The 144,179-nt window shown below is 38.1% G+C and overlaps 2 protein-coding genes across 5 annotated transcripts; one reads left to right on the top strand and one right to left on the bottom strand.

The window, feature by feature from the left end:
• Window positions 1–10,750: 10,750 nt before the first annotated feature.
• sv2ba (synaptic vesicle glycoprotein 2Ba) lies at window positions 10,751–29,965 on the bottom strand. Its single transcript, XM_036586602.1, has 12 exons — window positions 29,503–29,965; window positions 22,967–23,147; window positions 21,918–22,069; window positions 19,579–19,712; window positions 19,030–19,119; window positions 16,684–16,797; window positions 16,505–16,593; window positions 16,059–16,223; window positions 13,594–13,727; window positions 13,298–13,501; window positions 12,544–12,703; window positions 10,751–10,934 (listed from the first exon to the last, which is right to left on the bottom strand). Exons 1-12 carry the CDS (start codon window positions 29,963–29,965, stop codon window positions 10,751–10,753), a joined length of 2,070 nt encoding a protein of 689 aa, XP_036442495.1.
• A 16,320-nt stretch (window positions 29,966–46,285) lies between these two features.
• LOC118818753 (A-kinase anchor protein 13) lies at window positions 46,286–141,215 on the top strand. 4 transcript variants are annotated; one of them, XM_036586134.1, is made up of 38 exons: window positions 46,286–46,450; window positions 55,189–55,232; window positions 59,614–59,776; window positions 67,373–67,660; window positions 70,641–70,824; window positions 72,881–73,073; window positions 74,353–76,984; window positions 77,973–78,055; window positions 89,672–89,765; window positions 94,745–94,860; window positions 100,026–100,342; window positions 101,622–101,669; window positions 102,875–102,940; window positions 105,712–105,898; window positions 106,063–106,165; window positions 108,170–108,212; window positions 109,651–109,762; window positions 112,093–112,255; window positions 116,317–116,378; window positions 116,487–116,553; window positions 116,674–116,818; window positions 118,317–118,423; window positions 118,689–118,835; window positions 120,144–120,394; window positions 120,493–120,618; window positions 120,726–120,843; window positions 123,652–123,903; window positions 125,457–125,533; window positions 127,129–127,310; window positions 128,131–128,213; window positions 128,976–129,143; window positions 129,370–129,522; window positions 130,605–130,666; window positions 131,066–131,110; window positions 131,909–131,956; window positions 134,092–134,529; window positions 136,731–137,031; window positions 138,776–141,215. In XM_036586134.1, exons 2-38 carry the CDS (start codon window positions 55,200–55,202, stop codon window positions 138,832–138,834), a joined length of 7,716 nt encoding a protein of 2,571 aa, XP_036442027.1. In that variant the 5' UTR covers window positions 46,286–46,450; window positions 55,189–55,199; the 3' UTR covers window positions 138,835–141,215. The 4 variants fall into 4 exon arrangements, with proteins under 4 accessions (XP_036442027.1, XP_036442026.1, XP_036442028.1 ...); XM_036586133.1 differs by having other exon boundaries at window positions 131,906–131,956; XM_036586135.1 differs by lacking the exon at window positions 102,875–102,940 and having other exon boundaries at window positions 131,906–131,956.
• Window positions 141,216–144,179: the final 2,964 nt, after the last annotated feature.

Genomic DNA, 144,179 nt, shown 5'->3' with positions numbered 1-144,179 from the left:
GACTGTTGTATGCAAAAGTTTGCACGCCCTGGTGTGTTCTGAATAGAGGATGTGTTCACTTATTTACACTTAGAAAATCAACAAAATATGTAGACTGACCAGGAGTGTTAGTTTTTATTCTACTGTAGACTACAGACCAGTGATCTTCAAATCCAGACCTTGAATCCAGTTTCCAGCCCTGGATTTTGTTCTTACTGCTAATTAACTGAACTATTGATGTAACAGATTGGCCACTTAGTGTTTCAACCGGTTTCAAAGACTACAAGCTCATAACCGATCATGTTGTGGTCAATGTAGGCAAGGCTTTTATTCCAGCATACATACCTGGCATGACTGTGTCAGCTGAGCACACTGCTGTGGCTGAAATGCGCTGACGTTCATATCTGAGCTGTAGATCTGATCCGTCCAAGCTTCTGAAATCTGACCGCTGTGCTGGTTCTTGTCCATCCTCTGCTCTGTGTAAAGCAAATTGCTTTGATGTTCTCCAGCATAGGCACCATGTTCTTGTCCTTGTGTGGCCCTGCACTGAAAGTAGCCCATGATCTCTGGAGAACTTCCCCATCCACTGCTGCTGTCCGTGTGCTTCTTCTGGGCCAGATATTCTTCAGTGAGGCCCAGCTGAGCAGACAGGTGAGAGATGTAGCGGATGGTGAGGCGTAGAGTTTCGATCTTGGTCAGGGTTTGTCCAGCGGGAGCTACCGAAGGAGGCAGATAGGTTCTGAGATGGTGAAGAGCTTTGGTTAGGTCCCTCATCCTCAATTTCTCCTTCTCGCTGGCATTCTGACGCTGCTCACTTGGGTTCTTCAGCCTGGATCTTGTGGAACCAGGCTTTTTGGCCAGTTTCGGTCGTCCTGGTTTGTTAGGTCTGTGCTGCTTGGACTGGTGGGACGGAGAGCTGCTGAAATCCATTGAAGGAGCCGGTGAGATGGTCTCTGGAGAAGAAATGCTGTAGAACTCAGAGTCTGAGCTCCACAGGCTCTGAGGGTGCTGGCACAGGCTGGATGGATCCATGCTAGAGGACTTTGGAGAGCGAATGAAGGCAAAAGCCGAAGGCTGGAGGTTTTTATGCCGGACCAGAAGGTGTGAAGTGACACCTCTGCAGGCTCCGAGCAGCCGGGGCTCCAGGCCTGTGTATGGGAAAGGCTGATGAAGGCCACAGAAGCAGAGGTGTGAATTTTGACTCCTCTTCAGCACAGTTCTCCTCCAGCTCTCTACATTTCAGCCTAATTCACTGTTTTAACTCTTATATTTGTAATGGATGTTAATGTGCACCACTGTTCAAAAGTTTGAGGTCACTCATTAAAGAGGAATTTCACTGATTTTTCTAAATTAGTGCAAAATTAAACAGTGAAGATGTAAACAAACTCATTCAGAGTGGTTTGATGTGAAATGCTCTGTTCTAGAGAAACTTGCCAAGTCAGAATTGTTCACAGTGGCACATCGGAAGAATTTAAAGCTTTTCTAAAAACTTTTTCACAGAAAGGTATTACATGAAATAATTCTGAATATGTTGCCTAATGTCAAAGACTGTTTATAGTGGTTTTGAGACAAGCTATGGACCTAAAACATTTTTTAAATGATTTCATAGCGGAAAGTTACAAGCAAGCAAATAGACCTTAAAAATAATGTATTCTTTCAGATTTACCACTATTTCACCATCATCAACATTACATATGAAAGCCAAAAAAACTGTCTTACAACTTTTCATTACACCACAGTTTTCAGCTGTGAAATTTTGGATATATAATTTTCAAAATACAGTCATACCAATTGAATTATGCAATGTTTATTGTTTGGTTGTTTGTTTTGTATGGCCTTTGTCGTATCTTTGATCTGTGTGTATTACTAACAATGTATATCACCGTCCTATCCTATCTTCCCTACCCCCTTCCTTCCTCACCTGTTATAAAATGCAATAAAAAGTTGATCACAAAGATAAATTACAAGGAACAAAAAATATATATACAACACGGAGGATGTGTGTAGGTTTACTGACCATTTTGGATATAAACAAAATTACAGAGGTTCTCAGCCTTTAACACCTCAAGGCCCACCTATTCATAACTAAAAGCTCACAGGTAAAGTTTTCTGCTTAAACAACTTGACTGTTTGGGCTTTTTGAACACAACAATGTTTGGGTGTCTCAGTGATCACTTCTGTCATTGAACGTCAAATATCAACAGATTAAAACATAACTGTAAGCTTGTTTTACTCCGGAAATTGAGTGGAATGACAAATTGACAGTGTTTCTAGAGGAATGATCCAAAAAATAGCTCTGGTGTTGTAGAACTTGTATCAATATTATTTACATTTGAAAACTTTTTAGATTGTGTTTATACATCGCAAACAAATGCTATCTTAGCAAGCAAAAACATCTTAAATGTAGTCAATATATCAAATATTTCTTATAATGAGATTGTTGAAAGAACATTATAAGATTATTTCACTTATTTCTAGACATTTTTAACTTGTTTCTAGTCATTTTATCTACTTAAAGTGTTTTTTTTAATTCACTTGCTTTAAGCATTATTTTGTAAAATAAGCAAAATTACCTTCAATATTTCTTCAATATAGAAACAGGTGGAAAATCTTACTGTAAAGTAATATTCTTACAACAGTCTCATTATGAGAAATATTAAACATATTGACCACATTGAAGATGTTTTCGCTTGTTATCATTTTTTGCAGTGTTATTAGTTATTTTTTCATTTTATTTCATTGTATTACAAAGTGCCATTGATGGCCCACTGTGGACCACTTGCCTCACCTTAGTGTTGGTTCAGAGACCACCAGAGTGTGCTTCACAGCCCAACTGTGTCTACGACTCACTGATTGAGAAACCCTGTCCGATCACCACCGCTGTGAGGAAACCTGAGCTGGCAAATTTCTCTAGAATTTTACATCAAGCCACTCTGAACGACTTTGATCACGTTTAACAACTGAATCATGCAAAAATTTTGAAAGACAGTGGAATTCTCTTTCTGTGTTGTTATTTTACCCAATAATAACTTTAATACACTGTATGTTGAATATTATGGGGCTCAATAAGTGAATAAGTGGGAATTTATATAATAAAACTATAATAAAAGTGAATGTATCTTCTGTGTTTTCATGTAAATCATGTAATTGTTGCATGCTGAAAAAACAGAATTTCTTTTGGAAATAAGAAGTTACGAAATGATAAATAATATAATCATGTATGTAGTGTAGTTTCTCTGTGTTATCTGCCTCAAGTTTGTCCTTGTGTGACCCTGCACTGATACCTTGATCACTACATTTAAAATACGAGGCATTCTGGAGTTTTATTTTATTATAACTTCATCACTGATGTTATATGGTTTTATCTGTCATTAGAAAAATCATCTACAGTTCTGTTCATCACATCATTTCTTTTAGAGCAGCAGCATCGTAACAGAAACATTTTATACTTGTATCTGTTACAAAATTTTACATAATTACAAGCTGAACAGAAAAGGCCTCATGTTTCTATGCTTTTCTAGGCTCATGGCGTGTGTGTTTATTCAGATATCATTTCTTACTCTGTATGGAAAAGTAGAAGCATTGGGACACCTACACATTACACTTACCAGTCAAGATCTTCCACACTAAACTCATCCAGTCATGTCTTTATGGATCTTGCTTTGGAACAGAAAAGGACCTTCCCAAAACTGTTCTCACAGTTTGAAGGATACCATTGTCCTGGTCTTGGTCTGCTGAAGCATTAAGATTTCCCTTCACTGGAACTAAGGAGCCTAGGACAACCCCTATAAAACAATCCCATAGCATTATCCCTCCTCCACCAAACATTACAGTTGGCACAATGCAGTCAAGCAGGTAATGTTCTCCTGGCATTCGCCAAACCCAGACTCTTCCATCAGACTAACTGATACAGAAGCGTGATTCATCACTCCTCAAAACACGATTTCACTGCTCCAGAGTCCAGCAGCTGAGTGCTTTACACCACTCCATCCGACGCTTGGCATTGTGCTTGGTGATGTAAGACCTGCATGCAGCTACTCAGCCATGGAAACTCATGCCATGAAGCTCCTGGCGCTCAGTTTCTGTACTGATGTTGATGTCAGAGGAGGTTTGAGCTCTGCAGTTATTGAGTCAGTGGAGCTTTGGGGACGTTTATGCACTATACGTCTCAGTGACCCGCTCTGTAACTTTATGTGATCTGACACTTTGTGGCTGAGTTGCTGTGGTTCCTAAACGCTTCCACTTTTCAATAATGCCACTCACAGTTGACAGTGGAATATCTAGGAGGGAAGAAATCTTGTGAACTGACTTGTTTCAACAGTGACATCCTATTACAGAACCAGGCTTGAATTCAGTGAGCTCTTTGGAACGACCCGTTCTTTCACAAATGTTTGTAAAGACAGACTGCATGGCTAGGTGCTTGATTTTACACACCTGTGGCAATGAGACTAAATAAAACACCTTAATTCAATGGTTAAGAGGTGTGTCCCAGTACTTTTGTCCATATACTGCTTACATTTATTTAGATATCGTGTTTACATCTTATGTTTATTTAGATATACAGTGGTATGCAAAAGCTTGAACATCCCTGCTCAAATGGCATGTTTTACAGATTTTCTAAGTGAAAATAAGTTACATCTTCGACAGTGAATACACTTCAATATGACATTTTTCTGCAAACTTTAGTGAAGAATATCTATTTATTTGCTGAATTTGACATGAAAAAGATTTATTTTTATATTTGACTGCCTGGCAGACTCTCTCTCTCTCTCTCTCTCTCTCTCTCTCTCTGTGTAATCAGTGAGTGTAATCTCTGTATGAGGTTGTATTTCAAAGGCTAAGCAGCGCAGTTGACCTTAATGATGTTTAATTACGCTTAATAACCTCCATTAGTGTGTTACACTTGAGGTGTGACATTTGCACTGATTGGTGATCAGAGTCTCTGTGAATGCGCGAGTGAGGCAGCGGTTGACGCCAGAGCTGTGAGAGAACGGCCTGATTGATCCTGTCACACTGACCTGTCCAGCTCCAACTAATGAATCTGACAGTGAAGCCTTTGCATTATAGGACATTAATGCTGCGCAGTGGTCAGTGAACAAGAATAAACAGCAAAGTCCAGACTGAACCCTGTCTGTTTGGGCATTTTTGGATTTTATTGGAACGTAAAGTCATAAAGCTGTACTAGATTCTAAAATGACTTTGAAAGTGTTATTTTACACAAAAATAACTTTTACAATATATATAAATATATATAAAGTGTTTTAAGTGTTTTGTTCTAATATTGCACAAGTTGTGTGAACTGTGAATGAATAAAATGACAAATAACATTCCGAAATTTACGACTTTTACAAGGTTTCTGCCTTGAGATTTGATCTCCACTTTTGAAATATGATAAATTTTGAATGTTAATTTAATTATTACTTCATTCTTGATCTTACACATCTCAGTCATTTTAGAATCTTCTGTGAGTCATTCTCTTTCTTGTGACCTGCAATCTTAGAATGGTGCAGATAGATAGGAAGATAGAAAGGGAGATAAGTAATTAGAAATATTACTAATTTCAAATCAGTAAGTTGCCTTTAAAAATATACTTCAGTATAACACACACACACACACACACACACACACACACACACATATATCTATATCCATCTATCTATCTATCTATGTATATATATATATAGTCAAGGTAACCAGACTTTTTTCCAAGTATTTTTGGGTCATTTCTTTTGGTCCATTCATCATGAAGTTTACACACAACGTAAAGGAAAACACACATTTTCAAAAAGTGACAAACAATAAAAGCGATATACACACACACACACACGTATGTATGTGTGGGGGGCATCTAGCACTGGGGGAAGGTTTTTTAGCTACAGGTCAGTCAAAAATCATATTTTCAGTCAAATCTGAAAAATGGATTTGACTGTCCTGTGGATGTGGACCTGTAGCTGGGCTTTTCCCGCTGTGTTACTGTAGAGAGTTCACCTGTGTAAGTCATCATACTTGCCCTCATCTTACCCTGTCTCTCTCTCTCTCTCTCTCTCTCTCTCTCGCTGTGTGTGTGGGTTCAGGTCGCCGGGTGAGGGAGTGAGAGAGCGAGTCAGTGCTGTGTGGAGTTTGACACCTCTGTATTTTGGAGAGAAAGCTGGAGCTGCACCTGTGTGTGTCCCTCTTTTCTGTAATCAGCCTCTCCGGACTCAGTAACAACAACAAAACGGCCAATCCACTCACAAAACATTATAAAATATACACCACCGCCTAAAAGTTTGGAATCAGACACCAATTCTGCTGCAGATAAAGGTATAAAATCACTCCTTTACATACTTCATAGGTTTAAAATTGTTATTAGATGGCTATAAAAAGGCTAAGAAATGTAATATGTGTTGGCAGTGATGGTGTAGATGATTCCACAATACTTGAGCATGAAGTTATGAAAGTGATGATCATATCTGGAGGAAGGTAACTATTACTTGAATTACTAAATTCTACTGTACAGAGTCAGCAAGTTTCTCTACAGCGAACCATTTCACATCAAACCACTCTGAGTGACTCTGTTTACAGTATTGATGATCAAATTCCCATCTATTTAAATGACTATAAATAATCACAGTCCGTTTCTTGTCATTACCTTCACTATATATTACTATAAACAAACAATTACAGTTATTTATCATTTAATAACTTACTTTATTTAGCCTACATTGTATTTTACCATTGAATGAAATAGCAGCAATCAGACATTTACTAACTCATTTCAGTCTTTGGAATGGTAGTGACTATAGCATGTTGTGCATACAATCAGTGAATAATTTAATCATTTACAGAATTCCAAATTGAAATTTAAACTAATCAAGGTAGCTTTGGTGATTATGGCCACTGCACTGGCTGTGTCAGTCCTGTATATTTGTTTCTCCATTAAATCCTCAATGGGCCATGAACGGAACCTCACGGGACCTCGAGCTGACCGCTCATCCTGTGAAACGTGAACAGCATCAGTGCAGCGTTTTACACCTGGGGTGTAAAAACAAAACAAGCTCTTCAGCACGAGAACTTTTTCCATGTAATAAACTGCCATTATAGTTTACAGTACATAACTCTAAAAAAGCAGTGCCAAAGTCATACTTTTATATTAATAACACTTTTTATATTAATAATGCTCTTTTTCAATAAGAAAAGGCACATAAACCTGCAGGTTTGTGTGTACACTTCAGTTTTGAATTTTTGGTTTTGTTTTCTAAGTTTCCTTTTCCATATAGCTTTAATATATAGTTCAGTGATTAGTAGAAAAAGATATGAAAGGTTCTGTGGGTAAAGGAATTATCCACATTTCTTTTCACACCTTTATCTCTAATAAACCTTCATCACCTGAGGTGTCACTACTTCACACTAGAGTCCTGCTATGTTTTTACAACTGCCTCTGCTCCCTCTCTCTCTGTCACACTCTCACTCTCTATCTTTCTCTCTCTCACACAGCTACACCTCATCTGCTGATAGGCAAACAAAGCTTTTTCATTATTCAGCTACACTGTTAAAAAAGATGGTTCTTTAAGGCTTCATTAGTAAAGATAGCAGTTCTTTTCAGAACCTTTTGGAAATAGAAAATGGTTCTATATAGCACTAAAAAGGGTTCTGCCATAGTTTCAATTACGATTTCAAGCTTGTAACAATAGCAGAACCCTGTTGGTGCTATATAGAATGATTTTCGAAAAGCTTCTACATAGAACCATATACAACACATTCTCCATCATTCTGAAGAAGCATTTCAACCATTTAAGGATGCATATGGTTCTTTTAGTGTTCATCGGTTCATATAGAACCATTGTCTTGACTAAAGAACCATTAAAGAACCATCTTTTTTAAGAGTGTAGATTCGCAATCAGATCAGTAATTACATACGTCAGAATGAAGTCATTCACCATTCGCCACCACTTTTAATTCTCTTTATTTTTACCATCACAGAAACAAAACAGTAACTTAAGCCATCACATAATTTTTAATATGAAATATAAAAAGAACATTCTTATTCAAAAGAACTGCCTGAACTGCTTAAACTGTGCTGTGAAAAACTGTAGTTTAAACTGTATGTACATACATTTTTTTGTGCATAAAAGTAATCTTTGTGTAATTTTGATGGCCTGGAGATGCACACGCTTGTCCACATCCAGTTATAATGCATCTTTGACATTGAACACATTCTGTACAAATAGTAAAAATAGGCCTTTTTTGTTATCGGGCTGATTATTGAACAGTTTTGACAGAGATATTTGTCATTTTATATGTTTTACTGCAAAAAATGGGATCTTGTCAAGTAAAAGTATCTTAAATCTAGTTATTGAAATTGGTGTAAGCTTATTTTAAGATTACTTAACTTATTTCTAGATATTTTTTACTCGTTTTAAGCAAAATAATCCACTACATTGGCAGATAATTGTGCTTTTTTTAAGAAATGTGTTTGAAACTACACTTTTAGAAATAAAGGTTCTATGCAGGTATATTTTTAGTTCATCAAGGTACAAACAATGTAAATGTAATAAAGGTCCAACTGTGAACCTTAAATAAGTTTTTCCAGGTGAAAAGTACAGATTTTTACCTTTTCATATTCTAATGTTTTAAAACAGAACAATAAAATGAAAAGCCTGCAGACGAGACGTGGTGTGTGGAGTCAGTACAATTTAGAGAATAAAATTTTAATGGATTATGGTACAGTTATGTTGCCTGACTAAAGGTCCTGAGATGTACCCTTGAGGGTTCCACCCCAGTAACAAGAGGGGTACTGCCCCAGTGACAGTTTAGTACCTTTATTTTTGAGAGTGTACAAAGTTATCTGCTAGTATAGTGAGAGATATTTTAACTTAATAAAATCACCTAAAACACATAAATAATGTCCAGAATTAAGCTAGATAATCTTATAGTACGCACACAACCATCTCAAAATGAGACATAATAGACATAATGACTAGATTTAAGATCATTTCACTTGACAAGACCCTATGTTTTGCAGTGTATAAAACATGTGTGCCAAAATAACAGGAAATACATATGAAAAACTCATACTCTAAATTTTTGATCAAAAACTCCTACTACACAAGTGCACTTTGTAGGTTTACAGTTACTGACTGCTATAATGGGCTACAGTCTGTCAATGTAAACCTGCAAAGTGTGCATATTTGTTGGTTCTGATAAAATGGCCTATGAGTACGAGTACTCTATGTGGTGTTTATGCTATTTTGTACACTTCCTGTACATTAAGGGTTAATGGTTTATGTTTAAATATGTTTATTTAAGTTTTCATTTAAAGTTCAAATAATGTACTAAATCACTTTCTGGCATAAACTTTCTTATTCTTAAACAGAAACTTCAACTCTGATCAGAATCCTGATAAAATGCATTTATGCTTAATGAAATGTAGAACATAAACTATAGGTACAGTTATGTTAAAGGGAATTCTCATTTTAAATATGATTCAGGAAATGAGCATGTTGATCATATGCATACAGAATACAAATGAGGCCTTTTACTGCCTCTGCCATCATATACTCTTTGGATGATTTTTATATTGCAATGAAATGGACTGACATACAATGAAACAGGAATTAATCTGGCCATAAATCAAACACATAAACTACAGCAAAAATATACATGTGCTATAGTAATAAACAAATACAACAAAAACAAGTCAGCAGGTCAACAGATTCGGTTGTCTGGTAGTAACTGTAAATGTACAGTAAAAAAGTTAGAGACCACCAGTCATTTATTCCATTTCTGGACCTCTTTTTTTTTTACTTGCGTAAAGAAAGACATCAACATCACTGAATGTGTTTGGGATTACTCAGATCATGAGAAGCAGAAAGTCCAACCAACCTCTAAGACTGAACTTTGGAGGTGTGAAAAATATCTCCCTGCAGGTTTCTTTAAAAACTCCAGCAGCACTGCTGTGTCTGATCCACTTGTACCAGCACAACACACACTATCACACCACCACCACTTTAGTGTTACTGCAGTGCAGAGAATGATCCACCACCCAAATAGTCTCTGCTCTGTGAGGGTCAATGGGGGTCCTGACCACTGAACAAAAGGGTAAAAGGGGGCTAATAAAGTATGCAGAGAAACAGATGGACTACAGTCTGTAATTGTAGAACTACAAAGTGCACCTATATAGTAAGTAGAGCTGATAAAATGGACAATGATCAGAGAAACAAGGAGGTGATCATAATCTTATGCCTGATTGGTGTATATATATATATATATATATATATATATATATACATACATACATACATATACCTGGTCTTTTCCTGGTCTTGGGCTTGCCTTATGCCTATATAAATGAAGGTGGTCTCTGACTTCAGAACTGTACTCTATCTCTGTCCAAATCCAAAGTACAGAGATAAAATGAATAAATCTTACTTCTGAGTGATATTCTAATCCACAACAAAAAAAGAAAAAAAATGAAAATACACTAACGCTCTTGCTCATTACCAATCAGAAGTTATCATGAGCAAGACAATATCGCCAAAGCCCAGACTCTGGCTAAAAAAAAAAGAGTGAATGGACAGTAAAACTAAATCTGACCTGATTAACTAATAAACTAACCAACAGTAAACATCATTTTAACTTTACACGATCATAAACAACATCTGCCCCCACACTTCCACTTTTCTGGGCATGAGAAGATCCAGTTTCCAGCTGGACCGAGCGCTGCTACGAGGCCTTAACATTTGAAAAGTTTGGCTTTTTTTGTTTGTGGGATTGTTTGCTGGTGTTGTTTTTACTGGAGGATGACTTCACGTGTCTCTGGAAGCTTGAAGGACAGCAGCCCTCCACACACCAGCGCTGAGAAGGCCAGCAGGCTGGGAACAATCTTAGTGATCCCCACAAACTTGGAGAAGATGAAGATGCTGATGATGGCAGCCAACTTGCACAAACCATTTAGCACGCCGAAAGCAGTCGCTCTGAGGAAGAGAAGAGCAGGATCATAAGCCTGGACCGCTGAGGAGAGTCTGAAACAGTTAGAACTCTTCCAAGTCTGAAGATATGGAGGGATTGCCTGCAGGCCTTGTCAGCTCAGTTTACAACAAGGTTGTCAGTTTCATATTAATGTTGTCAGTTTGTGTGAACTTGCTCAGTTATACTTCTTTTTTGAGGTAGAAAAAGAGAAATAAATCCTAAATGATTAAAAAAGATGGTTCTTCAAGAGCTCTTTAGTAAAGGAAATGGTTCTATTTAGAACCATGAGTTCTATACAGAGCAGTTTCATGCTTAACTAGATATCTGCATGGTGAAATGGTTCTTCAGATTGATGGAGAATGTGTTGTATTTGGTTCTATATAGAACCTTTCCGAAAATGTTTCTATATACAACTATGTACAACATATTCTCAATCATTCTGAAGAACCATTTCACCATGCAAAGAACCATTTAACCTCTTAAAAGGCCAGGGCCTGAAGTTTTATCACACACTTCTATAACCTATGAATAGCTCACCCAGTTTTCATTGAAGACCCTGTAGTTATTGAATAATAAGCCTTAGTATGTAATAAGCCTGGGGTTTTAAAGGGTCAAGCATAAAATGGTTCTATATAGAACTCATGGTTCTAAACAGAACCACTGCCTTTACTAAAGAACCATCTTTTTAAGAATGTAAAGACATTTCAAGAAGATTAATTTGAATTGATTAATTATTTTACTTCTAAAAGATCCTAAAGATACAATACATGCCATAAGTTTGTGGACACATGCTCCTCCAACATTTCTTCTGCAATTAAGGGTATTATTAAAGTGCTGCAGTAAGAGCCTCTACTATTCTGGAAAGAATTTACACTAGATGTTGGAACATTGCTGCGAGGATTTGATTGAGCATTAGTGAGGTCAGGTACTGATGTTGAATGGTCAGTTCTGGATCACTACAGCTCATCTCAAAGGTATTGGATGGAGCGCCATCATTCCTGAGAACGCAGCTCCACTGCTCCACAGTTCAAATCTGGGGGTTTTAACCCCTTCTAGTGCACGCCTGGCATTGGGCATGGTGACCTTAGGCTTGTACAGGTGCTCCAGAGCATCCCATTCTATTGGTCAATGCTTTTAATGGAGATTAAATGAGCTGTGTGTGCAACTGAACTTTGCCAGCACTGGGTGCACCTTAAAGCAGTTGAATTCACTCATTAGAAAGGGTGTCTGGATGCTTTTGGACCTACAGTGCATGATCCACATGCGTTTTCCTCTGTTTTTATTTTATAATGCTTTGTGACTGTAACATTTTAACATAACCTCATAATGTCTTTTTACACCATCTGAAAACACCAGCTGCCCTTTACACTGTGAGAATATTTCATGATGAATGGACCAATGGAAACTGTCCAGAAGTTTGTTAGCATTAAAGTTTAAGGAAGTCTCCTGTAAAGTTACCATTTCAAATTATGAGGTTTTGTAACAACAGTGATGAGCTGGTCTCTCTTAAGGTCATGGTATATAATATTAGGTCATGATATATAAAATAACATATTTTTATCTTCTCAGTTCCTTTTCTGTTCTTTGTAAAACAGCCTGTGAACTGGACAGTACCTCTTTGAGGCTGGATAGAGCTCCACTGTTATCACTTCTATTCCGTTCCAGGCTGCTGCAGACGCTGCATAGAAGAGGCACTGGAAGGTTATTACAGCGCCTGGGTTAAAGCAGAGGAGCAGGAAGAAGGTACAGCCAGAGGACACCAGCATGGAGCCACCTGCACAAAAACATATAAACACACACACACACACACACCCATATGTGTCATGTTTATTTTTATACCATGTCAGGAATACACACATACATATATATATATATATATATATGTGTGTGTGTGTGTGTGTGTGTGTGTGTGTTCGCTGTCAGAACAAAAGCTTCTAAACAACAAAAATGGAGGTTTTGATTTGATTTTGTTCTGATAGTGATGTACTGACAATAATTATGTGCATATATGTCATAATAATCATATATATATAAAATCTCCATTTCACGATGTATATATACAAATCTTGTTGATGCCGGAACAAAACCTCGTATCTCCATTTTTGTCGTTTTGTACTTTTTTACTGAATTTTAAAAAGCCAGCTGGCCTTTCCAAAGTGCCAAAATTTCATTTTGACCGAACCAAATCTAATTTCATTAACTTCCATTCAAAGTCAAGAATGTTTTTTGCTTCTCCTGTAAAGTTAACATTGTGGATTTTGTTCCAACAGCTAAATATAACATAATATGAAAATAATGTTCATATTAATATTATTATGACTACAGAAACCTCACAATAAACCACAGAAAGGTTTCAATCAGCACCTACCTATGATTTTGATTCTTCCTATTTTATCCATTAGCAGACCTGCTAAGATGTTGCCGGGCAGCACAGATAAGCTGCCCAGGAAGCTCACTATGTAAATCAGGACGTCATTCTCCTCCTGGAAGTTCAGATGGCAGCCTTTCTTTGGATGATGAAATGTAACATTGACAAACTTGCAGTCAATGAACTTTGAATCTTTCCACAAGTCTGCAAAGAACAAAAGAGCAGTAAAAATTAAAATGACTGCAACTAAAATAAACATGTGTAAGGAACGTTTTGTGAATGTTGATGTGACGTACCGGTGTTGTAGAACATAGTGTTCTGCAGGGTGCAGTTCTCAAAGAAGGTGTCTGTGGACTTGATGTCCTCAAAATAGCAGTTTTCAAACAGCGAGTCTTCAAACTTCACGTTTCTGATCTCTATGCCGACAAACCTGGACACACAAAACACAGCGCTGAAAAGCCATTGTTCAGTTCCTGTTCAATTTATGTGCTTAACAAAAAGAAAAGAAGGAAAATAAATAAAGAAAGAAAGAAAGAAAGAAAAAGAAAGAGAAAGAGAAGGGAAAGAAAGAAAATGAAAAAAGAAGAAAAAGAAATAAAAATGAAGGAAGAAAAAGAAAGAAAGAAAGAAAAAGTGGGGGTGAAAAAGAAAGAAAGGAAAAAAGAAAAAAATGAAAGAAGAAAAAAGAAAGAAAAAGGAGGAAATAATGAAAGAAAGGAAAGACAAAGGAAAGGAAGAATTAAAAGGAAGGGAAAGTAGAAAGTTTGCAAGAAGGGAAGAAAAGAGGAGAGAAAGAAAGAAAGAACGAATAAAGGAATGATGAAAGAAAGAAAACTGAAAGGTGATCAAGAGAAGAAAAAGAAAAGAAAAGGAATAAAACCGAGTTAAAGTGTGACTGCAGGTTTAAATTGAGCTGAACTCAAAGTTCACAGTCTAGAGTAATAGAGTTAATACAGAATAGAGATGAAACGGTTACCGGTTTCACGGTAAACCGTGGTAAAATTAATGACGGTTAGTAGTACCGTTTGAACTTTAATGTATCGTAAAAACCGCGGCCGATTACCGCGGTGTGAAATACTCGCTGTACAGAGTCAAACAAGGCAGATTCATTCTCTCAGATGCAGCTCTGTGTGTGTGTAGAGGGGAAGGGGGAGAGAGGGGAGAATATGGCGGAATGTAGTGACAGAGATTCGGAGATATTTCAGCCTTCTAAGAAGACCAAGTCTGACGTTGGGTCATATTTTGGGTTTTATAAGAATGCAGAAGGAAAGTTAATTGAAGATGACCACCCTGTCTGCAGAACAGGCCGAAAGAAAATAGCGGCGAAAGGGGGCAACAAATCAAACCTTACGAGTCATCTTCGCGACCACCACCCGCTACTTTTTAGAGAATGCAAGGTTAACTTTAACGTAGAAGTCTGTGGGGACTTCGAAATAGAAGAAATGTCACGGTTTGTGTGGTTTAACTTATGCTTATGGTTCGTTAATAACATAAAATGAAGCTTTTAGCATAAAACAATCGGTGAATCAACTGTGAATCGAAACTAAAGCTTTTAACACATATTTCTGTGGAGCAGAGTCTCCAAAATGAGCTCTGAGTTAACAGTCATACAAGCTCTGGAACGAGACGCTGCAGTGGTTCAATCTGCACAGCTCCCCTTTCTCGTCTCGCTCGCAGTGTTTACTTTCTGAGAAGAGAATAACACCGTCTCAAATCACTCAATGTCCCCTACATAGTGCGCTACTTTTCAAACAAACACAATCATCATTTACAAGCAGTTGAGTTTTAAATAGTGAATTTGTAACCTGTTGTTAATGTTGATGATAGATGACTTAGTCGAACATTTCCTGCACTCTTTGGGTGAAGGATTTGCTATTTCATGATCCACAAAGTGCACTACATAGGGAAGATAGTGTGCTTTGAGATGGGACCTTGCGCAAGTAAATGCTGTGTGAGTTTCAGAGATTAAACTTTAGGAGTGTTTCTGCCGCAGCTCAGATGCATGTTAATTTTAAGTTATGTTTTAGTTTTAAAATGCTTTTAGAGAAGCAGCTCCACAGGTGAAGACACACTGTGTGAGTTCTACACTGTCTGCAGCTCACAGCACAGTCACGCAATTCCTCTGTGATTTTGGCTGTTTTTCCTGGTGCACTGTATTGATTAGGGGTACAGCGCCACAACGGCACAATAATGCAGCACTTCTTAGAAGTAATAATTTTCCATTAAGACCCACCTCAGAGTTGGTCGAGATTTAATTCTCTATGCAGGGAAATCCCTAGTTATTGTAATTACTACTACTACTACTACTACTACTACTAATAATAATAAAATAATTACAACAGTAATAATAATAGTAATAACAATAATAATAATAGTAATAACAGTAATAATAATACATTTGCTATTCTTTTGTTTACAGAGTATTACAAGTAATGTAAGTAATACAAAAGTAATACAACAAATGTATTGACTATATTTTTTAATGTTTATGCAAACAAAAAGTGCATATTGCTGCCAATTCTATTTGTGTTAATATAAAAGTTTCAGTTTGTATATCAGTATTTATTTTTTAATTTATTTTAGTCTTCAACACATTTGAACAATATTGCGATAATATCGATAATCGTGATAATTTTGGTCATGATAATCGTGATATGAAATTTTAATATCGTTTCATCTCTAATACAGAATAAACACACTTTTCTAATCACTCCTTATCCAGCAGACAGACAGACAGACAGACATGTGGGTCACACAGTACCTGTCATGGATGTATTCGCCCTCTCTGTGAACCTGATTTTGCAGAGTGAAGTTGAAATGAAAGCGTTCGACCTTCTCACGGTGGAACACCTTGACATTCAGCTCATACTCTTCATACTGCAGGAACTTGATTTGGTCAGGGAACCACACTGACAGACCGTAGTAGCTGTGGGTGAATAAAAAAAGATTGCATGTTGACAGAATATCTCATTTTTATTGTAAAATGTTTTGTGTCTATAACGATGACCCATATGGAGAGTCTAGTGCTGCAAACATATAGCTGTGTTGCTTTAACTGCATCAATTATAAAATATTACAAATGATGTTACAAATGTCACAACAATCCATTATAATAATATTCAATAAAGTTTGCACTCATTCTTTGTGCAAAGTAAAATTAAACAATATTTGTCAGCTTTATTTATCCACAGAGAAATTAGCCTTTACCTGAAGGCCATCGTAAACCAAACAATGGCAATGAACAAGCCAGGCAGTCTCAGTTCAGGGGCAGCGAGAGACAGTAAATTCTTCATCACCTTTAAAAAAGCCACAACAGGTCAGTCACCACAGCTTTTAAAACAGTAATTTCAATTTAAAAGACTTAAAACTATGTTTTTATGTCGTACCTGTTTGATGAGGGTCATTTGCCTGACCATGAATCTCTGGAAGGCAGTGCCGGTCTCACTCTGAATCTCGATGAAATCATCATCCTGAGTGTGGGGCGTCTTAATCTGGGAAAACTGAGAGCACAGAATGTTTTAACTTTAGCCAAAATGAAATTTTCCCCAAAATATGGTCAACCAGCCAAGACATGTTTCGTGTCTTCTCACTGGACCTATGAGGCTCATGTAGCTGACACTTTCCATGAATAGAGCTCAATTTATGTCCAAGTACCTTTTTAAAAGCATTAAAGTGACTGTTGTTATTTTTTGTAAAAAGTGAGTGATCTGTACTCCAACCTGTTACCCATTTTTAACCTTTAATTATTTTAAATAAGAATGGAATAAAAATACCTTGAAACAAATATTTTAATAAAAACATTTTGATTAAAACTGCTTTTCAAATTTACTTTCTTCTCTATGTTGTATACTTTAAATCGCATGCGTTACTGCATTAATATCAACTAAATGGGGAATATGATCTCTGTGTTCAACCCTGTTATTCACTAATTTATGGTGAAAATAACTCATATAGTATCTGATTTAGGTGAGGTGGAAACACAACATTTTCTGAAGGTTAAGTGCTTATTTGATTAATATGATTTATTATGAAATTAATTAATATTAATATGATATATTATGGGGCGGCGCAGTGGGTAGCGCTGTCGCCTCACAGCAAGAAGGGCCTGGGTTCAATTCCCGGCCGGGTGACCAAGGTCCTTTCTGTGTGGAGTTTGCATGTTCTCCCCGTGTCTGCGTGGGTTTCCTCCAGGTACTCCGGTTTCCTCCCACAGTCCAAAGACATGCAGTCAGGCCAATTGGACGTGCTAAATTGCCCCTAGGTGTGCGTGTGTGTGTGAATGTGTATGTCTGTCTGTCTGCCCTGCGATGGACTGGCGACCTATCCAGGGTGTATCCTGCCTTCTGCCCAATGACAGCTGGGATAGACTCCAGCACCCCACCGCGACCCAGAAGGATAAGCGGTTTAGATGATGGATGGATGGAAGATATATTATGAAAGTGCAAGCTAACCAGTAATGGAAGCTTATGATATCAGTTAGCACAGTGAAAAGAGTCTAAATCATGACATCTTTGCAATTTGTCTTGTTTGTATGGTTTCTGACATCTTAGGACAAACTGTTAACTACACAAATGGACAAAAGTACGTAACATAGCTAAAAACAATAACCGCACACACCTTGATGTCTGAATTTTGCATCTTTTTGTCTGCCCAGATTACAACACAGTGATGGGTCTTAAGCCTTGTTCACGCTGGATTAGTTTTACCAGATGAGGTGATGTAATCTGTTTGTAATTTGACTGGCTGATTCATACGGAATAAAGGATCTTTGTAATTTTCCCAAAATGACCCCAAACTGCCCAGACTGAAACATCATCGTGCGGATGTGCTTGTTAGTGCTCTGCGACAGGTGTCATGCTCAGGAGTGATTTAATGCATGGGTTTACACCCCCGAGTGATTCAGGGCCTCTGATTGGCCTTTTTATATTTTTTAATTAGATTATTTCCCCTCCACCATTTACACACATACACCAATGATTATCATTATACTCTTCATTTATATCTGTGACTGTCGATTTGCTGGATTTATTCAAGGTTTATTCCAGGTACACACTTAAAAACAATGTTTCTTCAAGGGTTCTTTAATAAAGGCAATGGTTCTGCTTAGATCTGTTAGTTGTATTTAGACACATTTGCATGCTTAAATGATTCTTTGGTGAAATGTTCTTCAGATTAATGAGGAATGTGTTGTATATGATTCTTTATAGAACCTTTTAAAAATGTTCTATATAGCACTAAAAAGGGTTCTTTTATTTTTACAAGCTTGACATCACAACAATAGCAGAACCCTTTCTGGTGCTATATGGAGTGTACTTATAGCAAAATGTATGAGAGCGGAGCTCAAACCAAAAACTTAGAAAGTAAAAGAAGTACCTTACAAAAGAAGTCATGTTATGAATTTGAGGATTAGGGAATCAGATCATTTTGAGCTCAGTTTTAGCTGTTAAGACAAAGTATTTCACTCTGGAGTCCTCACTTAGAGGACTAAGTACAGATATTGCAGACTCATACTGGATTAAAGTTACAGTACCTCTCCAAGTAAAACTAATCCAGCTTCAAATCCAGCTGTTTGCTAGTTAGTGAAATCTAGTAAAATGTGTTTTAGTGAGGACTGCTACCTATGAGAAAGCCTCATTGTGCTGAGCTTGCTTCATAACATCTCCACACTAATTCAGCCTATCTAAAGACCTATCTATCTATCTTAAATCTAGAGGTGAAATATGTTTACATACTTCAAACACTCTCTCTGGTTCACCCTTTGCCCTCCAGTTGGTGTCGTGGACCTGCCGCAGGATCATCCAGGCTTCATCATGCCTCGCATTCTGAACAGCACCAAACACACATACAATGTTATTGAGCATCATGTATACATGTGTATATATATATATATATATATATATATATATACGTATGACATATTTTGTTGATTTTCTAAGTGAAAATAAGTTAATACATTCTCTACAGAGACACACTTTAATGCACATTTTAATGCACAATTACTGTTTATTTAATTTAACATACTGGGAAAAAAAGATTTTTTTTAGACTTTTTAGATTTTTTTCAATATGTTAAAATTAGCAATGAATGAATGAATAAATAAATAATAGAAATTGTGCACTAAAAAGAGCAGAAAAATATCATATTTAGGTGTGTTCTCTGTACAGGATGTGTTAATGTATCACTTAGAAAATTAACAAAAAGTAATTTAAACAGGAAATGTGAATTAATCTACAATTAACATAAATGTTTATTCAACTACCAGTACAACTGAATGATGTTACCTCCAGCAGGTAGCGAGGGCTCTCAGGCATAAACACGAGTCCAGCAAGAGCAACCACGGAGGGCAGGAAGCACACCAGCACAAACACCCTCCAGCTGTGGAACTGGAACTCGGAGCCCATACTGAAACCCCAGCCTACAAAACGGACACACAAACCATTCGTTTCCTCACTGACATAAAGTCTTCATGGACTAGACTGGTTTATTATAACGCTCTGACATTGGTCTACATGACTGTGCAAAAGTCTCAGACCACCCTTTATTTATTTAATGTACAGTCAAAGCAGCCATTAAGTATAAACTGGAATTTTTCCATCTGGAAAACAAGCAGAAAACATATATTTAACTAAAAATTACAACATCTAAAGATAATATTTCTTAATACTTTGTGTGTCCACTCTTTCCCATCATTACAGCTTCTATACGTTTCAGGAGACTCACTTTCAGCTCTTCAAAGAGCTCTGCAGGGATATTTTTCACACCTCCAAATTTCAGTCTTAGAAGTTGGCTGCACTTTCTGCTTCTCACCATCCATGTAATCACACATCCATGTTGGACTCTGAGGTGGTCAGTCTACTGCTCTGAGAACACTCGCAGCTTCCATGTTTCTTCATTTGTGGCCACTTCTCCGTCTCACAGTGGATTTTTTTCAGATTGAAGCAGCTTGATTTTCTCCTCTCTCTCAAAGATGAAAGCTTTAAGTGCTGTTTATCTGATGGGGACAGTTTTGGTATCTACCCGGTCTTGCAGGTGGTTGTTAGGAATCGAAATTTCTCTGTGTCTATTAATCATTTTTTGAACTTCTGACATCATTTTTTCTTATGTGGTATTTGTGGTATTTTTCCTTATGTGATATTTTCCTTATGTAATGTTCGGGTCTGTGGGACCTATTTAAATTGTTTGCCAAAAGAAAAAATGATGATTCTTTGGCCTTTGCTAATATTCTGTGAAGAACATATAAAATAGCACATTTTCAATGACTTCACACTGTTCACCCCCTACACATTTATATTAGACATGTGGTGTTGGGGTGAACCTGCAGGGAATAAAAGTGTGGAGGTGCTGTGTCCTTCACTCTGTTCTCCTCCTACATGGCCTGCTATTAGTGTGTGTGTGTCTGTGTGTATGTGTTTGTTTATGTGTGCATGTGTGTGAGAGTGGACAACGTGGACAGGCTGCTGACTGGCTACAGCTGCTAAATGAGAACACTATGCTGGCCACTTGTGATGTTTTAAGCAACTGGCATTTTTACAAAAAATGTTATGGCTGTATTGATTTACAAAAACAATAATGAGGTGGGTCCACCAGACCACTGAGTAACAAAAACATGAACACCACACAAGGGTTAAACCTAATCACCTCAGAAGTATCTCCCGAAAATGAATTAATTTGTACATAATGGAAATACTATAAATGAAGGGTGATCTCAGACTTTTGCACAGCACTGTATCTTCTCTTGAAAACAGCCTGATATTTCAGTGTTATTAGTTCAGTGTAGGTTGAAAATCTACAGAAGTAGGATGTTTCATACATATCTTTTTCATAAGACATTCTTTTTTATTTTTACTCCTTATATTACAAGGAAATTCCATCGAAATTTCAAATCTTCTGTGTTATTCAATGATTGAGATGTAAACAAAGTCATTCAGAGTGGTTTGATGTGAAATAGTTAATTATAGGAAAACTTAACTCAGATTTCTTTATAGTGGAGGTTATAGGAATCAGGAGTCACAATGTCTACCATGCAAATGTAGCCATTTTATTTATTATTCAAAACCACCAATGAACTTACTCGTGTCTTCTGAGTTTTTCTATGCATCCGAAAAAACAGGTTTTCTTTGGGAACTATTTGGTGTCCATGTACCTCTCTGCCATGAATAGATTAAAAAACATATATGCTTAAGGCCAAAATCTTCAACCTTTCATGTCAAAACTACTGTAAGACAACATATCAGGCTCATGCAAAGTATTTATAACCATTTCTTATAATAACTTCCTGAGATGGAGCTTTTAGAGGCGTTTAATACATTGGACGTCTGGTTCCTATCACCACCACTGTGAACAATTCTGATTAGGAAAACATGACAAAACTGAGCATTTCACATAAAGCTACTCTGAATGACTTTGTTTGCTTCTTGACAATTTAATTTAAAAGAAATTTTGAAAATGTGATGTAATTCCCTTTTAACAGATTGTAAGAATGATATTCCTTTGAGAAGATATTCCTTTTGTTACCCCTCACAAACTCAATGGATTTTTCCAGCTTCTTTATCATAATTATGGGCCTCATCACCGTAGATATTATTAGTGTAATTATGCTGATCATTACTGCTGTTATTACCATAATGAGGGATGATTCCCCAGGCGGTGAAGGAAGCGTACAGGCCACCCAGCATCCAGAACAGACACAGCCAGCTCAGATGCTCCCCCCGCTTATCCATCTGCAGGAACTCTGCATAGTACGTGTACACAATGGGGACAGAGCCACCTATTCTGTAGAGGACAAATGCTGTACATTAATTAAAGTAAAATGCACACACATAGGTTTGTGCTGGGAGAATTGAACTAAAACTGAAACATGAAGATGATATTTTGCGCATCCTGCTAAGAACTGACCATTATATAATGACTAAGGACTAATGGCACGTGCAGTCACTCTCATTTTTCTCAAATTTCTTCAGTATTGAGAAATGAAAGCAATACTAGCAGGTTACAGTGGTTAACAGCCTACATAAATCAATATAACAATTAAAGAGGAATGTTACAAATTTTTCAAATGTTCTGCTTAATTCAATCATTAAGATGTAAACAGAGTCACTCAAAGTTATTTGATGTGAAATGTTTCATTGCGGAGTAACTTACAGACACTTACAGATTTCTTTACAGTGGTGGTGACAAGAGTCACAATGACTACAACACAAATATAGCCATTTTATTTACTATCAAAAACCTCCAGTGAATCAACACATGTCTTCTGAGTTTTCCTATGCAATGTTGATGATGGTAAAATAGTGTATAGTCTTCTTTGGGGACTATTTTGCCTCACAACACCTTGCATGTACTTCACCGCCATGAATAGATTTTAAAAAATACATTTTAAGCCAAAACCTTCTCAAAACAATCGTAAAACAATGTCTCAGGGTTCAGGCAATGCATTCCGAAGCATTTTGTGTAATAACTTTATGTGAAGGAGCTTTTAGAGGCATTAAATTTTTCAGATGTCTGGTTCCTATCATCACCACTCTATTCAACAATTCTGACTCAGCAAGTTTCTCTAGAATGCCATGTTTCACATCAAACCACTCTGAATGACTTTACATCTTAATGGTTGAATTAGGCAGAAAATTAAAAAATGGGTAGAATTCCCCTTCAACAAAGGAAAACTCTCACCCAATTCCAGAGCAGAGTCTGAAGAACAGGAAGAAGCCATAGCCCTGGGCGAAGGAGGAGAGGAAAGAGAAGATGCAGTTGATGGCCAGAGCATAGAGGAGACACTGGCGGCGTCCAAGCTTATCAGCCAGACCCCCCCACATGACTGCTCCCATCATCATCCCCACATACACGATCAGGCCTGCACACACAGACATGCAGAACACCATTATACAGCCTGACAACAGAATACATTCTGTCTAAATGTCTGTCAATGATTTCATGTATTGTGAAGGCATAACATCATCACAATCTGATTTGATTATGGTAGTAAGATTCACAATTATTTGTAAAAGTGCACTGAATGCATAAATGTGGCTGTGCAAAACCTATTTAATTGGTAGTGGAATATAAATAATAAAAACTATTTTTTTTTTACTGATTTTTTTTTCTGATTTGTATGTTTGAAAAGCACAGGATGAGCACATACAACACTATGTTAAAGTCAGAGACCACCCTTCATGTATTTCATTTCCAGTCAAAACAACCATTAAGTACAAGTTATTCATTTTTCAGCATCAACAAAAAGAAAAACAAAACAAAAATTATACAGAAGACTCAATAACTAAATATATGTCTGTTTGTTTTTTTAATGTTTAGTGTGTTCACTCTTCTACCTTTATCACAGCTTGTATTCCTTTCAGGAAACTCACTTACAGTTTTTCAGAGAAATCTGAAGGAATATTTTTCCACACCTCCGAAGTTCAGTCTTAGAAATTTGTTGCATTTTTTTGCTTCTCACAAATCAAGTGATCCCAAACACATTCAGTGAGCTCTGGACTCTGGGGTGGTCAGTCCATTGTTCACAGAACACTATTTCCACTCAGAAATGACTTCTTTACAGCTACTTTTTAATTTTTTCACTTTAATTCCTTTGACCTTCCCCTTCCCTATGCAACGAATCTCTTCAGAAACATCTGAATTTAATGGCCTATGAAAAGTAGCTACAGAACAAAACCAATGAAAAGTCCTCAGAATTGTTCTAGTCTGAATTGATACTCTGCTTTCGCTGGTTTAATTAAGCCCAGGGGTCGTAAACCAAATGTTAAAAAAAAGCCATTTAATCCTTTCAGCAAAAATCAAACCACCTTAGGAGCCACAACGTTTTATGTCTATTTTACCACCTTGGCTCTAAATATGTCTCAGTATGTGCTAATGTGCTAGTGTAGGCTAAAACATATGATATAAACAAAAACACAGACTTACTTTGCTCTGCTTTAAGCTTTAGTCGCTTTTCTCGCAACTCCAGCAGGATTTTTTCCTCAAAAGTGGAAAAAGTTTATTGTAAAATGTCTCTTAATGTTTGATTTTTACGAGGCTGAAGTCAGCTTCTCATTCACCAGCTTCTTGTTTGAATTGTCTCGTTCCACCTTAAAGAACGTAACCTAGCTAGCTTAACTGCTGCACCATTTAAGATGGAGCGGCATAATTCAAACAAGAAGCTGATAAATGAGAAGCTGACTTCAGCCTCGCGACTTTAAAACTAAGTTTGACCGTTTCTCGTTGCAGATTAAACGTATCGGGAAACCAGCTGGAGTGTTTCTAAATGCAAATGAGTCCATTCGTCTTTAAATTATCGATCTTCGTCTTAAATCTTTCTCTTTGTTTTTTCGTTAGCTACTAGCTAGGCGAGATTTTCTGCATCGCTATGGTAACCAACAGTCTGCGCGCCGCCCTTCAGGGTCAAAGGGTGAATTAGAAGTAGTACATTAACTCCAGGCTTTAAGAGAATTTAGTGTTAAAACTGTGTTGAACGATCAGCGGAGCTTTATTTTACTGCAAGGTAGGATTATTTTATTTTTACCTAAAACCTAATTCTGCTGTGGAGCCGCAACAGGAGAAAGAGTCGCACGTTGCTGACCCCCGATTTAGCTCAATGGCAGCACAATGACCTGCAATGAGAGATTAAAGAACATTAAAGGGCTATAAAGCTATTTTTACATTTTTTTATTATTTTTTTATTACATTTTATTTTTTTATTTATACACATGACTGTGCGATCAAATCATCTCATTAAAGGCCAGTCCCGTTCAATCAGGACATACATACATACATACATACATACATACATACATCTTCTAAACCGCTTATCCTTCTGGGTCGCGGTGGGGTGCTGAAGCCTATTCCAGCTGTCATTGGGCGAAAGGCAGGATACACCCTGGATAGGTCGCCAGTCCATCGCAGGGCAGACAGACAAACATACATATTCACACACACACGCACACCTAGGGGCAATATTAACATGTCCAATTGGCCTGACTGCATGTTTTTGGACTGTGGGAGGAAACCGGAGAACCCGGAGGAAACCCACGCAGACACGGGGAGAACATGCAAACTCCACACAGAAAGGACCCCGGTCGCCCGGCCGGGAATTGAACCCAGGCCCTTCTTGCTGTGAGGCGACAGCGCTTCAATCAGGACAATAGTATTCTATTACGCATGAAGAATGGGCTATTATTCATATCATATAACATTCATATCACCTCCAAAAGCTATTTTAAAATGCAGCTTGTCTCAGTACAGGCAGAGCATTATTATGATTTGGAAAATTCATGCTTTCAGTTTTTAACAGTACATATCATTACAGTGTACCAACACTATTACAAGCTTTTCTGACTTGATTTTGTATACGTTTTATTAAGCCCCGCTGCTATTCCTTCATTTCTGAATGACCCTCAACTCACAACTTCATAGAGAATGAGACTGAAGCCCAGCACTGAAACCAGCCTTCAGAAACATTAGGAATGACGGAGACCATTTTCAACCACTAGAGGTCTCACATTACCTCAGTTTGGGTGAACAGACATTAAAACTGGGTGGAAGAACTACACAATCATTCTTATACAGTGTGGACTTAAAAATGACAAACTATTCACTGAAAAGTATCTTTTAGATATTTAAATTTACAATATTTCAAGAATGCTGTGAACAAGAAGTGAATAAAGTGCTACATAATATACTGTAATCATCTATTTTTTTTTTGTGCAGTTGCCTGAGATTTGATCTTCATGCTTTACATATGATGAATTTTACATTTGAATTTTATGATAACATTCTTGATGTTATACAGCTTCCTCAATTATTTTAGAATCATCTACAGCTTGATTCATCATTCTGGACTCATTTAACCTTTCTTCATTTTTATTTACAGCTTCCTAGTGTCTTATTAATTATTGTAAACATGTGAAGTTGCCCAGGACTAACATATTAAATTAATGTCATACTCTTTTCTGAAACCAGAATAGGTTTTATATTTTTCAAAACTCTCCAAACTTTTGATTGGTATTTCACTATCCAAAATTGTTTTGTTAAGTTTCTTTATTGTAAAAGAGCATAAACACTAAATATAGTGTATTATAAGGAAAATATAAAGTACTTTGATAGACACTTTACAAAAAGAGACAAGATTTACAAAAAGGATGAAACTGTTTAAGTACAACTGCTAATTTAGCATCTCTCTTTTTTATTATCCGGTGCTCCAAAATTGCAGGTATGGTTTTCTGATGTTCATTGGGTACTCTGTGGCTGTATATTGTGTTTCAGAGTATTATTAAGTTGGCTTGAAGCCAACATACTATTCTTCTTATTCTTATTTTTCCTATTCTTATTATTCTACAATTAAAATAAAAAATGTTTCACACCCACATTCTTTTTCTTTTCATTAGTAATGAATGACAGAATTTCCAACGTTCTGAAACTGAATCATTCTTCTTCTATAAATCTCTTATTCCACCACAATCATTTTAGGCTATGTGGTCAAAATTTGTACACCCCCCTCTTACATCATCATAACGCAAAAGAAAGAAAAAAAAACATAGCAACCACCTGGTATACCATAGACACCATCTAAAAGTGCTCTGGCAACCGCCTAGCAACATCCCAGCAACCACTTGAAACAACACAGCAACTCCCTAGCAAACCCCTAGCAATCTCCAGGGATACCAATGCAACCACATAGCAACATCTTTGCAACCACCTGAAACACCATGGCTCCACCAAACAATGTTCTAGCAATCACCTGGAACACTACTGAAACCCTAGAAAACTTTATTCATTTATTTAACCAGGAAAGAAACTCTCTGAGCTTAAAATCTCTTTTTTCAGGATTGTCCTGAAGTAACCACATGAAATACCACAGGAACCACAAAATAACACCCTAGCGACCTGTTTTAATATTGTAGTAACCACATAGCATCACCCTAGAAAATGCTTCCAATACCACAGCACTTACTACACACGCGCACAGCTAATTTGAGAATGAGCTAGGCGATTAGCAGCACGTGTGGCGCTAGTGTGAACCTCCTGCTGGATTACTCTCTCCCCACAGTGCTGTGACCTTGTAGCCTGTCAGACTGTCAGACTGCACGCAGGCCTCAGTCCAGATTGCACTTTTGGGTCCTGTCCCATTCTGCCCATTCAGACTTTATAATCCAGGCCTTCTTATAGACACTTATCCTCAAGTGCAAATCTAACAGATTCAGAAAATTCCATCCTTAAGTTTCCTTAAAGAAATAGTGCACAAAGCAACAGAGTAAACTAAGCACAACTGAAAAAGTAGTAGTCATTCAACCAAACAACAGGTCTTATGCAAGTAGACATCAACTATTTTTCTCACACTTAAACATAAACTTGCAATTCCTTTAATCAATTTATCTAACAGTCTAAAATGAGATACTCTTAACTGTCCATATATAAAATCTTAATATCTTATAATAACTATGTATTGGCTATAGCTGTACAGCTATGCTAGCAACCAGAAGGTTGTGGGTTAAAATTCCAGGATTGACTGGGTATTCCTGGTTGTCATTTTGGTCAAGGCACTTCCCCGGGTGGTGCTGCTCATCTAGTGATGCCATGCTTCTCCATGCAAAAAGGCAGTATAGCATAACATAAAAATGGACACAAGTTCACAAAAAACATATGTATGACATCATACAGGGTCAGAAACCACATACGCAAATCTATTTGAGATTACTGAACAACTTGATGCAGGTGATTTAGGTGCAGTTTGCAAAATGCAATTTTCCATTACGTGTTAGCTACATTAGCATCCTAGCTGCAGTGCTAAACTAAAGAAAGAAACTACAGACACAAACATGTCTTGGCAACTACATTTTGGTAGCTACAAAGAAAATAGCTACATTCATGTTTCTTTGCTGCTCATTTACTCAAATGAGGTTGTAGTTTTTTATGTGCTAATCCAGCTCCTCCATCAGTGCAGATGTTTATGTGGATGAGCGTCTCTTCACTCTTGCGTGTTTCTTGCTTCCTAAAGTGATCTGTCTGTATGTGGTACCTACTTGGCTTTTAGGAAGCTGCACACTGATTACCCTCTGTCATGTTAGCATCTCTGATCAGGATAGAAAGATATCATTTAATGCCTGTTTTAGGTCTGGGCAATAAAATGTTAAGGATAATAATCAAATTTAATAAATAAAGGCCCACTAAAAGTGCAGTATCCTCTAAATGTAGATTTTACACAGCAGAATTAGATTTTTAGTTAAAAATAAAATAATCATCCTTTGCAGTAAAATAAAGCTCTGCTGATCGTTCTAACACAGTTTTAGGAATAAATGGTCTTAAACGCTGGAGTTAATATAGCCTATAACTGCTCATTCATCAGCTTTTGACCCTGAAGGTTGGCGCACAGACTGCTGGTCACATAGCAACACAGCAATGCAGACAACAATTTTGCCTAGCAAGTAGCTAACAAAAAGCAAAGAGAAAGATTTAAGATGAACTTCGATAATTTGGAGATGAATAGGCTTATTTGCATTTATAATCACATTTATAAGATGGCTTCCTGATACGTTTAATCTGCAAGAAGAAACTGTCAAACACTAAAAAGTCACCAAGTGAGCTTCTCCTTTGATTTTTCCCGTTCCATCTTAAATGGTGCAGCAGTTACTTTCTGGCGCCTCAGGCACCATTTAGGGTGGAACAGGAAAATTCGAACAAGAAGATAACCAATGAGAAACTGACTTCAGCCACATAAAAAGTCAAACATTGAGAGATATTGTACAAGAAACTGTATCACTTTTGGAAACGTTTCCTGCTGGAGATGCGAGAAAAGCAGCTATAGCTGAGCCAAAGCAGAGCAAAGTAAGTCTGTGTTTTCATTTATATTATACTTTTAGCCTATACTAGTACATCAGCACATACTGAGACATATTTACAACCAAGATGGTAAAATGGACATAACATGTTGTGGCTCCCAAGGTGGTTTGATTTTTGTTGAAAGGACAAAATGGCTCTTCTTAACATATGGGTTGCCCACCTCTGGGGTATAGGCTCTACGATCCTGCAAAGTTTCTAGGATCTAGCTCAAAGATTGTTTTGAAAGTAGCGCTGCAAATGTTTGACCATATGACAATAATAATAATACAAAGAAAACAAAAGTAAGTTGGCTTTTTTAAGTCATCTTAGTTATTGATACTGAATAATATTGTTAAATATTGTGATTAAACATTGCCCAGCCCTGATTATTTTTCACTTACCCAGCAGGCCCTTGTTGGCATTAGACAGGCACATGTCCTTCTCAGCACTGGGCAGGGCGAAGGCCACCACGAAGCATTCCACGCCATCGGCCATGAGCGCCAGGCCCAGCACAGTAAAGAGGGTCCACTGGAAGCGCCCGTGTCCGCAGTCCTCCATGATGGCCTCATACTGATCTGCCAGCGTCTCCTCCTCTTCCAAGGCTGCTAGTTTAGCCTTCATCCTGGCCTCCCGACGGGCTGCTCGGCGGGCCTCCTTGATTTCGTCTGGGTGAGGGATGCCCTGGTATTCGCCCTCATACATCTGGTCATCCTCATCCTGACCCTCAGTGACGTCGCTGGCTGCATCCTCCTCCTGGGCAGGGTAGTCAGACTGGTAGGGATAACCATCCTGACCCCCTTCTCCATAGGTGTGGTAGGTTTCTCCTTCAATACCTTGCACATTGTTTTGATAAGGGTCATCCATTTTGGCTCACAGAAAGGGAGTTGCTTTAGTATCCTCCAAGACCTGCCAGCTATATCAGCATAATCCCTGCTCTGGTTCTTAGAGATGCTGTTCCAGAAGCCAGTAAAGACAAGAGTAGCTTATTTATGGGCTTCCTAAAGGGATCTTTAGAGAAGGCCTTAGCATCTATGGTGACAATGAACTATTTTCCTTTGTAAGCTTCTGCACAAGGGAGCATGCTGCGCCTGAGAGACAGGGAACATTAGCACATTAGATATTAGAATACAGGCAGAGTATAAACAAGACATTGAGTGCTGTATTTCTATAAATGTAATGCATTACGAGCTGATATCCTGCATTTTTGTATTCATAATGCCCACTTATAACATTTACAATCATAATTAAGTTCACATGACCATTTTACAAACTTTCTTTATCCTTTAGAGTAAAACTAGCTGTTTCTGTGCCTTTAAGACTTATAAATGTAAATGAGCTCTGTTCTGTTTGGCTGCTCTTTATTGTGCCTCATTTAAAAAGCAGTCCAGGCTAAAACACTTATAATTTCAGTGTGAATGGGAGAGGCTGACCTGCTGTAAGATGAAGAGGTGGATTATATGTAAATGAGTTGGTTTTTGTGACATCACAGAAACATTGGATTCAAAACAGGTTGTTTTAACAGTGTAATCTCCAGATATTATGAAATGTATGGACTGGAAAGTGAATATGTGTGTATGTATATATATGAATATGTTTTGAAACTTTAGCAGTGTTTTTAAATATTACATCAGACTTTAAAAAAGGTAAGAACAGGTCAGTTTTTCATGATATCAGCCCTTTAATTTCCTTGATTTGGAAACATTTTCAATACATTTAGTGCACTAAAGCTTTGCTGAGGATTGTATGTGTAACTCATGTAGAATGCATACAAGACTGAAGGGTGATGTGTTTAGTAAGTCTTAATCCTGACAGAATAAAGAAGGACAGATATGATAGCTGGTGTTTCATGGGCTTAAAGAACTCATATCCTACATTTTTTTGTATTTTATTTTTTATTTCTTGATCCATTTATGACATTTGTATGGATTCATGTTAAAAATAATTAATTTCTACCATATTCCAACCTCTTTTTATCCCTTAGAATTAAACAGGTGGTTTTTGTGCCTTTTGTACTGCGCCTTTAAGACAGATATATGTAAATGAACGCTTATGTTTTGATTTGTTGTTATGTATTGTGCCTTATTCTGAGCCCAGTTTGGTCTGAAACACTACTTATAACCAGCATGGCTCAGCAGGGCTAAACTGCTTTAGACTGGACAGGCAGAAATATGTAAATTAATTGTTTTTGTGACATCACCTTTAACAGATATCCTGGGTGTCATTTGCCAACTTATCTGGCTTAGAACAACGAGGGAACCATTAGCTGCTCACAGGGAGGAAAAACAAACATGAGTGCATATAAATTGATTATATTATCAGATCCATGTTTATGTCACAAGAAAAGAACATAATATATACATAAACAGGAGGATCACATTGGCACAACAGTAAGACTGTGAGAAATAAAAAGACTTTTGAACAGTAAAGCGTTTTCACTATAAAATGTGGGCTGCTTTTTTTTATGCTCTCACACAGTTGGAATATTCTGCTGTTACGCATCAGAGCTGTGATATAATCCATCTTAAATCTGAGGAATTTTGTTCTGCCGTGTGATCTAGAGTTCAAACAGGAAGTGAGAATGATGATGAGATGATGGCTGATAGCCAAAGAAGAAGAAGAACAGGATGCTAAACTGAAATGGTTTGCAAATTAGATGATATGTCATTGAATACTAGAATTATTCCACAACGTCAGGTAATATTAGGTGAAATAATACTCATATAGTACCGCAATGTCAGCTAATACTAGAGATGTCTCACTCTCAGGGTCACTGCTGTACTGAGAATGAACCACCACTCAAATAATATCTGAACAACTGACCAATTATGAATCGGGTAGAGTGGAATGATCAAGTATTCAGCAATAGGTGGGCTACAGTCTATAACTGTACACCTACATGGACCATCCTACTGAATTAATTCAAACTTGAATCTCACAGTAAAAAGCTTTTTTGAAAACCTTAAATATTTACAAGGATTATGTGAAGATCTATTTAAACCAAAAGCATGATTTGAGATGGCAATAAGTCAAATATATACTAAAAATCATCATTTATAGGATGCTTTATATTGGGAGGGGGCTATCCAAAATCCTAACCCCTAAATTTCAATTTGCTTAATTTTTTTCAAAGATCTTTTAACTTTAAAGTGAACTTGAAATATTTTCATTCATGAGTTCAATTGTCAAATTAAAAAAACTTTTTAAAATGATACTGTTCCGTGTATTCATGTCACTACCTAAACACAGTCCTAGTCCATGGGCGGAGCCTAATTTTAGCCACGCCCCTGCATTTTAAAGCAGGAAGTGAGACTGCATCCCTCTGCCCCTCATGGTCACATGGTGAGCAGCTAGATCCAATTTTTTTTAAAAAGTATATGTGTCCCAAAGTCACATAGAATTATCACTACTGAAATGCATATTTTGTGCAATTAAGTACTTTTTCTGTTTTAGTGAAAAACATTAAAATATTATAAAAAATATTATTTTATGTGTGTACAGCTACACAAAGCTGTGCTTGCTAGTGATGCACTGGCTAGCATTTTTGAGTTCTGCTAAACTAAAATTTGGTAGAGTTTCAGAAGTGCTATGATTGTTTTGGTACTGACAGAATGGAACGTTCCATAATTTGTTTTAATATCATAAACATAATTAAGGTGTAGGGTCACTAATAACAGATCCAAATCCAAGTCAGTTAAAAATCTAAAATGTGTTTTCAACTCTGACTTTGAACCAATTTGGTAGAATGATCCATACATCTGTGGCTTTCCATCCATACATATATTTTAGCACTTCATGTGAAATTATCAAAAAGTCATAAACAGGACTAATTTTTAATGAAAACATGCAAAATCTACAAAAACGAGTAACCCTATTCGAACAAATCCTACAAAAAAGGACTCTGTAGCCAAACCATTTGCCCAATATTGATTTCATTTTCTCTTTTGTGCTCAGTGGAAACCACTCTAAGAACCACTCTAAGAACCACTGCAGTAAAGGAAATGTAAGATTTCAAAATTAAATGAACAATAAAGTTAAAATGTACAGCAACTCAACTGATGGGCAAAAGAAAAAGTGAAAAATCTCCTGGCCTTTCAGATTTATAATGAATACTTAGTCTTACTGGTCTTAATAAAGTACAAAGGACAACAAACTGGAGCTACGAGGCTAGCGCTGCTAACAAACACTAGAACTCAATAGTCACCCAAAAAGCACAAACTGTTTCAGTAAACATACATCCCTTAAACCTTTCTCAACCCACTCAAACTGCAGCCAGGTCTTCATTAAAGTTGCGCAGACTGTGGTTGGAGAGCACAGTATGACTTACTGTGAACCATAAATGCAAAACTTCCCATTTTAGACAACACTAGGGCTGGTATTAATAAAGCAGTACTGACCTTGGATCAGATTTCTATGTGTTTATGACATTGCCACAAATACTGATTCTAGATCAGCACTTCTGCTCCACACTGAAGACTTGGATGCAGTTTGAGTGGGTTGAAAGAAGTTTTGGTGAAGTATTTTTACAGGAAGAATTTGGACTATTTGTGTGACGATTTATTTCTAGTGTTTGTTAGCAATGTTAGCCTCACCGCTCCAGTTGTAAGCTAAGAAGGAAAAACCTGGACTCCAAAACTGCCTCGGCCGATCGACTACATCTGTGAGTGAAAGGGGAAAATTGTGCCAGTTTCTCACCAAACTATCCCTTCCTCCCTCTGGTTAAATAACACTCTCTTAGGAGAACGTCATTAGAGGTCACATACACCAGCATCTCTACCTGACTCGCCACAGCTAAAGACAGATTATGAATCAAAATCCTTTACTTTTGGTGCGTGGCCTGTGTCACCCTGTTCATCCTAATTTGGTGGTGCCAGATGGCTGTTACATAATGCAACAGTTTTACTGTAACTCTCACAACAACACCAGAGTCAATGCAAGTATCAAGAACCACCTAAACCTAGGAGTGGAGGATATGACCGTGAGGCAAAAAAGCCCCATTGGAGACACATTTCTAAAAATACTATCAATAGGACTATTTACACACATTCAGCAATGAAACATGCGGTTAGTCAGTGTTCTTAAAGAACTGATGATATCCATGATATTGTGGCATGTTGTGATATAATTAATTAATATATTGCTGCTGTCGGAAGAAACTTTGTATCTCCATTTTTGTTGTTATTCAGTTTTTGACATAATTTGAAAATCCATGTTGCCCTTTACAATGTGTGTCAATTTCATGATGAATGGACCAAAAGAAACGATCCAAAATGACTTGGAAAAAAGTCTGATTCCACTGACTTACATTAAAAGTAAAGTAGGTTTTTTCCTTTTCCTGTAAAGTTAACATTTTGGAGATACAAGGTTTTCTTCCGACAACAGCGATATAATAAATAAAGTCACACTGGCCATCCCTACTTAATCCAAACTGATTAGTGGTATAATTTGATTTGTTTGTAATATTATTGTTTATCCTACCATAACCCCTTAAATGGCCAGGACCTTCCGGTAGGTCCAACATTTATTACCCGTCTGTATGACCTAAAAATAACTAATTAAACAGCCAGTTTGTATTGTAGTATGCAGCTCCTGAATAATTAGCCTTAATAATAAGGCTATCATGACACTTTGATATGGATGGGTTTACACTGTAAAGCAGATTAATGTGGGCAACTGATCATTCTCATCAATGTCATTCCTAAAACACAGCCAATCAGATGTTGTTAATGCTCAGCACTATGTTAACTTGTCTTGTCAGGTGATATGCCCATAAGTGGACCAGAACATCAGGTGGGCGGGGCCTTTTTGTGATGTCAGTAGGAGGTACTTGGCTGAGGGCAACCCTGAAGGGCACGTTTACCTCAGCACGTCACCTGTCAAAATACCAAAATGCCTGGAAAATTTAGGAATAGGCATCTAACAGCACCTGTGTGACTTCATAGACAGATAGACAGAATATTTATGTTCGACTGGATGGGTAACAGTTGAGCTAACAGTAGGCTAATTAAATTTGAATAAAATGATATGTCTGCTTACATATAATGTTAGTTTTTTGATTTCATATTACTGACTGTATTATATACTTTGGTATACTATCAGTTTGAAAATTATTAACCCCTTACAATCCCAGGCTAATGCTAAGGCTTATTCTTCATTAACTACAGGGACTTCAATGCAAACTAATAGAGCTTTTCTTAGGTTATAGAAGTGTGTAATAAAACACAGCTTGGTAAGGGGTTACTCAAGACTATATAAAATGTGAAATAATCCTTTTTGTCATCAAATACTATTTTCATACTAAAAATTATGTTACACTAACATTGCATGTGATGATGTCAAAACAACAATCACATCAACAGTCAAATTATGGCAACAGCCATGAATACATTATTCATCATCAGGAGATGTAAAAACTTAAACAGAACCATCAGTCTTTCTGCAGCATTATTTTTACTATTGAAGGACAAACTACTAAATTAACTACCATAACTTAAACTGACTTTGAGAGTGATTTAACCTTGACGCCAAGCATGAAAAAAAAACTTTACATCAATAAAATAATATGACTCACCAGAATGATCATTCCTTTTGATGCAAAGCTGTTTTCTTCATATAAATGTTGTACATAAATGCAGAACAATTCCAGGAAGAAGAGTTTCAGAAGGTGAACCCTGCATGTCAGGAAGAGATGGACAGTCCAGCGGATTAGGATCCAACCTCATGATCCCCCACCAGCTCATCTCCAGAGAATCTCCCTACGCCTGCTGCCCACAAGCCAAATGGTAGCGTCCGTTCCAGCTTAAAGAACGCCAGACTTTACAAAAGGGCCAGTGATGAGGGGGGTAATGCTGTTGCGTGTGAAGTGTGTGTAGAGTACTGTGAAAGTACTGAAAGCAATGTGTTCAGCTCTTCATGCTGCATTTGATAAGACAAATGAGTAAAGAGAGAGAAACTTGTGTTTTTCAGTGAATGCTACACTGATGGGTCATTCAAGGGCATTCTCACTTCACAGCTGAGAAGCTGAATCGTTTTTTTGCATGAATTCTCAGCCTAAAATATGATCACTCTCTTGCGTATAACCCACCATGACTGGTCCCTGGTGTGCAGGTATTTCTTACTATAAGTGGTATAAGCAGCCACCTAAGGCCGCTGAGCCACCAGGAGGCCCTGAGAATGTATTTTTAAAAATGTATTTAATATTATCAGCCTAAAAGCACAGTGAATCCATAGATTTTCTTAAAATATTACTTTATCAAAATTTATAATTTATCATTCTTCTATTCTTCCACATAAAAGAATATGACTGGAGTGGGTGGGTTTTAGGGGGCCTGTAAATAGAATGTCATTTAGGGCCCCCAACAGTTTAGAACGGTTCCGATGGCGATATATAGCTTGCACAACTCTTGTGTATTACTCTAGCTTTTAACAGAACTTGCCAACATTACTGCCACTCGGCACCAAAAACAGGCTTGTGTAAAAGCAGCACTCCTTTCAACCCACACCCACAGCTAGTTGGTTTGGCCTGCTACAGGACATCATCATGGTGGGTACATGTCTTGCATAGCGGTAAAGCTGCCTAATCCAGAGCCCAGATAATTCTACCGCAAAGAGGATTAGCTCCACCCCAGTGGAGCCATTGGCTAAATTTAGACCACACATTCTCTCGGGCTCCTCTTCTCTCAGTCTGCTCCGCCCCTCTACTTTCTCCTCCCAGTTCAGTTGACCCAATAATCATTCCTCACATCAATAGATATCACTAGATTTCAATATTCAATATTTTTCATGCCAATACATATTTATCAAATGAAGAAACTGTGACCGAATCCCAATTCCAAGGCCCAATCCCATTTCAGCCCTTGCCCCTACCACTTAGCTCTTACCCCTCTGTTTTGCATGTTCAGGCCTAGGGGTAGGGTGTCCCGATTTTTCTTGAGATAGAGGGGTAGGGTGAAGCGATAATAAAATAATAAATAATAAATAATTATCACATCCCCCCCTCTTTAAAAGCATATGATTCCCTAAATGTAACTAAAGCCCAGCAGTGAGGTTGCTGAACTTTACCTTCCTCTGCTATCACTGCAGACTGGCAGGGTCACCTACAGAGCAGCTCTAGTAGCCTGATAATGAAGTAATGTTCTTTTTATTTGAGGGTTGTAACTCAGTTCGAAAAGGAAAAGTGACACTCAAAAACAAGGGGTAGGGGTAAAAATCAGAAACAGGATTGGGCCCAAATCTACCTGGATTAGCATTAGGAATGCAATATTTAATTCTGTAGGGATACAAATGAATAAAATACAGACAATTTAGCACAGAAGCTCTTCAAATACGTCATCAAATATCAATTACATTTAACGGTCAAATCTAAACAGCTATAATGCCAGTTTCTTAAGCAAAGATGTGCCGATAGTGATATTCCAATATTAAATTGCGTTCCTAGATGTTCCCATATGGAAAATAAATATATGTAAAGTGTATTTATTGAATCGTCGCTGTCCAAAAAAAAAAAAATGTATCTCCATTTTTTTTTCTACATCATCTAAGCAGAGCAGCTGCCCTTTACACTGTCTGAAAAATTTATTATGATTGGACCAAAAGAAATTGTCTGAAAAAAATTGTATGAAATCTCTTTGCACTAACTTATATTAAAGTTAAAGAAGAATTAAATAAGAAAAATGTTTAAATGTTTAAAGAATTAAAATGTTTTTGCCTTCTCCTGTAAAGTTGCCATTTTGGAGATAAATATATATGCATTTAGGTATATTGGTCTAATCTAAACAGCTATAATGTCAGTTTCTTCACCAACTATTTGCCTATAGTGATATTCCAATATTTTTGTGTATATACACTCACACACACACATCATCTAAACCGCTTATCCTTCTGGGTCGCGGTGTCGTGTATGTATGCAAACTGTATTAATTTAATACATTTGGAAATGGATGAAAATGGCCCAAAATATTTTTTGCTTAATATACTTAATGTTTGGAATACACTTTGGAATTAAAAAATATATTTAAAATGTATCACTTATGAAATATAAACGCTTAGGTATTTAGGTATAATGGTCAAATCTAAACATCTATCTAACAACAATTTCTTAACCAAACATCTGCTGACAGCGATATTCCAATATTATCATGCATTCCTAGATGTTCCCATATGGAAAATAAATATATGTGAAGTGCACTTGTTTGTAAAATAATGTTTTTTGTATACTATAATATATATAAAATATACAATAATATATATATAAGCCTACAAGTAGGAAGTCATCTTCTAACGCGAATATGGTCAATACACTAATCTTGTTAAATTATTAAATATGGCTCCTCGTATTCCTTGTAGAGGAACCCCTGCTTTCAGAACCATTTGTAGCTTTGTGCGTTTCCTTCTTGATTACATTCCTTCATTTGAAAGAAAAAGGTCCAAAAGAAGATTCCATCTGTTGGGGAGATTGAAGGAGACATAGCTGAATGTAAATAACTCTTACTTCCTGCTCTTCGTCACCTCTGGGATCATTTCAGCGTTAGCATGATGCTGTCTAGACACAGCCAGTGTCAGTCTGCCATGCTTCCTCCTAATGAACAGGGAAAGGTCTGTGGTTGTAATCTGCTGGGATTTGCTGAATGGAGGTAGGATGCGAGGTAAGCAGAGGGCAGGACCTTGGTGACTGCCAAAGCCTTGTGGTGGATTGGTACAGTCCTGATAATCACCTGCCAAGCTGTGTTTGAGACATTTGAACATGGCGAATGTCTGGCAAACTGCACAAGAAACTTTATGAGAACTTTCTGCCTTACCCATGTTAGATGATCCCCTATTTGAACAAAATTGCAATAGTAATGACTTCTTTTATGCTAAGCTAACCATCGCAATATTGCAAGGCTGGGTCAAATGTTCTTAGCATGCTGTTCTTATTCATGTCCATGGCTTTTAAGACAGGTGTGTCAGGATCCAATCTTCGCAGGCCACAAAGCTGCAGAGTTTGACATGCCTGTTTTAAGAAGTACTTGCTAAATCGGTCCACTAGTAAATACCAGGCCATTAGAAAGAGCATGATGGGTTATGAGCTTCAGCTCCAGGAGCATGTGGGGTTTTTTTCTGCCCAACAAACTAGAGCGATGGCGCCATCTAGTGACGCTTGGACACAAATGTCAGCTAAATGAAATGAATTTCCTTCAACTATTTTTCAAGTGTATTTGTTTTGCTGAGGATGAGACATACAGCTTAACAACTGCACCCCAGCTTTTTATTAGACCCAGTAAAAGCCTATTTCAGGTGACCAATGTGTAAGCAGTTTTTAAAGGGATACTCTGGCCAAAAACAAAAATGTAACCATCAATACTTCTCTTGTAAACATACCTACTTGCTTTTTACAGCATGCTGCAGTAGTCCCTGAAGTGAGATTCCTAAATGCTAGGAAAACCCCCTTTTGATGATGTAGCTTGAAGGTGGAAGTAAATTTTGAAAGATTACATGTTTTGGGACGGATACTTGTCTGAATTAGTTTTCTGCTAGTTGGCTGAATTGTTGCTTTAACTGTAACGAACCGAGCGTCTCATTCAGAGCACAGTAAATGCTTATTATTTATTTGTTTAATCAGAAAAACAATAAAACGTGACTGATGCGTGACTTATATTCCTATTCATGTGTTTTCTTGTTTCGAAAGATAGCTTGGGTGACAAACCAAATAAAAATAAATGTTATTTTGGCTTAAATCATGCTCTTTACATATTAAATAAACACAACAACAGCATTCAGAAATTATATGATTGGCGGAGAACGGTAAACTGAATTGCAGAAACAGCCACGTTTTTGTGTCGGCCTGAAAGGGTTAACAAAGACGTTAGTCAGTGGTGTAGCACTAATGCCAGTTAGCACCACAGATTTTTATTAGCTTGTAGATCAGTAGGTATCTTGGTGGTTATGATTGATTGACACCACAGGGATTCCGGTTGAAGTATCTGCATAATGCATGCTGGGTATTGTAGTCAGAGAACAGTGATAGATGAAAACACAAAAAGGATACAAAATTGTGAATTCTGAGGCTGGACTACCGAATGCTACATGACAAAACATATTAAATGCTAGTTTTAGGCCAGCTTTAAATAACATCAAATTTGCCTTCTTTTTATAATATATGCATTTGTAATGTGAATTATGTGGATTGCATACAGCAAATGAATACATATAAGGTAAAACTTAAATCAATTACTTATTAGACCCATTACCTACATTCCTTCAATCTTGCAAATCCTTCAAAACTGCAAATGATTGATTTAGTAAGTCTAGACAGTGAATGATGAAACTGCACATCACGTCTGTGGGTATGAATTACCCATGAGGTCAGCCCAGCACTCCCCAGGCTTTTTTTTTTTTCGGCCTTGCTTTGAGAAAGTGGGGCTTTTTGATGAGTAAACTCTGAAGGCCCAACCCCCGCTACCAATACTTCCTCCTCCAGCAAGTCCTTCAACTTACAAAACAGCTTTTGTAGCTGGACAAAGTCTGCAATGTACTTCTTTGTGGTGCGCTTGTTTCCCGTCTTCGTGCTTTCGGCGGCTGGCAGGAGTGATGCTCTGCGGAGGAGACATTATCATTCTCCTCACGTTCTCCCTCCTCTGGCTATCACAAATGTGTTCAAGTGCAGCTCAGCATGGCTGATAGAAGAGACTCCTTTCTCCTGCTGTTTCCTATTTATCTAACACCAGAACTCCTCTTTGCTTGAGGAAAGAGAGGGAAAAGGTTGGAAAAAGAAGAGATGGTCACTGCAGTAACACTATAACACAATTTATTACAAAAAAGAACACAAAACTTTAATACTCAGTAACAAACTGCATTCTACTGCTTTCAACTGGTTCAAGTAGAAAAGACTTAAAGGGGAAGGTTGCCATTTTTCAAATTTTCTGCACGATTGAATTGCTGAGATGTAAACAAAGTATTGCAGAGTGGTTTGAGAAATTATTCACTGTAGATAAATGACTTTACAGTGAGTGGAAATATGTTTTCTTTCGACATTATTTTCCCTCACGACACCCTACATGTACACCCTCCACCATAAATGCGTTTTAAAAACAGGTTTCAGGGCCTAAAACTTCTCAAAACTATTATAAACCAATGTTGCAGACATGTATTCACAACCATGTCATGTATATGAGGGAGCTAGTAGAGGTATAAACTCTTCAGACGTCTGGTTCCTATCACCACCACTGCAAACACCTCTGACAAAGAACGAAGAAGTATTTCAAATCAAACCACTCTGAATGACTTTGCTTACATCTTAAACATCTAATTATGTTGAAATTAAATATTAATGTCCCTTTAGATGAGATGTGTGATTCTCTTTAGGCAAACCTGATGTTACTAGAAAACAAAAATGCCGGCCCCGAGGCAGTCACAGCCTCGGTTTCCGGCCTAGACTTTCTGAACTACTGAGCTGGAAGAGAGGAACATGTTTCAAATTCTGCTTAACCATTTTCTTCTAGATACTCAAATAACAACTAAAGTGCACAGCATGATTTACTGCTGTCAGTCAAACCTTCTTCCAGAATTCTTCCCAAACAGCTCCAATCAGATTCACCGCAAATACGCTGAAATTACAACCAGATATCCAGATGCCCTTGAAGAACTCAACAGCAAACCCTGGAAGCAGGACAACATTTGTTACTTGTTTATTCCTCACACAGCACACCTTTCAAGCACTTTAAAGCTGGAGGTATCAGCATTCAGCACAACTGACTGCTTCACCATTAGGGGGCTGCAAACACCACGGGACAGGCGCTGGAGGCGAGCCCAGGGGCAAATCCCAAAACACCCAACTGTAGGGCATGAGTTTCACATGTTTGAGTTATTAAATATGTAGGCTATGAAAGACATCTGAAAAGAGACAACCATCAACATGATTTGATGAACATTGAGTTGTGTAGAGCAGCCTAAAGAGGTCAAACTCCAGTAAGAGTACTGTGCAAAAATCAGAGACCACTCTACCCACAGAGACCACCCTACCATAAGTAAAAAAAAACCATGAGATTCTAAAACTGAAGTTTATAAAAATATTAAAAGATACAGACAAAATGAGACTCCTAACAACTACCTGAAAGACCTGGTAGACACCAAAACTGTCTCCATCAGATAAACAGCACTTAAAGCTTTCATCTTTGAGAGAGAGGAGAAAATCAAGCTGCTTCAGATCTGAAAACATCCACAGGTGTTTCTGTCCATCCTTCCACTGTGAGAAGACGACTCAGCACTATGGGTCTCAAAGGATGCGTAGCTGCCAAGAAGACCTCACTGAGAAAAGGAGAGACACATCAAACAAAGAAGCTGAACAATGGACTGACCACCCCAGAGTCCAGACCTCAACATCACTGAATGTGTTTGGGTTTACTTGGAATGTGAGAAACAGAAAATATAAATACAACCGACTTATAAGACTGACCTTTGAGGTGCGGAAAAATATCCCTGCAGGTTTCATTGAAAAACCAAAAGTCTCCCAAAATGGATCAATTGATATTATTTTTAGTCGCCGAGGCTTCTGTGCAATTTTCTGTTTAATATATATTTTTATGCTTTTCTACATTACACTGAAAAATGAAAATAAATCAATTATGTAAAGACAGTTTTGGCTGGAAAAAGAAAGTCCCATATACCACTGCACTGAAAATTCTTTGTACATCCAGCATCTATCAGTATAGGAGCTGGACTTTGTTAGGCTCTGTTCTTCTCTTTTTGGTAATAAATAAAATAAAGCTTTAAAGTGAGAAATGTGAGAAAGTAGTCCAGGTGCCAAATTAAAAGAACTGAACAGAAAAAAAGAAATTAACAACAAATTATAAATGATTAGACTAAATAAAGAGGAGATTGAATTTCCTCACAAATATGGGCTACTTTAGAGGCCCAGTGAGTGAAAATATTCTGAAAGGTACAAATCCATGAAAATATTCTTATGAGTAGTAAATGTGACTATTTAGGCTACTACGCTGCAAAAATGACATCTTGGCAAATGAAACCATTTTAAATCTTGACAATTCTTCTAATATATCTCATTATGAGAGTGTTGTGAGCATTGTTTCTTGAAACAAGCAAATTTGACGTTTTTTGCCAAGAGTGAAAATTTCACTAGACACAACTGCTTAAAATAAGAATAAACAATTCGAAAAGTTGAATAGTCATAATATTCTTACAAGAATCTCATAATGAAAAATATTAGATATACAGATTAGATTGAAGGTGTTTTTTCTCGTCAAGATAGCATTTTTGCCGAGCACCCACCTCGGCTTGTGTTTTGAGTCAGTCTGTCTGAGCACAAGGGCAGAATCTCAAATTGCTCTCTGCTCCCTATGTAGGGCACTAGGAAGGTCTTAAAACAATGGCTCCTGCACCCAAACACTGCATAATGTATCTAACAGAGAACCATTTTGGATCCTGTCACGATTCTGTTCTGAACATATAGCGCAGTATTTGGATGTAAATGACAAAATTTCATAACTCACCCTGTGCACTATGTAGTGAGTAGTGAGGGTTTTGAGATTCAGCCTCTGAGAGACTTTTGAGAGACGCCGCCATGTTTGCATCACTTCTGTCTCCCGCCTCCTCGCGGCGTTGCCAGTAGCAACAACAGCCGGGCTTCCTCTAGGCAAGTTTCACACAGAAACTAAACGCTGTTTTTTTATGTTTTAGACTAAAATAAAATGCATTACTTTAGTGGATTCGGACTAATTTAAAGAACTTATTTAGCCTAAATACATAACAGGCAAAAAGTTCGGCAGAGTCATGTTTAAGGGTCGCCTATGTGTCTGAAGGGGAAACAAACCGCTACAGTAAGTTAGTTAACGCTAACGTCTCTCAAGCCAAGGTAAGTAACGTTAACCCAGGTCTAAAATGAACCCACATGGCAGAATTTGAGCCTGTGCTCTCTGTATTAGAATTAAAAAAGTGGCCTACAGCTTTCTGCTCTGAGTTGAAGGGAAATATAGCGCTATAGTGTTGTGTTGTGAACTGGTAATGAGGGGGTGTTCAGCTGTGTGACAGCCGAACCCTCAGTTTGACTAAATGGAGGGTAATAACGTTCACAGGCCGCCATTCGATTCAAAATGCTCAGAGGTTGCTTGCTAATTATGTGAAATGACTTAAAGGGGAAGTCCATACATTTTTTAAAAATTCTGAATAATTCAGTCCTTGAGATGTTAACAGAGTCATTCAGAGTGGCTGATATGAATTGGTTAATTGTAGAGAAACTTAGCAGTATATTTCCCACAGTGCTAAATTTAATTTTAACTCTCAACCTGTGTTGTAAGTAATAGTTTAGCCCACAGTGTGAAAAACATGTTGCCATATCTTTGTTTTTACTGTCAGTTTGGCAAAATGAATGCAGCTAACAATGCAAAGAGATGGAAATAAAATATTCCACTATATTCCAAATATAGTGGAAAGCAAACAGAGTCATTCAGAGTGGTTTGATGTGAAATGGTTAATTGTAGAGAAACTTACTGACTCAGATTTCTTTACAGTGGTGGTTATAGGAACCAGGGATTGCAATGTATATGACACAAATATAGTCATTGCTTTATTACGCAAAAATCACTAAGGACCCACATGTGTCTAAGTTTTTATAAGTAATGTGAATGATGGAAAAATAATCATAAATATTAAATTATCTTTTTTGCTCTGCAATGTATCCCTCTGCTATGAATGGATTCAGATAAATGGGTTAAAAAAGATTTTAAGCCAAAGCTTTGTCGCAAAACTATCATAAAACAATGTGTCAGAAATCAGGCAGCAAATATCTAATCATTTTAACGAATAACTTTCTGTGTGGGAACTTTTAGTGGCACTAAACTCTTCAGACGTCTGGTTCCTATCCCCAACACTGAAGAATTCGTACTTGATATGTTTCTGTAGAACTGGGCGTTTAAAATCAAACCACTCTGAATGACTTTGCTTACATCTTATCTAATTATGCTGAAAATTTAAAAAAATGCTCCTTTAGATGAGATGTGTGATTTTTGTTAGGCAAACCTAAATTTCTCTAGAACAGAGCACTTCAAACCACATGAAAACCATTACATCATGTAGAAATTTTTAAAAATTGGTGGAATCTCCCTTTAAGTGCCACTAAACTTCAGAACCAAAGTATTTTAGTGGAGTAAATTGTTCCTAGCTTTGCAGTTTAAAGACTATTTCACCTCATAGGCTACAGATTAGGCCACAAATGTCACGTAATACTTAATTTCAAATAATAATTTACACAATATTTACTTTCGTCTTACATTTAAAATGTAAAGTGTAATTTATACATTTAATTCGGGCTGTCATTACCTGTCTTCTGTTACTGTGCCTTTAAGACTGATATATTTAAATGATCTCTCTCCTGATTGGCTGCCTTGTGTTGTGCCTCATTCCATAAGCAGGCTGAAACACTCCTTATAACCTCAGCATGAATGGGTTGGGCTAAGCAGTTGTGGTATGCAGATATATGTAAATTGATTTGTTTTCATGGCAAAAACAGTGAACACAGAACAGTGTTTCACAGGTTAAATTAGAGTCTTTGATCTTAAAAAGTGAGCAAAAATCAGTTTTCCATTATGTGGGTGCTGTAAACAAACAAACAAAGGTAGATTCATCAAGACTTTAAACTCATACTTAAGAGCAGTGTCAGACAGAAGTCCTTGCTAAGCGGTTTTACTGAAGCTATCACTCACTGCATATTGCATTTAAATACTTTGCACCTGTTGGCACATATTACTCTGATAATAGCTCTCACTCCACCACAGGGAACATGTTTTGTTGACTCAGATAGTGCTCGTTGAGCATAGGTGTTTTACTGTTAAGGTTTTCTTGACCATGACAGTAATTTTTATACCAGATTGTCATTATAACAGTAATGACACGTGTGTGTTGCAATTAGGGTGTGACATTGAAAGATATACCGTAGAAGTCCTAAAACCACTAAACCATAAAAAAAGAGGTCACCAGCGTCCTGAAAGGAATTTCAAACATGTGTGCCTTTCGCAAGTGTACAAATAAAGCGGGTAGGGGGTGAATTTTCAGGGGAGTGGACAGGAGAACATTAACCCGGGCTGCCTCGGGCAGTACAGAGAGCAGAAACTGAAGAACACTGGCCAGCACAGACACCTGAAACAAGCCCCGTCCCTCCCCCGGGTGACGTCACCGCCCTTATCTCCTGCCTCTCGGCCAGCACAAAGCCGTATTTAGCTTCCAGTAATAACAGTGGGATGACCTAACGTGCCATGCTCTGGGAATACACAAAGACACTTGAAGGCTTTGAGGGACTTTCTTTATCAAATGTTGAGGTGTTGGATCCATGAGGTCCAAAAGGAATTCTGTACTAGAGCTAAGGTAAGGCTGCTTAAATGACACTCTTTAAAACAGTATGAGAAACAATGAAATAGCTAATAAAAAAGAAAGAAGAAGTTCATGCTGTAAGGGTAGGGAACTTGCTGACTGAAAGTGTGTGGCCACTGGAAGAAGAAATTCAGCTCTAAAATTAACTTTGACTAAATTGACTATTAGGTACTTTAAGTGGCTGGCTGTTCTGTTTGAATGTCACTAACTCAGACTGTCAGGGTAAATGATTAATTATTGTGCATAATAAAGCTTTATCTTATCATTTAGGGAATGAAATATGTCCAAACATTATACCTCTTTGTTGCACAGACCTTAATTTACATAGCATATTTATAGAAGCCCACTCTAATGCTAAAAAATGGAATTTATCATCAGCAGCCGATTCTTAAAGACAGTAAAGGGCCATGAATACGGAGACTGCTATTACATAATATATAAGCTGGACAGCACACGGAGCAAAGCCAACCCGGCCATATTAACATTAGCCTCTTTCTTAGCGTATGGCAAACTCCCCTCAGGAAAAACTGAATTGTGTTTTGTGGGAGCACTAACTGCAGGTCAGAGAGTTTCTCAGCAGGAGGCAAAGAGCACACAGGGCTGGCGGGCCAAAGAATCAACCACAGGCCGTCCCTCAGCACTCTGCCTAATTTGCCGTCTGAACCCCACAGCTATTGGGTTACACTGAGAGTGACTTTCAAAATAACAAGCTGTGAGACACCCTGGTGACATTTAAGGCAGCAGTTTTGCCGTTTGTGCAGTTTGCTGTTGCCAGCATTGCTTTTTTTGTTGTAATTTTATTTTTATTTTTTCTTGTTTGTTATGCTTCACAACTTTAACTACACTATCTGTCCCTCTGAGCCTTTTAGGGGCCCTTTTAAATTGCCTCAGAGAGCTGCCTTGTGTCAAGGCCTGTAGGACTTTCCACACTGTTCCTAGTTCAGTGATATCTGGTTGCTATGATACAAGGGCCATAGCCTGTAGGAGGTGATAAGTATGCATTGTCAGCTGGGACAATTTAAAAACTAAATACCAAAGCTTTCATGCAGCCACTTACACATTCATACTTTTAATTCTAGAATTTGTTTTTAAGGACTCTGTGTTGTTTGTAGAGAGCTAAAAAAACTGCTTTACATTGATTCAAATGCGTACATGGTTTCCACGTTCCATAAAGTATATTACATGACTGAATATAGAAAACTCATAGTCCGAAACCACCCTTCATTTATGGATTTTCCAGTCAAAACAGCCATGAAGTACAAGTTATCAAGTGCTTTCTGTTGAGAGTAGATAAAAGATAATGCACTTGCATAAGAAAAATAAGGAAAATGAGTGAAAAATGAGTTTCCAAAACCAGAGGTATAAAAAAGTATTAAAAGCTTCAGAGACAATGGGACTCCTAACAACAGTGCAAGTAGTTTTGGTAGACCACCAAAACTGTCCCCCTCAGATAGACAGAACTTAAAGCTTTCATCTTTGAGAGAAAGGAGAAAACCAAGCTGCTTCAGATCTGAAAACATTCACAGGTGTTTCTGTCCATCCTTGCACTGTGAGAAGACAACTCAGCGCTATGGGTCTGAAGGGATGTGTAGCCATCAAGAAGACCTTTCTGAGAAGAAGAAAAAAAAGCAAATCAAACAAAGAAGCTGACCACCCCAAAGTCCAGATGTCAACATTGTTAGATGTAATTGGGATTACTTGGATCGTGAGATCAAGTTGAAAATGCAACCAACTTTTAAGACTGAACTTTGGAGGTATGGGAAAATATCTCTGCAGATTTCTTTGAAAAACAAAAAGTGAGTCTCCTGAAGGTTGTAATGAAGGCAGGAGGTAGACACACTAAATACTGAAAAGTATTACTTGGTGGTTGAGGCTTCTGTGTAATTTTATGACAAATACACATTTTTTGCTTTTTTCCTGAACAATGATGTACTCTATGGTCATTTAGACTGGGAAGTAAATAAGCAAAGGGCGAAAATTATTGCCGAAATGTAAAATGAAAGACAAAACAGTGTTACTGTGGTATACTGTATTCATATGGAACCAGTGTACACATTTGTATTCAGAGCGATGTTTATTTCAGTGTGTTCAGTTGCCCTTTGGGTGAACTGTCAGTGGCTGCTTTGCTGTTGTGAGGGGCACTCACTGCTGGGCTGTGGAGGGGTAGTTAAACAAACCCCATGGTTAAACTCAAGCTCCGTCCCCTTTTTGCTAAGAGCAGATTCTTCCTCTGGCTCACAGATAGCCCCCCCACCACACACGCACACATAAATTCACTCAACCGTGGCTAATGTGGCTCCCTCGAGAACCAAACCCAGACTTAATTTTAACCCCTTACTTTTGCTTAAGCCTTCAAAGATCTCTAGAACAGAATTCCACCAGAGGCAGTAGTAGTATATTAGGCTAGTGTTAAGGCTGATATGGACAAAATACTAGCCTTGCCACTATATTGCTATAGGCTAAAGCAAACATATTACTATCTTGTAATACATTAAAAACATTATTTTGACCATAGTAATTACTTGTATTGGCTTATGTGAATACCGTGATTCATCAAAACACCTAGGACTGTGATTGGTCAGGAAATTCTCAGCACACTGTAAAAAACATGATTGGCTAGAGGGACTGTTAGCATATTGCAAATGAGCTAATATTGTGATATCAATATTGCCAAGGCCACAAATGGATGTAACAATTAACTAACATTATGTTGTGCAGTTCTAGTCACTAATGCAATCAATGCATTAGAGTAGCATTTAAACATGTGATAGTAAATATCACAGGAACCGTTTGTAACTTCCTCTGACCCCCTTGTGTTTACCAAACTGCCTCTTTTGAATTCATGTTCAACTTTCGCATCACGTCTGGTCAGGCTATTGCATTTAACCTTTGTTCAGTCTCTCATTGCAATTTCCAGACCCAATGCCAATAATTTTAGCATGGCTAATTAACAAATTAATGCATTATGTTACCCAGCAGTATATTTCTCACAGCACTAAATTTAAATTTAATTCTTAACTCTGTTGCAATTAATGGTTTAGCCTACAATGTAAAAAATGTTTTGCTATATCTGCTTTTTGGGCATACTTACCATTATATGCTTGAATGCTATTCTAATGCACTGATTGCGCTTAAAAGCAACTAGAGTTGCTCAGTGTACCGTCAGCTAGTTGTTACAACAATTGTGGCCTTGGCAATATTGATATCACAGTATTAGCTCATTTGCGATATGCTAACAGTTCCTCTAGCCAATCACGTTTTTGGAAAAATGGAAATGTGGTTAAGAGAGGTTAATTTTGTACAATAATGCAATGCGAAGAAATGGAAATAAAATATTTCACTTTTCAAACTTTCTTCATAATTTAATCCTTATCATGTAAACAAAGTCATTGAGAGTGGTTTGATGTAAAATGGTTCATTGTAGAGAAACTCGCTGACTCAGATTTCTTTACAGTGATAGGAACCAATGTCTACAATGCATAAATAGATATTTTATTGACTATCCAAAACGACCAGTGAACGTACACGTCTTCTGAAGTTTCATATGAATGTTGAAAAACGGTACATTGCAGCTCTCTGCAATTAGTGTATTTTTAAAAAAATGTGTTTTAGGCCAAAATCTTATTTAAATCGTAAAACAATGTTTCAGGCATCATCAGCATATCTGTAGTAGCTTTCAAAGACAGGTAACACTTCAGACATCTGGTTCCCGTCATGTTGTGAACAGCTCTGGTTTTTCTGGAATGGTGCATTTTACATCAAAGCACTCAGTTTACATGTTAACCAATTAATTAATTATGCTGAAATGTTCAAAAATTCTCCTTTGACTTCAGAAATGCTGGGTTATTAGGAGAAAACTAATGTGTTATTATAGTAATGTAGGTCTAGCTATGCAGTATATAATACAAAATCATATGATGGCAAAAAATTGGCTATTAATGGCTGAAAAACCATGATGGTTGCTACAGAGGTTGTGCAACAGACAGCACACAGGCCTCTTGTTATCGGGTATCACCAAGGGACACCTATATCAGATGTCTCTTAGTGTTTGTGTTCTGTGCAGCCGTAGGCCTGTCACAACTTAACAAATGGTGCTTTGACGTGGAAATGATGATGATTCAGAACAAATTGGCCAAGCCCCAAATGGGTAGAAGTGGCCTGTATGTAGTATTCCCTCCTACCAGCACTTTGAACACCAATGCATGAGAGAGTGATATCACATCATGTGACATCATGTGTCTTGCTTTGCGAAATCTATCAGTTGAACAATCTATCAAAAGCAGAAGTGTGTCCTGGCTCTTATCTGTACGTAACTCAGTCTCTTTGGAAACTGTGAGTCGTGAGAAGCGCTGGAGATGCTCTCATGCTTATGTTGGTGGGGGAAAGTCCTCTGGGAATAGTGTACAGTCCTGCAGTACATCCGGTCAGTGCAACCATGGCCCAGTCAATGACCTCATGTTCCATCAATGTTCTCACACATATTCATCTACATAGATAATCAAGAATCTAGCATTGTATATTCTAAAGAAGGGTGATGTGATGATGTGATATCATTATCATGATCAATTACATCATGATACACTTCTCTGAGCATGTAGGTATGATGTAGTGAGTTTGATGCCAAGAGCATGTTTCTTCCTGCTTAATAGAATGTAGTACAGTGCAGCATGTGAAATGATGACTGAACAAACACTTGCATTGATCGTTTTTGATTTTGATTTTTTTAAAATGTGGAACTGCTGTTTTGTTTGTGAATGTGTTTGTTAAATAGCACTGTTCCTCCTTAATTCATCACACCTAGTGAACAGACATCAAAGCTTATCAAAGCCTAGTTAGCAATCATTCTCATAGCAGTAAAGGCAATATTTGAATATTTCGTAGTTCAAGTGATTTTATATACTTCTGAGTATGTAATTGTGTAGTTTGCCATTAGCATCCAGATGAATCTCAGGTCTAGACTTCTTTTATCAGTGGGAAAAATTAATGATGTCAGAAATCACCCCATCTTTCTCTGTGGATGACCGTCAACATTTAAAACCAATGTTTTTTGTCCTACTTACACATCCCCTAAATATCAACTATGTCATTTGAATTATTATGACGTCGCTAAGTGTAGTTGTGGAGGTGCATTGATCTCTGATCATTTTATGGCCAGTTCCATTGTTTTTTTTTTAACCCAAAGCTCATGAACACACGTCTTTGACTTTGTGTTAGTCAGGTCAAACTGGCAATTGACTTATGTGCTACAACTGACTGTGTTAGTGCTGCATTTAAAGCTACATTATGTTAGTTTGTGCGCTTTGAAAGAGTATTCTGTGCATTGTATTGATCTTATTTTCTGGCAGCCCACTCCGCATAGGGTCCAGTAACATTTAGGGTTAACAGGATAAAATGTTTTCAGCTTAGGAACCCTTTAAGTTTATTACAGTGTGTAATAGTGACAATTTTCAAAGACACAAATAATTTCGCATTGAAAGAAGTGGCTTACACCTCAAGACTTTATTTGGGCATTTTGCTGGATGCAGCCTCAGTGGTCTACAAAATTCTGGCTCTGTTTTTAACATACATGTTTAGATTCCCCATGTGCTGGTCATTCTGAGGACTAAGCAAACTCATAGGCCCATAATCCTATTGCAGTTGCAGCTTCCATTCACAGAGTGATGTTATTGTGATTATCTTCTCATATCACTGAAGAGGACCCTTAGAGATAGTAAACCTGTCCAGCTGAAGCTCCCTGCGCTCTATATTTTCAGGATATACCAAACCATTCACCTGAAATTGTGCAAAAGCGCAGACTAGATGACAGTGAGAATATCGTAAAGAGGTGCAGTAGATCTATGGCTCTTTTTTCTCATGCTTTCAAAGTTAGAAAGGCTAGAATTGCCTAAGAAGAGGTTTGAAAGTTCTACTGGAACATGAGCACGTTGGTAGGTGCTTAATACTGGATACAGCTGTGTAACTTCCCATTGCTTTGGTCAGTATTCATTGTTATAAATGTATAACTGCTAAAGAATGGCTCTAATATCCTCTTCAGCATTTAGAATATCTATCTGATTGTCCATGCTGATGACTGCTGTTTTAGAGAAAGGATGTTTTAACGTGGTGCTGCAATACCAGATGTGATGAAACTTCCTTTTCCTCACAGTACTTTTTTTCATGCTTATTATCTTTCACTTGTTGCAGTGTAGCATTTTGGTGGAAACGTAATAGATCAGTTATATGTGTCTTTATGTGTTCTGTTGCGATACCACACTAGTGGAAAATTCGAAATATTCCAATCCTATCTAGCAGTTTTTGCTTCTGCAGTACTTTGTCTGCAAGTACAGTGAAGCATTGGGATAATATTTACTAAATCTGAACCAGGCTTAAAGCTAGCTTGGCATGTCTGCAGAAAAAGACCATCCAAATTATCTGCTACCCATTAAAAACCAAACTTCATAGGTGACCCTGTGGTCATTCAACTAATGTCCTACAGATGTAGCTTTACTTTCTTTAGTGTCTTAGTGTCTGTACAAAGGTAAGTTACGGCACGCTGAGTGTTTAAGGGAAGAGGATTAGGACAGAGGGTATTATTAGAGCTAGCTGATTATCCTTTTACCTGATCCTCCTTAATTCCAGCAGTGCTGTATTTATTTACCATTGAACAAGGAAACTGCAATCAAGAGCACTCACTGACTGCCTGTCAAAGCTGAAACCATATTAGCCATAATCATGTAACTGAATGCTCAGCCTTCAGTCTTTCCTGCAAGAAATATGGTACAAATTGCTGACAACATCCTGCCATGATCAACATGCTGACACTTTGTCTATATAGTAGTAGTAGTAATAGTACCACTACCACTACTACTACTACTACTAATCATAGTAATTACAATAACTTTTAATTATAGAGCACATTTTATACAGGTTTACAGCTCAGTGCTTTATAAACAAAATTCAATAACAATAATATAAAAAGAAAATAAAGTAAAAATAAATTAGAAGGAAAATTAAACATTCATTAAAAAGCAGGCAATAACAGATAACATTAAAAAGATAAATACAAAAACAATGTAGAACTTTAACAGCTAAATTAAAAACATACATTTACAAGTATTTCTTGAAAGTAATGACCAAGCTTGACTGCTTAATAAATAAAGAACCTTTTTGAAAAGGGTTCTATACAGCACCAAATGGGGTTGTTCTATTGCTAAGAAGTCAAGCCTGTAACAATAGAAGAACCCTTTTTGGTGCTATATAGAACCTTTTCATATAACCATATACAACACAACAACATATAAACCATATAAAACACATTATCCATCAATCTGAAGAACGCTTTCATGATGTAAAGAACCCTTTAATCATGCAAAGGCTTCTTTGAGTGTTCATGGTTCCATATAGAACCATTTTCTTTATTAAATAACCCTTGAAGAACTGTCTTTTTAAGTGTGTAGTTATATAGTTTCTCCAGTTACATTTGTGTGCGGAGAGTATTTTCTAAAATATCTGACCTATCCATGCTCTGCCCGAAAATGCATTCGTTTGTAGGTCCTGTTCAGCCTAATGAGAAATTGTAGCACATAATTCATAGATATTCTTAAAATATGTTCATTTAGAGAGTGATATTGATTTCAAACATTTATTTTGAAATGGCGCACTGTTATTAAATGGTAGATCTGTTTTTCTTGTCACGTAATCAAGGTTTTTAAGGATAAATATATGATTCACAGGCTAAGCTTCATTGCTAGCTAGCTAGGCCTCTATTTCGCAGTCAAAAGCTTAGAGTGACTGACTGTCAAACCTGAGGAATCCATAAGAACCATATTAGTACAATTATAAGGGAGGCACCAATACGGAATTTATAGGTGATGCTGATATCTAATATTTTTTTTGTACACCTGTGTCACTGCCATTTGTACATAAACATTTTTTGTAAATGCTATTTATAAAATCATGTAGAAATTTAGGCAACATCTGCCTAGATTAGCATTACAGAGAACTAACAAAATGAGTCTATACATTTACAAATGCAGTAAAATGAATAAAATGCAGATATTTTTGCACAGTATCCCAGAGTTGCCTGAACATTGTGCTCCCCTAAAGTAAAATAGTCATCAAATATTTGTTTAAAATATCAGTCATATGATCGGTCTGATGCAATAATTTCTTTTAAACCAATATCGATATGATTCCTGTCATTGTGCATCACTAATAACTGCAAGACATAAGTGTGAGTATCATCTATTTGCTGACGGCTTCCAGCCATCGAACCTGATCCACTGCTGACGTTTTGAGACTGAGTTCACTCTTTTGCTACTTAATATTTTAGAGCAGAGTGTTCAGACAAAAGACTTAAGGTCATCTGCAGTGTTCATTGTGGCTTCATGTTCTAACATTCTGTTTTTATTCCAATATTTATACTACATCAGGAGGCTGTTTAGTTGTATGTTGTGGTATGTGGGCTGCTTATGTTTTCATTGTGTGCCTCAGCCGCTTTTGTTCATTCAGCTGTGGGCAGTGGAGGACAGTTTTAAGCAAGTCATCTTGCACATTCACCTTTTTTTTCTGATTCAGGTCAAAAGCCAATTATCAACCCTTCTTGAGACAGATCAGTTGTGGTGAAGAAAAGAACACAAAATTATAGAGGACTGAAGCTGGAAATATTGGTTTTAAGTCTGAAGGGGATCATGGAGAAGGTATAATGTTGTTCCTTAGGGCTTCTGTCTGATACTGTTTTTATCTCTTTCCAGTGTCCAGTGTCATGAAACTTAATCCACGTCAGGCTCCGTTATATGTAAGTATAACATCACAAGTTACTTCTGTGTTCCTGTTTGTTTAGTGAAATGTTATGAATAGATTATGTCATTGCTGACAAGCACAGGCTCTGTTTTCCTATCCTGAACCATGTGCTGAGTCAGTGTCAATGTAAATGTGCTGTGTACAGAAAAAGGCCCTCCTGATGACTGACTGTGGTGTTGAATCAAAAAGCTGACTGCACTGGAAAGGCCTTCAAGTCTAATAGTCTGTGACAGATTAAGAAGTATTATCAAGCCTCCAGCTCAGTAGATGGCTTGAAATTGTTAATAGGGCTTAACCGATACATTGGTTGGCTATTCTGTTAAAAAGGTTTAACCCTTTAAGGTTGGCATAAAAAGTGGCTACTTCTGCCATTTGATTTATTATTCTCCATTAAAAAGGTGATGTCCCAGTTCTGTTGTTACATTCATATAACATGTAACTCTCTGAGCCGCGCTCTCCGAGCCGTACTTTCCGAGCCCCACTCTCGGCTCTAGATATGATGTTACATTGTGGTCAAGAGGTGAAGTAGCTGTTTGGGTGCTACAGTCATTATTTTAATGCCTTCATAGTGCACAACATATCGAGTAGGGAGACATATTCAATTCAGCCTAAGCGAGCATAAAATAAAAGGAAATTTGCTGCCAAGCTGGAGAGGTTGGCTGTGTGAATGATCTGTTTAAAATAGTTTCTGTCATCTCATAAGAGTAGTATAGTAAATGTAGAATGTAATGTAGAAAATACCATCAGTGCACAAATGTAACTGGAGAAACTATATAAATACACACTTAAAAAGATTGTTCTTCAAGGGTTCCTTAGTAAAGAAAATGGTTTTATATATATATATATATATATATATATATATATATATATATATATATATATATATATATATATATATATATATATATACACCTTTGCATGATCAATGGGTTCTCTGCATCATGAAAGGGTTTTTCATATTGATGGAGAATGTGTATTATATGGTGCTATATAGAACCTTTTCGAAAAGGGTTCTATATAGCACCAAAAAGGGAAAAGAACCCTTTTTCATGCTGTATAAAACCTTTTCAAGAAGAACCCTTTAATCATGGAAAGGGTTCGTGAGTGTTCATAGTTCTATATAGAACCATTTTCTTTACTAAAGAACCCTTGAAGAACCATCATTTTAAGAGTGCACATGTTCAAGCCACTGTTGAACCCCCGCACTCCTGAAAGCCGAAGGTGTGGCTGCAGTTCCTAAGAAGAGGCGCCGGGAGCTGAAACTGTGAGTCTGAAAGTGTGGGGGCTAATTATGTGGTACTGCAGCTCTGCAGATGGATACTACTGAAGCTTACAGGTCTGACTTACTTCTGTTACAGCAATACAGACTGAACTGGAAATTTGAACGCAAAATACTTTCATAGTTAAAATAAATCATGTCAGGTGCATCCAAACCGTACCTTTAGCATGAGGATAGCCTATTAATAACACAAAAATGCCTTTCAATGAAGTGAATTGATGGAATTTAAGAGCTACTTCACAGAAACCAACAAAAAGAGGATTACTAAACAAGAGCTTTAGGAGCATCCGTTGTTTCTTTAACCTTATTATTTAAGGTTGAAAAAGCCACGAGGACTCTCTGTACTCTTTTATCTTACAACTTTTATCTTACAACATTTTATTGTACAACATTGGGTGTACCTAGACTTCAACAATGAGGTGTATGGTACCCATGGATTCCAAAAAAATCAAAATTTGGTTTATTCTACTGCTCCAATTTATTCCACCGCCACAGTCGACGGCAAAAGCTGGGAAAACTGGACTCTCTGAACATTCTGCTTACAGATTTGGGCCGATGCCCCTGGCAGTGGCAGCATTTTCTGACGCTCCTCAATTGAAAACGCTGAAAAATTTGTTTTGCTGTCCATCATCTACTGTCATGGAAACGTAGTGTAAAAGTTCTGGGAAGCTCCACCCTTGGACTGCAATATTTATATTATTTAACAATTTGTGAGTTTCTGCTCTCTAAGTTTCAGAACTTTGACTTGTGAGAACTGAGAGCTAGAGTCTGTTTAGTTTTTAGCTGTAAAAAAGGTCCCTAAACTCAGTGTCACACAAAATGTTCATATTGGTCAGGACTTTTTAAACCTTAGAATTTTTTTTACAAAGCAGAATGTTTGCAGTTATCCAGATAATATGCGAAAGTTTATGACTGTCCAGTATGTAAGGGACATTCGTATTGGACAAGCCTAAACTTTTGGCTTAAGTTGTCTAGCTAATTGGGATCTGCCTTTGTGAAGCATGCCCCAGTCTTGGGCTCTACCATAGGGGTAGCCCCAGGCTATCAGCACCTTTCAGAAGCACAGAAACAGCAGAGGCGTGCATGGCTGGTGTCGTGTTACTGTCCTTCCAGCCCTCACTCATATACCGGGTGCAGTCAACAAAGAAACATTCCTTTAGATGGGATTTTCCCCTGTGAAATTTGATACAGCTTCAAAGACACCTATTCTGGTGCTAACACGCTGCAGTTAAACAGGTGAAACAATATCAGATCAGTCAAAAGACTGGCATAAGTGAATGCAGCGATGACAGTGATAGTGGGTGGATTATAATGTTTTGCTAATACGTATTGAAGGAAGGATAATCTCTTCTTACCTGCCACTGCTCTTTTCTTTTTTTCCCAAGCATTCTGTTACTAAACTGAATGATATTTTGTTTCCAGTTACAGCCCTATTGATCATAAGCAGATAAGGCAGTTTATATTCTCACCTTCCACCACTGAAGGGATCAACTGAGAGTCACTATAGTGTGTTTATGTTTATGTGTTACCTTAACTGGTTGAGCAGCAATAGCTTCAGCAAGTAGTTCTGGTGGAAAATCAACATAATTACTAATAATTGCTCCAAAGCAAGAGTTTTCAACCACTTTTCATTTATTAAGATATTGAAACTATAGATCTTTGATGATGTTCCCCCATATTTAACCCACATTTAACTCATGTCTAAGAATGGCTTTACATTTATATATCATTTATATATCTGTCTACATTTTGTTTTGGGAGGTTTTTTTTGGTGAAGGGTGGAGTCGCCCTCTTGAACATCAGCTTATGTTACCGTTAAGTGTGAGGTTTTGTGCAACTTCTCTCTGTGGTAATCTCTGCGGGCCAACAAGAACATGATTTCCTGTCAAAGTACAACTTCAGTTATTTCCCACCGCAGTCAACTCTCATTTTCTATTGAATTATGGGTTTAGTTGGAAAGGGTACTGCAATGGAAGGAGTTATCTTATTTATATATCCAAATACGAAGTGCTAGTTTATTTACTTTTGGATAATGCATTTGTCACATTGGCTAATATCAGGGTGCAATATTGGAGTTGTATAATAACTAATTAATTTGTCATTAATATATTTATTAATGATGCTTCCAGTTACCAGAGCTGCGTAAATACAGTGTACCTGTTTTGACCAAGTTACCATCTCGCTTATGACATCATTCATGGTTCGCTTCAGCGCACTTTTCTTGTCTCATAACCACAGACCTCAGAAGAACACTGCTTTGCATATATTTTGACACTGACATAACTGTGGTTATTATACGCCTCATACTGAAAACTGGAGTTAGTTCTGTCCTTAACCAATATTCCAGCATTTTTTCAAGCTAACCTCTCAAGATGCACAGACAATAGTTTCTGAGTAGTTAGAAAAGAACAGAAAATCCACTGTTTCGTAACTCTGTTATAATAGAAGAAGCCAATGGGCAGTTACTGAATTCTGTGAGTCTTGAGATATGTGAGTATTTAACATGAATTTGAAACTTAAACTATTACTACACCTGTTAGAGTCATTAAAAATACAAGTTTTAGGAATAGGAGATTATTAGCTGATATTAGATCTAGCTTTTAAGTAAAGAAGCAGTTCCAGCCTCTCCGTGACGTTTTCTCGTACACGTGATGATCAGGTGGGCACAGTGTAAACTCCACCGACACAACAACACTGGTTATGTATTGCCAGGAGTAGTCTTCGCTCTGGAAAACTAGTCCCATCACTGAAATAATTATATAGAATTATACAAAATTATATAGATAATTGAATTCAGCAACTGTCCAGTGGCTTTTTTTATATGTATTTTTTAATTCACTAGGCTCTCTGTTCTTTTTAAGTACAAACTGAGCTGAAGTTATCATCCATAGTGATTGACTGTATGCTACAGTTGCAGCTAACAGAGATTAAATCTGAGTATTTCTTTTATTCTTTCTTGATTGCAGCTACAATTTTGGCTGACTCAGTTCACCAAACCAGTGATTACAAATTAGTGTCATTCATTAACATCTCTTAAGATGTAATTTATGGTCATAGGAATGCATTTTAAGCCCGTCTGTGTTGTTTCTGCTTCCAGGGCAGTTGTGTGCTAACCGTTCAGCTCAGCGATGAGGAGCTTTGTCAGGGAGAAGAAGGTAGGGAAGATGCGGAGTTATTCCTGGTCTTCGCTGGATCCACTCAGAGGCATCTCAGCAGCACTTTGAGGGTCAGCCATGACACCCTGCAGGCAGTGTGCCCGGGTAGGTTCTTCCTCATCATTTGCTTCGTATGATCATTGAGTTCATACTTCTCTGTTTTGTCTTTTACTTTTCATGTTCTGTTATTTCACATTTGTTTGTCTACAGTGATCCTGGTTATCCTGTACTTCGACTGCACAATTTATCATTCCTTAATTATTATTGCAACATCAGCCTTTGCAGTACTGGTGTCACATAGGCATGCAATATGCAAATAAGTACTCTAACCAATCACTAAGTGTTCTTGGAGTTTTAGGATAAACCAAGGCATTCACATGATTCACAAAGTACAGTTTTCCATTCTATGGCACTTTTAAAACCTTATTCTTGAATGGTAGGTAGATGCAGGTAGCAAGTAAACAAGATATCCTTATGTGTTTGCTATCTAGTATTACAAGCTTGTTTTTGTTGTGCATGTCATGCTAAACTGTCTGTAACTGGATGTTTTGCATGCCATTCAAATGGCCCTTCCCTATCACGGTTCTCAAAACATAGCAGGTCTGACTCAGGAGCCTGAATTTCGACAGTCTTACACAGCTTGAAGTGGAATTGGCTCCATTTTGTGTAGTGATGAAGTTTTTACCACCGCTGTATTTCAGGCACTGTCTTCAACGAGTTGACTGCTGCTCACAGCACTTACTGGTGGATTTATTAGTTGACTAATCTGTGAAACCCCTAGTAGGAATATAATTGCAGTTTGGTATTTTGTCCACATTGTGTAGCCCTGACCAGAGACCTGTTTCATTACTATTGAGTGATTCAGTGATAAAAAATACCTCCTTAAATGGGGATTCCTGCCGAGAAAGGCTAGAAGGTGCTCTGGACTCCAAGTTTAGTGAATGTGGCTGCTCACATTCTAATAATAATACAGTAGTGCTTCTCTGCTTTTCAAAGATTATAGTAGTATTTGCTTTAGATCAACCAACATAGAAACACTATGGCTGGTTCAATCTGTGAAATTGATCAGAAAATTTGATAAGGTAAATATATCACAAACAGGAAACTTGCCTTAAGTTTCACTTTTGATTACTGATATAATGTACAGGAAAATCACATCGAAAGGGCAGCAAACGTACTTTATCTAACAGCAATCTTTTTTACTTTGTAATTGACAGTTAGGTAAATGTTGTATAAAAATAATTAAAATGCTCTATATGTTATTACATCTTCTAACTGGCACTGATATCGGTTTATTTGGCAATCGCTTAGTTTACACAGAGACAGTGGGCCCCTCTTGAAAGTTCTGTAAAAATGAACATGTGTATTTAGTTTTGTACTCGACACTGTAACAGCAGCCAACAGATCACAGTGTAATATTACAGATACAAAGTGCAGCACATACACAAGTTTATTTTTTACCAGTTCAAATTGTGATGTCTGGTTACAAACACTTTTGGCTTGTATCTGTTGCCATAGATCAGGGGTCGGCCACATGCGGCTCTTTTACTGCCCTGTTGTGGCTCCACAGCAGAATTAGATTTTTAGATAAAAATAAAATAATCCTCCTTTGCAGTTTTAACAAAAAATAGTCTTAAACACTGAAGTTAATGTAACCTATATCTCCTAATGCACCTTTCAACTCTAAAGGTCGTACAGGCTTATTTGCGCTTATAAACACTCAGCTGGTTTTCTGATACGTTTAATCTGCAACGAGAAGCTGTGAAACACTAATAAGTCATGAAGCTGAAGTCAGCTTCTTGTTAACAGTTAGCAGTTACATTCTGGCTCCATTTAAGGTGGAACAGGAAAATTCAAACAAGAAGCTGGCGAATGAGAAGCTGACTTCAGCCCCGTAAAAAGTTGAACGCTGAGAGACATTTTACAAGAAACTATTCTACCTCTGAGGAAAAGTTTCCTGCTGGAGTTGCGAGAAAAGTGGCTATAGCTGAACTAAAGCTTAAAGCAGCACAAAGTAAGTCTGGGTTTTTGTTTATGTTTATGTTTTTTAGACTATACCAGTGCATTAACACATACTGAGACATATTTACAGCCAAGATGATAAAATGGACATAAAATGTTGTGACTCCCAAGGTGAACTGATTTTTATTGAAAGGACAAAATGGCTCTACTTAACATTTGGGTTGCCAACCCCTGTTTTAGATGATTATGATAAATGTTTGACTTCTTTTTAACAATATTGCAGCATTTATCGCAAAAAACCTAAAACATCACAATGTGATATTTTAAATAATATTGTTCAGCCCTAGTCTATACTATTAGTAGGTCCTTCTTTGTCGGTTTGAAATTGATTGAAAAGATGATTGTGTTAATGTAATCATTTTGGTGGTTAGCTTTCACCAGGAACAGTGTGGGTAAAGGTTTATGAGTGTGCTGGTCGTGATGGCCACTGTGATTCAGTGTAGTGAATGTTTAACAGCCAAGTGAGTGACGTGCTCAAGACTGTGTATCCAGGAGCTTCTTCGTGTGTTTACTCAGTTAGTCAGAAGGAAGAAATTTTGTCCCGCATGTTTGACCAGAAACACTGCGGAGGGCTCAAGAATATGTTCAAATTCTTTGTTTGCTTTAGATAACTCACATCAAAGACCTTTCAGTCATGCGTTCTTATGTGAGCCGAAGGTCAGTCCCTGTCCATTTTGTCTACTTTATCCGTTATGTAAGTTTCTGTACAGACTGACTTGACCATCCCACTCCTGCCGGCTTGTCTGTCTGTCCTGTCAAGCCTGGAGAGAGGTGGCAGCACTCAGGCTTGTCAACAAAACATGTTTGCCACCTGATCTGATTAAGGGCTCAGGTGGATTGCAGCAAGCAAAGCAGATAGCAGGGTGCATAGAGGCCCACAGAGAGTGCATTCATGTTATCTAACTAGGTTCAGTCAGGCATCTCATTCTGTACACAGAGCCATGCAGCCTGACTGCACTGCAGATCAATATTTACCAGCAATGATGTGGATTAAAAATAGGGCTGTGCATTCTGACTAATTTTGATATACCACACAGGTTAATAAGTGGATATATGGTTGAACACAGGGAAGGCGAAACAGCATTTTGGTCGATATTAACATATTTGCATAACCTTGTTACAGATCAATTGTTCTCGTGCTTTACTCAATACACAATAATATACAAATGTAGTAAACTGCTATTACTGAAGTTATTAAATTGTGAAAAATAGGCCTGCATGATTGCTTTTTAGGTGGTAGCAACAAGTTTCACAGCATAAAATAAATGTGAAAACACGTTTGTTGTTCAGAAATGACCAAGGGTAATCTTTTACCCAAAGCGAGTTGTGCTGTTACAGCTAGTGATGAAGAGTTAATTCTAAAAGAGTTGATTCTTCGACTCCAATAGGGAGTCGGGGTCAACCAGAAAAAAAATGCTTGTAGTTGACTCTTTGAATCTATGGATTCTGTTTTTTCGTTGCAACTGGCTCAAGGGACATTTTGCTAAAAGCGTGTGTTGAGTTTGAGTAGCCCAAGTTTGTTTACCAGCTTTATGACATGCCACTGCTGCTCATAGTCGCTGATAAAAAACTGCCTAAACCAAACTTTCATTTTCTACATGATTAGGGAACAAAGGAATGAAAACAAGAACAGAGAATGCTGGAAAATGGCATGAAGCTGAAATTGGCTAATTTTTGCCAGCTTCTTATTCAGATTTTCCATTCCACCTTAAATGGTGCTGCAGTTACATTCTTGCACCTGTACACCATTTAATGTAACTGCTGCATCATTTAAGGTGGAGTGGAAAATTTAAATCAGAAACTGGCGAATAAGCTCATGAAAAAAGGAACATGATTGCATTTCGCTGCTTTGGAAAGAACACTTTAAATTTGGTTAACTGGCTAATGGTTTACTTTCATAGAATTATGACTACAGTATTGATGTTCTCAGTACATCACTCCCTCTTGAAGAAGTTCCTCTTGAAGCTCGAGCACTCTTCAGCAGCCTCATTATGTGAGATTTGTAAAATTATGTGAATTCTGATGGTAAGATGTGCTGAAACATTGAACAGCTGTAATTATTTGTCAAGCTACCTGATGTTAGTTGGTATACTTACGAATTGTCATCATATGACTATAATCTGCAGCTACACAAAAAATGGGTGAACTACTTATCTACCATATCCCTTTATCAATGGCTCTGATGCTATCTTGGGTCGAGTCGAGGAATTAACTTCATCGAGTCCAGTGGCAGGAGTCGAGAATCTGAGTCAACTCCAGAAAACCTATAGTCTTGATTTCACTAACTACAGCTAACACTAGACCTAACAGGTGCGATGTTAGATGGCAATACTTAAAACAGACTGGTAAAACTAATCATAAACCCCCCATTTATCATGATATTTTGCTTTACTTATGCTTGATAAGGAACAGAAAAAAGTCATATTTAAAAACACTACCAAAAATACGAATACATTCATTTTTTATTCAGTGTTTCACACACTGCACTCAATCCAAGAAAACTGGACAAATTTTGTTCTCTTTGTAAGGTGACCAGTGTTTTTTAAGTACTGATGATATTTACAATATCATCTCAATATGTCAGTATAGACATAATTTATCAAGATAGTGATAAAATAACATTATATTGCCCACATCTACTACCAGCTGACCCACAGAATGCTAAGTTGCACAACTTGCGCTGTATAAATTTGTCATCTTTTTGTTTGAAATATTTCGTCATACAGCTCTGCATAGATGTCGCTATTTCGTTAATGTGAGATACAATATCTGCTGCTTGTGTCCCCCAAACTCTGCAGTTTTACGTTACATGCAGAGTCAAAAAACTTTTAACTTTTAAATTTAAAATTTACAAGGCAATACACTATTTATTATTATTTTTATTCCGAACTACACAATCCTAATTTGAATACCCAATTAAGTAAACAAATACTACATCAACCCAGACACTCAGCCATTCATTTCTGCATGTAGATGCTTGGCCAACCGGAATGCATTGACGTAGAGTGTGGTTAGCTTAGCTGGTCTTTATGGCCTTGGCCAGTGATTTACTGTTGGTCAGGACTAATGCCAGTCTAGGCTGAAGATGAGTGGGTGTGGTATGAAAAGCTGATGGGCCTGGAGAAGAATTTCCAGGGTGGACGAATGAATCCAGCTTTAGCTTTTCTGTGCTGTTGGGTTATCTACTGTATTATTTTTAGGTCAGTATGATATGACAGCATGTGTCATATATGCCATGTTAATGATTTGGCGCACTGGATTATTATTTTACAGTGCATTATTGCGTCATGATGAGTGATCCTTTTCATTTCGCTGTAAACAAAGCTGTGTTGTCTGAGTTTTTAAAGGCTGAGATGCACAAGGTCCATTTTTTTATTTAGAGCTACATGAGAAAATGCGAGCCCACGGTTTGTATGTAAAAACAGACTTGCTCTACTTTATTCTTGGAGGGCCATCTTTAACCTTGGACTTTGACCATGTCTTGTAAGTGTGGTTCTCTCTTGGGTGAGACTTGGCCGTCATGTTTACAGCAACCACAGGCTCCAGCCACTGTGGTTATGGGCTGGGTGTGGGTTGCCATATAGATAATGACTTGGGTTTACTGCTGTAAGGAAAGAGACACCTTAACACTGTCATTTGCTGAAGTTTACAGCAAAGTGTGGAAAAAAGAAGCGGTTCACTGTGCAGCAAGTCTCTCCATTCTTTATTTGCTTGTGGGGCTGAACACTTTGGGGAAAATATCAAACGGTGTTCTTTTTTTACTAATAGTGTGCCTGCAATTTAATGGACAAACGTGTTTTTTGGCCAAGAAAACAATAATATCCACTTTTTCTGGCCCGAGGCTTTAATACTGTATTATGCATGTCAGTTTGTTGTGGTTGTGTTGTTATATGTTGGGTTACTTCTCATTGGCCTGACTCATATAAAGGCAGTTCCTGAGCTCTGAGTAATTGGGTTAAATTCCTCATGTAAAATCTAAGACAGTGTTGTTGATGATGTATGCTGCAATTTAAATTGCATCTTTTGCGATTTGAAAGTAGCTGTTTTAAAATGCAGTTACAATGTAAAAACGACTAATCCTTTAGTCTTGTTTGCCTATTTAAAATATGATATCTAACTAAAAACTTTTTGAATCTTGAAACTGTTTGAGCTACACGTTTAGCAGTATACATAAAGCAATGGTGGGGAGCTTCGGTCCTTGAAGGCCGGATTAAACTTAAACATTATCCATTCAACTCTTTAGTTAATTGCTAGGTTTAGTAGGTGTGGAAAATACCAAACTGTGGTGGACTTCAACACTCCTCACCTATTACATAAAGGGTATTATTATTGATTATTGATTTATTAGGCATTATATGTTGAGAAAAATCTGTAATTAAATACACAGATGGCATTAGTCATTAGTGATATGCTTCATGTTATGATGTGGTGCTGTTGTAATTACATTTATTAATGACAAATCTTTATTACCAAAGTGTAAAAATACAGGGGGTCCCAAGGAGTCTAAGACCCCTTAATTAACCCTTTTAGACCCCCTGAAAACCTCAAAATCAGAATTCTGAAATTTGTTGTGTTCTGGTGTGCATTGGCAAAAAATGCATGCTAAGATATGAATTCAGGAAAAGGTCATTACTACAGTGCCCTATTTTAGCCTGCTAAAATGACTGTAGCAGTGGTCTAACAGAGGGTGGGGCTAGTCCAGCACTAAATAGCCATTCAACTGAAGGTAACTGTAACCACAACTGGGCACCTACATGGATTTCATTTTGACGAGGCTTCTCAGTTTTTCATTTATTCTCAGTTTTGTTATTAGGCTGCCATGAGACTACAATGTCATGTATGTTGCCTTAATGCATCCTGCTGACCTTTTTATATGCTTCGTTCTTAAGTTGCAGATGTTCTGCTTCAATAATTACTAAGAATTTCACTGAATAAATCACCTAATTTTGCCATTCAAAACTTCACAGCTGATGAATTGGGCTCAGAAGACTGTCAAGCATAGCAACCGTAACCAAGGAAGGCTGTTTTTATTTATTCAGCACAGTCTTATTTTTGCATTTCAAGCTTCTGAGGCCCTGTTCTCTCCAATGACATTTTGGGTTTTTATTTTTTCAAAATCAAGCAGGACAATGAACATACCCAGTTCAAAATTTTTAAAATACTAATCATATCACATTCTTCTGCAATCACATTCTGCTCCCAGCTGTGTCTTGAGCTCGGGGGGCGTGGTTATAATCTGTCTAAGAAGCTCCTGGGTGAAGTTGCCTATAAACACTGATAATAAACCAGATTTGTGACTTGGTTGGTGGAAATGGAGACTATGGGGTCATAGGAAGAAATGCAATACTTAGAGCATTTAGTTTTTTCATTTTGAAAACACTGCAGTTAAATGCACTCATTGCTTTCTAAGGCCAGTGACATTCACTTCTGACAAGAATTTAGCAGTTTATTCCTAAAAAGTAAATCTTCACTTTTCACATTGTGATTTTTTCAGTAAAGAGATCAATCAATGTTAAAACACTGTATTGTAGGGTTTCATTGCCAGTTTGAAACTTTTTCTGCACATTACTAATGAGAAGTAATGTCATGTATTCACTGTTATGATGTGGTGCTGATATGCTTCATGTTATGATGTGGTGCTGTTGTGATGTCTCACTCTCTTTCTCTCTCCATTTCTAGCTCACGAGTGCTGTGAATCAGTTGTGGTCACCACGTGCTCTGCAGACCCGGGCGGCCTTGTTCATGAACTCGCCTCAGAGCGCATGTGTTTTGTCCAGGACCTGGCCTTTGACATGGCCCAGTTCCTGGTGGGCGCGGTGGGCCGGGCCGACATGTTAGAGGACGCTCTGCTGCTGGACGAGCATCAGATCCCCCTGCAGGAGTGTGAGAGGATGGACCAAAACCTGGCCCTCGCTCTCTCCCACCTTACACTGCCAGCGGGCTGGAGCCTCCTGGGGAACTGCAATGGTAAGCCCACTGCACATCTGCCACAGGTTCCCTCAGAATATACATGCTAATCTAGTCTATATAATTGTAATTACTTCTCCATGCAATTATTTTCATGGAATGTAACAGAAACTCCATCCTAGTTAAGTTTGACCAGTAGCCAACATCTGACAGTAACAGTTTATGATGATTTTAGTGGAAGAATTGGTGGAAGTTCTAGGCATGAGCTTAGGCCATCCACAATCACATGCTGTTAAAGGAATAGTTTGGTGAAAAATCTAATTTGCACAATTTCCCATCTTATCCAAAATACAGACATTTTGAAATTTTGCACTGAATCTATGAGGCTAAGGTAACTACAAGCAATACAAGCTTATAGCTACCAGGCTAGCATTGTCCAAATTGCATGCCTAAATCATCACACATTTCATTTAATCTGTGCCTGGTTGTTAAGTAATCGCAAGTAGACATACTTATTTGGTTTCTGACACTGTATGACACACTGTTGTGGATCAAAATGGAAGAGTATGGACAAAATTCCAGATGGCTACTACCATTTATACGTCTTGGCTGGTCGAGGAGAAAAATTATTTACGTTTCATTTTCAGGCAATCTGTTCTTTTAATAGCACTGATAAGCCTAATTAAAGGTTTATTGATATGAAGGTTTTATTTCTTTGACAGCATTAAGAATCATTTTCCTGTCAGTGTCTCATATAATAATTATGTCCAAGAATTTAGACACCTGTAGAGGGCGTCTGAGAATCAGAATATGAACTGTTCATGCACTGTATTTATTTAAAAAGGGATTTCACTCTGAGTTCTGAGCAAATATTAGAACATGTCAGAACATTTGAGATAACAGAGTAAACAGTATGTGTTCTTTGTATGGTTTAATTAGTTGATACAGAACAGCAGAAAGACTCCAGTCATTCTTGGCTCATTTATTTTGATTCCTCTCATATAGTTTAGGGCTCGCTATAAGGACATATCTTTTTTAAACTTTGATAGTTGAAATTCATATCAGTCTAACTGAGTAGGAGATTACTGAAAGTTTTGAGAGTTTTTGACAGCAATCAAACTAAAATGAACTACATGTAAGACTGTTCTACATTGGTTAATACAATCATATTAATACAATCATATACAATCAGATACTTCAATTAAAAATAATTTGTGATGAGATAAAATTTCATGTTGTGCTCCAGGAACATGACAATATTTTATTTTACCATGAAAAATTGGGTCACATTATGTCATTATTTGCTTTTCTGAGCATTTTATGGGTATATGTTCTTACAGAACAACTGCATGTTTCATTAGAAAAGAGCAGAACTGATCCTGTTTAATTAAACATACTGGAACATAGTATGTGAAACGTTGAATATAAATCATAGTAGTTTTTAAATGTGGCTCTACTGGTGAATTCTGTCCCAACTTATCAACCCTCTAAATACTGTGACACATCGTGCATTGTGAAAATGTCAAATATCACTCACCTCTAATGCCCATGAGATTTCCACACATTTATTAAAGAAATATTTGAAATGCAAAGCAAGCAAGCAAAGTTTATTTATATAGCGCTTTTTACAACAGGTGTTGTCACAAAGCAGCTTTACAAAACAAAACAAAATCAGCATTACAAAAAGAAATCCGGGTCCAAACCCCCATGAGCAAGCCAGTGGCGACAGTGACAAGCAAAACTCCCTAAGAGACAGAAAGAAACCTTGAGAGGAACCAAGACTCAGAAGGGGAACCCATCCTCCTCTGGTCGACACTGGATAGTAAACATTGTTAGTACAAAACGGAGAAAACAGGTGGAGCAAATTATTAATTTGATTAGTTTAGTTTATGCAGCAGCAGCAGCATCAGTGGGGTCAGGATGTGAGGGTGAGGTTGCACGGCGTTGTACAGCATGAAGCTAAATGGTGGTCAAGCCGGTCCAGAAGGCTGGCAGCAGTGGCACCCGATCAAGGCAGAAGAGGCAGCAGCATCAGACGCATAGGATGGGTAGCTGTTCAAATGGTGTTTTGTTATGAAAATATAGCATAACACTTTTAATACACCTTTAATGTACCGTATGCACAGTACTGTGCAGTAAGTTATAACAAGAGCAAGTTGTGAACAAAATAACAGGAACACCACATGAAAAGGAACTTTGAAGCTGCTAAGTCACAATTATAAAGGCAGCTGCACAGGTGTGACATATTTGGATGAATTAGCCACATTATAAAAGAAGTCCAACAATCAGCACTTTAATGAGTTTTCAAAACAATATGAGTCAACTAAGAGAGTTCCGCTGAGCAGAGTGCTAAGTAGATTTTCTTCTCCTTCATCCATTAAATGGCTGGAGGCTTTTCATCTTGAAGAATGGTCTAGTATTCTACCGCACACATTCGCTAGACTTGTACAACAGCATTCCAAGAAAGACTGAAGTTGTCTTGAAGGCGAAGGCTGGCCCGGCTCCTGCTTATTATTGATGTATTGTTGGGTGTTTTCGTTATCACGTTCATCCCCTGTATTGATATATGAATGTAAGCACGATTGTTGTGACTTACCTTAGTCAAGCCTCTGTGTTGAGCCTGACAAGTGATTTGGCTCAAAGAGAATAAGTGAGATATAGAAAGCATAGTGTAGGTGTGCAAGAGAGACCTGGACTGACCTAAGCACAGTGCATGTCAAGGCAACACTGTCAGTCATTTTGTACAGTCTTTTCAGCAATCTCTTTTCACTGAAGATGAGCACGTGAGTGTGCCATTTGTTTATCATTGCAGTTCTGGCATGCTGAATAAAGAGGGGCAGGTTACCTCCTGCCCTTTGTGCTAACAAACAATGGTCACAAATCGCTTAATCTCTCATTTCGACAGTCTCCATTATTCAGCAAACCAGCTGACACAGAAGTGAAAGCAGGGACAGTCTGAACTCCAGTAAAATAACAACCTGATTCTTAAGAACGAGTGTCTTCTTCCTGATTTCTGACTGCGCTGCCAATTCTGTTGTAGCCCCAGAGCCCCAGGAGACACTACTGCACTTTGCTGCCCGCCGTGGGCTCCAGAGAGTCGCCCGTTTCCTCCTGCGGCAGCCTGGGGCCCGAGAGGCGCTGGCCCTGCCAAACAAACAGGGGGTCACCCCAGCTAGCCTGGCCCAAAGCCGGGGACACAGCGCACTGCTGGAGCTTCTCACACAGTGAGTATAGCATCAGATCAGATGGCAACTACATACATGGGTTTAAAAGCTAAGTTTGGGCTCACCTTAAAAATCTTTTTAAAAAACACTTTCTGTGTAAAATTAGGTCATCAAGCGAGGATCCGATGAAGTTAATTATTTAGAAGTATGTTGTTTGACGTGCTCACAATTATTGCCGTTTTGATTGGCTGTTTTGTGAAACTTGTTTCTCAAAGTTGGAATGCTTGCTACTGTTGCGGCTGGGTTTCAAGTGAGTAGCAGAACACTTTACAGTATACAACTAAGGTGCAAGTTAGTTTTACGTAGGCTTTAAGGAACTGTAGTTGCATGACAGTTTTACTAAGTCAGTCTTAGGATTTAAGGGGTCAGTAGTATCCAACACACAGAGATGCTATCATGGCTAACAATGTAATAGCTGCCAGTTAACATGAGCCTATTCACATAAAGCTAATAAGACCGTGATTGATTTTTTTCTGTGATTAAAGAGAAATATTTAAGCTCACCGGACAAAAAAATGGTCACCTGTACCTAATAGCGTGTAATACCTCCACAAGCACAAATAATAGGACTCAACAACTTTCTGAATGTCGGCGACATCAATGTTCAGCCACTCTTATGTCAAAGAATTGTGCAGTTCGGCCAGATTTTGTTGATGCCTTTCCTGGCGTCTTGCTCGTTGTTCCAGGTAGTCCCACAGCTTTTCAAGAAAATTCAAATCTGGGGATTTTGCAGGCCAGTCCAAATGTGTGAATGCTCCTGAATGTCCATCATGCCAATCAATTTCATTTGCGTCCTATGAACATGAGAATTGTCATCTTGGAATACAGGGACAGGAATGTTATGTTCCTCAGTAAGATGATGAGCAAAAGGCAAAACCTGGTTGCCCAGAAGCTCAATGTAGGCACTGTGGTTCAAATTTACTGTCACCTCAACCAAAAAACACCCATTTCCACATAATTTAAACACCCCCAGAACATCACAGAGCCTCCTCCAGTTTGAACCACACCTTGCACAAAGTCCTCATTGAAGGCTTCCTGAGGTCTTCGATAAACACGACGCCTGGCATCATTCACATACAGGCAGAAACACGATTTGTCTGACCAGATAACGTTTCCAGTCCAATCTTTGTGTCTCTTTACCCACTGTAACCAGGCAATTTTGTGAGCAGAAGTGAGCCAAGGCCTCCTGTGTGCCGCTCTCCTCCATATGTTCATGGTATGCAGTTCCCTGTGGAGTGTTCTTTCAGAAATTGGTTGTGAAGGACCTGCGTTGACTTCTAGAAGCAATTCTTGCCTGGAAGCGAAGCAATTTTTATTCACGAGCCATGAAGCACGCCAGCGGTCCCTATCTGTCAGTTTTGTCTTTCAGACACAATTCTGATGAGAATTTCCTGTAGAGTGGGATTTTTGCCACTGCTAGTAGACCCGTATGACCGTACACTTCGATATGCCTGCGAATTCAGCTACTTCCTTCCTATACCCCACAGGTATTTTTAGCCCGATCATCCTCATTGAACACCATCTTCAGGAGCCTGAAGTTACTGCCACCTTAAACATGCAAGGTGCCTAATTTTTTGTCCAGGGAGCCCTACTGTTTAGTTTAAGAAACTGCCTGTTGTTGAGTTAAATAGCCAGTTTCTCTTCACATGTGACTGCAGGCTCAGAGATTGCATCATCCGAATCCATTATTAACAGATAATTGAGTGATTTTCACATAAATTGATGTCACACTTGGCCACCCTATTGACATCAGGCCGCTATGATTCAGAGAGCAGTACTGGCTGCTTTGATTCAGCCTCTCTGAGGAAGCCCACTCCACCCAGGATTGCGCAATATCATAGGTCAGACTAAAAGGGTTTCACCCATTACACCTCATAAAGAGCAAACTGACTTCAGCTGGGCTTGCTCAGAGGAGAACAGTGTTATAACTTGATTTGAAGAGGAATATCTGTATTTGTTGCGATTGCTAGTGAACAGTATAAAGTGTAGTGATTCTACTCTGAGTGTGTTGGAGCTGTTTGGGTGTGTGTTCTGAATAGGTGGTATGTTTTGGGCAGGGAGGAGACGAGCACCCAAGATAGCACCGAGACACATAGACGTATCCCCTGTAGTGCTGGTGTGGTGCAGCACCACCCGTGTCTGAACACCTACACCCTGTCAGTGGGTACCCAGCCTGGCACCGTTCCACGCAGCCTGCAGGCTGATTTACAAGACTTTCGCTGTCTGATCCATCACAACGCTCATGGCAAGGTGAGTCACACTATCCAGCTCCCTTGTTTTCCAGGCAGAATTTTTCTTTTGATCTGTCTCTGTTTCATTTTTTTACCCTCTCCTTAAAGCAATAGCTTGGCAGAACAACTAAACATTTTCCCTTTTCCCCAAATGTAGTCAATCAGCCAAGACATGTATGGTGTCTGAATGTTGCTTCTTTAGTTTTACACTGAAGCTATGAGGCTGATCTAGCTAACAAGTAATGGAAGTTTATATCTTACAAATTAGTGTCTTCCAAACTGTGTACCTAAATCATCACACTCTTGCCTAAAACTGAGTTGAACTGTTCTCAATTCTGTAAAATAGACCTGCTTATATGGACAGAAGTACAGAGCAAGCTATGCAACATTTTCTTTTTTATAGATGACAGCATCACACATTGTAACAACCTTTTTTTAGTAAAAACTGATTTTTTTGAAGTGTTTTATGCACCCGTGCAAAGTTGGACAATGTATATTAAAGAGACATTCCACTTATATTTTAACATTTCTGTATATTCCAATAATTAAGATGAAAATAAAGCCAATCAGAGTGCTTTATTTTGAAATAGTTAAATGTTGAGAAATTTACAGACTCCGATTACTTTACAGTGGTGGTGATAGGAGCCAGGGGTCATCATGTACACAACACAAACATAGTTATTTAAATTACTGTCCAAAAAGACAAGTAAACCTACACACGTCTTCTAAGGTTTTTATATGTTTTGTTTGGGTACAGTTTTCCATAAAATGTCCTACGTATACCTCTCTGCCATGAATAGGTTCTAAAAATTACATTCTAGGCCAAAATCCTCTCTCAAAACTATCATAAAACAGTGTCTCAGGCGTCAGACAGCATATTTATGAACACTTAGTGTAATGTTTATGTGATGTAGCTTTTAGAGGCAATACATTTTCAGATGTTTGGTCTTTTCAGATAAATGCCACGGTGAACAATCCTGCCTTGGCAAGTTTCTTTAGAATGGAGCATTTCACATCAAACCAGGCTAAATGACTTTGTTTACATATTCAATTTTTTTAAAAAATCAGTGTAATTTCTTTTTAATATATTAATATGTGTCAGCGCCAAACAGAATACATGTTCTGAAGGTGCCCTATAATTGTAACCTTTCATTATACATAATCCATGAGAGAGTGAGATACAGAGTCAGTGATTTACATAACCGCGTGGACTGGTATTGATGAGATTTTAAAAGCAGCCTTCTTGGGAAAGAGAAAGCTCTGAAGCAGTTTTTTATTACTTTTTCTTTGCTTTTCAGGGAGGAGCTGTACTTCAGCTGCAGTCCGAGTCACCACACGCTGTCGGAGAATGTGCAGACAACCCAGAGACAAGACAGGCCTGTTTTGAACAGCCACAACATGACTCCCTCGACACCAGAGAGCAAGAGTCCACGTCTCTGTGTGTGAAAGGAAACAAAAACGAGCACGGCGGCTGCTGCCCAGGTCCACTTCAGCACGGCTGTCCTGCACCTCCCTCGGACAATAGCAACAGTGACGAGAAGCGGGTGTGTGCTTGTGAAAACACTGAGGGAGATTACGGAGTGCAAGCAGAAAGTGCAGCTGCTTGCGTAGAAGGCTCGAGGAAGGAGGGAGATAGTGGTGACTGCTTACAGAGCACATTTGGGGGGGAAAGCGCAGCCCACCAAACCTCATCCTGTGGAAAGGAGGGAGAGGAAACTGATAGAGCTCAGGACTTGATCTGTGAGGCACAGGGCACAGCTGAGGGGCCTGAAAGGGAGGTCCAAGCAGAAGACTGCAACTCTGGGAGGCCAGACCAGGACCAGCATCTAGAGGAAGATCTATCAGAACACAAAGCAGGAGCAGCTGGAGATATGGGAATCACTCAATCTTTGGACACGCCTGAAAGTTCTGATGTGGAGTCGGGTTCTCAAGGAGCAGAAAGCGATGATGAGAAAGAGGTGGAGAACACAGACATTAGTTCTTCAGAACTGGAAGAGAAGGCCGAGGGGCTGGTGGACTTAAATCCAGGAGTGGATCAACCATTAAATACCTCACGTGAAAAAGATGGGCATGATTCAAATGAGACTGACCTAAACTCTGCACTGCATTCCTTGGAGGACAGGCGTGAATTTAATGGCAGTCAAGTCTCTTGTGAGCAAACAAGCTATGAACTAGAAAGTGATGAACAGGAAAAACCTGGAAAAGACAATATTGAAGGGCAAGAAGAAGATCCTGTTATCTTGTGTTCTAACACTGAAAGAGAAATCAGTCAAGAACAAGCTGAAGCAACTTGTCACCATGGAGATACATCTGAAGGCACTCCAGAAGGCCAATGCCTAGAGAATGAGACACTTGAGAAGATTCAGTCTCCCTTAGAAGCAGAGACTAATGAAGGTGAAGGAATGTGTAATTCAAGTGGTGCATCGACAGTGACACTTAACGCTGTCTCCAACGACTCTCACTTGCCTGAGCAAGAAACAGAAACAGGCAGGGAAGAATCACGATCCACAGGGGAACCAGACCCAGCAGAGGTAAGCAGAGCAGCGGCAGGAAGTGAGAGTGAGGCACAAAAGTTGGGAAGCTCCGGTGATGTCTCACAGCCTGAATTCGACTCAGAGCCTGAGTCTCACACACCAACCAGTGAAGACACCTTAGAACCTGAGGAGGGCTGTACCACCAAGGGAGTTTCTTGCAGTGACCAGCAAGGAAGTCCAGAGCCGGAAACCCCTAAAGATACCTTGGAGTCCCAGGTCTTAGCGGTAGCTTCGGAAGACACAGAGAACAAACGTTCTTTAGGGAGTAATGATTGTTTTGAAGGCAGGACAGAAGAAATTACCTTGCAAAGTGGAGATGTTGTGGACCTTTGTCCTCTTGAGAACCGTGAAAGTGTTTCTGAACAGGGAACAGCATCTCAAAACTCTGGTGTTGACCAATCAGAAGAACATTTGAGTGACACCAGACATACTGAAAACAGTCAGACTCCAGAGAATAATGAAAGAGTTCCTGAACAGGGAGATGGAACTATTTCTCAAAACTCTGCAGTTGACCAATCAGAAGAGGAACGCTTAAGTGACATAACTAATGAAAGCAGTCAAACTCTGGAGAGTAAGGAAAGAGTTCCTGAACAGGAAGATGGAACTGTTTCTCAAAACTCTGAAGCTGACCAATTAGAAGATCAAGTGGACACCAGAATTAGTGAAAACGGTCGAACTCTAGAGAATAATAAAGGGGTTCCTGAACAGGAAGATAGAAATGTTTCTCAAAACTCTGAAGCTGCCCAGTCAGAAGATAAAGTGCACCCTAAAACTACTGAAAACAGTCAAACTCCAGAGAGTAAGGAAAGAGTTCCTAACCAGGAAGATGGAACTTTTTCTCAAAACTCTGTAGTTGACCAATCAGAAAAACAAGTGGACGCCATCACTAGTAAAAACAGTCAAACTCCAGAGAGTAAGGAAAGAGTTCCTGAACAGGGAGATGGAACTGTTTCTCAAAATTCTGTAGTTGAGCAATCAGAAGAAGAAGTGGACACCAGAAATAGTGAAAACAGTCAAACTCCAGAGAGTAAGGAAAGAGTTCCTGAACAGGAAGATGGAAGTGTTTCTCAAAACCCTGTGGTTGACCAATCAGAAGAAAGAGAGGAATTGGGTGATACCACACACACTGAAAACAGCCAAACAATTATAGAGGAAGAACAGTTATGTTTGGACCATTCTGTGGGTGGTGTTTCGTCTACCTCAAATGTAACTGATACAGTAGGCATTTCAGTGTCGCTTGAAGAGCGGTCAAATGTTGAACTTGGAAGTGAGCTTAGCTCTAAGCCAGCTGTGGTGGACACGGGTTCTGCGGATATAGAATTGACTGAGGCACAAGAAATGCAGGAAACAGAAGCTGAACGATGTGAGGATGCACACGCCAGTGCTCTTCAGAAAGGTGAGGTGCTATTTGTGGTCCTCATACCTCAAATGCAAAATCAAGAGTTGAATTGAAGCTCAGGCAAGTGTTGTTTCGACATTGTTCTGTATCTACTGGATAAGGGTTGCAGATTGTAGTGTTTGCTTTCTAATTATGTGCAGAGCAGTAAGAACGCTACACTGCTATGTACAAAGTGTTACACAGTGAGATATTATATGCGTACTCTCATTTTTTGTCTGCCTTCAAAAATGCTGATTATGAATTTCTGCCTAATGCAGGTGTTATAATGGCAATAAAATCATAAAAAAGAAATGCTGTACTTTTAGAAAGACGCTGAAGTGCAGCATGTATTAAACATACTCTTAGATCATCTCTGACTCTCCACCGGCAGGAAGAGTGTGAGTCGTCCTATGAAGGACTCCACCTATTATTAACCAAAACACAGTAATTATTTCTTTCCATGCCCAAAGGAATCATTTAAAGCAACACGTGTACCTCCATCATATCCATGCCAGAAGTGGGGCGTTCTCATGTATCTCAAGATATATTCACAACAGAACGTAGCTTAGCAACGGGTGATGTCATCAAGATAAACCAGGAAAAGCAAAGAAGAGTTTGTCCTCCATTCAACCCTTTTCCTGACTGTTTTTTGTTCTTCGTTGTCAAAGCCAAAAGTACATGGCTACACCCATATTTTAATGGTTATTGTTATCTCTGCTGAATTACATAATAGAACGCAAATAGCCAGACTGGCTATTTTCAGAAAGCATGTCTGTTTTGTTGAACGAGTGGCACAGCAGGGAATGTTTTCAATTCATTAATCACTCACTAAAAGTGACCACTATTTTCCGTTCTTGGTCAGGAAGCCAAAGATGGGCTCTGGCCCAGCGTTCTAACATTTGCCATGACTTGTCAAGCTTGTTCAGTAAACGTTGTATCCTGGCATCGATCTCGGTTTGCATTAGTTATGTGATGTACTTGTCCATTTTCAAATGTTCCCTCACAGAAAAAGACATCCCTTTGGAAGATCAGGTGGACTGTCAAACCCTCACTTGCCCTGATGTTAACACAGATAATGCAGTTTCTAAGGTGAGTATACGTTTCCTTTATACATCTTAAAGGGGCACTCTGGTACAAACCTAGAGTTTAATATGTTATTTGTTGTGTTATGCAGTATTGCATTCCTCAGCCTCATCGTTTTGACAGAATTCACGATTTTATATAATTGTCATGTTTTTGTTCATTAATGTTCTTGCACTACAATACCCAGCATGCATTACGCAAGAAAATCACTCATTCTCTCCATTGTGCATTGTTCACTTGATGTTTTGAAGACAATTATATGGCTGCTGTAAGAAATTCAACTTTTTAGCAGTAACATTAGCTCTCTTGGATTCTTCTGCATTCACCAGCCAACAGCTATAAAGTAAAAAACATTTCAAACAGCCAGTCAAAATTTCTTCCCAGCTTCAAGATGCATCATAATGGGCTTCCTAGTCTTCAGATCAAGAAATCTGTACTGAAGCATTGCTATAGAATGCGAGAAGGCATGTTTAGAACAGATGTTGTGATAGTTCAATGTTTCTTTTTGGCCAAAGTGCCCCTTTAAATGTCATTTATTCTAGATGTTTTCCCCACTATTTTTGAATATTGAATGGCTGCCCACAATAGTAATAGATGCGCATTTTAATACCAGGGTATATTAAAGTTTTGGCATTTGCATGGATTCTGATACACCATCTTTCAGCTCAGTTTTTGCTGGTTGTTTCTGGGTCAATCCAAAAAAGTACTCTTATCTAAATGAGCTGATGTTTACAGTGCCTTTTTGTGGCCTTATGATTGCAGACAATTGTAAGTTATGCTTGGAAATTTTGATTTATGCTTCTCACTCTTCTAGTATTTTTCCTCAGAGGATATTTTCAATTGAGCAGTGTTTCTTATCACAGGGCCTATAAGATGTCTTGTCTCTGAAAGGGCATGTATTTTGACAGTTGTCCAGGTGGGGGCAGTATTTGCCCTTGTAAAGCACATCCAGTTGTTTTCCCACTGATGCAGTATTTTGGTTGGCTCCCCCTAGTGCCATTCTCTGACATAACGTAGACCAGATGTGGTTTCTTCATTTGTTTTACTGATTGTCCTAGATAAGAACGTGTCATGAAAGGGGTTCTAGATTGTAGATAATAGTTTTAGATCAGATTCAGAATGGACCATATTCATGAACTACAGTACGGTGCAAAAGTCAGGGGCCACCCTTCTTTAATTTAATTTCCAGTCAACACGGCCATTAAGTAGATGTTCATTTTTAAGCCTCTGGAAAAAAGCAGAAAACATAGCAGAAAATTATTCAGAACTAATGTTTGTTACAGTTTCTTTTTAGGAAACCTGCTTTTAGATTTTCAAAGAAATCTGCAGGGATATTTTTCCACGTCTACAGAGTTCAGTGTTAGAAGTTGGTTGCGCTTCCTGCGTCTCACAATCCAAGTAATCCCAGTCTGGACTCTGGGATGGTCAGTCCATTGTTCTAAGAACTCAAGCAGCTTCTTTCAACAGCTACTCAGCTACTCATCCTTTCAGACCTGTAGCCTTGAGTTGTCTTCTCACAGTGGAAGGATGGACAGAAACACCTTTGGATTTTGTCAGATCTGATGCAAGAGTGGAGCTTGATTTTCTCCTCTCTGCTTTGTATCTGATGAGGACAGTTTTGGTGGTCTACCAGCTCTTGCAGGGTTGCTAGGAGCCTCATTTTCTCTGTATCTTTTAATTATTTTTTGAGCTGCAGAAGAGTGGGCCGGTGTTAGAGAGCAAAACAGTTTCTATTGTGTGCACCTAGTCAAAGAAACAGAGCTGGGTTAGAGCTAGTGTGTGAAGTCAGGGAGCAATATGGAAGTGTTTACTTTTGGGAGAGGTCAGATTGGAGGGGGTGGGAGAGGGAAGGCAGATAACAGGAAACCATGTGGCAGCGTGAGTGAGTGTGTGTGGTGTTTCTGTGTTCCATGTGCACGCTGCGTGTGCTTAAGTGAGGGCTTGGGAGGAGAACACTGAAGCAGTGTGGTTCGTCAGTGTGTCAGAATGCCAGAGCTGACGACGGGTCATGTTTTGCAGCTTCGGAGGGTTTTATTATGTGGAAAGAACCAGTAAAGCTGCCTGGAAGGAGTGCAAGGTTAATAAGCTTGCCTATGAAAGTGTGGACCGGATCATTAACCTTCAGATAAAACTCTCTCACCATTCACTCAACAGTCATGTTCTGTGAACGTTGCCTAAAAGAATTCCCCAAAACAGGTAATCCTCATTTTAGAGGCCTACATTTATTTTTGCGTATGTATATTGTTGCGATCTTATATGTATGAAATGATGACTTTGTAAAAGAAGGAAAAAACTTTCACACTTTAATGCAGGTTAATAGGGAAGTTGACAAATTTTTCAGAATAGCTGTATGATTGAGGCATTTGGTCTAAAACATATAAAATCTCTTTATGGTTGGAGATATACATGCAGGGTGTTGTGAGGCAAAATAGTACCCCAAACAACTCTTTTTTTTTGGGATTTACCACTATTTTAACAATATTATATATAAAAGCTCAGAGGACCTTTAGGTTCACTAGTTGTTTTTAATAGTAAGTAAAATTGCTATATGTGCATCACAACCACTGGTTTCTATCACTACCATTGCACACAAATCCAAGTTACAGCACTTTTCAACAATGAACCATTTCATGTCAAACTACTCTGAATGACTGTTGACATCTGGATGATTGAATTATGCAGAAAATGAATGTGAAAAATTTCCCTTTAATGACATTTTATTCCAAGTAATTTTGCATTTGTATTTCTATTTGTCATGAAATGCTCACACAATGGTCACAAGGTTTTGTGTGCTTTTAAGTTGTCTACTTAGAATTTAGTTCTGGGAATTTTGACCTTTACGTAAATAATTTGCATTGTACAACTTCAAAATATGTGCAGTGATAAATGCACATAGCTTCTGCTTCATTCAAATGCACACAAAAATGAGAAGCATGAAAAACCCTTAATTCTACTGCTGCCTTGCTTGGTTTTGTCAGTTTAATGTGACCTCAGGGGTGTCTGTTCATCCGCTGGCTCTTTTGCGAGTCTTTTTGGTCCCTTAGTGCCGAAAATCTCTGCTAAATTGCTTGCAGATTCATCCTGCCAAGCCAAAGTTGCGATTTCTGCTTATCTCAGCTTTGGGGATTATAAGCAGATGGGAGAAATGGCTATGAGGTGTTGCCTTGTTTTGTGTAGGCGGCTGCTTCCTTTTCTACTTTTGCTTAAAAAAAAGGGCGTGTCTTGTTGTGGGTGTACACATGGCAAGCTGATCACTGAAGTCTTGTTGCCAGGAGTGTCACAGGATGGACATTTGAAAGCATCGGGGTCAAGCTAGGCTTGTGTTATCAATCAGCTGCACAGGACAGACTTCCTCAAGGCTCAGGAACTGAGCTCATATGTGTGATTCAGAGAGAGAGAGACTGTGAATATGGCTGCTATAGAGACAGACAAGAAGAGGGTGGGAGAGGGTGTGCATAAGTGAATACGCATTAGCAAAGGAAACACAACTGCATGAGTGTGTGACAGAGGGAGAGGGAAAGAGAGAGAGAGAGAGAAGGGAGAGAGAGTTGGGGGGGCGAGAGAGGCAGAGCGAGTGAAAGGGGCCGGCTCTTCACACAGATGTGAAAGATTAGGAGCTTCTCATTTTTCCAAAAGCTCTAGCAGCAGAGGCTTTGCTTGTGAGGACCTCATGTTGGAAATAAGCTCCAATCTGTTCAACAACTTTTCCTTACATTTTTGGGGAAGATGTATGAGCGACACAAGCGGAGGTACAGTTTGTGTGCCAAAGGAGGACAAGATGTGGATGTGGTTTTAATAAAGGTAAAGCTTTTTTTATTAAGGGCTGTGGGTTGTACTTTAACAGTAACTTTACACTCAAATATTACTGTAGTGTTTCTTCTTTTCTTAAACTCCTTTTAAACTCTACAGAGGTCCAGACCTTCTTATTCCTGCAATTTAAGTATAACCAGTTTGCATTGTTTTCCATGTAATCAGTGAATGAAAATGTAGAGTTTAAGAAGTTTAAGAGGTTAACTAATGTAGCGTTCACCACAAATGGAACGTATTTGTCTTGCTTTGAAATTATTGATTCTTGTGAAGTGTGCCACAGACAAAATATCCATGTGAAAGCAGACTAAATAGTTGTCAATGCCACGTGTTGGTCAGGTTTTCTCATATGACATGATGGTGTTGCATTGCTATTGTTGATTTTGTCTTTAAAGACAAGTATGTGTCATGATGTGATGGAGTGTCCAGCAGAATCATATGGTCATACTGTCTGAGGGAGTCTGAGTGTGTGTGTGTGTGTGTGTGTGTGTGTATGTGTGTGTGTGTGTGTGTGTGTGTGTGTGTGCGCGTGTGTGTGTGATTGTGTGTGTGTGCACAGGGTGGGGTTTGCTTTTGGATGTGGTCCTCCAGACTCAAGCTTGGGAACCAGCCACTGTTGAGCCTGAGCCTGAGAATGTTGAGCCTGAGAGTTATCATTGATATGATGCAAGATTTGAGTCACTGTCGTTTGTTTATCCACTTGCCACAAACTACTGTTTTCTCAGAGACTGAGTTCTTATACAGCTTGGTTTAAATCCTAAAGGAATTATTAGGTCTATTCATATCACTCTTTTTCAGTATTTAATGCCCACTCTTTGCCTTCATTACAAGCTTCAGTTCTACTCTTTTTGCTAGACTTGCTTTCAGTTTTCCAAAAGATATTTTTCCACAACTTCAAAGTTCAGTCTCAGAAGTTGGTTGCATTTCTGCTTTTCAGAGCCAGAATGCTTATTTTGCCTCATGGTTTGTATTCTTATGGAAATATTAGGCCTATTCACATTACTCTTTTTCAGTATTTAGTGTTCACCTTTTGCTTTTAATGCAGCTTCTATTCTTTTCTTTATGGTAGACTTGCTTTTTTTTCCAAAGAATATTTTTTCGCAGCTCCAAAGTTCAGTCTTTGAAGTTGGTTGAATTTTCTGAGTCAGAATGCTTATTTTGCCTCATACAGCTCTGTATCCTTAAAGAAATATTAGGCCTAGATGTTTCAGATGTTCTGCAATGCTCTTGTTCCTCACACATTAGCTGTGACTTCTTGAAATAATTTGTTGGTGTAAATTACACAACTACAGTGTAAAAGTTTTTATGGTTCTTTAAGGTTAGGTGTGTCATCTCTGCTTGCCTTCCATCTCAGATGCCTGTGGCTGAAAGGAGAAAGCTATAATGAATCGTCAGTAGGCATTCCTCTATATGGTTTTGAAAGCCCGCAGCACTTAATGACTCCTTAAGGCCGGATACCTTTCTCACTTTGGCTTTCTGATGGCTCAAGCGCAGCACTGTGGTGGTAGTTTTGTGTATGTGTGTGTGTGTGTGAGACTGCAAGGGCTGAAGGGGTGAGGGGAGCCTGAATTTGGTGGCAGTCTGGGAGCCTGTGTTTAGATCCTAACGGTTTCCTTTGGCCCGCAGCCTGGAGAGACTGATGGAAACGGGGCACTTAGCCAAGTGACTTCATACCACTGCACTTCGACTGAAATCGCCGTCCTCGCGCTCTGCAGCATTTTTAGCCCTGTGCACTTTTAAGACCAAACACAAGAACATCTCAAGAATTCTTTTCTAAGAACATAGCAACCATGTAGTTACTGGAAGCAACAGAATGTGCCCAAATTGTCCTGTTAATTGATCAAAATATTTACCTAGACCTCTTTTTCTCTAAGGTGGCCGGGGTTCGTAATTCTCGGCTTTTTGATCCCAACCTGTTGAATGAAGCATGCATCAAGGACTGGTTCTCAGTCCACTTATTTTTAAACCATATGTGCTTTTATTGGGCTCATTTTTGAACATTCTGCTTCCGACCGAGCCATGCTGGCAGTGCCTTTCACACTCCTTCCCTTAGTCCTGCAAATATGCAGTGAGAACAGCAGTGGTGCCAGATTCTGGTGAAGGACCTCAGGCCATATCTGGCAACATGCAAGGAAGCAGAGGCATGTACTGTGTGCTTGGGCCAGTGCTAAACTGAGCAGTCTGGAACTGAGTAGAATGTAGTTTTAGAATTTAAGAAAAAGTCACAGACATAGGAAGATCTTTTGCTAATTCTTAAATATGTACCCAAGTGTGCAAATGACTCATCACTGTGCATGCAATCAGATGATCTTATTGAGCCAGTTTTAGAGGATGCATATTTGAAGCTTTACTGATACCTGAATGATAACATGCATACAACTCCATGTTTGAAACAAGTTTAATTTTAATTTGGCTCTGTTTGAATCTAATCTGTGTTTGGATATCATACCACGTTATATCATAATTGAACATTAGTGCTGTTTGACCTACATGCATTCATGCATACATGTTTTGTGCTATAAAGAAGAATCGTAGTACATTTTCTGCTCATTAAGTTCTATTAAATTAATGAAGCAAATCATGTAACATGTATTGTTTTGGTCATATACAATGCTCCAGCCTGACTTCATGAGTTTAGAGGCAATGAATGCAGTGACTTAAGTGTTTTCATTAGGGATGCACGATCGGCAGACATTGGACTGTCATCCAATTTATTAAATTTATTTTGGCCAGTCTGTGCTGAGGCAGGTAGTGCACTTGAATGCTGCTGCTACACCAAAACAAACATGTTGTAGCATAACTTATGCATGACTGTTTGTGCTAAATAGCCAGTTGCCTCTTACTTTCTATGTAGTCTTTTTATAATTTTTATAATTTAAATAGACAAGTAAATGAGGGAGGGTCATCCTGCCCACCCAGAGAGTGCCAGTTATGCTGTCTTGGACTTCCGGCAGCGGATGGTTGTGGCATCACAGCGGATAGAACTCGCCATCTCCCACCCCAGTCTCCATGTTGGCTAATAATTTTTATCACTAAAATATTAGTCGTTATTTTTTATTGACATTTTTCCCAGTGGCCAGTAGATCTGCACCATATATTGTTAATATTGTTCTTTCTTTAAAGCATGCAGATGAGCTCTGTAACTAATTGCTACAATTTTTTGTGTGCTGTGAGCATCCTGACAAATCACAGATTATGAGAATTCTGCAGGTGAAGACATGTAAAGCAAATAGTTTTGCTTGAAATAATGACTCATTTATGGCTCACCAATATATTATATTTCAAGGCATATTGCAATTGCATATTGTTGCTGTCAGAACAAAACCTTGTATTTCCAAACTGTTAACTTTGCAGGAGAAGGCAAAAACATTCTTAACTTGTAATGGAAGTGAATATAACCAGATTTATTTTCAAGTGATTTTGGACCATTTCTATTTCTATCAATCATGAAATTTTAACACAATATAAAGGGTAACTGGAGTTTTACAATTATGCAAATAACTAAAAAACAACAAAAATGAGCGACAATAACTAGTAGAATCGCAATATTGTATTTTGTCCACATTGTGCAGCTCTGGTGGTTACTGTATGCTATTACTGCAGACTGTGGTGGGAACTGCCGAGAGTGTATGTGAATATATATCCGTGTATGTGTTTGAGCTCTATCTAGCCTCTCTGGAGGCAGTTCCTGAGGCTGTGTGTGGGACAACAGAGGGCTGTGTTCTGTCTCTCTTTCAGCTGGCTTCTCAAAAACACACAGTGGCTACTCAGTGCCACAGCAGGGAAGGGTCCATCAATAGGGCGTTGTGTATTGTTAATTGCTTTAAAACTGTGCAGGGCCACTTTTTTTTTTTTTTTACAAGTTTTAGTGGTGTAAACATAATTAAGCGTCTGTCAGAGGGGGAAATTCGACCCCCACTCGACCCTCACATGCCTCATAACACAGAAGTGTAGGAAAAGGGTAGGACTGTGCAGTATGGACAGTCTACTTATATTGTGATTACATTGCTACATTTTTCAACTGCGATACACCTTACAATATATTAAAAATACATTGGTAAGAATAATAATGCAACATGCAGGCTTAAAGATTGGTCTGCAAAATAATTTTACTTTTGCTTGATTACATTAATACCTTGATTCATCAACACACCCAGAAAATCTGAATCTGGAGCTGTTAGGATCCTCACTGCACACAGTAAAAACACTGTCATGGGTTAGAGGGCTCATTTGCATATTGCAGCTTTCTATGACATCGGCATATAGGGTTGCCAACTCTCACGGCTTTGGGTCTTTTCTCAAGCTCTCACGCCATGCAAAGAAGCGCTGGGGTTCTCTCTGGCTCCAGGATTGCTCTGATAGTGCTCCATCTCATGAGTGTAATGTGCTAAGTTCCTCAGTTTGCCTACTTGAATTTAAACTTCTGTTTGGTTTAACTTCATCTTCTCTGCTGCTAGAGTTATAATGCATTACTCCCCTATCAAATATGTTTGTCTCCTTGCATCAGAGGCTTTATAAGCAACACATGTTTATAGTGCTGTGACAGACAAGAAAACCACAAATGTAGGCTGACTAATGCACTTCTCTCCAGCAGCGTTCACACTATCGCAGGGACGTTTTTTTTTTCACACCGTCTCATCCGCTCAAATGGACAGAGCCGTTTTTCTGTCGTGAATTCAAGTTTATTAAAATGTGCAGTCAATGACTGTAGGCTACTTTTTCAAATCCGGTTCATGTGTAAAAATTCAGAATATAAAAAAGTGAAGTCTACATTTTTTATTTTCTTGAATTATGAAATAATTGTTTTGTTGACATATTTGTTTTCATTCCTTTGATGAGTAGTTTGCCGCTACAAGCGCTGGAGTAATGTTGCAGATATACAAAGCAGTGCACAATGCAAATTTTTTGTGATAATGTGAACACTGCCATACATAGCAAATGACAAAATACGTACTGAGATCTACCTAAATGCGAGTTAAAAACCTCTCAAAAGCTAATAAAACTAAATGCATTTAATATGTATTTATCCATAGCTTAATTACAGTTTAAATGCACTTGTTATAAGTTGTTCTGAAATAATACATTTAGTATGTATGAAAGTGATGTTAAGTGTAAACATTAAAAAATCAAAACATTAAAAGTATGTACTTAAGTGTACACATTGAAAGTATGCACTTTTCACATTATGTACACTTTTTGAAAAGTTGCTGTATTCAGTTCCTCATGACTACACACTGGACACTTTCTTCTGCTGTTGCTCTCGAAAAACCTATCCCTTCTTATTATAATGCTGTTTGGTCATAACAAAGCAGAGGGGCTCTTCCTGTCTGCTCTCAAACCAGGTGAACATGCAGCTTGCTTTTATGCCCACTTACTGGTGGGGGAGCTTTGTCCTCTGTGGTTTTTCTGCTTTCAGTAGTGTATGTAATATGAGAGGTGTGTAAACATTGCTTGTGTAGTACATGTGTTCTTTCTTTCATTATAGAGATCAAAGGCTGTCTTCATTTGTCTATAAAACTGGTTTAAAGTCAACCTGACATCAAAATTGACCTTGTTAGATCATGCCTCAGTTCACAAGAATATATTATGCACAATTCATCTGAAAATATCATTTAAATGGCAAACTTCTTGTTTTAATGTAATCTTCCTTCAAAATGCATTGACTTTTAGGGGCTCCAGAGTAGCGCAACCATCTAAACATTGGCCATTTCTCTGGGAGATCGCAACATCCGTGACTGGGAGTCTGAGAGAGCATAATTGTCTCTGAGAGGGTCTTTAACAGACTTTAGCAGGCGTTAACGTTGTGGAATTCTTGCTCCAGGCTTGTTGAGCTGTCCAATGGCATTGTATTATTGGCAGTTTGACAAAAGAAGTGTGTGCTAGCCTTCACTCTCCCTACTTGGTAGCATGTTAATTTTGGGAAAAAAATTATGGTAAAAAAAAAAATGACATGGACCAGTATTTGGTGAAAAATTATATCATGTTTCATCTCCCCCTCCCAACACCTCACCATCTTTCATTAAGAGAAAATGCTCAGTTAGCTCAGAGACACTTCCTGATAGCGTGTTATAAAATGCGTTGAGTTCCTTTTCATGTGATCTTCAATCTAAGGACACTATATTAGCCCCACAGAACAGTTTTGGGAACAAGATTCATGTATCTTGCGTTAAAATATATATAAAAAAATACTTTCAGTGCTCGCTGTCTCTATCAGGACAAATTCACAAATGTTTTTCAAGATGAAGCTTTTGCTCTTTTTTATTTTTGCAAAGTCTGACAGACCTCAGCGAGCCCCAATCTGCAAATAAGTAGAAGCCACAAGCACATGTTCATCCAAATCAAGGCACATTTGTTTGTTTGGACACCCTCTTTTAGGGGGCTGCTTTGGCCCTGATTGCTGAAGTTGGTGTTTTTTCTCTCGGAGCTGGTGTGAGGTGGTGTGTGTGGTCTGCGGAGGCTAAAACACACAGCTGTTTTGGAGGTCTGGAGTATATGGTCCAATGAAACCACAATCTGAATGCAACCTCATGTTGTCTACAAGTTTTGACGATGGGTGTCATTAAAGCTGTAGAGGTCTCTTTTCATTTATTTGACTTTCAGTCAAAGCAACCTTTGAGTAAAAGCTATTCATTTTTTAGGTGATAGTTCTGAGGAGATAATTCACTTGCATACAGAAGGGGAAAGTCAAAGGAAAATAAGTGAAAGATTAGTTTCTGAAACTGGAGTTAAAAGATGTACAGGAAATGGGACCCCCAGCAACCGTACAAGACCTGGTAGACCACCAAAACTGTCCTCATCACATAAACAGCACTCAAATCTTTCATCTTTGAGAGAGAGTAGAAAATCAAGCACCACTCTTACTTCAGATTTTAAAAAAATCCACAGGTGTTTCTGTCCATCCTTCCACTGTGAGAAGACAACCCAGCGGTATAAGTCTGAAAGGATGTGTAGCTGTCAAGAAGCTCTTACTGAGAAAAGAAAATAGAAAAAAAACTTGCAAAGAAGCTGCTGCTGTTGTTAAAGCAATGGACTGACCACTCCAGAGTCCCGTCTCCAGACTTCAAAATCTATGAATGTGTTTGGGATTACTTTGATTCATGAGAAGCAGAAAATACACTCAACTTCTAAGAATGAATTTTGAAAGTGGGGAAAAAAATATCCCTGCTGAAAGTGAGTCTCCTGAAAAGAATGGAAGGTGTGATGAAGGCAAAGAGTGGACACACTAAATACACCAAAATATGTGTATTCTGTGTAAATTTCTGTTAAATATATGTTTTCTTCCTTTTCCTGACACTGAACAATGAATAACATGTGCTTAATGGCTGTTTTGACTGAAAATTAAATAAATAAATGCTGGCTTTGCGATACTGTATTTAGTATTTCAGCTTGCTTACTTCTGGCAGTAATACTTTTGATGTAATATATTTACTCATGTGGAAATTATGTACACACTCAAATCAAGTAAATTCAGTGCATTCCTTTTATTCAACGTAGTTTGACGATGCCTGACCGTGTTTATGATTTGTGTTTCTACCTCATTGCTTCCCTAAGCTGTGTGCTAAACGGAACCAGCTTTGCACTCAGTTCACCTTTTAAAGCCAAACCCATTGATTCAGTGACAGAAAGAGAAGGAAATTCTCAGCAATTAGAGACATATATTGCTTTATGAAGATTTATGGCGCTGTGGTGTTTTATAGGGATCTGTAGTGTTGCGGTATGATGTGTCATTAGCCTATGTTCTAGTCAGCCCACACTTTCCAGTCAGACAGTCACATGCTCGACCATGACACTGTGTCTTCCTGTTTCTGTTTCCAGATTCACAGAGAGAGGGACTCTCTCTGTCTTGACAGCTCCCAGGCCTCAACACACAGCAGAGCTTTAGAGAAACGACACAGCTCGGAGTCCACAGGTAAGGCTACATGCTTTTGTGCACTGTCTGCTAGAGCTGGGTGGTATATTGTGAGTATTGCTATAGCGTGATACTCACCTTAATATTTCTTTTCAGTTTTAATGATACTTTAGTGATATTGATCATGATGCCCACAATATAAGACTGTCCCTGTTGCTAAGTGGTTTGTGTCTGGTTTGTGTTTACAATATTGTGGTATGTTCCTTTTGGTGTACAAAGATAAGGATATGAGATGGTGTCTCAAAAAAAGACAACATAATAAATCCAATATAAAAACAAACTATGTCAGGTTTGTGAGACGTTCAACATACAAACTTGATGTTATGTAAGTTAGCATTAATAATTAATAAAGTTAATGAACTATGCTTCCTGTATACTTAAGTTCCTCATTTTTCAGGAAGCATAGTTCATTAACTTAAATAGCATCTCAAACTGTGATACCTTTATATACAATACAGTGCAAAAGTCAGAGACATATTTTATTCCAGTGAAAACAGCCATTAAGTACAAATGATTCATTTTTCAGAAAATATTTCAGAGTAACTTAGGTATAAGAACCCACTTAGGAGGGAGGAAGTCAAACAAAATTTAGTGAAAAAACTGTTTCCAAAACTAGAGTTCACTAAAAGATACATGGAAAATGGAACTCCTAACAACTGTGCAAGACCTGATAGACCACCAAAACTGTCCCCATCAGATGAACAGCACTTAAAGATTTAATCTTTGAGAGATAGGAGAAAAGATCTGAAAAAATCCACAGGTGTTTCTTTCTATCCTTCAACTGTGAGAAGACAACCCAGCGCTGTGGGTCTGAAAGGATGTGTAGCTGTCAGGAAGACCTGAGAAATGGAAATAGACAAAGAAGAAGAACATTTCAAAGTCAATCCAAGAAGGTGGTGGTGTTGTCATAACAATGGGATTGACCACCCCAGAACTTGAACACCCCATCTCTGAACTTGTTTGGGATTACTTGGCTTGTGAAAATGCAACCAACTTCTAAGACTGAACTTCCAGAAAAAGAATGGAAGCTGTGATAAAGACAAATGGTAGACACAATAAATACTGGAATGTTTAGTATTGTATTTAGTTGTTGAGATTTCTGTGTAATTATCTGGTCAATGTGTTTTATACTTTTTTACTGATCCTGAAAAAATTAATAACTTGTACTTATTGGCTGTATTGACTAAAAAAATTAAATAAATGAAGAGTGGTGTCTGACTTTTGCACAGTACTGCATGCTAGGAGAGTGTTCTATACATATTCAGCAAGTGTCCAATGCAGGCCAAGTAGTATAGACATTGATTATTTTAATCAAATACAATTTCAATTACAAATACAAATAATAATTGTTTGTTGTTGTTTATTTGTATGTTATAGGCTGAGCGTAAAATGCTAAAAGAAAATAGAAATAGCTAGTTTTGAACAGAATTACCTGTATTACTCCACGTCAATACAAACAGTTACAGAAGGAATAAATCCATCAATCCAAGTACATCTTACAGAATGGTCGAATGATATGCCTTTGAGGAAAATTGCAGTGAAGAATATTATGATTCAGATGCTTGCAAGTAGTGCAAAACAGCAATTCTGCTTCTGTGTCATAATTACGTGAGTGAGTTTTTGTGTGTCAGCAGTACTATACACTTAAATTGGCATATTTTTTAAGCAAAGCAAATGAAAAGCTGTAAGAAAGCCCATTTCAGAGGAAATGACATGCTACACTGTTATTAACAATAAATAGGTCAGTGTATTGTGGTGTAATTGAAATGGAACAGGCCACAGTTATTACCAAGTCAATAAGAAGTCATGCAGTCAGAAGAAAGACTCGAGGGTGAATCAGATCAGAGGAGGCTGAATGGCGAGGCATGCTTCTTCAGCCAAGGTCTGCTATAGAGGAGAATGATGTCATTGTGTGCGAGTGATCTGAAGTCTCATCTGCACCAGCTCTGTGTAGGACTGGCTTCAGCTTTGATGTTTTGATGTTCGTGACAGGATGCACGGCAGGATGTGCTATAGATAACTACTCAGCATTAGGTAAAGTTGCGTTGGTGATAAAGAAAGTTGCAGATTGTTTTATGTATTTAGGTTTTTTTGTAAGTTTAGCAGTGAGTTGTTGCCTCGTGGCTCTTTAAAGAGACACTTGTGAAGTTGTAAGGAACTTTTCATCCCTGATCCATTTAAAATCCTGTTATCCCAATTGGATTTTACTTGCAAGCATGTTCAAGAATGTTCAGAACGACTTGTGTGTTTGGTCACTTTGATGGTTAAAGTCCATGGTAGATCAGAGAAGATGTTTGTTTATAGTGGTATCTCCTTCAAAGTCCTTGTCTTAATGGTAAAAAACCCTCAGCTGAGGATAAGTAGAGTTAGCAGTAGCACAGAAAACTAGCGTTCAGCACTTCTGAAGGCCTTTTGTTGTACCGCAACAGTAAAGACTTTTAAAGGATGGCAGGTATACTGGGATTAAAATGAATACCAGTATGTTGTCTATGTATACTGCCATAAGCCCTAAACCATAAAGAGCCCAAGCCCCAAATACAAATAAAGGTATGTATCTTTTTGCTGTCATGCCCAAATAATGAACTCCATGTCTAAGCTGGTTTTGTATTTTGACTGTTTGATGGCCTTGTAATTCAGAAGATCAGAGGAGAGGCACAATATCAGAAATGCAATTCATTTTTAAATGCAATTCATTTTCCCATATAGAAAAACAGCCTAGGCCTGGAGTTCCTTTTTTGGGTTTGTGCAGAGTGCAAAATGACATGACAACAGAATTTCAGAGGTGTATAAACATGAATCTGAACAATATACTATTATATTTTACTACAATGTGATATTATAGTCTGAAAGCTATAAATCATTCTGAATAGGGATTTCAGTCAAATCTGATTTTCGAATGTATAAGGCATAATTAACCCCCCTCCCCCCCAAAAAGCTGTAAATACATAAAATAATAATCATAACTACAGGACTCTTAAGGTTATATCAGGCAGAGACCACCAGAGGCAGTAACACCACTCAGCATCCATTGTAGGTGACCAGGTTTGAAATTCACACCAAGAAAGATGTCGGTCTGAAGTCTTTGAGATCAACGGACAAATGTTAATCGTGTATCTTCACCTCAGCTAACGCTACTATCCTACCTGCATAGCATTTACACCTCAGCTTGAAAACAGCTAGTTTGTGAAGTTACTTAGCTTAAACCAATCTAGATGAACTCAATAAATGATGATGAAAGTTTTATTTCAACAAATCTATATGAGTAGAGTATAAAATGAGCTTGAGCTTCTTGTTTATTGAAGCTTTTTGAGACACTTCGGTGCTATAGCTGATTTTATCTGCTATACTATAGCATAGCTGTACTAAAAGTGAGTGTGACTTAAAAAACAGAAAGTGAAGTGCTGAAAGTGGGTGTGTTCACTGACTATTACAAACTTGAGAGTAATTAAGAAGCCTTGATTTTAATAACATGGTTACAGGATGTAATTTAGATAGCCAATCAGCAGTCTAGCTTTTGGAACAAGCATGCTTATTGGCTCACGAATGCTGAAATATGGTACTGATTTTTTTTATACTTGGTAGTTTTGATGGAATTTTGATGCCTAGCCCCGTTCTTATCTCCCATCTCTACATTCATATAATATCACAATGTAAAAGTGATGCATTGAATTGACTTCAGAAGTGTACATAAATTTGCACATGAAAACCTATATTACATCAACTCAGGTTCAGTTTATTTACTTCTGTCTATAACTGTGTTGATGTAGTGTATTTTATTCACATTTGAGTCATTTGTATCAAGTAAATTCAGTGCATCATTTGTTTGTTTACTAAGCACTCTGTTGGTAAACTCAGAGCTAATCCTGCTGTGGAGCTATTTCAGCAATCCCTGATTCAGGCTTCAACAGAAAACCTCAGAACAGCGTAGAAAAGCCAAATCACAGTTTCTCACCGGAAAGCATGCGGACAAAGGACAGCTGTAGTGGACTCAGCGTGCCCCCCCACCCTTTTCTCAAGCCGTCATGGCACCTGTGGGGTGTATGACAGCTGACAAAGCTCACACTATGCTGTCAGATGCCCTGTGCTTGCACAACAGAATCAACACTAGAGCTGAACACTGCCCTTTTAAACCGCAGTTATCCCCATAAAAATCTATCAAAATCAAAAAATGTTTTTTTTTTATGTGTTATTTGGTAAGCTGACTACCTCAAAACTAATAGCACCACTGTTGGTCCAAAATGGGAAAACAAATGGAGTTAATGGAACACAATTTTTTAAAATTAATTGTGGACCATTTTTATTCTTCTATTCATCATGAAATTTGACTAATTTCTGTAAATAAAAAGTAAAACAGCGATGATGTGTAAGTTACATAGGGATGAAAATGTGGAGACTGCCCTTAGAGATTGATCTGATACAAATCTGATATAAAGCATAGAATCTGGGGTTTAATATGATATAATATTGGATAATATGATGGAAACCAACAATAGAAACTGATGAGCTAATGAGAAGCTGAACTGTAGAAACAGTGTGGGGGCTGGGGAAAGCTACAGTATGCAAATAATGGAACTTATTTGAGGTATCTTTGGTTTCTCCCCCACGCATGTCACTACCTGATACGTCATCCTGTTTCTGAGTAGCATGTGTCTAAGTTAGAACTCTGACATTACTCTGGAGGGTACACATGTCGTCATATGAGGAACTAATCCACAGGCAAAAGGCAGAGGCTTTGGTCAAGATGAAGTTGGACACCTCTAGAATAAGTAATCAAGTTTTTAATAGAAAGTTTCTTGATGGTTTCTTCACAGAAGCAGCTGCATGAATGTGCGCTAAAACCAGCATCAGTACTTCATGGCAGGCTTTTTATATCAACCCCTGAGAAAGTGTGGAGATTTTTTTCTTATTCTTCTGTGAGAAAATATGAGAAGTGAGAAGTGAAAGTAGCCTGAGCATGTGTATGTACTCATGTGTTGCAGAGAGTCCGCGCTCGCAGGCCCGGCACAGCACAGGCAGCACCACTCTGAGGGACTCCGGCAGTGATACAGATGGCTTCATCAGCACAGACACGGGAGAGGACAATGTCTTCAGGAAGGTGAGAAAAGAAAGAGAGTACAGGGCACTGTTAAAGAGATACTTCAGCCAAACAACTACAACTTTGCATAGTTCACACCGTTTTTGCCTTATCACAAATGTAGTCAGTCAGCCAAGAAATGTTTGGTGCCTGACATTTGCTTCTTTGGTTTTGCACTGGAGCTTTGAGGCTCAAAACTGTATTCTTAGGTGGTTTCCGACACTGTATGACATACTCTTATCTATAAGAATGAACAAAAGTGTGGACAGTATCAAGTAGTGTTATATGAGTAAGTCTGTTGTAGACTACATACCAACTTCACACACTTGGAGGTGAGTCTGTGATGATTTAGCTGTGCAGTTTAATAAGCTGGTGACTATAAAACATCACATTAGCTACATTAGCCTGTTAGCTCCAGTGCTAAAGGAACAAACTTCAAACACCAAAAACAGCTTAGCTGGTGAACTACGTTTAGGGAGGATATTGTGAACCAGTTTAATATAATAAAAAAAAAGTTTCTTCAAGCCATTATCAAATCATTAGCTCTTTGAACTGAAAAGGCTACACAACACTTACATGAGTCTTTCAGAACAACTGAAATAAACCTAAATGAAATGTTCTGTCAGATTGGTTCAAAGTCAGAGTTCAAAACACATTTTGGACTTGGACTTCAGATTAAAATCCTTTTAACTAATTTAATTTTAACTTTAGCTCATTTTGAACAGAACCCAAAAACGCTAGCTAGTACATGACAAGCAAACATAGCTTTGAACAGTTGTACACACATGAAATCATAATGTTCATATTAACCCCTGAAAATCCTAGTCTTGTTACATACTAAGGCTTATTATTTAGTAACTACTGCGACTTCAGAGCTATTCTTAGGTTATAGAAGTGTGTAATAAAACTTGTCATGTAAGGGGTTAAAAGACAAAAAAGGTTTACTTAGGTGCCAGAAATGTGTTTCGGTAGAGACGGTTCTTAATATTATACATTGATTTCTAGACTGTGGAACACATTTACTTAAAAACAATATGATCTAACTGCTCACCATGTGGCCATGAGGGACAGGGATGCAGTCTCACTTCCTGCTCTAAAATGCAGGGGTGTGGTTAAAATAAGGCTCTGACTATGGACTAAAACTCTGTTTCGGTAGTGACATGAAAACGTGAGAGCATTTTTTGAGCAAGTTTTTATTTAAAAATTAAACTCATAACAAATCTAGATCTCTCAACTTTGACTCAAAAAGATTACTGTATTACTGTGGGACTGCGGTTGAACTTATTCTGTAGAATTATGTAAATGTACACATAAAGCTTAGTCCAACTAGCCCATAAAATTGACAAAAGCATGACAATTGACACTTGCAGGAATAAGCCTATTAGTGTTTATGTAGGTTTATGTCAGTTGTCATTAAAAGCTTATATAGTTTTCCTTACGAATGCTGCCCTGGAACTGCAATTCTTATGGTCTGTTCAAGCTGAATTAGTTCTACCTAACCTTTTATTTTAGCTCTACATGAACTGTCGATTTCTAGGAAGTTTAGCTCAAATGCTTCTCTCCATTAAGTTCATGTGACCATAATGCTTATAATTTTCCCTGTACTCTTTTAAGCCCCCACCTCGCCCGCCCACTCGCTTGCACATGCCCCCACTCCTCAGCTTCCTCACACACACATTCGCTGGAAGTCATTTCTGGGGCACATGAATGGAAAGCTTTCATCCCCAGAGCCCCAACAAAACCCTCTATGTGTGTATTAGAGGCACAGAGCCTTCTCCGCCTCCTCTCTCACGCTACCTCTGCATAGCACAATGGCCTGGCCAAAGCCTCACACCCAACACCTTGGGATTATTTCAGCCATCTGTATATGTATATGTGTGAGTGTTAGCTCTGGGTGAATATGCTCTATGTGTGTGTCCAGGTGTACAAGCACGGTGAGAGTGAGGTTTCTATGTGTGTGTGTGCGTGTGTGTGGGTTTGCTGGCTTCACACAGTGGGTCACTAGTGAGCGTCAGAAACTTTTGCCCCATAATCCCCTTGCAGTCTCGTTTCACAGCCTGAGTCACTTCATTGCTAACAGAACCCACATGTTCTACGTTGCACTGTAAAAATGATTTCATTTTAAAAAAGGATGTAACCTGGCTGCCTTCTTTTTCTTCAAACTACTATTTTTATTTTGTTGCGAGAGAAAATGACAGTCATAAATACACTTCTCAAAAAGAGTAAGGAATTAGTTTATTAATATTTAACATTTTTAAGAGACAATATCATTGCTGTCACACTAAAACCTATTATCTCTGTTTCTGTTGGTTTTTTACATAATCTGAAAATCCAGATTATCCTTTGCAGAATGCACATTTTATGGCAGCCAGGTAACTTACTTTTTAAAGACTAAACATAGAGTGTTTTCACTATAGAACTGAGTTCTGTTAAAGTGAACCTGAAAGGGAACCAACTGCAAATGACCTCAATTCTTTTTGTGTTCACAATGTAAGTGAACTATAAAGAGGACTCTTTCTCATTCTTTCTGGTCCTTTGAGATCTCACTTCTTGTTTAGACCACGACTTCATTCAAACTCAGACCCCTTTCACACCACTCATGGTGTGCGTATTTCTTGCAAAGTGGGCAGCGTTCTCTGATAAATCTCTCACCTCAAGAGGTGGTCTTAGTTCGGTTCGTTTTTGGGCCCGATAAGAGGGAGTTTGCTTGCTCACATATGCACAGAAAACCATGACACTGAAACGGCCCAAGTGTGAAAACACCCATAGAATCTTTCTGTTTTTTCTTTTCCTTCCTTTGTTCACTTTACCGAGCCTAAAAGGCCTCATTTTATTAACCCTTTCATTCTAAGGGACAATGTCTAAGTCTACACTTTTCTTTCTTAACTGCATAATTTACATATTAGTTTCATAGAAGTTACTGAATAATTCATAGGTCCTGGATAATAAATCTTGAAACCAGAGTTTGGGAACGTTTCACAAATGTACACAGTTTTGCCGCTGCTACTGGAACTGTGAGGCTAACAGACTAGCATGTGTGGTTTCTGACACTATGACATACTTTTATCCTTAAACATGGACAAACACTGTACAAATTCAGGTTTCAAGATGCTGCTAGTACTGTTTTTAGCTGTGCAGCATACTTTTGTCTATTTGCATAGATTACAGTAAATCATACAGTGTCAGAAACCACATTTGCAAGTCAATCTGAGATTGAGGTGAGATTTTGATGATTTACATACTGCAGATTAAGTGGTTAACCCTGTTTCACAGTAGCTATAAAATGCAATTTGCACTTACTTTGGAGGTCTCTCAGATGAACAATGTATTATTGTTTTTCAGTTACATTTACATAAATCAAAATATGAACATCAGAAAAAAAGATTTTTTATCAAGATATCTGTCCGTTTTATTTCAGTGTGGTCATCTTTGTGGAGAGGTGTGAATTGTTTTCACAATAGACGGTTTTCATTCCTCCCCATTGCTCACAAGCAGCTCAACACAGAGTCACAACTTCAGACACAGAGCGAACAGTGTCCTAGCTAATCTGATTACAGATTGAGTTACAGGCAAAAATATTTTATTTGATTATAGCAGTTAAAAATATCCAAAACACTTTCTGCAGAATGGCCACTAAGGGAGCTGCAGAAAGAGGCCCATTAAAGATTACACTGATCTGCAACTGCAAGAAGTATTGAAACATTGTGATTGGCTTTACTCCAATCACTGATCCTGTCTCAGAAGTTGCATGTACAAATAAAATAACATACATTTAAAACAAACCAAAGCTTGTGGTTGAAACTAGAGGAGCCTCAACCTTTTCAGATCTTACTGCTAAATAAAGCCCTACAGTGGGCGTAACAAAGCCTCGCTTTATGACTATTGATGGACTCACATGATAATTGACTTGGAGTTTCTTTTGACATTTTGTGATCTATGAAAAAGTCCCAAAACTCAGTTTCACAGTCTCGTTAGAGGTTCTGTATTAGCTGAAGCTGTACTGTACACTTATAGAAATAAAGGTTCTGTGCAGGTACATTTTTCATTCATCAAGGTACAAACAATGTAAATGCTCCATCAAAGGCACAACAGTGGTTTTAAGGTCCATTTGTGTACCTTAAATAAGTTTTTCTCTGGTGAAAAGTACATATTGGAACCTTTTCATAACCTAATGTTTTAAAACAGAACAATAAAATAAAAAGCCTGGAGACGAGACGGGGTGTGTGGAGTCAATACAACTTAGAAAATATCATTTAAATGGATTATGGTACAATTATGTTCCCTGACTAAAGGTACTGAGATGTACCCTTAAGGGTACCTTTATTTCTGAGAGTGTAGCAATGTTGGAGTCCAGCACAATTTGGTGATTACCCCACATTTAGTAAGCCAGCTAACTAACTGCTGAGGTAACTCAGGCATGTGAGAAGAGAAATAACTTTGCTCGACTAAGGCAAGAACCAGAGTTTAACACTGCTGCTCTGCGGTGAATTTCACGCGGTGACCTGGCATACTCTGGCTACGCTCACATCACAAGCCTTATTGGTCAAATCTGATTTTTCGTACTTGATGGTTCACATATGAGTTTGTAAGTGACCCCATCTGTCATTAGTGTGAACAGACTGCTGTCCTGAAATGACCTGCATGCTTTCCCCACACTGAATGATGACAAATGCATGCACAGTTAAGTGTAACGTTAAAACAAAAAAGGACAGAAGAATTCAGCTCTGACTTCTCATTATGGTCACATGACCATGTATCATAATTTACATATGTGAAAAAGCCGAGAAATGTTTTTGGTTAAAATGCATCAGAAGAGTTCACACAGATCCGAATCAGATCTGAGCACAGCCTTGGGCAAACAAATTGAATTTGTACCACTTCAACGCTGTAATGTAAACGCAGTCTTAGGCAAAAAATCTCATTTGTGTAACTTCAACCCTGTAATGTGAACATAGCCTGAAGCAAAACAATTGGATTTGTATCTGTTCAACTCTGTAATGTGAATGTCGCCTCAGGGAAGAAATTGGATTTGTGCCTCTTCAACTCTGTAATGTGAAGGTCGCCTTGGGGAAAAATTGAATTTGTGCCTGTTCAACTCTGTAATGTGAATGTCGCCTCAGGGAAGAAATTGGATTTGTGCCTCTTCAACCCTGTAATGTGAAGGAATCCTCTGTGTGCTCCTGCAGGCAGAGGAAACGCTAGGCCCTGGCGACAGCACCAGTGAGGCATCAGTCTCCTGCTCCTCCACGGACGACACTGCTAGCCTGGGCCACCCTAGTTCCTCTGCAGAGAGCTCTGAGGAGGTGCGGCGTGGGGGAGGAGGAGGAGGTGCAGGGGTAGGCGCAGGAGGAGAGACAGAAGAGGAGGCAAAAGACCGACTAACGGAGGTTCCCCTGCGCTCCTCTCTCCTCCGCACCACTGTCCGCTCTCTCTCTCCTTTCCGTCGCCATAGCTGGGGGCCAGGCAAGAACCAAGGAGGAGAAACAGACATGAATCAGCGCAGGTGAGTGTGGTTTAGCGGTGATGACAAACAGTGTTCACCTTTTTACAACAAAATATGTAAGTGCAAGTGAAATAGTACACAGTACACCATCTACACTGCTCATCAAAAGTTTGGGGACACGTCGTCCATTTTTTAAATTTGCATTTTGGTTTGACTGTTGTTTTAGCTTGTAACTCACTCATGTTTAGCAGGCTGAATATTGTCCACATGGGGGCACTTTTGGATATATCTTGCTTCCACACTTTCATCAAAGTGTCTTTCTTAGTATGAAGAGCAGTATTTAATGCTTTTTTTTTCCAAACCGTTGTTAAAAGCACATATTTGAACTCTTTTGGCCCAAAGAGGGTTTAAAATCCTGAAAAGTATGAATGCTAATGCAGGTTGGCATTATTCCTAAAGTAGGGCTTTTATGGGGTGATCCGTCAGTTTTTGCACAAAAAATGGGAAGATCTAAACAGCTTTCTATTTAAAGTGTTATGTTACTGCAAACCAGTAAAGAAAACATGCTCATTTGTGTTTAAGAAACAGAAAAAATAAAAGCAAACAGCTACGGATGCACAACGATAGTGGAGTCATTTTATTGCTTAAAAAACTGAATCTGACAGATGTTTAGATCTTAATTTTTCAAACTGAGATTTGATGTATTTATTGTTACAGAAGAAAATATTACTTTTTTGTAATGCTAATCCAGGTAGATGTAGCCCTATTTCTGTTTTTTTAAATGTTTATATCAGCATGAGCAGACATGAACATGAAAAATATTTGATAATGGTATCGGCCTGCAATTCCAATATCAGCACGTCCCTACAAACAGCAACTGTTTGCATTATGCACATGACATCATGTGAATTAGTAACTGTTAAACAATCGCTGCTAGCCATGTTTGGTCAGTCCGTTCCTTTAAAATCTTATGAAAATCTAGGTGTCCCCAAGCTTTTTGTCAGCTTTAGCAAAGGGTCATACAGTAAGAACAAACAGAAGTCAGCAGGTGATCCAGCCAAGCCAGGCCAGGCAGTTCACTCTTACATCTTAAACATCCTTTTTCATGTCACCTTTCTTTGCTCTTCATTTCTTTTGTCACGTACAGTATCAATACTCTCATAAACACATAATATTAAAACTGCATGCTCAGATTACTATTTTTATTTTGTATTAATACACCATTTGTTTCTCTAATGTCATCTGCACAGGCACAACTGTACTGTACTATTAAGTAGTCTGACTCATAATAATTCAGCCATTTCCATCTTTCTTATCTGCCTCATCTGTCCATTTCTAGCTCTGTACGAAGTACTGGGGTCCAAAAGCCTGTCTTTCACAGAAGAAGGTATAACCTCTTTTATAGGCTCCTTTTTCCATCTTTTAATAATTTCTGTTGAAATTTGCTGGGGCTTACAGTGCATCTATACTACTTTTCCCATTTTCTTTAAAAAAAAACTTCATTCCATTTGTTCATTTTTATTCACCCTCGCTTGGTAACATTTTATTTTAAGCAACGGATTTATTTTAAGCGGATGAATCTGATGATTGCAAGCACATTGAAAGAGTATTCAAAAAGAACATTATTAGTTGTAATCATGCAAAAGAAATAGATTGTTAAGACCTTGTTATGTAAATTATTGCGCATGAAATAATGATATAAATTCAGATCTTATTAGTATGTAATTGGCAACATTTGTTTCTTATAGGTTCTAGGTAGCATCAAGTATTACTTAATTAATAAGTTACAAATACTACAAGATGTGTTCCATATTCTAAAGTGCCATTTTAATCATCTCAAATTAGAGGCCAAAAGGTGCCCAGCAAGTCAATTTACATCCTGTATTTTAAAGTAAATTAAAAGTAATTGAAGGTTATTTTAAATAATTGTCATGGCTTTTTGATAACCAAAAATCTACAATCTAGGAATATTTTAAGTTAAGTTTTAACCCATTTTAACAACTAAATGATTTCTTAAATGGGGTTTCAAGGTATTTTAAAGTAAAATATTATGAAGAAGGTGTCTAATTTGTGATGCAAATTGACTTATTGAAAACATGTTTAGTGCTTTTAAACTCATTTCACAGACAAAGATTAAGCTTAGTCCTGGACCGTACAGCATTCTGAATGGAGATTCCCCATTGAAAGCAAGATTAAAATCCAGAGACCTCTTGCTGCTATCTATAATCCACAGGGATAAAATGTTCCCAATTATACATTTAGAAGATGTAAGTTCAGATTATTACCTCATTCTCAGTAATTTGCATAACAAGGTCTTAAACTGTTTATTGTGCATTATTGCAACTAATGATCCAATTTCATTTTCACATAACCGACCTCCAACTGTGCAGTAATGCTGATCAAAGTGAATAAAGCTTAATATGTAGAGAATAAACCATTTAGGGGTGTTGAACAAAGACCTTAGTAAGCCCCATTATGTGTTTCTTCAAATAAAGCAGTACCAAATGCTAAGAGCAAATACCTCATTCTACCCTTTCCCTGTAACTCAAAGTGCCTGTGTTTGGTTTGGTTCATCCTTGTTGCCCCCCTCAGTCTTAGCTGGTGTCCCACTCAGCCCCTCTTCAGTTCTGACCTGGATGAGATTAGTCAGCTCTTCAGGTATTGTGTGTTTTTGTATGTGTGTGCATGTGTGTGCGTGTCTGCTTGCTGCAACCTCAGGCAAACGGCCAACCCCTTTGACTTGCGCATAAAGCTTTTGCATTGAGATTTGCATCACCTTTTTTGTGTGCAAGAGAAGAAGAGTGTTTGATTTAACCCAGCTAAAATACAGCTTAAGGGAGTGTGATAGTGCTGCTTCAGAGAACAAAATACAGTTTTGCCTGGGAGGTTTTATACAGGATGACCGGTATAGTGATTATTGTAACTTGTCCAGATGCCACGTAAGTACAAATTTTAAGCACAACTGGTGCAACAATACATTTGCATTATTGCTTGGTTGTACAAGACTGTGCAAAAGTCAGAGACCATCCTATGTTTGTTTAATTTCTTTTCAAAGTTGCTCATTTTTCAACTACACAGAAGCCTCAACAGCTAAATATGTTAACTTTTTTCAGTATTTAGTGTGTCCAACTTGTCTTTATTACAACTTCCATTCTTTACAGGAGACTTGCTTTTAGTTTTTCGAAGAAATCTGCAGGGATATTTTTCCACACCTGCAAAGTTCAGTCTCAGAATTTGATGTTGAAACTTCTGTGTTGAAGTGCATTTTTTTGTCTATTTCTCTTCTTATTAAAGGTTTCTTGACAGTTACACATCCTGAGCTCTTACAAAAATGAGAGCTTTAATTGTTCTTTGGCTGATGGGGAGAGTTTTGGTGTCTACCAGGAACTTCAGTTATTTTTCTTTGACTATCTCCTTTCTTTGGCAAGTGGATTTTCTTGTGTCTAATCTGAGCTATTCTGACTGAAAATTACACAAATGAAGGGTGTTCTCTGACTTTTGCACAGAATAAACGGCTTAGATGATGAGTGAGTGAGTGAGTGAGTGAGTGTATATTATATTAGTATCTTGTTTGTATATTTTAGGTCCAAGTTTTTAGAGTAAAGGACACCACAATACTAGTCATTTTAGCCATTTTGAGGTTGTGAAAGTCACTGTTGTTCACACTTCAGTATCAGGATGTCACCTGCTGGTTTTTTGCGCAGTCCCTGGCCCAAACTTGTGTGCAGGGTTTTGACTTTCAAGGACGTGCATATTGTCATTCTTTGTCAAGCTAGAAATTATCATCAATGCGTAGTAACTGCACTAGTGGCCAAGCTTAAAGCGATAACTCTGTCCATGCGGGTGATCTGCTATGTTTTGCAACTCTGTTCAGCAACATAACACTGCATACTTCCTTCTTCTTCAACTAGCAACTGTTTAACCCTGATTCACTTATCATGGTTTGGCTAAAAGTCAAATTGACACAGTTTTCCCCCTTACGTAAATGTAGTCAAACAGCCAAGACATGTTTGGTGTTTGAAGTTTGCTTCCTTAGTATTGCACGGGAGCTACTAGGCTAGCTAACAAGTAATGGAAGGTTCCTGACACTGTATGACATACTGTTTGCTATCTATAAAATGGACAAAAGAACATCTCGCAAAGCAGTAGCAGCGTCCACCCTGCAGAGTCTTTAGTTTGTTTTTATACAGCTGAACTTTTGAAAGTCATGGTTGAGGATGTGTGTGTTGACACAGGCATGCAGTATGGATGATGCTATAAGCTTCCATTACTTAGCTTTAGCATTAGCCTCTATACACTGGCTCCAGTGCATTGACATTTATGCATTTGGGAGACACTTTTATCCACAATGACTTAAGCTGGGTGTATATAACACAACTTTCAAATTGTAACAGATTTTAAAAAAGGCATCACACACTTATGCCAGTCTTTAACTGAATTTCTTGTTTTTTTGTCATGATGGAGATAATAAAGCAAAAAGAGGGCATCACCAATAACGAGTTTCAGCAATCCTAAATCTCACTGTTATCAGCTGATACAAACAAAGCTAAGCTGGACCAAAACTATTTCTGCTTTTATGCACGCACAGGAAGAAACATGGTGAAAATGCAAAGTGGGGATGAATATGTGGTGAGAAACACAGATATCACAGCGAGAGCTGGAGAAATGTTTTACTACAAACTGGCAGCTGACTTGAAACCGTGAAGATCAAACCTTGATGTCTGGAACCACATATTATAAATGCTATAAAGGCTCATATTGTTCAGCCTGCAGCTCCTCTATCTCTGCAGCAGCAGCACATATGATTTGTATACATGTCTCTTCGTTGTTTTTTCTTTAATTATTTGTTACCTGAATCACTCAGTCAGTGTTGTTGCTGACCATCTCAAACTACAGGACTTGTGAATGTTTTGAGTTGTAAGAATCAAACGTGTTTGAAAGTATCAGAAAGTCTCCAATAACATCAGACCTAGATTGGAAGGGAAGATTGACTGGTTTCCTCTCACATACTACCAGATCATCAGTGCCATTAGTCGCTTCCAATCAAACTTTCAACCTGGAAAATCACTTCAGATTGTAAAGTTTGGCAGAAGGGGCAAATCAGGGTTTAAATCAGGCTAAATAGGGGTAGGTAAATATAGCTTGCCCAGGGGCTCTTATTGGTACAGCACAGTGTTCTTGCTTAGGCAGGGAAATGAACCACAGCCTGCCACGTGAAGGGCAACAACGTTACCCACTATGCTTTATCAACTGCACAGTGCAAAAGACTCCAAACTTATCTTGGCTAATTGACTATATTTGGGAATTGGGGAAAGTTGTCTAAATTTGGCCAACCATTGCTTTAAACTCTGGTGGAATGTCTGGGAATTGGGGATATTTAGGTTTAACAGCAGTTGGCTCCTGCCTGACTGCTGACTGTGCTCTGACAGTTACAGCCTGGAGGGCCTGGCCGCAGAGCGAGATGATGGAAAGGGATGGCAGCCGCAGGGGGGAGGCCCCTCTCAGGGCCAGAGGGGGGTCCACCGGCAGCAGAGTGAGGACAGGGGATCACAGGTGTCCCTCACTGAAGAGGGGCTGGAGTCCGACCTGGGAGACCACAGCAGTCTGGATAGTCAGGTACGTAAAGGCTGACTGTCTGCTAAGCCTACACAAGGGACAGTCATTCTAAGTCCAGCACACTATGTTTTAGTTACACCTGTTCAATTATTAGCTGTGCTGATGAGAAAAAGCTGAAAACTCCTGATGTCACTCCTAATGTACACATATATAACTGTTTTTAGAAATCAAAGAAATATCGTCCACTGAGACACAACTGTCCATCCATGACCCTCCCCCTCCGACAGTCCGTATCCATGCTGTCTATCAGCCAGAGGGATATAGATGGTAAGTTTGCGAAGTTCCCCTTTTTCACCCAAAAATGTTCTCAGTTAGTTATGCTCTTATTGTGTTGTGCTACAGATTGCTGAAGACCCCAGCACTAACTTTCCAGCACAATTGACTTCATAGATCACAGCCCAAACTTTAAGCTGTTATCAGCCCTTGCTATTTGTGTAGCTGTTGTGCTTTTTTGCCACTCAAAAACGCCATGATATTTGGACTCGGTACGTTGTGTAGGTCCCCAGTTACCATTAAACGTTATTATAGCGCACGGCTACTGCAGGTTTTGAAAATACATTAATAAAATATTAATATATAAACTCCACTCTAAATCAAGCACACTTATGTCTTTACTATGTTCAAATTATTTTAAAGTTTTTTAAAATTTTTGTTTTTATTATTTTTAGCAATTGCAATTCCTGAAATCTGGTGCAGCTGTCGTACCCTCAGTACCCCTAACTAGCATAGAATAGTCCTGTCACAATTATTACATAATCACCCGATCACAATTATTTCAGCTGATTATCAGCGCAGTTATTTTTCACAGTTAATTTTCAGAGTCATGTTTACGTGTGATGTAAACAAAAGCAAAAGCAGAAAACATTTATTTTTTGAAACATGTCATGGGTTGTGTAAAAAAAACAAAACAACAAAAGTTCTAACTTCTGGTGCTAAAACACCTTCAGAGGGCAGCAGAGACTAATGTTTATTTGAGCTGGAGCTGTGTCTGTAGTCAGTTTGGAGCTACTAAATATCGACAGCTATAAAGCAAGATTGCTATTCGGCAGTCAGCCAGTTTGGCCACTTTAGGCTTGTACTTTCATAGTTGTAGACAATGAACCTTATATTATCACTGTTATATATGTGGCAATTAATTGTCAACTAGAAATTCATGATAGTGATAGGCCTAAATGTTTAGACACTAGTGGATAAGTACCATGAGTTAGCCATTAGTTATTTGCTATTAGTGTCCCGCTCTTGTCCCTTGGCATAGTCCCACTCCTGTCCCTTGAGAACATAACTGGACCTGTTCCACTCTGGACTAATAAGCTCCTGCTCTGATCTCTTTTGTGCCCTTGGCTGCCACCTGTCAGCAGTAGGAAGAATTCGGCGAAAGAGAAGGATCTCTTTTACCTTCAGCATCTCTCCAATGCTCCAAAAATCTAAAACCAATTTTGCTGTCAGCTCTTCATCAAGTGATGATGAGGACTCCATAAGTAAGTTACAGTAGTTCAGTATTAGTACACAAGCAGTGCATGGGAAACACTGAAGTAGAAGCTAGAACATCCCAGTTACCCGTAGTACAATAGCATTCGATGAGGCCAGCCTGTTCTTTCGAATCACAACCAATCTGAAACATGAACTCTGTTACATCTGAACATTTGGCAACAACACCTTAAAAACTCAGAGCTGCTACAACAACACTATTTTTAAACTGAACAGTGTTATTTTTGTCCATTTCAATCCCCATGCTTTTAATGCGGGTCAGAGATCGGCACTCACTGAAATGTTTACAATATTTTTCCATCTCCATGGCTGAGTTGCTACCAACACAGTCTTGCCAACTTTCTCCACTTTGTCTTCTTTTGGAACCGTTTATCCCAAAGCCCCTGAATTACTCTCTGTTGGCATGACTGTAAAACGGAGAGATTTTCTGCGGTTTGCATATTTGGAATTAACATTTTCCTGACTTCCCGTGACTCTAAGAATAAAGACTTCAAGAACTTTCTTTTCTAACGATGTGAAAGATGCATTTCCTCTTTTGCTCCGATACTCTGAAACACAAACAACATCCGCCCAGAGTTTGAAAAAGTTTTGTTCTTAAAAGGAAGAGGCCTTCTTCACTCAAAAAAATGCCAGTCTCTAATGATAAAAGTTGATAATATGCAGACAGAGAAACAATTCAATATTACCCACATTAGGATTTGAACATCATTTGGCTGATAGCATCAGTTGACATCCTGACAATGCTTCAGTATTTCATTATTGTCCCATTATGTGTCTTTCTAGGTATGAGATCATTTTCTAGCACTTCGAGTTCTCTAGGATACAGGTGAGACCTCTGTTTTCTGTTACAAAAATGTAATAATTTACTTATTTGTAGAACACTCAGTGAAGTCTGCTGCAAAAAGAACTCATTTCAAACAGCCAAGTTATTTCCTTTTTCACAACTGTAAGCTTCTCTACCTAAGGCTTGATGTTCAAATCATTTTGATGCATAATTACTTATATATTTGATTATTTTATGTATGTGTATTGTTGGAGAGGGCCAGAACCAAAGTCTTGAGGTGCACATACTTCATCAGAAAAAGCTTTGCATTAACTTTAGACTAACATTACCCATGTCAATCTTGGGGGCTCTAGACAGATCACAATGAGCTGGGCACAACCTAACAAATGTAGTTTTTTAATGGGTAAGTTTTGAGCAAGATTAATAACTGTCAGTAGAAGCAGTTCAGTCAAAAGTGGAGTGAGTGCACATGTTACAACTTTTCCCATAGGTGGGGTTCATAACAGATGGAAGGGTTAATTGGTATGGCCTCTAATAAGTTGGATAAAATTTTTAAAAACAATTAATTCAGTACAGTTCTATGTTGTTTGCACCAGACAAGCTTTTCCAACCTAAATACTCTTTACCAAAAACAATATGAATATTTACAATATGAATAGTGAAAAGAGAGTGTCAAACGTGGCACATTTATTTTTGAATACAAAGTAGAACCACAAATATAATTTTAATGTAGTTTATTTATACAATATGTACAGTATGCATTTTTATGAATCTGTAATTTAAAAAAATCACAAAAATGAACTGTTTTAAATTTACATGGGCTAATATGGAGAATATACGTCTCTCATTGTTTACTTTTTGAGGCTTAATTGCAACACTGTGTTAAAACTAACCCCGCCATGTGGAGGCTGTACTTTAGCCTGGCAGGCTCTTACTGCTAGCTCTCACGCTTGCATGTATATATGCTCAAAATTGGTGCTTATTACAGCCATCAAGAGGGTGATTAAAATAATACAGGTGTAAATTCTGTACTCAGTAATCAAAAAACACATATTGAAAATGGTTACAAAATGGTAAAAAAAAAAAAAATTTGGGATGAATCTGGAGAAATATCTGTTAAAATGCGGTCAAAATTCACAGCTGACACTGATGTTTAATTACATAAAAAATTATGTTATATTTTATCCTGCATTAGATTGTCTCCTACAGCTCACGACCAGGTTTTTAGTATATGCCATTGCTTTAGTTTAGATACATTGGGGGCTAGGGGGGTCCGGAGGGCCTTGTGGACTGAGTTAAGAAACACTACTTCATATTTTGTGTTAAAAATAATACCAGTAATATTCATCATTAATTTACTTCATATTACAATGATTGTTGTAATACAGGGCTTTTAGTAAACCAAGTCTGGACTAAAGCAATTAACGTATGTCTCACTATATGTATCTAAATGATAGTCTGTGTTCTGTGCTTTGTTCAGTATCACAGAAGAAGAGCCTGGCCCTTTAAGAGGGGATTTTGAAGGAAAGAGTGGGACCAAAATGAGCCGCACCTTTAGTTATCTGAAAAGTAAAATGTACAAGAAAACCAGGGTAAGTCAGTTCATTTTTCTTCATCATTCACTAATACTAATGTTGTACCAAATGCCAATTTTATGTTCTTTAGATACGATTCAACCAATATTTGTTTACATATATTATCACTGTCATTCAAGAACCTCCCCAAAATGGCAACTTTACAGGAGAAGGAAAAAATATATTTCATCATGAAATTTAAACACATTGTAAAGGACGCGATACAAGGTTTTGTTATGAAGAAATATCTTCCCGTAATGCGAGTATGTTAGGGATCCAGTACTTATTTTAGCCCTTTACAACTAAGGCAATCTTGTGGTGCCATGAGCATTTGTTTCTTCATTTGAAATGCAATTCTCTGTATTACTTCACAGTAAGGGCTGCATGAAGTGACAGATCTGACGTCAGTGGCTTTATTGTGTGAAAGCAAGTGAAGAAAGTCTGGTTAAAGCGTTAAAGTTCGTATCTGCCCTCGGCTCTGGAGGAAGTTAGGCAGGAAGATAGGCATGATGATCCGTGAGCTCAGCGTTCTGCCTCTAGAAGTCCTACACTTTTAGCGCTTCCTTTTCTGTATAATCAGACTACGTTTGGAAGTGAAACAGGCTCCAGTCTGCCTTTTTGGTGGTTAAATAAATTTATCTTGAGGCCTGTAGCACTTTCCATGAGAAAATACTTAACAGCACAAACCTCTCTGCTGAAACTATGACATTGCTTTTGGAGAAATGTCAGAGAAGAGCCACTTTTGGTTCCTTAAAGAACTTTTTAGTGAATGATTTTGATAGAAAGGCTGATTGGAGCTAAATGGTGGTGATTTTTGGTTTTGTAAATCATAATGGAAAAGCTCTATGCCATTTTGTCTGTACAGCCAAGCCAAAAATTATTTAAGAACTTTGCTTTTTAGGAATGTAAAAGTGGGAGGTACAGTGCTGTGCGAAAGTCAGAGACCCCCATTCATTAATTAAATTCAGTGCCATTCAGTTCAAGTCAGCACCAGAAAATATATGACTATATATATGTAGTAGACAAATATACCAATATTATATGTATTAGGCACAGAAAGATGTTTTTCCATTTAGCCAGCTGTCAAGCCGTTGCTTTTAAAGTTTTATGATGAACAGACCAATAGAAATGGTCCTGAATGACTTGTATGTATTTGTACAATCTGACATGAGTTATTTTCTGAATGCCGGAAAACTGAAAATATTTGAGTACATTTGCATTAATATCACCTGCCTCTACTTTCATAATGATGCATTTCGTTCTAAACTAGCTTGCTAAAGGTCTGCTTTGTCAAAGAGACTGAAAGGAGGAACAGCACCTCCTGTCCTTAGCTCATCACTTCCTCTGTAATCTCTGTGAAGGCCAATTGTGCGCCTGCTCTCAGTGTGAGTGAGCCTTTGAAGGCTCCAGTTCGCAACCGTTATGTTAAGTTATAGAAAGTTCTTTGAGCATGGACGCTACCTTAAGATACCTGGCTTTAAAGAAGAAGAGGTAGGCTAACTTTGAATCTCAAGCATTCTGTAGTGCTTTAAATGTTGGTTTCATGCAGTAAGGTGTCATTATTCCATACTCAGTGTAGTGGCTGCTAGCATGGTTCTGTGTTTTCACTTCTTTAAATAGGCTACGTTGTGGCATGTAGATCGCTCGGTCTTCAGTATCTTCATGTTGAAGGTTCTCCCTTTAAAAGGGGGAAGTGTCCAGATAGCACCTTGCTGAAAGTGACAGTTTAGAGAAGACGTGATAGTCTTTAGATGTTTGCTTTAGCGAACTGTTTGCGCTGGATTGGTCTGGCTGTTACTCTTTTTTTCTCTGTGCTGCAAAAAGGAAGTTGGTAATAGAGGAACTTGACAGTGGGGACATTTTTAAAGCCTCGTACTTATGTGTATCACAGTGCAAAATGTATTGACTCTGAAATCACCCTGACTGCCATTTTTCACCACATACTTGATTTTTAGAACATCTCAGTACACAAAGTGAGGGTTTACAGTAGTTTCACTAAACTGCTTGTCAATTTGTAGTATATACTGCTCCGGAGATGTTATGCAATGTTACAGAAAGCATACAGAACAAAAGTTTAAACACCCTCAGTCAAATTATATTTTGTTGATTTTCTAAGTGAAAATAAGTGAACACATCATCTACAGAGAACTTCTGTACTTTTTAATGCACAGTTACTGTTTATTTGCTGAATTTCACATATTGGGGGAAAAATAAAACTGTGGCTGTGCAAAAGTTACAGCACATTTAATATTTTATGCCTTATTTTTTCCATTTTTTGCATACAACTGAACTAATTGCAACTAATTGCATTGTCCCTTTTTTACCCCACTTCTACACTCCTCACACAGGAAAAAGACAAAGAGAAGAACCGGGAAAAAGACAGAGAAACTAAGGAGAAGGAGAAGAAGGCAGTGAACGGGCATCTGTTCAGCTCTGCGACTTCCGTCCATACAGCTTTGTGTCAGCACTGCAACAAAGCCCTAAATGCTAAAGATGCTGTCAGCTGTACAAGTAAGTCACTAGCGCTCAAAATCTTACAGTGCTTTCAGTTTCAGAAGCTTGCAAAAGCTCTAATGAATCAGATGTGCAGTTGAGGTTGCTTAATGAAACCTGTAAAGCTCTGGGTATGTGACGTGCTGATGCGTAGTTAGCTTTGGAGATATTTTGATATACTGAGATGTGTTGAATATTTAAAGCAGACTCTTTAGGCAGCACAAACTATTACATAATAGTTGTTTCCAGAGAACAGAAATTAAAATGAAGCACATCGGAAGGAACCTTTGCAGCATGTTTGCCACGTCATCAGTGGGGAAGTTGAAATCTTTGGAGCGTTACTGGGTAATGTTATTTAAACATGAAAAGCATTTTTCAAGGTGTTTTAACACACATTTAGGCCTATTTCATCCACCCACAGGGTTTGTATGTGGGATAAATAAATACATAAATAATTAAGTGCTTTATGCTGCAGATATTTAGGTAACTTTTCACACAATCCCCTATAAATGGCAACTTAATCATTATGTAATAGTTTTGTGATGCTAGTAAATAAAAATGTAATTGTTACTTGAAGATTAAGAAGTGCTACAATTTGAGTTATTAACTGTTGACTTAGTGTCATACAAATATTTAAAGCACTGTAAGGGTCCAATTAATAGTTATTAATATTTAAAACAGTATACATTAAAGACTTCATAGTGATTAATTACACATTAAGGAAAAGTTCATGCATTACAAAAGTTGCAAGATAAGAGTAAATAGCTACTGTATAATTTAAAACAGGATGTAGACAATTACTATGTATTTATTTATAACTCTTATGAATTGTTTTCATGCAGTAAAGTAAATGCCTAATTTTTCAAGATATATAATTTATAAAGTATGAGTATAAATTTTATTAACAAACTATAATTACTTATTAGGTTTCTACAGTTTAAAATATCATTTGATTATTTTAGTACATCACTTAAATTGTTTATACTTCATAATTAATTTATTAATTCATAAGTAACTTTATAAGTAGGTCTTCAGCAATATTGATTAGATAATAGATGAAGTTGCTGTTTAGTAGGGCCTGTTATTATCAAGTGTTATGTTTATTTTCAAATAGTAATAAATTTATATACAAAAATTTTGTTGTCCTTTAATTCTGATTAATACAGAAATAATGAGCTTTATTCTAGAGCTGTCACTATTGATTATATTAGCAACCGTGTAATCTAGCAAGTATTTTGACAATTAAATGATTAAAGTGCACCTTATACTTATATTTGCATTTTCATTTTTAACTACAGACATACATGCAGTACTAAAATCCAGCTGGTGTGAATCTCCGCTCTTTCAATGATGAACACAAAAAACGCTCTGAGTGCTTCCCCCATGTGCAGAATCTTCAGACTGCTAAACGCAGCTTTATAATGACCTGCTGATTCCTCAAGTTGATTTTCTTCTTTTTAATTGAGTAATCAGTTTCATTGGATAATCATGGCAGCCCTACTTTATTCTATCATAATTCCCATTTGATTTTAAACTCTGTTGTCAGCACAGGTTAATGGCTAAGATCTCTGGGCAGCATTAAACAGGAATGGAGTATTGTAGAAGTCTAAGGCTGTGGTGAGTGCCAGGGATCCAGTTTCTCCATTTTAACAGGAAAAGCACAGCAGAAAATCAGTTCATTTTTCAAGCCAACATGAAGCAACAGAGCAGAGCCAGAAAGCAACTCCACTAACAATAGGAACATCCACTGTTTGTTTTCCTGCACATGATACACCATAACTAAAATAGAATATTTTGTGTTTCAGTGATTTAAGGTTGGGTTAAAATGTGCAATATTCAGCCTCTTGAAAGAGGCGCCACTTTAATTGCTTGTGGCTTGGGCAATATTGGATTACAAGAAGGAAAACATTGCCTACAGTCTCCGCTGTTGACTTTTGTCAATGGATCCTTGTGCAAAATACATAAGATGTTGTGACATGATAATAGAAATGTTCCTTTAGGCTTGCACTCACCGAATGTTTGTAGCATCTACTTTAGAGCGAAAGCTTTAATTCCACTTTTAAATTACTCCATTTTTCTTAGTTGCCATTCAGAAGGTTCACTGGTTGCTGCAGATAATTTAAAACAGAATACTGAAATCAACAAAGCGTGTAATTTGACTGGCAGTTTCCAAACTTTTGCATATTACTGTACATACAATTAAAAAATAGGCTAGTCTTATGGACTGTTTCCTGGCCCAGGTCTTTACCCCAGTGTCAAAGGGGTAACGAGGCTAGTCCTTCTTCTACATCACCTAACATAGTCTCATTTCACAAGAGGCTTTCATTGCTTAACAGTAAAAGCATTTCTGGTAACCTCCCATTTGACTTCCTCATGGACCAGTCAGCAAAGTGACCTATGCTTCATTTAGAAAGTGAGTTTATTTTACATTTCTTTTGTAGTTTCTACTACAGAAGATTTGAACTAGTAGAATGTGGCTGAGCTTTATCTGTTGTTCCTGATCTTCAACCATAAATGACTGTTATGCTTCTCAATAATTGTGCTGTTTCCATGGTACAGAGGTTCTCAGTGCACAAGTTTCTGGTTGCATTGCTTTCCCCTTCCTTAGCCTAGGCTGAAATAGTTGCGCAGTTTTCCTTACCAGATGAAATGTAGTACAATTGAAGAGAATGGAAATCCACATAAATATTGTTCAATGTACAGAAGAGGTCAAGCTTGCAGTGTTGGAATTTATGTCCACGTTGCGGTGATGTATGGAACTTTGCAGCTTTCTAGATATAACTGTAAAAGGAGTTTCCAGTTCTTTCTTTCTTTTGTTCAAAAAGTGGGTGGGTTTTCAAATTTATTGATCATTCCAGGAGAAACCCCAAATTTTTCTGAACGTTTGTATTTTACAGTCAGAATAATTTAAGGAACCATATGTTTGTGGATTCGTAATCCATGTAATATCACTTATCAACACTCGTACAGTGCTGTGCAAATGTCAGAGACCATCCTTCGTTTATTTCATTTCCAGTCACAACGACCATTAAGTACAAATTAATTATTCATTTTTCAGGATCAGGACAAAAAGCAATAAATTATTTATTAAACAGAAAATTACACAGAAGCCTCAAGAACTAAATATGTTTTTTTTCAGCATTTATTACCTTTATTACAGCTTACATTCTTTTCAGGAGACTCGCTTTCAGTTTTTCAAAGAAATCTGCAAGGATTTTTTCCACACCTCCAAAGTTCAGTCTTAGAAGTTGGTGGCATTTTCTGCTTCTCACAATCTAAGTAATCCCAAACACATTCAGTGATGTTGAGGTCTGGACTTTGGGATGGTCAGCTCATTGTTCTGAGAACAACAGCATCTTCTTTGTTTCTTTGTTTATGTTTATCTGATATGGACAGTTTTGGTCCTCCGGGTCTTGCATGGTTGTTAAGAGTCTCATTTTCTCTACATATTTGGATCATTTTTTTCACTCTAGTTTTGAAAACTCCTGTTTTTTTTCACTTATTTTCCTTTGACTTCTCCTTCCTTATGCAAGTGGGATATCTTTATAGCTAATACGCTCAGAAATATCTCCTGAAAAATGAGTAACTTGCTCCGCATTGACTGGAAATGAAATCAATTAAAGGGTGAAAGGTCTCTGACTTTCACACAGCACTGTACATATTAAACTTGCAATAACAGATGATTTTTTTGTTAAAGGAGCTGATGTTACAGCTGTTTCAGCCAGATTCCCAACTGCCTCGGCTTGCGGGAGTTGCAGTCAGGGTTTTATTTGTGTGCTTGGTGGAGTTTCCTGGCTGGCACTGCCTTTACCACTTTGACTTTGAGCCAAAATAGGAAGCCAAGGACTATGATTTAAGTAAATGGCTCTTATTAAGGTTTTCCGACTGAGAGAGAATCTCTTTTGGATCTTGTCTCCTGTAGAACGTGGTCAGTAGGTGAAGAAACTATCCTTAGCTCAGCACTCTTATAGCTAATTCAAACCGCTGATAGATTATCATGGAATATTTGTCAAAGCAGATGAGTCAAACTGTATCTGTCCATGAAGGACTGGTGGTATAAAGTATTGCTCTTGTTTTAGGTTGCAGTGTTTGTGTTCACAAGAGCTGCAGAGACAACATCCCTGCGTGTACCAAGGGAAAGGTAGAATTTGTTCTTGTTTTTTCTATATGGATTTCTTAATTACAGACCACAAAAATGCTTCAAGTAACATTTTTGTGTGAAATTGCTTTTTCTGTGTCCTCTTTCCAGTTTCAAAAACAGCAGTTTCTCATGCCAGAATCGACCACCATGCCTGGAGTCACTTTAAGAGCAAAAAGTATGTGAGCTTGTGGTTTCTTTTCATCCAAGTGGCACAGCGCACAGTTTGGTGCAGATACGGATACTCTACTAAATTGGGCATTGCATTTTAATCTTACGTGTGTGTTGCTCTGTGTAGCTTCTGCGCCACGGGAGAGGCCCTGGTCAGCCGTCTTGTCTCCAGATGACCACTCTTTGGTGATCACCCCCCGAAGACACACAAGCATCATGCCTTTCAACAGTAGCAACCTCTCCAAAAGCATGTCAATCAGCAACATTGCTGTGTGAGTTTATAATATCCTTCATTTAAAAATGTGGTAACATCACTGTAGGGCAGTGTTAATAAGGCTACACGTCATATACATAAGCTCTTCATGACAGCTGACATAGACCTACACAAACATTCACGCTTATTCCTATAGACGTCAGTTGTCATAGATGTCAGCTGCCAGCTTTGATGTCAAGTTGATATAACATCTATATCAGGTGACATTGATTTTATTTCTGACATTTTGATATGTCATGACTCTTTATGGGGTGAAATGACAGCTTGCCAAGTTCAGGTTGGTCGAGCATTTTCTGTGACCTTAAAGTGAGTTTCATTTGACTTTTTATAAGATTTATAAGCTGTGTCAGTTTATCTGCATGGAGCCACTGTGATATATACTAAGCTACAACGTCAGTTGTAAAAATGTGTCCGGTCACTTCACCCAAAAACAGTGTCATGAGAACTCAGTGTCAGATAAAATCAGCATCACCTCACATAGGTTTTACGTCAACTGTTATAGGTATTATGTTTCCGAACATGCTTATAGGCCCTGAAAAAAATAAAGGTCATAACATAGATTAGGGCTGCTTAATATATCATTTTTAATATTAGCTTTTTACTGCTAATGTAAGAAAAGGCTGCAATATGTAAATACAGTATTTATTAAATCACCAAAAAATTTATTGTGTGCTGTGAACATCGACAACAATAAATTATTTTGATCAAAATGATACAAGCCAGTCTTTAGCCATGTCACATTAAATGGACACTCTGGCCAGAAACTACATCTGTAAGCATACTTATCCAGCAGTGGTGCTGCTGTAGTCTCTATATTTGTATGTATCTTGAAGGTGAGAGGAAAACCACTGCTTTTGAGGTGGATTTTGAAGACTCAAGAACTAGGTAACTGGTAACTGTCTTCAAATCATCGTTGCAATGGAGAGAATAAATTACTCTAACGACAGAAATAACTTGTCAGATGAGGAGGATAACAAATTAAAAGCTTCCTTTTTGTGCTAAATCAAGGTAGAATTGCTGTTTCCTTTTACGATTTTGTTTCTGAGGTAAAAGTTATATTAATGCTAGCTTGATTGTATTTAATAGCCTGTGAAATGTTCTAGGCTGAGAATTAGTTGACAACCCAGGGATTCCCAATTTCTGTAATGCATGCTGGGTTATATAGTGAGAGAACATTGAAGCATGCAAAATGATACAAAATCGTTAATTCTGTCAAACCAAGGAGGCTGAGGGATATAACGCTCCGCTACAGATTACTGCATAACACTACAAACAGCATAATAAACTCTAGTTGTAGGCCAGAATGACCCTTTCCGAGATCACAATCATAATTCAGTAATTCATAATTACAAAATGGTATTTTGTCCACTTGAGCAGTCCTATTAAAGATCATAAAGATAAATGCCTGTTAACTCCTTAGAGTTCAGTTAGGTACTGGATCTGCTTATAAGTAACTGCATGCTCATTAACATAACTGTCTCTTCGTCTTCCTCCAGATTTGATGAGATGCCCATAAAGGGCCTGAGATATCTGTCCCAGTCCACCGACTCTTTGCACAAAGCCAACAAGGTCAACGAGTCCACTGAGTCTCTGATAGATGAAGGTGAGCAGCCTCATTTCCTCTTGAACAGCCACTGGATCTGTTTCTGTTTCCTGTAGCTTCCACTTATCTTCCCAACAGCTGGACAGCAGGTGCAGACTTCAAACGAGCTGATGCCTGAAAATCTGTTTGACCAGGCAATTGAGAAGAGCAGGCTGCGAGCTCTTTGTGACATTTGCTGTTTGTTTCTGATTCACCATGGTGAGCTTTATTCTACACATTTATTAAACTGAAGTTTCATGTTTTGTTTTGTCCTGTTTTTTCATAGGAACAGAGATGATTGATGGGCAGCTGATGGGAGAGTTCGAGGCAGATGCTAAAGAGCTAGAGGCTGACTCCTGGAGCTTCACTATGGACAAGAAATACCTGAAACAACTAAAGAAGGATGTCATTAAGAGACAGGATGTAATTTATGGTAAGATCATTTATAACTGTTAATTTTAATAGCTGAATCAATCTGAGTAAAATCTGTAACTAACAGTTTAAACTGACATCCTCCATTTCTGGAACATTTTAGATACACAGTACTGTGCGAAAGGCCTTTACGTACATGATATTCATTTATCATGAGATATTTCTGAGGAGATTAGATATTAGATAATCCACTTGCAGGGGAAAGGAAGGGGAAAGTCAAAGGAAAATAAGTGAAAAAACAAGACTTCTAAAACCAGAGTTAAATAAACTGTTAAAAGATACAGAGAAAATGGGACTCCTAACAACTGTGCAAGACCTGGTAGACGCTAAAACTTTCCCCATCTCATTAACAGCACTTAAAGCTTTGAGAGAGAGGAGAAAATCAAGCTGCTTCAGATCTGAAAAAATCCACAAATGTTTCTTTTTGTCCTTCCACTGTGAGAAGACAGCTCTTCTGTGGGTCTGAAAGGATGTGTAGCTGTAAAGAAGTTGTTTTTGAGTAAAGGAAATAGACAAAAGAAGAACATTTGAAAATCAAGCAAAGAAGCTGTTGGTGTTGTCAGAACAAATTAGTCCAGACCTCAACATCATTGAATGTGTTTGGGATTACTTGGACCGTGAGAAGAAGAAAATGCAACCAGCTTCAACGACTGAACTTTGGAGGTGTGGAAAAATATCCCTGCAGATTTCTCTGAAGAGCTGAAAGCGAGTTTCCAGAGAAGAATTGAAGCTGTAATCAAGGCAATGAGCGGACCCACTAAGTACTTACAATAATATTCATATAAAATAATATATTATTTTTAGGGCTTCTGTGTTCTTTCTATTAAAGCTATGTTCCACTTTTTTCAGACTCTAAAGAATGAATTAATATTTAATACTAAATGGCTGTGGCTTTGACTGGCTTTGACTGGAAATTTAATAAATAGGTCTCTGACTTTTGCACAGTATTGTAGTATTAAGGCGTTTGTGTGTGACTGGGGTTGAAGGGTTCTGCAGTCTTTATAAACATTCAAAACATCATTTATATATATATATATATATATATATATATATATATATATATATATATATGTATGTGTGTGTGTGTGTATATACATCTACAAATGTATATACAAAAAAAAAAGATCAAAATATGACCTGAATATGTCCTCCAGCACTGATCTAACGCTCAGTTTCAGCTGAATTTGATCTGTTTCTTCCTTCTCAGCTGCTCTGTCTGGAACCATTATTTACTGGTTGTAATGTGAAAGATAAATAAGGTATACTAGATCAACTATTAATTAAAACTACAATCGCTTTCTTTTTCCAGAGCTGATCCAAACGGAAATGCACCATGTGCGAACGTTGCGGATAATGGCGGACGTATATGGTAAGGGCCTGTTGAAGGAGGTGCAGCTGGAGCCCCAGACAGTAGAGAAGGTGTTTCCCATGCTGGATGACCTGCTGGAACTTCACACAGTCTTCTTCAGCAGCCTGCTGGAGAGGAAGAAAGAGGCCAAGCAGGAGAATACCGATGGTGGCTTCGTTATCAAAAGGATAGGGGATATTCTCGTGAACCAGGTGAGTAGAGACAGATGGTCTGGTGATATTTAATTTATATTTGTGATAATGATGTAAATCCCTGACCTCACAATTTCACCACCGTTCAATTTAATTAGTTCTCAGGGTCCAGAGCTGAAAGCATGAAGAAAGTTTATGGCAAGTTCTGCAGTCGGCACAACGAAGCAGTTAACTTCTACAAGGAGCTACATGCCAAAGACAAGCGCTTCCAGGCTTTTATCAAGGTAATGCATTTACAATTTCACATTTATTTGTTTTTACCTCTTCAAAAACGAAAACAGCTCATGCAACCTCATGCAATCCTGTAAACTGTTTTAACCTGATCTTTCAGAAAAAGATGAGCAGCAGCATTGTCCGGCGGCTGGGCATCCCAGAATGCATATTATTAGTCACGCAGAGAATAACAAAGTACCCAGTCCTGATGCAGAGGATTCTACAGCACACTAAAGGTGAGTCTTTATCACAGAGCCTAAGGGCACTTTCATATGTGAGTCTCAGTACTCGAGTCTGCATCCAGGATTGATTCTGGGCTCATTTTGGGGAGGGTGACATCATCACAGGTTTGTCTGAAAGAGAATTTCTTTCAAACTGTGGATCGATGGCACAATCCTATACGTCACGTACAAACACTCGAACCACAATGAGCAGTGGTTATTTCTGGATATGTGGTGTGTCTCATGCTGAAACACCTGCAAATGACGCACCTCTCCCACTTGACAGGCTATCATAAGAAGTGTGTTTTGTGCAATGCTCTCAGCACTCTACATTTAATAAAACAAAATTGCACTTAATTGGGATGTTATCCATTTACTGAGGAATAAAACATTAGGGTAATTCATTCACACTGGATTGCACATCTACAGAAATAAAAGAATTGTTTGGACCATGCCTGAGAGAAGATGTGTGAGTGTAGTAAGGGAGAGAACTCTAACACTTTGGGCTCGAGTTGTGGGTAGTTTCAGCTTTAAGCTAGATGGCTAGACTCCCTATGATGAACAGAAATAGAACAGGGAGCAGGGGGGCAGTGGTGGGATGCGAAAAACTTTCTCTGGCTGAAACTAGTGTTGTACTCAAGACCATTAGAGGTGAATCAAGACCAAGACGTGGACACATCAAGTCCATATGTAGACCGAGACTTTGTAGTAGTTGAGTCCGAGTCAAGAGCAGATTAATATTTTTTGTTCAGAATATAAAAATAAACAGAAGAAAAACTGGAATTTCATTGTTTGTAGTTTGTAGTTGCAGTTCGTAGTAATTTATTATATTGTATCCTTAGTCCAACTTTGCATTCTAACTTTTGGAAGCAAATGATGTTTAGGTCATTCTTCGGTCGCTTTTTCTCCAAAACTTATTCAGAATCAATGAAATAAAAACATAGTAATAATAACATTCCAATCTCCCTTTAGGGGATATTTGAAGCTTGGAGCCAATGAACATCAACAAACAAATAATACCCAGTTTAAGCCATCATGAAAAGGATCAATTAGATCCTCAACTGTCAGTGAACAAATTTTATTTAAACATGTAGAGAATATGTTTTATTCTGTATGCAGCTGTTGTTGATATTTAATAGTCATAGAAAACAAGTTCCACTGCCAGTCACCTTAGACAAAGGCTTTGCACTCGGCTGGTCTCTAAAGCAATTTCCACATTTCCACCTTACCCGAGGTTGAGACAAGACTGAGTTCAAATTATGTTGAGTCACTAACAGAAAACGTATTTCTGGCGTCCATTTTTGTGCTGAATAAAAATAGAATCACTGGTATTTTTTACCATATAGCAGTCAGGATTGGCTGACACCACATGGATTCGCAGTGGTTGTGTGATGTATTTGCATAACATTTGCTGTGTATTTTAATGAGAGAACTTTGATAAATGAAAACATGAAAGCACTTCAGAATACTGCATAACATGAAAAGTAACATTAAACAGAATTCCTCAGTATTAATATTAATATGCCTTATATGTATCAGTATGGATTGTAGATGCATGATATGTATAAGTATTTTTCCATATATAATAATAACAATTAAGTTCCTGTTAACTCCTCAGTTATTTCATTTAGGTCCTGGATATTCCTTATAGCTAACTGTTCTGAACTCAGCTTGATGAGATTATAGATATTTATAGCAAGTTAGATAGGAAGAAGGAGGTGACATGGTCCTCCTCCCTACACTTAAAACAACTTTAAACAAGTAACAAATGAAACCCATCACTATGGCTTTTAGATGCAGTGTGGTGGACTGTTTATGGGTGAACCGGAGATAAAATTGTGTGCATTATGACATATTTTATGATGTTTTGTTGATTTTCTAAAGTGTAAACAAGTGAACACCTCTCTTTACAGGGAACACACTTAAATATGACATTTTCTACAAATGTCTTTGCATAATTTTTGTTTATTTGCTGGGTTTAAATTGGAAAAGCGTTTTAAAATGTGCCATAACTTTGCACAGGCCAATGTTAAATTCAGCAAAAAAACATTAATTGTGTAATAAAATGTGCAGAAATGTGTTCTCTGTAGAGGATAAGTTAACTTATTTTCACTTAGAAAATCAACAAAACGTAATTTGACCAGGGGCGCCGAAACGTTTGCATACGACTTTAGATTTTATGAACCGCACCCAAGTCCAAAAACAGCTTTTACACTTGACCAAAAGTACCAAAATCTCATTGCATATAGCCTTGAGTCCAGAAAAAGCCTCAAGTGTGAAAATGGCCTAATTCTCAAGCAGCCGTTAGAGACCTGAATATTAGCCAGATAGTGAGTACTCATCTCAGAGCCCACTCAACCGTCTGTGTTTAAATAACGTCACCGTAATTCTCCCTCTGTAAACATGCCTCTCTTATGGACAGCCCCACTGCTGCCCATATGAGGTGCTGTGTGTATACACCACACGTTTGCTGCAAACAGCAGCCAAGTGTTGCTGTATGTTAAGTAGGACGGCTGAAAGCGTTTTTGGTCAAGTTCCTGACGCGCCACTAGACAAAAGCAAAGCGAGATTTAAGAGAAGGAGCTTGCTGAAAACAACTTACTCGTCTTCAACTTGAAAAAAGAGGCTTATATTTTTTCAGGGGAGCTTTGTCTAGTCAAAACATGTTTAGGCTGAAACAAAACAGGCTTGTTACTTGTTTGAGGGGGCTTTTGATCATTCACCTTGTTTTATATGCGTGTATGTTTGTGTCATTGTTTTTTTTTTATCATTCACCTTGTGTTGTCTGTGTGTCTGTGTCTGTGTGTGTGCATGCATAAGCAGAGAATGAAGAGGACTATGAGGATCTGAGCCAAGCTCTGCAACTCGTCAAAGAGGTAATAGCTGCCGTGGACAGTAAAGTGAATGAGCATGAAAAGAAGAGGAGGCTGAAGGAGATCTATAGCCGAACAGATGGCAAGTCCATTATGCGCATGAAGAGTGGTCAGATGTTTGCTCGAGAAGACCTCATACGAGGCAGAAAGCTCCTGCACGACGGGCCACTGCAGCTGAAAAGCACTGCAGGCAGGCTAAAGGGTAAAAAGCCTCTCTTCTGTCAGGTTTCTATGCTTCGTGTCTGGTGTGTAAGAAAGAAAACAGTTGCTCCTGACAAATATATATATATATATATATATATATACATATATATATATATATATATATATATATATATATATATATATATATAGTTGGACAGAGGGCTGGATGATATTTAAAAGTATTTATCACAATATTTTCTTGTTAAAAAAAATCATGATTATGGATTATGTTGCCAAAGACTGTAGCCTAAAGGCAACAATCATTTGTGATAATAATTCTTGGTCACTAACAGTAGAAGAGGATAAAACATTAGACGGAAATATTGTTTAATAGTATTTTTCAGATGTTTTAAAATTAAATTAGGCCTAGTCCAGAATCTACAATCTAGAATCAGTTCTCTTTCCGATTATCGCCTGTAAAAAATGGGATCCAGTTACTCATTATTGTTCTTTATTTATTGGCCTTGTGCCGTACCCCTATTTCATATCTTTGAACGTCTAAGTAACAACAGCAGAAAAGCAGTTTGCTGGTACAGAAAAGTTGACATACATTGCTTCCTTTGAAACATATGCAATCATGCAATCAAACACATTGCAGTTTGCTCAAAATTAGTGCAAACCAATTTGGAAATTGTTAGAGAGAAATGGAAGAGCCCAGCTTTAGATAAAAAAGGCCAGCAAATTCAGTCCAATAAGTCTTACAGATTTCCAGAGATCCTCAGGATCCACATACTTTTTCATTGCCGTGAGCAGCATCAATGTACTGTCACAAAATGACTATGTGTCTATATGGGAGGTGAAGAAACTCCCATTCTCATTTAAATTAGCTAGGAACACAACATCTGGTATAATGTGCTCTGGATAGAATGAGTCAAATATGTTATTTACTCACAAAGTGGGACATAAATGCCTGACATGTTTGCAGCAAACCAAATCCTGATTTGTAACAGAGGAAATACCCACCAGCTGTAAAGCCTGGCAGTGGTAGTATTAAGGTCTCAAGCTACTTTCATATTATATTGCTGTATCTCGACAGCTTTCTGTGATTGAGTCAGCAGTCAGTACCACAGTGTTTCAGAGAAATTGAGGCCAAATGTCAAAGCTGAAAGTGACCAAAAATGGATCTTGTGTTAGAAAAAAGTAAAAAAAAAAAAAGTGACAAAATCCATAACAAATAAGATTTGTTTGTGGTTTGTAGAGGGAATGCAGCAAGTAGACTGCATGTAAGAACCTCATTTACAGTCATACATTATTTCTGACAAATGGAAAGAGATTAGGAGGTTACATTTATGCTTATATTTGTTCAATTCATAAAATTAAAATTGGTTCGAACATCTGTGAAAAAGAACGAAATCTTTCAGGAAGGCTGTGTACTTACACCACTCAATACACGTCTCATTCAAAATCTAATGGACAGAAAACTTTGGTCCACAAGGATTTTAGTAGTTTAATATTTTTTATTACATTTTGAAGAGCTTATCAGTGCAGTAGATGCAGTAATGCATTATTTTTGTCAAACATGTATCTGTTTTCTGATTTGCCTTTCAACAGATGTTCAAGCCGTACTTCTCTCTGATGTCTTGGTGTTCTTGCAAGAGAAGGACCAAAAATACGTCTTCGCCTCTCTGGTACGTTATTAGCTTTTTGGCTTACATTATTCACAAGAAATGTTCCCTTTTGATGCCCCACTGGTGCAGCTTCAGCATTTGTATGCTGTAGAATTTACCCAGTCATGTAGTTAAGCTGTGTACTCAGGTTGCTAGTTTCAATAAAGATGCTGACTTTGTGAGGCTCTTGGCAGACTGAGAGCAATCCAGCAGTTATACAAGCGTTTGCTATGTTTTCTTTTTTCATGCCTCTGTCAACTGCAGTGATATTTTTTAGAGCTTCAGTGTATCTGATTTATTGCCAAAATGGCTCAGTACAACTGAAGGAATTTCCCTGCTTTGCACAGTTCCCTTGCCTGTCAGATCGAATATGTGTATTATTATTTTTTTTAAATGTTCTTATAAAGTATAAGTGGTAACATATTTTGCTAACAATTATAAAACCATATCAGGATTCTTACTAATTACACTGTAATTTGTTGTAATCATGCAAGCATACCTATTTAACTTGCTTTGGAGGTTTCTTGGTTATTCCTATGTTGTCCCACACTAAAAAAAAAAAGAGTAATGCTGAGAATTTACTCGATTATAAATCTGTGTGTGTAGGGAACAATCAAAAATGGGGTGAAATTTAACACATTTTTTATGTAGTTAAACAGGTTCAAGCAAAACATGCTTTTGGCCACCTTCTTATAGTCCCATAGCATTGTCATCTGCAAATGTCCACAATGAAAGGACAGATATTGTCAAGATTCGCCAATTAAATCATTTGATTCACACCAGTATTATTTTAATCATCCTCTTGTTGTCTGTCGGCAGGCTAAAGTACAGCCTCCATATGACGGGGTTAGTTTAAACATGCTATTACAACTACGACTTCCAGAATAAACAATGAGAGAAGCCTGTATCCCCCATACAAATTTAAAACAGTTCATTTTTTAAAAAAAATTCACAAATTCATGAACAAAAAGTGTTACAGGTGTCATGGAAATAAAATGAATTTCAGTTTTATCATCCTGATATTTGTAGTTCTACTTTGTGGCCAGAAATAAATTTGACAGTGTTTGATACTAATTATGTTTAGTTAATGCCTATATATTTATGTATTTATGCTGGAAAGCTTGTCTGGTTCCAACAAACTAGAATTGTATTCTAGCCAATGATATAACTAGCCCCTCAGTCTGTTAGAGTTAGCCCCACCTATGGGGTAAGTTGTAACCTCTACACTCACCATACTTTTGGCTGATCGTTCTAGACTCTGGAAACAAAGTTTTCATTTATAGCAGAGATGACATTGTTGTGTAAAACAGCTATTAATGTTTCTCAAATATTTTCAATTATTTTGCAAAACCACAATGTGTTAGGTGAGTTAATGCGTGACCCGCTCTACCCTACATCATTACCACATGAATAAAATATATAATATATCAATACAGTTTTGTCTTTCAGTTGACAGAACAGAAACAGAAATTGTGTTATTGCATGTTTTTTTTGCTCAATGTGTACCTTTTCTTTCTTCCCTCTCCCCTACCCTTTCCCTGGCTCCACCCTCCATATTCTGTTTTGTCCCTCTCTCTCCTCTCTCTCTGTCTCTCTCTCTCCCCCTCTCTCTCTAGGACCAGCGTGCCACTGTGATCTCCCTGCAGAAGCTGATAGTGAGGGAGGTGGCCAACGAGGACCGTGGCCTCTTCCTCATCACAGCGGGCATCGAGCGGCCCGAGATGGTGGAGGTTCACGCCAGTTCCCGAGAGGAGCGAAACACCTGGATGCAGCTCATCCAGGACGCCATGCACTCTATGTAAGTAAAGCAAACTCTGGGGCTAATCTCAAGGAAATTAGCATTGGGTTTAAATAACATCCTCTTGTGTTTTTGTACCTTTTAGTGCCTTATTCACTGTTTATCTCTTTATTTTTTGATATTTTGATATATAGCTGTGTTTGTTTTGTTCTTTAAATTCTTTAAATAATAAAATGTTTAAAATATTTTTGTACCATAGTACATATACAGCTTTGGAAGTGAGAAGTATGCACAAACAAAAAATGTTTTTCTGCCTAACCTGGCAACTATGCATGGTTACCAGTTGTAATGATATACAAAACCCAGTCATAATCATATTGTTAAGCAAATTTTAATCATTGTGATAACCATGCATAATTACTGTTTTACTTTACTGTTTTAAAAAGTCACAGTGAAAATAAATAGTCTGTAAAGCACATGCCAGGACATGTTACAACAGAGTTATAACAGTAACTATATTGGGCAACACGTTATCAAATAGTTATAATACTCATTATAAAAAATAGTAAACAGCATAAAGAAACAAACAAACTACTGAAGAGTTACAGAGAAATACTGAAGCGTAAATTAAGAGGCTGTCAGTATAATACCTCAGGGGAACAATTTCAATACATATTATTGCTTTTTAAAAATTTTCACGATATTTTAACAAACTGGAATAAATTTGGTCACTAATATTGTTATAGGACATTTTCATACCGTTCCATCTGTGCTGGCTGCATGCTTTTGCATCTGATAAAAGGATTACTGGCAAAACAAAGTAGCTTGCAACATGAACATGAAGCGAGCAGTTTGATTTAATCTGTGCTTGTGTTCACAGAGAAAAGGATGATGATGAAGGTATCCCTAGTGAGACAGAGGAGGATAAAAAGCTGCTGGAGTCCAAAGCAAAAGAGATGAGAGGTGAGATGCAAAGCAATGCCATGATAATTTAGAGGGGCTGTTTGTGTTTTGATTCTTCGTTTAGTGTTGTTGTGTTTTAGTTTTTTAAAGTTTGTGCTGATTCACCTGTATTGGCACTGACAGGCTTCAAGTCTGATTGAAAATTCAGCTGCAGATCTAAAATAACTGGTTTATCCCCCCATTTTCTCTTTCTCTCTCTCTCTCTATCTCTGTCTCACATTTTCTCTCTCTCCCCCTCCCATACTTTCCTTCTATTCCTCCTCTCTCTTTCTGTCTTAACTCTCTCTATCAACCCCATTATCTCTTTCTGTCTCTCTCTCTCTCTCTCTCTCTCACTCTCTTATTCTCTCCCTCCCCATCGAATTCTGTTTTTAATTCACCCTCTTTGTATGTCTCACCATTTCTCTCTTTTCTTCCTCTATCCTGTTCTCTTTTTATCCCTCTCTCTCTCTTTACTGTTCCCACTCTTTCTATCCCTCCTCTCTCTTTTTCTCTCACCTCTCTTAACCTTTTTCTCTCTCCCCATCACATTCCCTCCTTTTATCTCTACTCTCACTCTCTTTCACCATTCTCTTCCCTTTCTTTTCCTCTCTCCCCCCCTCAACCTTTCTCTTTCTCTCTTCCCATCTCATTTTCTCCTTGTCTTTGTCTTTAATACTCCTTCTCCATTTCTCTTTCTCATTCTTTTTCTTCCTCTCTCCTTCTCTCTTCCCCCATCCTATTGTCACTAACCCCCCCACCCCCTCTCTCCTCCTTTTCCAGACATGCTCCGGAGGAAAGATGATCAGATCCTGGCTCTGCTGCAGGAGAAGATGAAGCTGTTTCATGACATGTGTGAATGTACCTCCTCTGATGAGAAGATGCTGTTCAGGGCCTGTAATGATGACATGCCCAGAGGAGAGCCCATCATGAAGGAGGCCATTAAAGAAGGTGACAGGAACTATATAAATAATTTAAGAAAGTGTTCCTGTACTTTAGAATTGTAACTTCTACATTATTTATCGGTTGGCAATTTTTTTTACATGAAAGTAGTCTCCCTTGTGGCTTCATTAGACCTCATTTCCACAACTAAATGTCCTCCAGGAGCCTTTGGTAACTCACTTAATGTAATGCGGTTAGTGACGTGCGTGCCTGTGTGGGTTTGTGCATGTGGCAGTGGAGATGTTGCAGACGCTAGTCAACAGCAGCCTGGGAGGGGCCGTGGGCCAGCAGGTGGTCAGCGCTCCGGGCAGCACAGTGTCCGTGTGTTTGCCTCGCAGAGCCGAAACCTTCGGAGGCTTCGACAGCCACCAGATGAACATCTCCAAACGTGAGACCTTGCTTCTGCACTGTGTTAACACTCACTCTGTCTACTGGTTGCATCACTGTGCCTTGTTCGCTGCAGTTTTATGCTAATTATATTCATTGTTTGGGGAATAATACTGAATGAATATCAAGCACAAGTGTTTGTCATCTATTTGTCTAATTAAAAATGCCAGAAATGTTTGAAAATCTTGAGCTTTTAGCCCTTAAACTGCAATTCAGTTCATCAGTTTCATAACTGGATAACATACATAATAATTTCATAATATTAACCAATACCAATTTACCCTTTTACAGAACTCTTGACTTGTATCTTTTTCACATTTTGCACTAACCGAAAAGAATATGCATTGAATTTGCTTAATTAAAATGTGTACAGCATTTCCACATGAATAATTATATTACATATTTGATATATTTTGTATCGCAATATACTTAGTTTTGGCAATGACTGTGTAATATATTGCATTCAGGTGGAAATGATGTGTACATTTGAACAACGTTAACACAGTGCTTCATGTACTTCTTTGCACATTTGCAGACCTTAGTCATATCCCACCTGACTTATATTGTTGTAAATGCCCTGTACATTTAGTTAACATATGGTGGATATGCGTATTTTGTGATAGCCTGAATAGCTGTTATATATTGTATAATATTGTATTTATTTGATCTGTTTACTTTTAGTATTTGTTTACTAATAGGGTTGTGACAATTGTTTGCTTACAATGGATTACTCGTTTTAAGCCACACCAGCAGGATATCACACATGCACTTATGTTTATGCTTAAAAAATGAATGTATATGAAATAAAATTTAATGTTTGCTGTGGTTACTTAATTAATCTTTAAAATAATAACTAAGCTGACTGCTAATATAATCAATAATGATAGCCCTGTTTACGATTAGTTTTCAGAACACCGATAGTAAACAAATCTCCATTTATGTGTCATTGTAAAAGCCCATTAAAATAATTCTGATTCTGAATAACAAGTCTTTAGACTAATAACTGAATGATATGTCAGTTGAGTGTAATTATAGTATCCATGGTAAATATGAGTTTCTCACTGCATTTTCCTCTATTTGCAGACGGAGATAAAGAAGAAGGTGAAGACCTGAGGAGGACAGAGTCTGACAGTGTTCTGAAGAAGGTGAGGACCTTTTCACTCTGCCCTTTTCATAGACCCCTCACTCCACAATCCACACGTCCACTCGTTTATCAACAGCTACTAGGTTAACCAGAATTTGCAGAAGCACACGAAAACACACCCACGCACAGTGGCATTCAGAGCCATTCGGCCTTGCACCTGTTTATTTTTCCTGTCAGGTCTAATAGCTAAAGGGAGTCAGAGTGGAATAAGAGCTCAGTGAAGGAAGAGAAAGGAATAAGCGTGCATTAGGAGTATGCACTGCAGCCTGGCTCTTTAGTGCTCATAATGAGCAGCGCTGTGGCGGGCCGGCGGCCACCCGCCTGTGGGAGTCAGCCTGATTAAAGGAGTCTCGCAGCTGGACTCAGCTAAGCTACGCTCTCTGCTTTGTCTTCTCCACAGGGGGGAAACACCAACCTGCTGCTGCTGCTGAAGAGGAACAGTGAGGTAACACTGGCGATCATGCTTCTCTTCCAATGAGACAACTTAGCAGTAGTTAGTGGTTCAATGGATTTAGCAGCCTAACAGACTGAAAGTGGCAGTTGGAACAGGGTTGTGTACATTTGCATGTACTTGGCTGGTGTGTTGACCCAAAGTTTGCAGTTATTATTGTCATTGTGCTAAACATACAATTTATTATGCAGCAGTTAGTTGAGATGGCACAATCTGCTTGGTTGAGAAGTGTTTAAAAGTGATGTTTTTTCACAATCACTGTATTCTTCCACTCAGTGCTGGTGGTTAAGTAAGAACTCGCTGACTGTTACTAAGTTTCTACTTTAGCACAAACAAAAATAGAATATGGACACAGTAGATAAGTATATAAGATAATATGTGCTCAGGACAGTTTGATACAATTAATTTCATACCTGTAGTGCCTTTCTCAGGTTTGATTTAAAATTGTAAGCAAAAGCTTGAACGCACGGACAGCCGTGAATCAGCTTGCCTATTAATCGTGGCATAGCAGGTTTCATAAAAAAGTAAACCTACCATTATTGAACTCTTCTGGCCTACTGATGACAGCTGATCACAGGACAGTGAGTGGGAGAGGGCCAAACCATAATAGCACAAACAAGCATCATTTCTGATGTAAGCATCATTGTTCCCAGTGAGATCACTGCATTTGAAAGCGCATTAAGAATCTTCAAGTTCCCTTTTTTCCTCCCACAGGAGTGCATTTTAAGTGTGTGCGTGTGTCCTTCTAAATGTCATTAGGATTAAAGGATAACATTTGTTTTTCTACAGCAGGTCCTAAGCAGTGTTACTCACCTCCATGATCTCCTCAACTCGCTGCAGGTTTGTGCTGAATCTGTTATATAACCCACAAGTGTTTTAACACAAGTCTGACAGACAAGAGCCCACATTTCCCTTTCTGCATTTGAAGCTTTGGTAATAATCATAAGTAGGACAGTAGCTAATGGTTATCTCTATAATCTATAAACTAACTGATTGTGATTAGATTAGTTGACTAATCTGACTATTATGCGTATTTCAGTTCCTCATCTTTTTCCACCACCTTCATTCAAAGTACTGACTGTGCAGGAAGCAGTCTTTTCTTTAATGGTGAATGGTGAAAGAAGCTGTATCACCTCCTACACTTCCTGTAGTGGATTGCAGTTTCAACCCAAAAATCTTTTGAACACTATTAAAATTAAAAGCTTTACATAATCTAATACAGGGAATAACAAGTACAGCTATTACAGGGGGTTTGCAAATATTATGAAACTTCTTGAAACTGAAAAACTTGAAAAACTACAGGGACTGAACATGACACAGGAACTACTCATTGGCCAGTTTACCAGAAACACCTGCCATATAGGTGCACTCTGTAGTTTTGCAATTACTCACTGTTGGCCACCTGCTGCACAGTTTATCAGCCCCACTCGACCCCATCCATCAACAAACTCCTGAATTTGTGTCATCATTCTGTAGTCAGCGTCATGCCCATATGAGGAACTCTAAGCTGGTTTTCTTTGAGAAAAATGAATGGTGTTGTTAAAAACTACCGCTATTGCACTCTAAAATGTTCCAAAGCCGGTTTGTCTGAATTACTACATCTTGAAGGAGTCGAAAGACAACTATTGCTATATACAGCCTAACACTGCTGCACATTGAGTTTATTTATCATATGATTGACAAACTCAACAAAACATTCCACACAAACCGGTACGCTTTGTTAAATACAGTAGTTTAAACGCTTTGGCAGTTTTAGGATGCAGTTTGAGCTGCTAAAGGTAGACTCACTTTGTGACATCATTTCAGTATACAGGAGTGTTAGCATGCTTATAACATGTATGTAGCATCAATCATATTTTGACTGCTAAACAACCTCGTAAATCAGAGGATGCAGTGACACTCTGGGAAAAAATGCACACATGACACAATTTATTGGCTTTGGAACCTTTTATTTTACCACAGGGCACCACAGAGGGGTTTTTTGGAAATCTAATAGTGAGGCAGCAGGTGGACCATGTCAATAAAAGACTATACTGTAAAGGGTTAGATTATGAACAGCGAGTAAGGTTTAAGCTTTGTGATGGTTATAAAGAGAGATAGAACTTTACACTGAGGAATTGGAAAACTTAGATCAAGATTTTTTTTTCTGTCATTTAATATTGTATTTCTTGATGAAAGGTTTAACCACTGTTGAAAAAAGGTTTAACCACAGTTGTTACACAGATATTACAAGAAGAATTTTGGCAGTTTTAATTTTGCAATTTCAAATAGTTCCTTACTGCAGACATGCAGGCGGCTTGTTAACTTGAACAATGAAATCGTGCCTTACAAACTGTACATAATGTCCGTTTACGTCACCTCCAACGGTGGCGTAAATGAAGCACAGTGGGATTAAGTAGTCTTTAGCGAGGATCTGAGTTTCATAAGCACTGTAAAAAATGATAGAATGTTTTAACTCAAAAAAAGTAACTGTTGAGTTTATTAAAGTTAAAAAAAAGTAACGTTGAGTTTTTTAAAGTTCTAATGGTAAGCTAAGAACTTGTTTTACAGTGATAATGATTTACATTCTTTTAACTCATTATATGAAGTTCAGTAAACTTTCAGTAAACTGAAAGGTTACTTACTTTTTAAGTTAAAGCTAACTTATCGCTGCTGTTGGAAACAAAATCTCCATTTTTCAGTTTTTGACATCAATGCCTGTTGCCTTTTATATTGTCTGTAAATTTCACCACGACTGAACCAAAAGAAATGGCCCAAAGTTACTACAAAAAAAAGTCTGGTTCCACTGACTTACATTAAAAGAAAAGTATGTTTCTTCTTTCTCCTGTAAAGTAACCATTTTGGAGATAAGAGGTTTTGTTCTGACAGCAGCGAAATGTAGCCAATATATACACTGATCAGTTCTGATAACGTCCTGCACTGTACTGGTACAGCCCTTCTCCTAAAATGTACCTTTGTTTATGTGTGTTGTGCAGGCTGTGGTTGTCCAGCAGGACACCTTCATCGAGGACCAGCGGCAGGTCCTGACCGAGCGGCCCTCTTCTCGCCCCTCCTCGCGGCCGCCGTCTCTGGTGGAGCAGGAGAAACAGCGCAGTCTGGAGCGCCACAGACAGGAGGCGGCCGCGCTGCAGCGCCAACAGGCCGCACACGCTGAGGAGAGGAAGCGCAGAGAGAAAGAGTGGGATGCTCGGGAGAAGGAGCTGATGGACCGGGAGTCAATACTCAACTCCAAAGAAGATGAGGTGCAGAGGAGGCGTAGGGAGCTGGAGGAGGCACGGAGGGAGCTACAGGGGAGGAAAGAGGATTATCAAAAAGACCTGGAGAGGCTGAGGGACTCTCAGAGGAAGCTGGAGAGAGAAAAGGAGCAGATGCAGAGGGAGATGGAGAAGCTGGAGTATCTCAGGGAGACAGAGGTGAGTTATAGGAACTATTCAAATGAGATTAGTTTTACATGGGGAGGTCAGGGTCGTTATATTATCTCTGTGATTTTAGTTCCTTCTGAATCGTCATGTCGTTAGCTTTGTATGGACTGTGCAGTTAGTGGTGAGAAAGTAACCAACAACTTCAGTTCAGAAGGTGGACAGTATGGCAAAACTCTAACATCAAAATCCGAGACATTTTCTTGATACACAATATGATTCATGCCCGTGCCCGTGTAGTGTTTTAAAGCAGCCATTTTCAACTGTTTGCAAAAAGGAACATGTACAAATGTGAGAGTCTGAGATGAAAGGAAATCTCAGTGTAAATAAACGTTATGTTTGACAAATAGTGAGCGCTGATTTTTACAGGAGCCAGGTTTGACCTACAGACAAAAGAATTTTGTTTTTTAAATAATAAAATTAGCAGTTTTGAAAAATGAATATTACTCAACGTTTGTTTTACCGACTTTAAAACAAACTGTTGAAATAATCCCAGGTTATACACTCACTGGCCATTTTATTAGAAACACCTACCTTGTACTTTGAATCTCTGACCAATTACGAGGTCCATCTACCTTTAGGTCCACTATATACAGTCGTACAGGAAAGTCTCGCAGCGATCAAATGTTTTGTTAATTTTCTAAGTAATAATGAGTTACTAAGTAATTTTATAGCACCATTTCTACATTTATTTATAGATTAACATATAAGAGAAAAATAAAAAATAAGATATAAAATTTGCCATAACCTTTGCACAGGACACTTTTTTTTTGTTTTTTTTCCCCAATATGTTAAATTTAACAAGTGAACAGTAATTGTGCATTAAAATGTAGAGGATGTGTAACTTATTTTTACTTAGAAAATGAACAAAACATGTCATTTGACCAGGACTGCAAAACCTTTGCATATGACTGTAGGTGAACAGTTTCAGACTATTGCACAATTTATCAGCCCCTTCTTCTGCTTTCACCCTTGGTCATTTTCTGACCACTGGACTGCTGTTGACCAGATATTGTTTGGGTGGTGGTTCATTCTCAGCAAAGCGGTGGCAGTGAGATAGTAGTGTATGTGGTGCTGGTAGTAGTGTACCAGACACAGCGGTTTTGACAGCAGACCACCACCCAAAATATCCAGCCAAGAGTGGCTCTGTGGTCAGAAACTGACTACTGATGAAGGACTAGAGGATAGCTAACACAAACTGTGCATCAACAGGTAAGCTACTGTCTTTATCTGTACACCAGGCAAGGTGAAGCTACAAGGAAGGGTTACTAATAAAGCGGTCCCCTGTGAATTGATTGGTGTGTCAGTTTTAAAGAGAGTTCCCCGAATTTTTCCACCAATTTTTCCAAATTTCTGCATGATTCAGTCATTGAGATGTAAACAAAGTCATTCAGAGTGGTTTGATCTGAAATGGTTCATCATAGAGAAACTTAATGATTGGAACTAGAGGTGGCAACATCTACAGCGAAAATACAGCCATTTTACTTATTATCCAAAACCATCAGTGAATCTACACACATCTTCTGAGTTTTTATATGTAAAGTTGATAATGGTAAAAAAGTAGTAAGTTTTATCTGGGTACTATTTTGCCTTGTAGCACTCTGCATACACCTCTCCACCATTAATTGGAGGCCAAAATCTTATCAAAAAAAATCATAAAACAGTGCCTCACGCATCAGGCAATGCATTCATAACTATTTAACCCCATAACATTCTGTGAGGGAGCTCTTCGAGGCATTAAACCTTTCAGACGTCTGGTTCCTGTTATTTCCAGCTCAAACCACTCTGACTTTGACTTTGTTGACAACAGTTTAATTATACAAAGTTTTTGAAAAAAAGGTAAGTTCCTTTTTAATATGGTAACATTACTGCTCATATATAAGTATATATAAAAAATCCTGTCTGAACAGTACTTTAGAAACTTACAGTGCCACTGTTTCTGGAAAAATCAATGCGCTTTGTTAGTACTTTCAGCTTTTTCTTAACCTTGTTGGCATATTGATTGGTGCACGGTCTAAGAAACCCATTTGTTATTCATCGTTAGAAATGTTTTACAAAGCTTTAAATTATTTATACAGTATTACACACGCCGCTGACCCCCAACCTATGAATAGGCAAAAAAAGAGGTAACCAAGCAAAATACTGCAGACCAAAAGAGCTTTAACTGTGATTGGTATCGATTGTGTCTGTTCCAGAAGCGCGTGAACAGGACCCCCTCCAGTACCTCGGAGGATTCGTTGAACATCCAGAGCAGCAGCTCAGTGGAGCGGGACCTGGGGGAGGCCGAGCTGTCCGCCAGCCCCAGGAAAAACTCCCTCTCCAGGATGGACTCCAAACACAAGGGCCGCAACCTCAACCCCTTTTCCCTGGGTCCCAAAGCCGTGAGCACAGACGGACATAAGCAGGTCCAGAGCCGACTGCTCCAGCTGGCCAAAGCCAAGGACAAGAAGGACAAAAAGAAGAAGAAAAGCAAGAGCAAGCCCTCTCAGGAAGCAGGTAACCTCAGCTTTAAACTACATGTAGATCAGCAATCAGGAACGGCAGATAATAGAACTTGTTTGTACAGCAGTTAAATTTGCTATAATTTTCTTCTCTTTCCACTGAAAGCTTGCCAAACACTGTCTGTTACACTATTTGTCATATTGTTACTATCATACTAAAAGCTTGTATATCTGACATGATAACTTTAAAGGATGAGGAAAAATGTGTTCTAAATTTTAATATACATTAAAAGGGGCATTCAGGCCCAAAACTAGAATTTAACGATCTTTGTTGTGTTATAGGCTATTCTGTAGCACAGCGTTGTGAACATCAGCCTCATAATTTTGACAAAATTCACGATTTTATATTCTTTTCATGTTCTTCATATGTGTTTTCATTCTTCAGTGTCCTCTTACTACAATACCCATCATGCATCACGCAAATGTATAACACATTAATTTGGAATCCGTGTGTCGGCCCGTCCTGACTGCCTTATCCATAGGCTAGTTTACAGTGATTTAATTCTTATCCAGAACAAACTGGTGACCAGTGACATGTTGATGACAAGTTTTTTACCCTTTCAAAGCATAAATCCGAAAGAAACCAAAGTGAGGTCAGATATCTGGATAGTCAGCTACCTTGTTAACTTTAGCTTTTAGCTTTTTTGGTAAATTCAATAAAATCACTTCTTTTATCATCACTCGGAAATACACTGAGGGCGATCCTCATTTACAGTGTAGCCAAGCATGCATGTATGAATATAATGAAAAGTTCTGAAAAATACAAATGGAATTTAATCAAGGAAAATCAAGGAAAAGAATGCTAAAACGTATGTAATAAAAACAAATAAATACACACATTTTCTAAACTGCTTATCCTTCTGTGTCACTGGAGCCTATCCTAGCGGTCATTGGGCGGAAGGCAGGAAACACCCTGGACCGGCCCCCAGTCCATCACAGGGCAGACAGACAGACATATACGTTTACATCTAGGGGTAATTTAGCATGTCCAATTGGCCTGACTGCATGTCTTTGGACCGAGGGAGGAAACCCACGCAGACATGGGAGGAACAATTTAAACTGTAAAATTAACACAAAAACCAACTAGAATAATTAGAAACATCTAACAGCCAACTAAAATTATTAGTAAAATAATACAATTAAATTAAAAATACATCAGTAGTTAAGAAGCTAACAACTAAAATCAAATAAATCAGGCTGAGTGGAGGTGGTTAGAGATTAAAAGTTTAACAGCATCCTCATCTGATAATAATAATTATCCATTTTCGCCATTGTAATGAAGACAGCTGTAGTTTTCCCCTCCTTTCTCAAGATACATCGTCTTTAAACAAAGAAATCTCACTCTGTAGACTACCGCAGCACCACTGATGCATGTGAATAGACATATTTACAACAGACTCAAGTTCAAGAGGCTTTATTGTCATTTCAGCTATATACAAGGATACAGTGTAACAATGTATCACTAGCTACATTTTTTATGTTGGTTGGAGTGTCCCTTTAATTTTATCCAAAAAAATGTAAGTCAAGTTTTGTCATGACAGCAACAATATCTTTTTAGGATTGTTGATTTACTGGAATTTTTCGCTGTCAACACAGCCAAGGTTATTTGTTTTTTCACTTCAATCAAGGACTTTCTCCTAGATAGAGACATCAGCGATGATTACCTGGAAATTTAGCATCTGTTGAGTGTTGATTCAGTTTCCCTGATTGTAAAGGTCACCTCTGCCATCTCTGTACAGAATCCCATCTGCTGCCACTGACAGAGCCTCCGCTGGATGGAGAGATTTTCTTCTGCTGACTTGGCCTTCACTTTCAATCAGCCCACAATTCCCTTTTTCTCTAAGCTATCTGCACCAGCTGAATGTAACTCTACGCAGGATGCCTGCCAAAGTGCCCCCACCGCGTCCCTGGCACATAGTGCCACGCTAATTAGGGTGAATTTGCCCTGAAACCTTTCCATGTCCGGCATATGCGTGCGTATATGCAGGGCATGTTTCTGTATGTGCAATTCACCGAATGACACTCACTTTTGAATGTTACCAACTCAAATGGACTTCACAAATCTGACCTCAGTTCACTCTATTCACTTGCCCCTAAAATCTATAGTTCTATCCCAGATGACAAAATATAGGAAAGGTTTTTGAAATGTCTTCCCTTTTATTAAAAGAAAAAATTAATAGTCTGTCTGTGAGTGTCAGAATAATAGTAGTTAACTAGAAGGCCATTTATTGTCATCCTCTTTTGATTAGACAGCTGTCTGAGAACGCTTTCCTTCTGGAAGAGCTTTGACTTTCGTTTTAAACCCACCAAGCACTTTACACAATACAGCCAGTATGATCACGGTCACCAAAATGACAATCGGTGCAGACTTCATGGACCCAAGCAAGTTTTTTAGGGAGATTCCATAAAGGGGAATTCCACCAATTTTTCTAAATTTCTTCACAAGTCAGTCACTGAGATGAGACTTTGGTGTGAACTGGTTCTTGTAAAGAAACATACTAACTCCTCTTCACAGTGGTGGTGATAGGAACCAGGGGTCACGGTGTGTATAACAAAAATATTGCCATTTTTTATCCAAAATAATCAGTGCACCTACACATCTTATGAGTTAATGTATCTAATGTTGATAGTAAAATCGAAACTAAAAGAATTGGCTTTCTTTTTGTGCTACTTGGCCTCACAACACCCTGCATGTACCTCTCCGCCATGAATGGATTTGAAAAAACATGTTTTAAAGCAAAACTTTTACTCAAAACTATAGTAAAACAAAGTCTCAGCTTTCTGTGAGGGAGCTTTTAAAAGGCATTAAACGCTTCAGACGTCTGCTTCCCATCACCACCACTGTAAACAATTCTGAATATTCTCTAGAACAGAACATTTCACATAAAGTCACATCTTAACCATTTTAAAAATAGTGGAATTCCCTTTTAAATAATGGTGACACCCCATGTTAGACTGTATTAAGAATTCATAACAATGTGTAGTCACAGTGGAGGTCATGCTTGTAATCTTGTTGTAATTCTAGCGAAAAAAAATCACAAATGCTAAAAGACTCAAACTGTAAATATAATAGGAGTCATAAAAGTTGAATTACCTGCTGGACAGGTACCATCTGCACATGAAAATGCAACACCCATGGAATACTGTATCAACTCTGTACACTCAACGTTTTAACACAGATGCACCATACCATATAGTTCTCCTCCCTAAAGTCAGAATAACCCCCAGCCGACTTTTATTTACCTTATGTACTTTGCTCAAAGTGTCTGTGTATTTCATCATGCACCAAAACGTACACCCTGCTAGATTTCAATGGAAGAGGTTTCAAAGGAATGTTTCTTTTTACGCTGAGATGCTCCACAGGCCAGTTTGTTTTTGTAGTGGTTGAATTTTTTTTTTCCCATGAAGGAAATGTATTCTTTGTAATCGAGTATATGACCTGATATGGATATCAAAACCAACTTGAGCTGTTATCTGATCCGGATTGCACTAACCTGCAATGAGTAAACTCTACCAGCAGGGGGCGACAGATTCTATTTTTAATTTCTTTTGATTCCAGCATTTCAGGGTTTTTTTTTTTTATGCCCATTTGGATTTGACCCCTGCAGGCTAGAGCTGAGCTCCAGTGCAGGCAGTACGCACTGATGAGATACGATGGTCCTCGTGTACAAAAAGGGAGTAAGATTTTTTTGTAGTGCGTAGTTTTATGGAGATAATTCCTCTATGGCCTTACGAAATTCAGGACATGCATAGTTTCACAGGCTACACCTTTTATTTCCATAAGAACAAGCAGGGAATTGTCAATCAGTGTATTTTTTAATTGTTCATAAAAGTACAGTTGCGTAGCCTTAAACGAATGATGAAATGCACTAAAGTCGAACCCAGCATTTTCTCAGGAGCGCAGGTTTGAACCTTTTGTTTAAAAAAAAAGTAAGAAATACTTTGTACTTCAAGGTACAGTATTGTTTTCTTGCTAAATTATGTAAAAAAGGGGCAAAAGTAATATTGTGTAAATAATTTGTGAAAGATGTTAACTGTATAAGAATGGACCATGTGTTTGTTTAATTTGTGGTTAATATCAGTATTTTGTAAGAAGTCTATTTATCTGTGATCCCCTTATTTGGAGGCAAAAATGTAATGACCTCGAAATAATAAAAAATCTATAACATGTTTAAATGATTTAATGTCTGACTTTTTATTTGCTTTATTTTTGGTTTCTGTTTTTCCTGTGTTCAAAAATAAAAATAATAGCCTGTTGAAGAAGTTGCCCTGTTGCTCAAATTTAAATTGGTTTGGTCTTAAAGTCAACCTGAAATCAAAACTTTGATTTTTTTTACCATGTTAGTTCACGTCTTTGGTCATATTAACCCCAATTCATCAAATCACACCATTTAACCCGTCTTTATGGAAAAGAAATACATAAGCATGTATTTTTATATGTCACATACATTTCAAATATGTTGTTTCATTCCAAAATGTGTAAAGTACATTTAGCAAAAACACATTTTTTTGCTATTTTTATTCATTTTCAAACATATTTGATAAAAACACTTTACATATGTTTTTTTTCCATATAGGTAAGACATACTCACACCTATGACCTCCTCACTACAAGTGAGTTGTTACTGCGCCAAGTCATGAAAAATCCTTCTGCTGTTAATAGAGCAATCCTGGACTGTGACACTGCTCACATGGACCACTGAGTGTACCAATGAAGCACAAAACCAGAGAACCGTTCTAATTAGATTAATCCGGTTCTTGCAGATAAACAGTAAACATGTACAAGTAAACCCTTTAAATAATGTTCCAATGACCGATATATTTCACCATATTTTTCTCCATGTAAAGTGGGCGGTCCTAATCTTTGGTAACACCTTCGTAAGCATTCCTGTGACCAATCACAAGGCTGCGTCTCTGGCGCCACCCACAGAAAATGGTTTCGGAAAGAGAAACTTAGTAAACTAAAGCTAATCCAGCATAACCAAAAGCCAGCAGGATAGATCACCTGTCTGTAGCTTCATTTGTCAGTATTTTCTGTGTACACAGATATTATTCGTTCGTCCATTCATTCATTGACATGTTATTTCAACACTACAAATATTTTTAATATTTCACTGTGTTCCTTTAAACTGAGGGGCTGACGACTTACTGTTTCTACCTAGAACTAGGCTGATCAGCTAGCTAACAGGCAAAACAACAATGCCATCAATATCACATGCTTTTAATTAAAGTACTTACTGTATGATTCGTTGTAAAACTGCAGTATAAAAGACTAAAGAATGTCACTTAAATGCCTTACATGCTGTCAATGTCCTTGTTTTAGTCCGATCTGCCTTAAGTAGCATCAAACCCAGGCTGAATCTCAAACAGCTCCCTCCGTCCTTTATAGTGCGCTATGTAATTTGTGAAATTCAGGCTTATGTACTGAAATAGTGCACTATTGCTGCCTTCAAGTCCTCCTCGAAAATTCCCACTTACGAATTTGGAGGTTGTAATTATCAGAATCAGATTCAAGCTTTATTTGCCAGGTATGCTTACACATACAAGGAATTAGGTTTTGGTTACAGGAGCTCACAGTGCACAGTATCAGACAGACATTTACATGTAGTGAATAAAATAAAATAAAATTAATATAAAATAAAATACAATAAAATGAAATACAATACAAAAAAATAAAAATAAAACATGCATTCCTACCATCACTCACTCGCACACACACACACACACACACACACACACACACACACACACACACACACGCACAGTCATACCTGTAACCTTTACATTGTGCAAAGTATGAGTCTAAAGTTAAAGTGCTGAGTGCAGCAGCAGTTAAAGGGTGTATAGTAGCAAAGAAAGGGATCAGTGAGGTGACAGTCAGATAAGTGGGGTAATATGGCAGTTAAGTAAGATGCTATGACTTCATTTGTGTTTTAAGTGGTTTTGGTCAGAAACAAAATAAACGCTTTTTTATTTATGCTGGTTTTATTTTGTTAAAGAGTCAGCATTAAGCAGCATAGCAGTAAACATCACATAACATGCGCTTATATTTGTATTTTGGCATGTGGATGATTTCAGCCTGCAATGTTAATGTGTGACTGCTGAATAACTGAAATACAGCTAGTTTACAAAACAACTACCGTTGTGTTTTTACTGATGCCCCCAACATCCGGCTAGTAAATACAACATTGTGGTGGCATTCATGTGTGATATCGTAAACACGACTTGAAGGCAGCATATTTGTCCATTACATAATTGTAAACACGGCATTTAAACAGAACAGTGCTATATTATGCTTTTTCGTTATTATATGACAAGTTTAAAAGTTCATGAACTCACTGCGATATATGATTGATATGTGACTGAATGGTCCTATTTCAGAAGTCCATGGTTGCTGATCAGGAATAACGTACCGTAAAGGAACTACATTTTTGGCGACATAATTGTTTATGTGAATTATTTAAAAAAAATAACTCAAATGATTTCTTTTAAATTTCTTTTATCATATTGTACCGTTCACCGTTATAGCATAAGACACAGCTTATGCAAGCTATGCTTTATTAGAGGCCACAGCCACGCCGTACACACGGAGCGTTCTGTCCAACAATTCGTTCTAAGCCTCGCTAAGAGCCTCGTTTTGCTTCCTAGGCCTTCAGTGTTAGACTGCTGAATTATTCCTGCTTTATGCATAAACACAGCGAAGGACGGCAATCCCCCCTTCACAACAAACGTCCTTATAGAATAACCCAGCAAATAAAATGAACCTGTAGAACATTTCTCAAACACGCTGCAATGTTTAATGTTGTCCACTGTTTTATGAAAGCAGTAAGCCAGGCCGTGAGGCTGTGTGGTTCAGTGCTTTCACCTATCCTTTAGCTAAAACTGGCTGAAAGAACCTCCCTGATGCCATGTTTCACCATAGTCCTTATATCCGTTATAACCTCTCTGGTTTTACTCACAAAAACAGCACAAAAAGAAAATGCAGTATGATTTCTCATTCACACTGACATGAAGAATGTTCTTCTACTCGGAGCTCCTGCATAGCGTGACCTGAGCTCAGCCTGTAAAGCCTTACACATATGCTCTCCTTTCACTTCATTAATAGACCTTAGGCAAAGCTGAACAGCCTCTCAGTGAGTGAGT

The sequence above is a fragment of the Colossoma macropomum genome, unplaced genomic scaffold (genome assembly GCF_904425465.1).
Source record: "Colossoma macropomum unplaced genomic scaffold, Colossoma_macropomum, whole genome shotgun sequence".
Taxonomy (NCBI): Eukaryota; Metazoa; Chordata; class Actinopteri; order Characiformes; family Serrasalmidae; genus Colossoma; species Colossoma macropomum.
Note: the sequence above shows the minus strand (reverse complement) of the source record. Positions and strands in the feature narration are given on the sequence as shown.

Coding starts and splice junctions, on each gene's coding strand:
- LOC118818753 (XM_036586133.1), top strand. CDS start 55,200: ATGAAACTTAATCCACGTCAGGCTCCGTTATAT. Junction 78,056..89,671: donor CAGATAATGCAGTTTCTAAG/GTGAGTATACGT, acceptor TTCTGTTTCCAG/ATTCACAGAGAGAGGGACTC. Junction 120,844..123,651: donor GATTCTACAGCACACTAAAG/GTGAGTCTTTAT, acceptor ATGCATAAGCAG/AGAATGAAGAGGACTATGAG.
- sv2ba (XM_036586602.1), bottom strand. CDS start 29,965: ATGGATGACCCTTATCAAAACAATGTGCAAGGTATTGAAGGAGAAACC. Junction 22,070..22,966: donor AGACTCTGCTCTGGAATTGG/GTGAGAGTTTTC, acceptor TGTCCTCTACAG/AATAGGTGGCTCTGTCCCCA. Junction 16,594..16,683: donor AAATGACCCTCATCAAACAG/GTACGACATAAA, acceptor GCTTTTTTAAAG/GTGATGAAGAATTTACTGTC.